At 41.6% G+C, this 132,836-nt stretch overlaps 3 protein-coding genes across 5 annotated transcripts; 1 reads left to right on the plus strand and 2 right to left on the minus strand.

Annotated features, from left to right (window-relative positions):
• The first annotated feature begins 2,684 nt into the window (after positions 1–2,684).
• On the plus strand, positions 2,685–28,143 carry CHPT1 (choline phosphotransferase 1). Of its 2 annotated transcripts, none has more exons than XM_080658557.1 (9): positions 2,685–3,111; positions 13,977–14,124; positions 14,448–14,589; positions 16,575–16,659; positions 19,284–19,415; positions 22,573–22,731; positions 23,203–23,328; positions 25,434–25,544; positions 27,971–28,143. In XM_080658557.1, exons 1-9 carry the CDS (start codon positions 2,839–2,841, stop codon positions 28,013–28,015), a joined length of 1,221 nt encoding a protein of 406 aa, XP_080514683.1. In that variant the 5' UTR covers positions 2,685–2,838; the 3' UTR covers positions 28,016–28,143. The 2 variants fall into 2 exon arrangements, 1 of the variants encoding a protein (XP_080514683.1); XR_013960063.1 differs by having other exon boundaries at positions 2,706–3,111; positions 25,434–25,630.
• Positions 28,144–28,150: 7 nt separating this feature from the next.
• Positions 28,151–37,944, minus strand: SYCP3 (synaptonemal complex protein 3; the record flags this gene model as incomplete). Its single annotated transcript, XM_080660258.1, has 6 exons — positions 37,789–37,944; positions 37,018–37,084; positions 33,602–33,697; positions 32,705–32,804; positions 28,930–29,028; positions 28,151–28,285 (listed from the first exon to the last, which is right to left on the minus strand). Exons 1-6 carry the CDS (start codon positions 37,940–37,942, stop codon positions 28,151–28,153), a joined length of 651 nt encoding a protein of 216 aa, XP_080516384.1. The 5' UTR covers positions 37,943–37,944.
• A 13,684-nt stretch (positions 37,945–51,628) lies between these two features.
• Positions 51,629–105,929, minus strand: GNPTAB (N-acetylglucosamine-1-phosphate transferase subunits alpha and beta). Of its 2 annotated transcripts, XM_080661320.1 has the most exons (21): positions 105,559–105,929; positions 91,695–91,780; positions 83,908–84,027; positions 82,810–82,851; positions 80,323–80,528; positions 78,805–78,869; positions 78,404–78,538; positions 71,877–72,038; positions 71,310–71,489; positions 70,927–71,097; positions 69,048–69,171; positions 67,788–67,991; positions 66,052–67,157; positions 64,795–64,994; positions 63,901–64,120; positions 63,081–63,194; positions 59,687–59,772; positions 59,339–59,437; positions 58,610–58,777; positions 55,359–55,449; positions 51,629–52,651 (listed from the first exon to the last, which is right to left on the minus strand). In XM_080661320.1, the coding sequence occupies exons 1-21, from the start codon at positions 105,673–105,675 to the stop codon at positions 52,574–52,576; spliced, it is 3,774 nt and encodes a 1,257-aa protein (XP_080517446.1). In that variant the 5' UTR covers positions 105,676–105,929; the 3' UTR covers positions 51,629–52,573. The 2 variants fall into 2 exon arrangements, with proteins under 2 accessions (XP_080517446.1, XP_080517447.1); XM_080661321.1 differs by lacking the exon at positions 91,695–91,780 and having other exon boundaries at positions 105,559–105,923.
• Between the last annotated feature and the right edge of the window lie 26,907 nt (positions 105,930–132,836).

The raw sequence follows: 132,836 nt of genomic DNA on the forward strand, positions 1-132,836 counted from the left end.
GCATTTTCAGCATCATTTTTCACATTAAACATCAGGAAACAGTTTGGCCTGCAGACACCCGCATATGGCCTTGAGGCAGGATTTGCCAAACTTTTTTCTGTAAAGAGCCAGACAGTAAATACTCTAGGCTTTGCAGGCCATATGGTCTCTGCCACATCATTAAACTTTACCCTTGGAGCACAGAAGCAGTCATAAGCAATATGTAAGGCATACTCATGGCTTTATTCATGGCATTGAAATAGGAATTTCATATAATTTTGCATCACAAAAAATTCTTTTTTAAATTTTTTTCTCAATCATTTAAAAATGTGAAAACCAGCAACATAGTGCTTACAGTTAACAACATAGTTCTGTGCACTTCAAAATTTATTGAGAAGATAGATCTCATGTTAAGTGTTCTTACAACAACCACAAAACATAACAAAGGGAAGCAAGGAAAGTTTGCAAGGTGTTGGATATGTCTGTTACTTTGACTGTGGTGATGTTATCATGGATGTTTGCATATGTTCAAACCCATCAAACTGTACACATTAAATACGTGCAATCCTTTACATATGAATTATACCTTGCCCGGTTGGCATGGCTCAGTGGTTGAGTGTCCACCTATGAACCAGGAGGTCCCAGTTCGATTCCTGGTCAGGGCACATGTCTGGGTTGCAGCTGGATCCTTGGTGTGGGGCTTGCAGGAGGCAGCCAATCGATGGTTCTCTCTCATCATTGATGTTTCTCTCTCTCTCTCCCTCTCCCTTTCTCTCTGAAATCAATAAAAATATATTTAAATATATATATATATATATATATATATATATATATATATATATATTATACCTTAATAGAGCTATTTATAAAAATAAAAATGTAAAAACCAGACTTAGCTCGTGGGCTGTGTGAAAGCAGGTGGTGGCCTGACCCACCTCCGAGGCATTGTGATGAATCCTACGGGACAAGCTGCATCTGCTGACAGATGCTGCCCAACGCAACGGTCTTGAGCTTATTCTGTGCAGATCACACCATGAAGAGAACACAGTCAAGTGGCAGGCTTATCTCAACACAACATGTTTATGGCAGGACTTCCCTGTCTTAAGTGGGTGCATTGTGAGGTAAGGCCTGTGAACTATCACATGTGGCAAGTGTGATGCGCCCATGTGCGGTGGAGGACCCCGCCTGGACCCCTGTCCTCCAGTCCCACAGAGGGGTATGTGTCAAAGTATCCACTGTTATTAGTATTGTGGGAGGCAGCCAGACAGACATGAGCAGAGCAGGACAGAAGGCCAGGTCCAGATGCCAGCAGGGCGGAAAGCCCCAGGTGCCTAGCAACAGGGGAACTGGGAAAACAAGGACCTCTCCCCCAGGGTAACCTTTCCTCCTCTAGCCTATGGCCAGTCATGGCACTTTAGCCCCCCTGACCTTTCATACTACTGGTCATGGGGTTTGGAACCCCCCCTCCTCCTGCCCTTTCCTCCCCTGGCATGTTGCTAGTCGTGACGGTTAGACCCCCTTAGAGGGGGAACCATCGAGGAGGCTGAAGAATAACCTTCAAGCATTCAGTTCCCAGGAAAATAGGGTTCTGACCTGAATCAAATACATCTGGGCCTCAGCTGTGTTTCAGCTCCAGGTCCAGGAAAGGAGCAAAAATCAGGACCAGCTGCATTGACTAATGTCCCCCTGCCCTGGCTCGGACCAATGAGTGGAGACCAAGACCCTGAAAGGACACACCTGGAGAGCGGATGAGTATTCTATTGAGATCCTCCCTGGGACCACCCCTAAAATCTCCACCCTTAAAAGCCCTTAGGACAGGGGACCCAGCAAGCTGTCCCCTTCCTGTTTCCACCAGGAATGTTACCTTTACCCTAAGCTCCAAGGGCCCCTTCTTTCGCCTCTGTAACTTGTTTCCTGAGCCCATTTCTTTGACAGCTCACTTATTCTAAATAAACTTTCTCTTACAGTTTGAGTCTTGGTTCTGAATTCCATCTCAGCCAGAACTCAGGCACCGAGGTTGCTGGGCCCACGTCCGGGCAGACTTCACCTAACACCTGTTGCCGTTTCTGCCGAGGCCAACAAGGATCCCCTGCTCGGAAAAATGGGCATTGGGTTTCAAGCATTCCGTCTCACTGTTAGTGTTTCCAAGTCCTGATTTTTAGTTCCAACACCTTGGTCTCTGAACCCTGAGCCCCCAGAAAGGGTCCTCCAGCACAAATACCTGGCAGGGGCCCCTGTCCTGGGGGTTGGAAGGAAGAATTGCGCTTGTGTGCTTAGCCCACAGGACCTCTCTTCAGATTGACAGATGGGGCCAACCCACTAGTGACCCAAGACGTGCAAAATCAAGTTCTCCCTTCCTGCAGAGCGGTCCTGCCGTGTGGCTAGCCAAAGGCCAGAGCAAACCGCACCCTGGGCGGCCGGAGCTGTGCACAGGAACCAGCTCCTAACTGTCCGGACAGCTGACTTCCTCAGGGGAACGTGACCAGCCTCCGGAAGAAGAACTGGACCTGAGCAACATGTGCATCGAGCCCTTGGCGAAGTCAGGGCCCGTGGGGCGCCAATTCCAAAGTGGCCGTGGGCGGGGCCCTAATGGTGACCTGGTGGCCTGTGGGAGCCCGTCCCAGCGTCCCCGCCGCCTCACCGGCTCCCTCCCAAACCCCTCCCGGTCCCCTAGGCCCCGCCCCCCGCCTGCGGGCCGCGCCTCGGGGGTGGGGTGAGGGCGTGGGCCCGGGACCTGGGGCCGCCAGGCCTAACCTCGACCTCGGCCGAGCGGGTTCCACCCGGCCGCGAGCCCTCTCTCCCCGTCCCCGCCTGGCGCCCGGCGCGGGCGGCTCGCAGCGGCGGGGCCCGCAGGCGGCCATGGCGGCGGGCGCGGGGGCCAGGCCGGCGCCGCGCTGGCTGCGGGCGCTGGCGGAGCCGCTGAGCGCGGCGCAGCTGCGGCGGCTGGAGGAGCACCGCTACAGCGCCGCGGGGGTCTCGGTGCTGGAGCCGCCGCTGCAGCGCTACTGGGCCTGGCTGCTCCAGTGGGTCCCGCTGTGGCTCGCCCCCAACTCCATCACCCTGCTGGGCCTCGCCATCAACCTGCTCACCACGCTCCTGCTCATCGCCTACTGCCCCACGGCCACCGAGGAGGTAGGCGCGCCCCCGGGGGCCTCCCCGTCTTGGCGGCGGAAGGATCCCTCAACTGCTGTCCCGGAGTCCCGCGTCCCTCGCCGGCACCGCCCCGGCTGCAGGCGCCAGGGGAGCGGGAGACCCCCGCGTGGCTGAGCCTCCCGGGGCGGCGGAGGGCGGACCCCGTCACTTCCCCCGCGCCGCGCCCGCCCCGAGCCTCCCCGGCTGCCTAGAGGCTGTCACGCCGCCACCCCGGTCCCGCGTCCGCCCCGAGCCTTCCCCCGGCGGCGCGGCGGAGGGGCTGTCAAGGTCACTGCGAGCCAGGGGCCCGCTGCCGGCCGCCCCGCCGCCCCACGCCACGCTGTGGGCTCGGCGAGCGGTGGGTTGCTTGACACACACTGGGGACTGACACCACCATCCCGGCCGGCCCGGCACCGGGGCTTGTGGTCAGTCAGGTAGGTCATCCGAGATGCCCTTTGGACACCGACAGGCGTGTGTTTCTCAAGGTTGAGCTAGTGATCCTGAAATGAACCCCCAGAAAGGGGCCTCCCGAACGAATATCGGTAGCTTTCATCAAAGAGAAGTTACTCTTCTCAGCGGTAACAACTTCCTCTTTGCTTCGTGGACTTTTTCATCAAACACCAACGAAGGTAGTAGCGAGGTGATAATCCTTTTCATCACGACCCAGGGAGCATGAAAGCCAGTGGGTTTTATGAACAACAGGTCGTTGACCTGTGTCCCAAATAAGAGTAAATAATGTGGGCTTGACAACTGTTCATCAGTAGCACCCCTTGGGCTGAGGTTGGAGGGCTTTGGAGGCAGGGGGTGGGGGTGGGGGTGGGGGACTTCTTCTATAGCTTTGTGGAGCGCAGGGATAAAGGCTACATTGCACTTTCTGTGACATTGTCTTCTTGTCTTTGCCCTCCAAATAGTGAAGTCCCTTTATAATCATATTTGAACGTAGGTCTTGTGGGAGAACTAATGTGATTTGAGGTTGGGTAACATGAATACAGTGGAAACATCTCCTGTCCTCCATATATACATCCGTTTAAAAAAATAATAATTAGTGGCCCCTACATTTTTTCCCCACTTTGAATGCTTTTTTTTTTAGAGAAACATTGGCCATAGAAGTAATACATAGTGATTTAAAATAACCCCCCCACACACACAAAAAAATCAAAATTAAAATAATCCACACAAAATTAAAATACAGTCTTATGAAAAGTGCAAACTCATGTTATAGACTTGATGTATCAGTTGGACTTAGTAATGCCGCAGTTGTGCAGTTATTGCCTTGGTTGCATAAGGCTTTTTAAAAATTTATCTTTGTTGTTGAAAGTGTTACAGCTGTCCCCTTTTTTTCTCCCATTGACTTCCTCAACCCCACTCCTGCTTTAGAGGGAAACCAAAGAATTTATATGCATATATGCATAGCCCATGAACAGACAATATAGCATGGGGAAGGCCTGGGGAGGGAGCCTACATTTTTAAACAGATTTTGCTGACTGATAGTTATGTTTATTATAGATGATTTCTTGGCAGACATTCCTGTTGTTACTCATTTCCATCTTTTTTGAAAAAAGTAAGTTGCTTTAGTTTTTGGCTAGAATGAGGAAGACGTAGGTTCTACTATGGCTCTCCCACATCAAGAAGAGAACGCTGGTCTGTTGCCCAGGTATAAAATAGAAAGCTCTACCTGCCAAACCAAGTTCACGAGGCTACAGGGAGGACCCAGATAAATCACATGCAGATAAACGTAAAAAGTTACAACTTGCTCAACAAATTAAAAGTATTACTGTTATTAAAAATGTCCTGAAAATATATAATAAAATGTAGTTCTTCTTGGGCTTAGATTTGGCCCAACAGTATTTGGATGTTTCTGATATTTGCCAGTTAGATTGTGAACTTTTCAATATTGTTATTAATTTAAGCACCATTAGTTGAGCACTTAGAAAGAACAGGGCATACAAACAAGTCCAAGAGATTCTGTTTAGGGATGTAAGGGGGAGGGGAGTGAAGGAAGAGGTCAAAGTATAATAATTAAGTTTTAGTCTCAGCCTCTTTTAAAAAAGGGGGGCAATTTAAGAAAAAGTAAAAAAGAAATCAGAATGATCTAAAAAGGGAGGTAAGGGCTAAGATGAAAGCAAGAAGAGTTTCTAAAATATGTCAATAGATCCTGCACATGCTTCTAAGTGGCTGAAGCCGTGAGGAGAAACACCTTTGCAGGATCCACATGGCCTGTTTGATGATTCCAGCAGCAACATGAAAGAAAAGCGTGGTTTGCTTTCAGATCACAGAGCTAGTAAATGACTGGTCCAGGCAGGATTCTGATCTAAGTCGGTCTGACACCAAAGTTTATATATTTTTTACATATACTACCACCTTATCTGGAGTTCCTGCCTTTTTCTATATGGTATGTAGGAAAAATACCTTGTATCTTATCCAATATTTATCAGGTATGTAAAGTGCTTTCACATCCATTGTTGCATTTGTGTCTTATATCAACCCAAGGATGTTGGCAAATTTTTTCCTTCCTAAAATAGTCTTTTCCACCATTTTAATAATTCCTTCTGTCTATTCATCTTGAAGTAACAGTAGTACAGTATTTTTAGTAAGAGGAAATTGAGGCCCAGAGGGTTAAGTGACTTTAATCTGACTTGGAACTTGTTTTCTTATGCTTAGACTTGAGAATTCTTCGTGCTTTTTCAGGAAAAACACGTAAGGATTGCTTCCATAAGCAGGGGTCCTCAAACTTTTTAAACAGGGGGCCAGTTCACTGTCCCTCAGACCGTTGGAGGGCCAGACCATAGTTTAAAAAAAAAAACTATGAACAAATTCCTATGCGCACTGTGGGCCCGGGACGAGTCGGCTGCTAAGCAGGACAGGCAGCGGCACCTGGCAGGCTGGATAAATGTCCTCAGCGGGCTGCATGTGGCCCGCGGGCCGTAGTTTGAGGATGCCTGCATAAAGGATCAGGAAAAACACATAAGTGTTTTTGATTTAGAGGTGTAGGCTTATCTACCCATATCCTATATAATAAAAGCCTAATATGCAAATGGTGGAACAACCAGCAGCACGACCAGTCGCTATGATGCACACTGACCACCAGGGGGCAGATGCTCAATGCAGGAACTGCCCCCAGCCCACAGACTCCAGGGCAGCCAAGATGGGTGCCATCAAGGGCCTCCTGATCACCCCTCAGAGGGAGGCGACTGGTGGTGGCGGTGGGGGACGGGGCTGGCGAGCAGGTGGCGCCAGGCTGGCCAAGGCAGGTGCCAGCAGGGGGCCCCCTCGATCATCCCTCTGGTTGCCCCACAGATCAGCCCTGATCACCGGCCAGGCCTAGGGACCCTACTCGTGCATGCATTTTCTGCACTGGGCCTCTACTAGGAAATAATCCTATTCATAGAGGATTATATGTATGTAATGCAGACTACATATCTATATTAATAAGATTTGATCTATTTATTAACTAGTGTGTTAGTTTCTAGGACATGACTGGGGGATGAAAGGAAATTAATAGGGAAAAGTTAATGCAAGTACTCTGAATTGCATTTCACACCACCATTTCTGTTAAGGAACTTTCCACTCCAGCCAAATGGAACAGCAAGGCTTTGTCTCCTTGTCCCTCTCTTTTCTCCTTCCTCTTCCTTTCTCCTGTCCCACTGCCATCTTTTTTTTTTTTTTTTAATTTATTGATTTTTTACAGCGAGGAAGGGAGAGGGATAGAGAGTTAGAAACATCGATGAGAGAGAAACATCGATCAGCTGCCTCCTGCACACCCCCTACTGGGGATGTGCCCGCAACCAAGGTACATGCCCATGACCGGAATCGAACCCGGGACCCTTGAGTCCGCAGGCTAACGCTCTATCCACTGAGCCAAACTGGTTAGGGCCCCACTGCCATCTTTTAATGCCCATTTCTAACACTAACTCCTGATGACCAGGATCCCAAACCTGAAAGTTATGCTTCACCACAGGACTTTGTTCTCCATTTGGGGAGCCTTTTTTTCTGCCACAGGCCATTTGGGTATTTATAACATCATTCTCGGGCCACATAGAATTATTAACTTAAAAATTAGCCTGTAATATTTGGTCAAACATTTAATTTACTTCCCTCTAATGCCTTGGCAGGGCCAACCTGAACGATATCGTGGACCTTAGGTTATGTGTGTCTTTACTAGCAGGACAACCTGCCAAATTTTAAATTCAGACAGCGATTGCTCATTTGTCCATTCTCCACAGCACAGTGCCTTACATAAAGCAAGAGGCTTGGTAAAAATATTGGCTGAATTATTGACCGAATAAATGAGATAACAAAATGTAATTGGGAGATCATGTTTGTCCAACCTTATCCAGTTTTATTGGGTCTTAAATACTTAGCAGTTGTTTGGCCAAGGTAATTTTACCAAGAGTAAGCAGGAGTTGGGGCGAATAGAGAAAACAAGAACTGAATTGCCTCCTCCTTACTTTGATGAAGCAGTTCTATCAACACTGTCCGGTCCTTGGCCCCCATTCCTTGGCTGCCTGATCCTACGTAGGATCATAGACCCCTAGCGTTTGAAAGGCCTTAGGGCTTATTTAATGTGAGTCCTACATTTGCAGATGAGAAAACTCAGTGATTGGAATCTAGTTTTTCAAACTCCAGCCTAGTAGCAGTTATCTACCACAAAACCCTCATACACCTGTTTTTGACTCCTATAAACTGTGGCTCCATTGTTTAAGTGGATTTGAGTAAATGTTTTTGCTCTATCTGTTCGGTCTGTGTGTATAATATATAAATCCATGTCGGTGTCTCTGTTAAGAGTGTGTTTATAGCAGATGGGTGCCTAGCATAGAGCTAGGTCAAAGGGCACTGAACAATTTCTTTTGTTTATGATAGAAAGTTGAATCGAAAAGCAAGTATATGTGAGAAAGTCAGAAAGACCCTAAGAAATGTTTTATTCCCTGTCTTAATAATTTAGGTTATAGTTGCCTTTGCACTATAAAGGGTTATTTGTTGGGGGAATAAGAAAAGGCAATAATCTGTAGATTCCTTTTCAGTTTTTGTATAGGTTTGGTTTTTTTGAAATCTAGTCTATTTCCTTTTTTATCCAGCTCAATAACTTATCAAGTATCATTTATAAATCATTAATAAATGATTAAGGCAGGACTCTTGTAAGGGATTGGCCTCTCCTTCTACCGTAAAATAAAGTATAAACGCCGAACTTTCAGGAGGTGGAAGGTCTAGAAGCACGGCAGGTCCTTGAGTGAGGCATGCAGGCACTCAGGCCTCAGAATGTACGCAGGCAGGTGTACCACCTTGAGAATAAATTGTGCCACAGCCTGGTCCCAGCCCTGTCTGGAAGGAACTTCTGCAGGTGATGTGGAAGGAGCTTTGCCGTGGGGTTTGCCCCTTGATTCCTGTGGTTTTCCTGCACTAGATTCCCAAGGACTAAGCTGTTTCTCCTTGAGAATTCTGGTTCAAGTGTGGCTAAAACATGGCATTGTAGTGTATGGAAAGAGCTTTAAGTCACACTCCCTGTGTATTCGACCTGGGCATAAGGCTCTGGCCACTTGGAGTTTGTGAAGTTATAAATCCCGGGCAGATGTTAGAGCACCAGGTACAGTTGACTTTGATGATAGATCTGACCCCGGGGGTTCTCTTCATGCCCCTCTTCCTTCCTGTTCCCCGTAGCACTATGGGAGTCTGGCATTTTCAACAAGAACTCTAGTAAGTACTAGAGTTGGTATTTAAAAATAAATAAAGGACTTTTCACACAAAATAGAAAAAGAAGCCTACCTTTCAAAGTACAGAGAAAGCCCCTGTAGCCCTGACGTGCTGGTTAACAACTGCGTTCTCTGGCTGGCTTCCTTCCCCAGCTTGGAACCTGCCTCACTTCCTGAGAATGGGTGTGCCCTTCTCAAATGCTGGCCCCTAACCAGAGCTGAGGCCAAAGGTCCCTGTTGAAACCAGGTAGCCCCCAGGGCCCTTCCTGAGTGGCTTGAGAATGGTGTTACCCTTCCTGACACCCAAGGCCTCTGGAGCCTCCCTCTGTAAACAAGAAAGTGTCCCATGCAGCGCAGGTGAATGTCTCAACTGTATCACAGGCACGTGATGTGGTTAGAGCGGGCAGTCTGTTAGAAACTCCAAGAATTTTTCTTTTTTTAATTTAATAAATCTTTATTGTTCAGATTATTACAATTGTTCCTCTTTTTTCCCTTATAGCTCCCCTCCACCCGGTTCCCACCCCACCCTCTGCCCTTACCCCCCACCCCACTGTCCTCATCCATAGGTGTACGATTTTTGTCCAGTCTCTTCCCGTACCCCCCCGCCCACCCCTTTCCCCCCAAGAATTGTCAGTCCACTCCCTTTCTATGCCCCTGATTCTATTACAGTCAGCAGTTTATTCTGTTCATCAGATTTTTTTATTCACTTGATTTTTAGAGTCACTTATTGATAGATATGTATTTGTTGTTCATAATTTTTATCTTTACCTTTTTCTTCTTCTTCCTCTTCTTAAAGAATACCTTTCAACATTTCATATAATACTGGTTTGGTGGTGATGAACTCCTTTAGCTTTTTCTTATCTGTGAAGCTCTTTATCTGCCCTTCATTTCTGAATGATAGCTTTGCTGGGTAGAGTAATCTTGGTTGTAGGTTCTTGCTATTCATCACTTTGAATATTTCTTGCCACTCCTGTCTGGCCTGCATAGTTTCTGTTGAGAAATCCGCTGACAGTCGTATGGGTGCTCCCTTGTAAGTAACTAACTGTTTTTCTCTTGTTGCTTTTAATATTCTCTCTTTGTCTTTTGCTCTTGGCAATTTAATTATGATGTGTCTTGGCGTGGTCCTCTTTGGATTCCTTTTGTTTGGGGTTCTCTGCGCTTCCTGGACTTGTAAGTCTATTTCTTTCACCAGGTGGGGGAAGTTTTCTGTCATTATTTCTTCAAATAGGTTTTCAGTATCTTGCTCTCTCTCTTCTTCTGACGCCCCCATAATTCGGATGTTGGTATGCTTGAAGTTGTCCCAGAGGCTCCTTACACTATCTTCATATTTTTGGACTCTTTTTTCTTTTCCAGTTGAGTGTTTTTTGCTTCTTTGTATTTCAAATCTTTGACTTGATTCTTGCGATCCTTTAGTCTGCTGTTAGATCTCTGTATAATATTTTTTATTTCAGTTAGTGTATGCTTAATTTCTAGTTGGTCCTTTTTCATATCCTCGAGGGTCTCGCTAAATTTATCAGCCTTTTTAGAAAATTCTTGAAAAACCTTATAACTATGGTTTTGAACTCTATATCCAGTCGTTTGCTTTCCTCCATTTCTTTCATTTGTGATCTGTTTCTTTATCTCTGCATTTTGGCTGCTTCCCTGAGTTGATAAAGTGGCTTTGTGTGGTAGGTGTCCTTAGGACCCAGTGGCTCAGACTCCCCAGTTACCTGAGGTGGACACTCTTGGTGCACCCCTTTGTGGACTGTGTGCACAGTCTTGTTGTAGTTAAGTCTTGATTGTTGTTGGTATCACTGGGAGGAATTGACCTCCAGGCCAATTGGCTGTGAGGATCAACTATGTCTATGATGGGAGAACTTCTGTGCTGGAGACACCCTTATGGGAGAAGACTTGAAATCGCCTCTGTGCTCAGCTTGAATGGGGCGGAGTCTCGGGGCAGAGCAGACAGCATTGGTTTCCCGTCAGCCCTGCCCTAAGAGGCCCCTGTGTCTCAGTGTCCCATGGTAATCGCTGCAAGCACCTCTGAGAGAAAGCCGCCCTCGAGTTCTGCCCGCTGCCAGACAGTCCAGTTTCTCCCCGAATGAGTCTGGGTCCCCAGAGTCTCATCCGGAACTGGAGTTCAGTGCAGTCGGGAGCTTTTGTCTCCCTCCCGCTTGAGAAAGCCAGCCGCATACTCAGTTGCCCGCCCTCTCCGTGCGTGCGCTTCGGTTCCTCTGCCTTCCATAGTTCCTCTAGTCTCAGTGTGCTTTTCTCTTTCCTTCTAGTTGTAGAATTTCCACTCAGCCAGCCTTCCTGTGTTTCTGGATGATGTCCATTTTGTCTTTTAGCTGTAGTTTTGAAATGGTTTTGCGAGGCATCAGTTTAGGTGTTTACCTATGCCGCCATCTTGGTTTCCCATAGAATGCTTTCTTCCTCCAAGAATTTTTTCTGCAAAAAATCACTAGAATCACTCCACTAGGATCATAGTCCTCCTTTGACACCACACCAGTATTACATTTTTTCACACATGCAAGATCTGTCTTAACAGTTTTCTTTCTTCCTACCTGTTACAAATGCAGTTTCTATTTTTATGGAGAGAGTAGTCAGTTGACGTTTTGGATCATTGAAATGTCCCTGTTAGCAGCTGACCCAGTCGTTACTGGTTATGCAATATCTTGTATATCTGTCAACTATACCCAAGGTTATTTAAAGCCAAGAGGCCTTTTTTTTTTTTTAAGTATAAAAATTCATATAAATGAGCATTGTATAGTTCCAGTATTTCCTAAATTTTAATTTGCGAAGATTTGCTTTTTGTGTATTACCTCTACTATTTTTTATTTACTATTTTTCTTGCATCAACTTACATTTTTTAAAGACTTAGGCTCATTGTAAGCCTTTTAGTAACCATATTAAATTTTTCCAAAATACACTAAAATAAAGTAAATATTGAAATGAAAAATTTACCTGTGAAGCACCTAAAATTATCTTATGCAGGTAGTATCAGTAATAACAGTTACAATAAATAATGAAAATTTACTGAGCTCCTTCTGTTACCGGTCAGGGAACCTGTCCCTGAGCAGGTCTGCCTAGGGCCAGCTTGTATTGTGTGGGTTCTTTGTGCAGAAGAGATTTCACAGTATGAGTCCAGGTGACTAGGAGGGTCTGTTTATTAAAGCTGGGGACCGTAAAACAACGAAGGGCTTAGCACAGAAGAAACAACAGGAGAGCCTAGGTGGGACTGCTTTGGTTCCTAAAACTGTTACAGGAAACAAATGAGCTGACGCAGGGCTGCTTTGGCTCACTGAGTAGTCAAAAGAGAAAAGAAAGCCTTAGAGACAGTTTGGGGGGTAAGCCTGGGACAAGCTGCTGCTGACCACTGCTCCCCTGGGGAGCCTTAGAGTTTAGGACAGTGGTCGGCAAACTGCGGCTTACGAGCCACATGTGGCTCTTTGGCCCCTTGAGTGTGGCTCTTCCACAAAATACCACGGCCTGGGCGAGTCTATTTTGAAGAAGTGGCGTTAGAAGAAGTTTAAGTTTAAGAAATTTGGCTCTCAAAAGAAATTTCATTCGTTGTACTGTTGATATTTGGCTCTGTTGACTAATGAATTTGCCGACCACTGGTTTAGGAGATGCTCGCCTGAGAGGGAAGAAATGTGATGCGTGCTCCTAGGAGGGAGAGCTTGAGCTGGGTCCTTTTTTTTAAAAAATATATTTTATTGATTTTTTACAGAGAGGAAGGGAGAGGGATAGAGAGTTAGAAACATCGATCAGCTGCCTCCTGCACACTCCCTACTGGGTATGTGCCCGCAACCAAGGTACATGCCCTCGACCCGAATCGAACCTGGGACCCTTCAGTCCACAGGCCGACGCTCTATCCACTGAGCCAAACAGGTTAGGGCTGGGTCCTTTGTCTTAAGGGCTTTATTCTCTCGTTTGCAGGCGGGAATCTTAGGGGAGGTCTCAGGGAAGGTCTCAGCAGCATATTCATCAGTTTTCCAGATGTGCTCTTTCAGGGTCTCTGCTGATTGGTCAGTACCAGGGCCCGGGTTCATTGGTCATTGCAGCTGGTCCTGGCTTCGACCACCTCCTTTTGCCGCTTTTCTGGAGCTGAAATACAACTGAGGCCTAGATGTTATCTCTAGGGAGGTGACCTTCTGTATGTAGCTGTAAATTGCTCCGCCAGTGTGTTCAGCCTTCTGTCTTGGTTTCCCCATTCCACTTGCAAAGGAATTTTTCTAGCTTACTATCTTGCCTCATTTCTATATGCCAGGTACTTTTCTAAGTGCCTTATATGTAATTACCTGAGCACCTTCCTCTTCTCCCATGCTCTGCCTCACAAATTCTAGCTGCCTTGACTGTCCTAAACTATGCTACGTTTCTCCTCAACACTGCAAGATCACTAGGCACTGTTCAGGTCCCCCATTCCTTTACTATGGTAGAAACTGCCTCTAGGCCATAAGCTGTGGCTCACCTCATTTGTTTCCCTTCTACAGGGATCACATCCTGTATTGCCTGCAATGTCTGAAAGCTGGTGCTTCATTTATTTTATTGCTTTTCTTGTTTTGTGAGGTTGGAGAGTAAATCCAATCCCCTGATACTCCATCCTGAATAGAAGCAGGGGTCTGTAATCCATCTTTGTTTGAATAATGTCAAATCTAGTGCCATATATGAATAGTATTGAAAGAATCAAAATCAAGTCCTAATCCTTGCTCGGTGATTTAACTTTGTGCTTCTCACAATATGGGCTTCTGAGACCTTCTACCCTGATGACTTAGAGCAGTGGTCGGCAAAGTGCGGCTCGCGAGCCACATGCGGCTCTTTGGCCCTGTGAGTGTGGCTCTTCCACAAAATACCACGGCCTGGGCGAGTCTATTTTGAAGAAGTGGCATTAGAAGAAGTTTAAGTTTAAAAAATTTGGCTCTCAAAAGAAATTTCAATCGTTGTACTGTTGATAGGCTCTGTTGACTAATGAGTTTGCCGACCACTGACTTAGAGCAACTCACTTGATTTCTCATTTTCACTTTTACCTGTAGAAGGAAGATTATGAATCTTCTTTATAACACACAGAGGTGATATTAAGTATGAACACAAGAAAATGTGTCGATTGGCTTAGATTGAGCTATTGTCAAACAGAAGCTAGCTTACTGTCACTCGTTATTATTTATTATAATAGCCTTTATTATTTACATTTACTTCTAGGCACCATACTGGACATACCTATTATGTGCACTCGGGCTCTTTATCTACCAGTCACTGGATGCTATTGATGGGAAACAAGCCAGAAGAACAAATTCTTGTTCTCCTTTAGGAGAACTTTTTGACCATGGTTGTGACTCTCTTTCCACGGGTAAATTAACTAAAGTTGGGTTTGTTTTTTTAATAATGACTTAAACACGAAATGAGCTGTTTGAATGGTTTGTTTATTTATTTATTTATTTATTTATTTATTTATTTATTTATTTATTTATTTATTTTTGGATAGGTGTACTTATGGGAGCAATTTTTGCACAGTGTATTTTAAAAGTATCTTCAAGTGTTTATTTTGTTTAGTGTACTTTATTTTAATGCCAAGATTATGTTCCTTAAAATTCTATTGCTAAATAGTAGATGGCGATTTTTTTCATTAATTATTTCTAACTCGTAATGGTTCTTAAACCTTGTTTCTTTCAGTATTGATGGCAGTTGGAGCTTCAATTGCTGTGCGCTTAGGAACTCATCATGATTGGTTGTTTTTCTGCTGTTTTATTGGAATGTTCTTATTTTATTGTGCTCATTGGCAGACTTATGTTTCGGGTGTGTTGAGGTTTGGAAAGTAAGTATGTATTTTAAGTTGTACATTTAAAAATATTACCGAATTTATTTTCACCGTCTGTTATAGTTCATATATATGTAATAAGGGGAACAAAGCTTCAATCAGGAATTTAAATGATCTTTTAACTTATTGGAGCACCTATAAATGTTCTATCTTAATTTAAATCTTTTAGGTATTCTGCAGGTTATAAATAGTTACATATTTGATAATAACTTTATTTTCTCTCTTCCAATTTATTAGCCCAAACTTATATTAGACAGGAGAAGGAAAAAATAAGGGACCCGAATAATATAGAAAAAGGACTCATGATCGATGCTCAGTAAATATTAGTTCCTTTCCCCCTTTTTCTCCACAAAGTACCAAACATTTTATTATTATGTTTTCCTTTTCCAACTATCTTGATTATTTCTCCATGAAGCCTGGAGGCCACTGATCTTACTAATACCTGCATGTCACTATTCATATTTTCCTTAATATTCAGTTCACCTTTCCTCCTAACTGTCCCCCAAATAACTTAGTTGTGTTTTCTTTCATTTCTGTTTTTTGTTGTTGTTGCTTTTTATCATCTAACCCTTACATTTTTTATATTTGCAGAGCATTAAGTATTCCTTTAGCATAGAGACTCCGAGGAATCTAAGTGGAGATGTAAAGTAGGTTCACAGATATAAAAATCTGGAACTCAGAAAAGAAGATGGGGATTTAGAGGTCATTAGCATATAGATGATAGTCTTTTTTTTTTTTTTTTTTTTAAATATATTTTATTGATATTTCACAGAGAGGAAGGGAGAGGGATAGAGAGCTAGAAACATCGATGAGAGAGAAACATCGATCAGCTGCCTCCTGCACACCCCCCACTGGGGATATGCCCGCAACCAAGGTACATGCCCTTGACCGGAACCGAACCCGGGACCTTTCAGTCCGCAGGCCGACGCTCTATCCACTGAGCCAAACCGGTTTCGGCTAGATGATAGTCTTAAGTACAGAGAGAATTGTTCAGAGACTCTAAAAGGAGAAAAGATGGAATTCTGGAAGTAATAGCATTTAAGATGTGGAAGAAGAAGTTGTCTAGGAAGGAGCCCGAGAAGAGCTTCCAGCAAGTTAGGAGAATCAGGAAAGAGAATGGAATAAATAAAGCCATAGCAAAGCATTTCAAGAGGGAATGATCAGCATTTTAAATAGTGTAGAGAAGTTATGCAAGATAATAACTGAAATGTATTCCTTAGTTTTGGCAAATTGAAAGTCACTATTTACCTTAAGTAATTTTAGTAGAATGGCGCCAAAAATCAGACTAGAGTGGATTATGCAGCAACTCTGAGGACAGGAGGAAATTAGAAATGTACTACTTTTCAGTTAACCTGTTTATGGAGCAAAGAAGAGAAGAGTTGATAGCTTCAGGGGGTAACGATTAGAGACTGATATTAGCTGGTTTTTAGGGGTTGTTTTTTTATACAAGAAATTGAAGCACATTTATATATTAAGAGGAAAATATTTGTGCGGGGGGGAAAAAAGGGAATTCTTAGTAACTTAATAAGGAAAACTATTGGAATTTTCCCTGCTTCTTAAGTTAAATTGACTTGAGAGTGTTTAAGAATTTGTCTTAAATTATCTGTTGTTTTTATATTTTATAATTTTTTCTGATTATGGGAGTAATTGTTGTAAAAAAATCAAACTTTACAGAAGTACATAAAATAGAAAGTAAAAAGTCTTCTGCAATCTCAGTGGAAACCATTATTAGCAATTTTATATATGCTATAGAGTTGTCCTCTTTATGCATATATTTACCTGTATGTGAGCATATGTTGTTTTATAGGTATGTTTTTTACTTAACCGTGTAGTCAGCTGATAATTCAGTGATGGAACTAAAGGTAAAAATAAACTAAGCCTATAGCTATTTTTACATCTTTGATATTTACTATATGGTTAACCTTTACATACAGAAATTTTATTTACAAATATCTTTTCTGTTCTTTATCCTTCCTCTTTAGAGTGGATGTAAATGAAATTCAAGTAGGTTTAATGGTCATCTTTGTATTGTCTACATTTGGAGGAGCAACAATGTGGGACTATACGGTAAAACTTAATGTTTATATTTATTTTTAAGTACTTTTTAAATATTTAGGAAAAATATGCATTGTTAATTTTCTTCAGAAATCCTTGGCATTGTGCTTAATATTCATTGCATTTCTTAACTTTCTCCTTTTGTTTTATAATTTTTTTTATCCTACATACCTTATTATGATATTTTCCTTTATGCAGGAATATATTAGCACAGAGAATAAAACAATCCCACTTCCCTAATACAAACTTAAACACTAGTTGAACTGCCTTTTTCAGGCCAAAATTTATCTCATAAAATAGATGTTTAGAAGAGTAAATTCAATAAAATATTTTACATTTGAAACTTGTCCCTCAATATTAGGAGAGAAATGTTGCTAATTTGCATTTTTTATCATCTATAATGAGGTGAAGTTTCCCATATTAAGGAGTATTTTCATTTTCTGCTTGGTTGGTAACCTCAGTATTTTTATCAAAACTGACTCTCAAAGCCACTGTCATAAATTTACGCTTTGCAAAGGAAGAAACTAGAAAGAAACAAATTATTGTGTCTCTACAACCTAAGTTCACAATACTGGCTGACTCACAACCTCATTCCCATAGAGTTAAGAAGAAGGATAATATCAATAGCCAACAACTAACGTTTATTCAACACTTATGTTCCTAAACATTTTACTATCATTGTTTCACCTGATCCTCAGAACAATCCTATAAAATCAATATCATTAATCTGTTTTATAAATGTTTTAGAATAATTAAGTAATTGGTCCAAGAACACATAGCTAATGAGATCTGGAGCTAGAAATTAATTCCAAACTCTATGTTTTTAGTCACTAAGCTACATTATACATCCAGTGAAAATAGTACGAGATACAAAACTAAACATACTCCTACCATAAGATCCCTTAGAATTTATCCAAATAAGTTGAAAAGTTATCCACACAAAAACCTGAACACAGATGTTTATAGCAGCTTTATTTATAATTTCCAATACATGGATGCAACCAAGATGTCCTTCAGTAGGTAAATGGATAAACCATGGTACATCCAGACAATGAAATATTAATTACTATTAAAAAGAAAAAGCTACCAAGCTATGAAAAGACATGGAGAAACTTTAACTGTATATTACTTAGTAGAAGAAGCCAATCTGAAAAGGCTATTTATTATATGACTCCAACTATATGACATTCGGGAAAAGGCAGAGGATGAAGGTTAGTGATTGCCAGAGTTTAGGGGGAGGAGGGTTAAGTAGACAAAGCACAGACTTTTTATAAGGCAGTGAAACTACTCTGTATGATGTAATGCTGGAGGCACTGGGACCTATGGAGACTCTGTGTACTTTCCGTACAATTTTGCTGTGAACCTAAAATTGCCCTAAAAGGTAATCCTATTAAAAATAGTAATAGGAGACTTCTCTGTGACATTTCGTTTCAGAATTGGCTAATTATAGTTTATATCACTAGGATCAGAAATAGACTTTGAGCATATTTTCAAGTAGTGGTACATTCCCTGAGACATTCATATTTCTTCTCATCATGTAAGATTAAATAATAGAATAAAGCATATGCTACTAGAGGAATGTGATGTGTTTTAGATGGTAGCTGTTCTGCTAGTACCCATAAGAAGGTGAATGTGGACCTAGAGGCAGTTAGGCATCTCTGGTCATTGAGTCGGACATAGTTGTCTTAAATTTGGAATTCTGATATAGTGTTTTTTTTTAAAAATATATATTTTATTGATTTTTTACAGAGAGGAAGGGAGAGGGATAGAGAGCTAGAAACATCGATGAGAGAGAAACATCGATCAGTTGCCTCCTGCACACCTCCCACTAGGGATGTGCCCGCAATCAAGGTACATGCCCTTGACCGGAATCGAACCCGGGACCTTTCAGTGCGCAGGCTGACACTCTATCCATTGAGCCAAACCAGCTAGGGCCTGATTTAGTTTTAATGGGGAAGAATGTAACTTCATCTTAAAATTATTTCATTCACTGTTTTGACAATACTATAGGAAGAAAGCACATCTGCTTATTCTCACCAGTAAGGATATTTATTTTAGATGTAAATTTTCTAAATTAATTGTTAATCTATAATTTACACAAATTTTGGGACAATATTTCAAAGTCTATTTTCAGAACACAACAGCCTACAGCTTTTGGCAATTCATTGTTACTGTTTTTAAATCCTTTGCTGCCATTGGAAGTTTTCTTGAACAGCATTTGACCAACAGGTAAATATACTGCTAGAGATTTAATCCTGGATCTTAACTACACAAAATTTTTGCATGGACACACATCATGATTGTCACATTCATGATGCAGATTATGGTGTCTGACTTTCCTGTGATTTACTAAGTCCAAGTGACCTATCCTTTTTCATTCATTTAAGTCAGATGAAGGTTTATGAGATTAAATTATGTAAATAGACTTAGCTGAGTTTGGTGGATTCGTTTTTCACGTAATGAATAAAACCATTAAAAGAGAAGTTACTACTTCAGGCTATCTTCCAGAAGTTAAGGTTTGAGTAAAAGGAAAATGATAACTTATTGTACAGGACCATATTGTAATGTTTCTTTATTATTTAATAGGAAAATACATTCTGTTTTCTTAATGATGTTTCTTTCCTCTACCCCTCAAGATACCCATTCTAGAAGTAAAATTGAAGATCTTCCCAGTTCTTGGAGTTGTAGGTGGAGCAATTTTTTCCTGTTCAAATTATTTCCATGTTATCCTCCATGGTGGAGTTGGCAAGAATGGATCCACTATAGCAGTAAGACATTAATTTCATAATCATGTAGTATTAATTTTATGCTAGATTTACTTATCAACAGCTACAGAGATACTAAACATATGCTGAAGTTCAAGAATGGGGAAGGGAACTAAATATCTTAAAGGATTCTTTTTAGGTATATAATACAAACGCATTTTTAAAACAGGTTAGAAAGCACTTTTCCTCCTCGTAGCCTTTTTGAATAGACATTCCTGGCATTTCATTTACTCATCTACTGTTTCATTACTGTACGTAATTAAGAGTTGCCATTTGTTGTCTTGCATTTTGTGCCTTACACTAATAAGGAGAGGAGAGGAGAAAAGGTAGAGACTGAGTTCCTGATTGAATGGCGAGAAAGCTGCCAGGGGTCATTGTTTCACATATGGGGTACTTATTACCAGCGAAGTATATTTCACTGAAATATATATTTTTAAACTATTCTATTTTAAAAGGTAAAATATTTTAACCTTAATTCTTAAACTGAGTGGATAGACCTGGTGCTTTATGTTCTTTACATTTTGCTCATGCTCTAATACTTTTGTATTTATTTATATTTGTTTCTTCAAACGTCTTTAATACTTTATATGAGCGTCAGAATTCCTGCCAAGCTTTTAAATAAATATAACACAGTATCTGTTTCTTAAAAAACATATTGTAATCTTCAAGGTTCTTGAACATAAGGATATGAATACTTATTCCAGTGATGCCATCTTTTATCAAAAATGTTTTTTAGGAGCCCTCGCTGGTTTGGCTCAATCGATAGAGCGTCGGCCTGCGGACTGAAAGGTCCCAGGTTCGATTCCGGCCCAGGGCACATGCCTGGGTTGCGGGCTCGATCCCCAGTAGGGGGCGTGCAGGAGGCAGCCAATCAATGATTCTCTTTCATCATTGATGTTTCTCTCTCTCCCTCTCCTTTCCTCTCTAAAATCAATAAAATATATTTAAAAAAAAATGTTTTTGGAATGTCTTTTTAGAATTACTTTAAGCTGTAACTCATTCTCGTTAATTTCTTTGGTGCTATAGTTCAATTTTTCTGTTCTTTAAAGGTGGATTTGATTTTGAAAAAAAAGTCATTTGGAGCTAGGTCTAATAAATAAGAGGAATAATAAACATAAAATACAGCATTTCATTTTTAAAAAGTCTTATCCTCTTAAATGACTTATGAATTGGCTTTCAGGACAATTTCAAAAGAATCCACATAATTCGTAAATTATCAATCTTTTAAAATATATTTTATATACATAATTCAAAAGCAAAGTATAAAACTCATTTAAATACATAAGTTCTGTTATATTGGGAAAAATTAATTTGATGTTTTTTGAGGTGTTTTGTCTGTTGACCTCAGTACAGTACTGTGCATAGGTGCTTAGGAAGACCAGTTGCTTGACCATGGGTGACAAAATAGAGCACTAGCTGGAACATGAGTCCTACTAAAGAAAATATGATTTAGTAAGGATCAGTGTCCACTTCATAGAATGTTTTACTAAGAAATAATTGATGACTGTTTGAAGGAAGACAAGAAATCAAATATTAGGGCTAAGAAGTAGTTGATTTTAAACTCTTAAACTGGTGGTTTTCCAACTTTTTTAGCAGCAGATTTTCTTGAATAAAATCTCCTGAACCATCTATACTAATAGCCTAGGTGGTGTCACACCTTCACGTCGTCACAAGATGGCTGTCACAAGATGGCCACGCGCACAGCCGAGGCAGGGCCCGGCAGCCACTCCACACAGTGAGGCCTGGGACTCGGTGTGGCATGGAGGAGGCCCAGCGTCTCTGCCGCCTCGCATGGAGGAGGCAGGTCCTGGTGGAGGAGGCGGGTCGCGGCAGGGGAGGGCAGTTGTGGGCAATCAGGCCAGCAGGGGAGGGCAGTTGTGGGCAATCAGGCTAGCGGAGGAGGGCAGTTGGGGGCAATCAGGCTAGCGGAGGAGGGCAGTTGGGGGCAATCAGGCTAGCGGAAGAGGGCAGTTGGGGGCGATCAGGACTGCAGGGGAGCAGTTAGGTGTCAATCAGGCCAGCAGGGGAGTGGTTAGGGGGCGATCAGGCTGGCAGGAAGAAGTGGTTAGGGGCAATCAGGCAGGCAGGCAAGCGGTTAGGAGCAAGCAGTCCTGGATTGTGAGAGGGATGTCCAACTGCCGGACAAGAATCGGGCCTAAACCAGCAGTCAGACATCCCCCTAGGGGTCCCAGATTGGAGAGGGTGCAGGCTGGGCTGAGGGACAACTCCCCTTCCCCCCCATGCATGAATTTCGTGCACCAGGCCTCTAGTAATACAGATAAAAAGCACTCTTTTATTAGTCTAAATTTTTATGTTATTACTACATAGTATAATCTTATTATATATGGTTTTGTAGTATTATTACTATAATTTTGTAGTAAGTTATAACATGTAAACTTAAAGAAGAATAAGTCTGTTTTAATGAACACATTTAAATTGGTGGTTATAGATTTACTAAGTCTTAAGACCAAATTTATTTCAATATTTTGTTTAGGATAAGCAATGCTGAGAGAATCCTGATTCACAAAGATAAAAATGGAATGAGGCCCTGGCCGGCTTGGCTCCGTGGATGGAGCAGTGGCCTGCGGACTGAGGGGTCCCAGGTTCAATTCCGGCCAAGGGCACATGCCTGGGTTGCGGGCTCGATCTCCGGTGGGGGTCGTGCAGGAAGCAGCCGATCAGTGATTCTCTGTCATCATTGATGTTTTTCTCTCTCTCTCATTCTCCCTTCCTCTCTGAAATCAATAAAGAAATATATTTTAAAAAAATGGAATGGGTTGGATTTTACGGTGTTATGTAAGAGTGCATTTTCAGTCTAAATACAAAAAAAGGGGGAGGAGGGGTTTGGTATTGAGAGAAACTGAGGCAGATATTTCTGGACAAAAATATGTTAACTTTGCAGTCCAAGAATTGATGACCTTTAGCGTAGTAAAAGTTGGTATAGAATAAATTATATTATTTTTTAGTGTTTATTAGTATCAAACATCTGTAGCACTGAATCTTTGTAACCCTAGAGTTCTGTGAAAGTTTGAAAAGCACAGCTAATGCTTGTGTACTCACTGTTCTTTAGGTTTCTAGTTCCTAAAAAATAGATGCTCAGAAAATGCAATGTAATCAATAGTGTTAAAATGTGATGCTGATTTTCTGCTTTATCCATTAGGGCACCAGTGTCTTGTCACCTGGACTTCACATAGGAATAATTATTATACCGGCAATAATGATCTATAAAAAGTCAGCAACTAATGTGTTTGAAAAGCATCCTTGTCTTTATACGCTAATGTTTGGATGTGTCTTTGCTAAAGTCTCACAAAAATTGGTGGTAAGAAATTATTTTATGATTTACTATATAATAATCTACTTGGTCCTCAAACTCAGAGCTGGAAACTATTTCATACAATGGGTATTGTGTGTGTGTGTGGTGTTATCATCACAAAATGTAGGTATCTATTTGTCCTCCAAGTACAATTGTGAATGAGTTAATGTTATATTTAGGGAAACAGACTCTTTACTGTATAGTAAGTTCTTTTATTTGTTTAGCTATAATTATCAATTATAACTTTCTGATATCAAGAAATTTAAATACTGGAAACTTTAATAAGCTACCGAGTCATCAATCATGAATTTAAGAAATTTTAGATTCAGTATTTCCATATCAAATGTGAGATTAATTGATGTCTTTATCCTTATTTGTCTTAATAGTGAATTAAAGTTATAATCAATTCTGTTCTGCAAGTAAAAGCTAAAATGTTTAAAATTTAATAATAAAACTATTTTGTTTACTTTTTTATAGATAGCTCACATGACTAAAAGTGAACTGTATCTTCAAGACACTGCCTTTTTGGGCCCAGGTCTTTTATTTTTAGACCAGTACTTTAATAATTTTGTAGACGAATATGTTGTTCTATGGATAGCAATGGTAAGTTCTTTTCTGCTAATATTTTATTTTTAACAGATGTCAGATAACACTATGCTTAAGAGTCATTTCAGTGAAATATCAGGTAGTCTTATACCATATTTTTGTAAAATTACTTATTTAAAGCTGTGAATTGTTTTTATTGAGTATAGAAACAGCCTACATATCTGGAGATCTTGCTTCCAACAACCCAAATTTTTAAAAATACAACTGTTTACTTAAAAATAACTATATCTTTCTCCTCCCCCAAAAAATAGTACAAAGATACCAAAAATGACTTTACTCGGCCAAAGGACTGTAGCACTTATTATTGTCTTTTACTTAATCAAGCTCATTAGAATTAATCAAAGCTTATGGCAAGTAACAGGTAAATTAGATGGAGGTCGTGTTAGCAAAGGCGAGCACTTATTGCATTAAAAACTGTCAGCTAATATTGAGGAAATGAAACAAAACAGACAGTATTACCAAGTACCAGATTGGGGATCATTTTCTAGTAGAAGTAAGCAACCCTATATATGGCCCTCGAGGATAGTGCGTAATTTATATTCATCATGATGTCTCATCAAGCAAATGTTAAATTCTCATTGATTACATCCTGCTTAAGAAAGTGATGGATAATATATAGCAGTAGTTTCAAAATATTATTATCCAAAATGATTATATAGAATTATGATACTTAAGAGAGAAGCTTCAGCCATCAAAGAAAAAGAAAATCATTGTTGGTAACAAAAATGGATAAAGGAATTATTTTCTTATTTTATTGAGACAACTTTATGGTAGATCTTTAATTATGGTGGTTTCGAACAATTCTGCTATATTTTCCCCGACCTCTGGACCTCACTTGCCTTCACCAAATTTTTAGTGATATATAAACACATATTAAAGTGTGCTAAAAGAAACCCTGCAGTGAATCTTTTGATAATTTGAATCAACTCACCCTATTTGTTAGATTTAGGCACTAAAAAACTGTATCTGTTCTGTGTGGAGTACCACATCTGATGATCCTTTATACTAGGTTCTGGAGTAAATTAATAATATTCATTCATGGTTCATGCAAAGGTTTTCCATTCTTCAAATGGTGGTGAGATCCTTGAAAGTTTTTCAGGCAGTATTCTAAAAAGTATTTGCAAATCAGAATAATTTCCTTTAATTTGCTGTCCACTTTAAATACTTTTAGAGCTCTAAAACAGTATACATTTAAGAAATGGATGATTATTCAAAATATCTGAGAATTCAAAGTAGGGTTTCTTTTAGTGAACTTACATATTACCAAATGGAATTAACTTAAAATATCAGGTTAAAAACTCAAGTACCTATTTTGTAATGAGTGAGTTGACCTGGTTTACACTGATGGTGATTATGGTGAGGAAGTCAAATTCAAAACACTTTTGCCCTTTGGCATCCTTAGAGAAAAGGTTCTTGCTTCAGAGAGAAAAGGGTCACATGGAGCTTTTCAAGTAAATGATAGGGGGATTTACCTCTCATAGGTGAGAATTCCCTCTCTACCAACAGAGCTGTGAAGCTCCTTTTTCTGAAAGGAAGCATCTGCCTCTAGTCTCTGGGAAAGTTTTTAAATAGTGTGTTTTCCTCATTTTTTTATACAACACAATTTTGTATATGCCTCCCCTTAACTATGGTATCTTTTCCAGGCCTTTATGTCCTCCTTTGTCCACACAAGGGACATCTACCTCACTTCCATGGGCCTTTACTTTCTTACAGCTAGTCTTAAAGGAGTAAGGAGTAAGAAACGTCTGTGATGGAATGATTTTGTTATAACTGATAGCCCCTTCTAGTAGAAATTTGTAGCTTAGTTGCACAGCAGATAATTGAAAGAATGTGAAGACTTCCATTCTATTACTTTCCAGCTTTTGTGTTTTAGTCTAGGCCTTTACCACTGTGCCTCAGATTCTATAACTGTGAAATACCTTGCATGTTCTAGAGGACTATATGAGGTTCAAATATGAAGTATATTGAAATACTCTAAAATGCATTTTTGTTGAATTTTCAGTTAAGTTCAAGATTGGGGAGGGGGGGCAGGCAGAAAAATAGCTGCTGCTTCAGAAAAGATAGACCATAATCTATTTTATATTTTCTTTTTTGCTCTAAAGGTCATTTCTTCATTTGATATGATTATGTACTTTAGTGCTTTGTGCCTGCAAATTTCAAGACACCTTCATCTAAATATCTTCAAGATTTCATGTCATCAAGCACCTGAACAGGTTCACAAGCATATTGACTAATAACCCAAGGAAAAAAGAAGCAGTTAGGGGAACCTAGGAGTGAAGGAAATCCCCTTTTGCAGGAGGCTAGTATACTATCAAATAAGGTTATATTTGAATATAAAACATTAAGTCCTGTAAATTCCATTATGTCTATTTCAGTTGTGAAGTCCTCATTGTGTATCAACATTTTTTACCACAGATAACCAGAGTAATACAAATGTATAAATTAGAAATAAAACTAAAGAAAGAAATTTAAATTTTCTAGGTACACGAAAGTGAACCACTTTATAGTTCTAAATAGCAGTCTCTGTCTCAAATTCTTACACTCAGGATTTTCATAGCCAAATGATTACATAAAAATTCAGAAATTCAAGGATTTTAGCCACGTTGAAGATGATGCTACTTTGCTAAAAATTGGTGCATTCATAATACTGCATAAGTGCATGGATTATAATACTGTATTTACTAAGAATGATGTATGATTTTTTATTAGTCATTTTCAAAAGAGGCATGTTAACCGCTATCATATAAAATGAAATACATGCTTTAGTATACCAACTAGAATTTAAAAGGGCTATTAGAATTTTCTATAATTTGTATTAAGTAAAAGCAATTTGTCTTATTAGTTCAGAAAAACAAATGAATCTTTATAGTGAGGGCAACTTGTTTCTTGATATTCTGAGTTAAAATTTCATTGTCACAGAAAGGTGGGCATTAAACATCCCCTTTTATTAAAAGTAAAATAGTACTTAAAATACAGTTGATTTAAGAAAATTAGTCATTTATGAAAACATGGCAAAAATATCTTCCCTTTAGAATACTAGCCAAAGTTACTACAACTACACATTTCATTTGAGGTAAAAGGGGATAACATAAGTATTAGTTACACAACCACTAAGTGCACTATGTGCTGATTCTTATCTTTCTACTCTCATTTCAAAGTATTTATAGTGTTCACTATGAATAGTAGAACTATCACCAGGCTCTTTGGTGATCCAAATCCTCAGACTCTCTCCCCTCTTATCCTACTTACACTTTTATCCCACATTTCTGTAGACCATAAGCCATAGGATGAAATAAAAAAAAAATAAAGGAGTAATGAACATGTACTATATCTTAAGAAAAAGACAATGAAAAAAGTGAAAGTTGATATTCCTTAAAAGGAAAAAGTATATACTTACGTGAATTAAGGACACAGAAAACACTCCACGGTACTTATTCTGTCTCTGTAACACTGGGTTAACTCAAATAAGGACCTTATTAGACATTTGAATAGTACCTAAGATTTATATTCCAAAATATACTTTGGCTTACAAGGGAACACCTCTACAAAATGTAAAAATTTAGGAAGCAAATTGTCCCCCTAATGTCAGGTAGACTATTGTTAATGGTAGACTAATTTCTTCCTATATAAGTTATCACAGAAAAAGAGAATCCCCATGGATTTGTTTTTTAAAACTTTGAAAACCTTAAAAGTAAGATAAGAGTGGGTTATGCGGTGGGGGAGAATTAGAATTTAAAATATTGAAAAACAGGAGAAAATCACTTCTAATGGACATATTGGGGGGGCGGGTATTTTTTGTTTTGAATGATTCAATGAAAGTAGTTTGAGCAAAAAATAGTAAGTTTAACTGATACTTAAAACAAATGGTGGAACAATTTGTTTATTAAATCAAGTGTTTCATATATTTTGTTTTTAAAATACACATTTTAAAAGACAAGGTATATAAATTAACTGTTCAAGTTTGGAAATGAATGTAAAATCAAACTTCCATATATTTAATCAGTACTACAAGTATGTGCCATTTAATTTCAGACCAAGCTCAATTAAATGGCATTTTATTGTCTTTGTGGAAATGACATTCACAAATCTGTATTTTTTAAAACAGATATTTATATCTTGTTCAATCACTTTAATGGTTTTTAGTGGTTTTATTCCACAACACAAATTTAAGTTGCTTTTAATACATTTTATAAGTCAATAGATTTTTCTTTTGAAATCTTATCATTGGAATTGGCTATGTAAGTTAATGACTTTATACAAAAGGATGTACATATAAAAATAGATTTTTTTTCTTAAAGAGTAACAATGTAACCTACAATACTTGTGCTTTCTACTTTTTGGGACTGATACAGATACACTGAAGCCAAAACTTGAAATTAGATCATCTTTATTATTAAGTTAATTGACAAGTGTCATAAAAATTCACTATTACTATTAAAAGGCAGAAAGCTTATACATACAATTTAGGAATTGCTGCTACTCACATAACTGTTTAGATTTTATTTGGAGGTTAACAAAGAGGAGGCTTGCACTTAAGCTAATGAGTAACACAGTGTAATATTTGAAAATACAATTTTTAAACCACTCTAAAAATATATATGCCTCTTAGCTAATGTTATAATTGTATCATATTACTTAGGTTCAAGTTCTTCCTTCAAAGAGCCATCAGAGTAACATGGACTGAAGAGACTTTCGAACAATTGCCATCTCCTGCTGCTGCTGTTCATGAAAGGAGATATTAAACATTTGTTTAATTTTTAGATAAGTGTTAACCAATTTCAACAAATAAAACATTTTAATGCTTAAAACATATTAATTCTTACTTTTCGGTTTTAATATCATAACTTACAGTATCCATCATAATTTGCTTTTGAAACATAGCCATTTCATTTTTAAGTTCATTTTGTGCATCAGTAACTAGAGTATCACTATTCTTCTCCAACTCCTCCATACTCTAAAACACAAAAAGCTTGTTTAGTTATAAATCACCATTTTTAATCTCAGGTTCTAAACTTGTGCAATTAATTTTCAAAACTAGGAACTTTAAAAAATTCAAGTGGTGTACATTATTTATTCTGAATAAAAATATTCTCTAAGTAATGCATCAAAACCAGAATACCCACTAAAGGGTTAAAAAGTGCCAGGCATAAATCAAATAGTATTACAGGAGGTAACAACTGTAGTGTACTTTGCTTAAAACAGTGGGTTAATGAACTGTTAAGGTTTCAATATTTAACATACTAAGAAAAAAAAAAAAAGACTGGAAATCTACCAAGAAATGATTTATGAACTTTCTATTTTCAATTGAACCGAGAACTATCACTAGTGCTTATATTATGTACAAATCTTATGCATAACATATATATTTTTTGGTAAAATTACCAGTTTACCATTTTCTATTTTGAATAATGTCCACAAAAACATTAGAATCTAAAAGTAGAATACATTTAATACTTAAAAAACAATGAATTTAAAATGAGAAGTAGTTAAGAATTTTAAATGCATAAGCAAAATGTTTTTCCTTAAACTTAGAAAAAAATTCTACTTCCAACATAAATTGCTTTAAAAGAATATGTTATGTTACCAAATACAACAGACCTTTATGAATTGTTCATATAACTGTTTAATTGTTTTCAGTCTCTGGCTCTGACCAAGTCTAGATTGTTGAAAAATCTGTTGTTGCTGTCGAAATAAATTCTGAAAATGTAAAAGAAAAAAATCGTGATAATTTAAGTAAACTTTTAAATGTAGCAAAAAAAAAAAAGTTTAAAGAGAATAGTTTTAAAGTCAATACTTCAAATATTTAACAGCTATTATAACAAAATTAGAGAAAATCTGTGTTCACCATGAATATCTATACTAATAAAAGGGTAATATGCTAATTAGACCAGACATCTTCCGGACAAAGCCATGGTGGCAGGGGCCGAGGCAGAGGCGGTTAGGGGCGATCAGGCTGGCAGGGGAGGGCAGTTGGGGGCGATCAGGCCGGTGGGGGGAGGGCAGTAAGGGGGTGATCCGGCCAGCAGGGGGGGGGGGGGCAGTTAGGGGGCAATCTGGCTGGCAGGGGAGCAGTTAGGAGCATCAGGCCAGCAGGCAGAGGCAGTTAGGGGCAATCAGGCAGGCAGGCAGGTGAGTGGTTAGAAGTCAGGGGTCCCGGATTGCAAGAGGGATGTCCGACTGCCGGGCAGGGATCGGGCCTAAACCGGCAGTAGGACATCCCCCAAGGGGTTCCAGATTGGAGAGGGTGCAGGCCGGGCTGAGGGACACCCCCTTCCTCCCCCCCCCCCCCCCCCCCGTGCACGAATTTCATGCACCCGGCCTCTAGTACAACATAATAATCCTACCAGTCATTGAATAGGAGATCTTAACAATACTCAATATATCTTAATTCTTGGTGCTTTCAATATCAACACAGAAAATCCTTCTGATAATGCTGGTCTTTCAGTTCCTTGGCCTACTTTCTACCCTACTTTAATCATTCCCTTATATACTTATACCCTAGATTCTGTCATTACCAATAACTATAACCTCTTTATAGTATGAATAATAGCATACTACTCAGAACTCTTTTTAAATAAACTTATATGTAAATTCAATCCTCCAAGCAACTCTATGAGATAGGTACTCTTATTATTCCCCCTTTCATAAATGAGGAAACTGAGGGGAAAAAAATAATTTTTCCATAGTTCACAGTTAGCATTTGGTCAAACCAGAATGTGATTCCAAACAGTATGTTTCTAGAATCCAGGCTCTAACCATTACTCATACTGTTTCTCCATATATCCCTTTGTTCAACCACTTCTCTTTACTGTTCTAGCTCACTCTTTGTAGTATTAAAGCTCAATCTCTATCAAGACCTAAAATCTATTCATCCTACCTACTTTTCACTGTCCCCTATTCCCATGTCCTCACATTTCTCTTTCCCAGTGTAAATTCTGTGGTAAATCATTATAATTACTCCTTTCCATCTATATCTTGCTCTCCCTTTTTATTCTGTCACACTTGTTTGCCTAATCTCAACCCTGGAAAATACAACTCTAGCTATCCTGCCTACATTCCTGCAGATGGTCATAGTTGAAGAAAGCAATTGCACTAACAGTCTCTTTAAATCATGATCACTAGCCTAAATTGGACCCTTAGTGCTGCTTGGCAATTATATTTTCTTAGTCTATTCACTGTCCCACTCTCAAGAAAATATCTTATACCTTCTGATTTGACCTCAAAAGGCAACATATTTTCCATCCTATGATGACCTTAATTATTTCACTAACCAGAAGCAATCCAGAGTTTTCAGTCTCCTATCACCATATCTACATACCCATCTACATCTCTCTGTGCTCATATACTCTACCTTCTCTCCTATTTTTTTAAATTTTTTAAAAATATATTTTATTGATTTTTTACAGAGAAGAAGGGAGAGGGATTGAGAGTTAGAAACATGGATGAGAGAGAAACATTGATCAGCTGCCTCCTGCACACCCCCCTCTGGGGATGTGCCCGCAACCAACATGGTCTTGCCCGGAATCGAACCTGGGACCCCTTAGTCCACAGGCCGATGCTCTATCCAATGAGACAAACTGATTAGGGCTCTCCTATTTTTAAGGATGTACTATCCTCACTGAGGCTTTTTCACGTGTCCCATCCATTCTCAAGAATTTAGCAACTGTCTCCCCTCTTTCCACTATTTTTTATTTTTCCCTGAAGATTATTTCTATTAGCACACAAACATGCTAGTCTTTCATCATTTTTTAAAAAACAACATCAAAACCCCATGCCCTGGCCAGTGTAGCAAAGTGGTTAGCATCGGCCCACACACCAAAGGGTTGAGGGTTCAATTCCCGGTTAAGGGCACATTCCTGGTTGCAGGTTGGATCTCTGGCTCTGGTTGGGGCTCCTGCGGGTGGCAACCAATCGATGTGTCTCTCTTTCTCTCCTTTCCTTCCACTCTAAAAATCAATGGGAAAATGTCCTTGGATGAGGATTAACAATGCAAAACAAACAACAAAAAACCCCACAATAACACTTTCTTTTCTACTCGGGCTACCACCCCTTCGCCCCACCCCCATTCTTATACTCATTCCAATTGGGTTTTTGCACTCACTATTCCACCAAAACCACTCTGTTCAAGACTGATCAGAACCATCATTGTCAACACCAATGACCTCACATCACCAAAACGACCTTATTTGGCCTATAAGCAGCATGTGAAAGTTAATCCTCTCTCCTTAAAAGGCGTTCTTCACTTTGTTTAAAGTAGTTTTCTTTGTAGCTGTTAGGGTACTCATTCTTATCTTCTTGAACTCTAAACACTGAAATCTACAGGTCCAGTTCTTAGACTTCTCTTTTACATTTACCATCACTCCTTTGGCGATTTCATCCAACCTAATGGCTTAAATGCTGTCTTTATGTTGAGAGTTCCCAACTTTGTATGTTCAACCCACACCTCTTTCCTGAACTGGCCTCATACCAGTGACTTACTCAACATCTCCCCTTGGTATGTTTCATATGCATCTTAATATTTCCAAAACTGAGATGATCAACCAACCCTTAAAATTATTTGATATGAATAGCACCTTAGCTCTTAGATAATTTTACAAAAAAATCAAAGGATGAAATAAAAAGATAATGTAGTTATATAATATATATGTGGAACTGACTTCCATCTCCCATAGAAATATGCAGGTAACACAAGAGTAAACTATGTTTTGCCCTGGTTAGTTTGGTTCAGTGGATAAAGCATCAGGCCTCAGAATCCGGGTTGGATTCCGGTCAAGGGCCGGTACCTCAGTTGTAGGCTTGATCCCCACGCCCAGTTGTGCAGGAGGCAACCTATCAATGTGTGTGTCTCACATCTATGTTTCTCTTCCCTCCCTTACACTCTTTCTAAAAATCAATGGAAAAATATCCTTGGGTGAGAATTAACAAAAAAAAGGGAAGAAAAAAAAGAGTAAACCATGTTTTGATCATAATAACTGATTCAATAATGGGCAAATTTTCCAAAGGGATCAGTGATGTTCCTCCAGAGGACTCTTCTGCCAGGGTTACTAAGAAAGACAGTCCACTGAGATTACTAAATTTGTTAAGTCTGGGATTGTAAAAAAGTCTGGACTTTTTTAATATAAACCAATAGTCCTTTTGTACTTTGGCAAATTTATGTCACTTGGGACTGAAAGAATCACAACCAATATAGGAAGCAAAGACCATCAGCTTTTATGATTTTGGTATGTGCCTATACTTTTCTGGTTTACCAATCACCAGGACCAAAGCATAATGCCAGCAATGGATAATAGAACCTGGCCAAATTCTATGGGTCTCCATTTTCACTTGACACTTGGTTAAATAGATTAATTATAATTCTAAGCATGATACTAACAGCTAGTTTTTCTTCTTGTTCCTTGGCGTTCTGTATATCTATCTCCCACTGCTGAAACAAAGTCAGAAACTGCTGAGAATATTCTTGACTAAGCTTCTGCCTGAAAACATAATAATGATATTGTCATATTTCATACCAGTATGAAAAAAAAGATTCAAAACAAAAGTGACTTTACATACTTTGTACTATAATAAAAGAAGGAAATAAAAGCACCTTAAAATTTCAGATATGAAACCAAGACGTAAAATCATGATTTCAGAAGTGTTTATTCTCCTAACCCTTTAGCTCTTGAAAATTTAAAAATTTTTATTGTATATATAAAATTTCCAGAAAACCCCATTTTACTGCCAAGCAGTTTATTTTTCATTTATTCTACTGAATATGGGTTCTGATATGATAGATTCCATGAAGTTATTATTCTAATATTTATAATGTAAGATTTCCAAATAGACATATTTCACTTCACTTGTGCCCATTTTGGTACAACAATGATTTTATACAAAAGAATAGTTACTTCAGCTTAAATATACAAATTATATACAATATCAGATTGATCTTTTCCTACACTGTTAAATAGTTGACTTTCACAAGATTAATGGTTTAATAACATTTACTTTTTATTCACTTAGTATATTTCTATAACAAATACAAATTACCTTTAGACAAATCTCAATTTTCATTTAAAAGAGGATCAAGGTAATATTCATTGATTTCTAGGAAATATATTTCAAGTCTATGAAGGAGTGAAGTTATAGTACTAAAGGACTTAGAGAAAAATCAAGCCAAATATATTTTTTACTGGAGACCCCAATAAATATAATAGTATTTTTCATAATTTACACTAATGAATACTATAACATGATAAAAATGTGGCTGTGAAAGAACCAACAACCATACCTTTGTTCTTGTTGGATTTTCCAAATATGTTCAATTTTCTGTTTACTTGTTTTGAGAGAAATCTTCGTATACAGTGCTAATCTTTTTTTCTTTGTATTAAGAGAATTGCTAATGTTAGCTATGTGGAAAATAAATATTCATTAAAATGTAATATTGAAGAAAATTACATATTTTGTTCCCAAATCCTATATAATAAAAGCCTAATATGCAAATTGACCTAATGGTGGAGCGACCTGTGGAACAACCGGTCACTATGACTTGCACTGATCACCAGGGGCAGACGCTCAACCCAGCCCACAGGCCCCAGGCAAGCCAAGGTGAATGCCAGCAGGGGCTCTGATTGCCCTGCAGAGGGAGGCGACCAGCAGGGACAGGGCTGGCCAGCGAGTGTGCGGTGCCACCCCTTATTGCCCCACCAGTTGCCTTCCTCTCTGGCGAGTGGGCAGCGCCAAGCCGGCCAAGGCGGGTGCCACCGGGGGCCCACAGATTGGCCCTGATCGCTGGCCACGCCTAGGGACCCTACCCATGCACAAATTTCGTGTACCAGGCCTCTAGTACTGAAATAAATATGAGTAAATGTGGTTCAACAGTTTCAGAAAGACATTTAAAATTAAATTTTAAAATAAGCATAATATCCAAAAGCAAGGTTATTTGCTTTTTTCTGAGAAAAGTTTTCATTATTAATATCCAAGTTCAGATTTTTAAAAAATTTATAGGTGATTAAAAAGAGTTAATAAAAGGAAAAAAGGACCTCACGGACAGGCTTTAATTTCCTCATGAGAAAACACAAAGGCTACATTTTTCTAAATTTATAAAATACCCACCTCACCCCAACTGAAACAACACATTTAGATGAATTTTTATTAGAACTCATTATAAGAAACACAAAACTATTTTTAAATCCAAAAAGGATAAAAATAGTTAAATAATAAGAAAATAATTATATTTTATTATTTGTTAATCTTCACCTGAAGACATGCTTACAGAGAGAGAAACACCAATATGAGATAGAAACAACAACTGGTTGCCCTCCACATGCTCCTCAACTGGGGATCAAACCCGTAATCCAGGTATGTGCCCTCAGCAGGAATCGAACCAGCAACCTCTGGGTGCATGAGAGGATGCTCAACCAACTGAGCCATTCTAACCGGGCAAGACAATTACTTTTAAAAAATACAGTTGGTGATCATTTAAATCATATACTTTACTAAATCTGACCAAAACCAAGCATAGAAAAATCTTAAGAAAATATCTAGCCCGGCTAGCGTGGCTCAGTGGTTGAGCATCAACCTATGAACCAAGATGTTACGGTTCAATTCCCGGTCAGTACATTTGCTCAGGCTGTGGGCTTGAGCCCCAGTGTGGGGCATGCGGGAGGCAGCTGATTGATGATTCTCTTTAATCATTGATGTTTCTCTCTCTCTCCTTCTCCCTTCCTCTCTGAAATCAATAAAAATATATTTTTTAAAAGAAAGAAAATGTCTAGATAAATAATTTAAGAACCTTTTGAATACTTTCATGGAGCTATTTATAGTACATTTTTATTCGTAAGTACTGTATTTTAAAAATTTTAATATGTTTTTATTGCTTTAGAGAGAAGAAAGGAGAGGAAGAGAAGCACTGATGTGAGGAAGAAACATAGATCAGTTTCCTCCCATACATACCCTGACCAGGAACTGAACCCGAAACCTGGCATGTGCCATGACCTGGAATTGAACTGGTCCCTTTTGGTGTGCAGGACAACACTCAACCAACTGAGCCATACTGGCCAGAACTCAACAAAATTTTAATACTTTAAATAATGCTTTGCTAAACACATGCATATGGATCTACCTTCAAGTACTATTTTTCAGTAATCATGATGGAGCTGCATTATTATATAAATACTAGTGTCCCGGTGCACGAAATTCATGCACGGGGGGTGGGGGTGTCCCTCAGCCCAGCCTGCACCCTCTCCAATCTGGGACATTCCTCTCACAATCCAGGACCGCTGGCTCCTAACCGCTCACCTGCCAGCCTGCCTGATCGCTCCTAACCACTCTGCCTGCCAGCCTGCTCATCCCAACTGCCCCCCTTGCCAGCCTGCTTGCCCCAACTCCCCCCCCACTGGCCTGCTTGCCCCCAACTGCCCTCCCCTCCTGGCCTGATCACCCCTAACCACCTCTGCCTCGGCCCCACCACCATGGCTTTGTCCAGAAGGTCTCCAGTCTAATTAGCATATTATCCTTTTATTAGTATAGATTTTATATATCCAATATCCATCAATAACAATAAGTACATATAATTACAAAACAAACATTTTGCCACCACCAAACAGAGCAAAGCTTTCAAAAAAGACTCAATTATATGATGAATAAACCATATAGAGAAGACAAATATTGACTTTTTTGAGTACTGTGTCCCCAAACAGTTAATGTAACTGATATTTGACATACTGGTTAAAGTTCATGAAATTTTTTTCTGATTATATATTTCTTAGTAGCTAGGCAAGACTGTTTTTACTTCTCAACTATATAGTTTAATGATGTAAAAATAACAATAGAGTTACTTCAAAGGCTTCAGTTTACACTCCCCTGTTAAAGAAAAGAACTAAGGAATGTTATAGAAAATAAATTGAGTAAATGGAAAACTGACATACATACAGATATGTGTGTGTTTATAGTGTGTGGAAGAGTCTGCAAAAGTCCAAAGAGAGGCAAAGACTTTTCCCATTCATTTTGTCCTAAAATTCCAATCCATTAAATTCACACATGTATAAAATAAAAGCACCATTCTAGTACTCATCATTGTTAGTACCGTTTGCACTCTTCACATCAACAACTGGAAAAGGTTAAGTAAGGAAAACTATGAAGCTGAATCACACAATATATTATGCAAAGTCATTTATATGAGAACAAAGTATTAAGTGACAATCTTGAGCCTGGCTGGTATTGCTCAGTGGTTAAGTGTCAACCTCTGAACTAGGCGATCACAGTTCAATTCCCCAGTCAGGGCACATGTCCGGGTTGTGGGCTCATTCCCCAGTAGGGGGCATGCAGGAGGCAGCCCATTAATGATTCTCTCTCATCATTGATGTTTCTCTCTCTTTCTTCCTCTCTGAAATCAATAAAAATATATTTTTTAAAAATAAATGATAGTCTTGCATACACTGATTATTATACAAGTTATTTGGTTTAAAACAATTTTTTAATACAAAGAATCTTCTAAAACATACCTCCAAATCTTTCCAGCATATTCTGTACTTCACCTCTGTGAAGAAATTACATTTAAATATTTTTAATTAAGGATCCATAAAATATCATACTTGTTTTGGAAGAAATATCACACCCCCAGTATTTTACATATAATACTCATTGGACAACCAAAATCTACTTAAAGTACTATCTAACAGGCAAAACTTATGTTGAGCACATTACCCCATATCTTGAACTATTACTGCAGAAGTCCTTTTCTTCCCAAGCTTATCAATTGCTGGAGTCTTTGCTGCATTGACAATAAAAAATAAAAATATTTTTGAAATTAAGTATGCTGTTTGGATAATTTTTAATGAAGTAATATCTTAATTTTGAGATCTTTTAGGCTGTTTGCTAACATGAGTTTTTAAAGTCAATATAGAAATGCAATACTTTCTCTGCAGGTCAGGTGGAATTAAATCAAGATCCAGGACCTTATTTTTTTTTTTTTTCATTCTTACCCGAGGATATGATTATTGATTTGAGAGAGAGAGGAAGGGAGAGAGAAAGAAGGAGAAAAAGAGAGAGGGGGGAGAGAAACATCAATGTGAGAAAGAAACATAGATCTATTGCCTCCCGTACCTGCTTGGACTGGGGATCGAACCCATAACCTGGGTATGTGCGTGACGGGGAATAAAGCCTGCCACCTTCAGGTGTATGGGAGGACGCTCCCACCAACTGAGCCACACTGGCCAGGGCTCCAGGACCATTTTAAAGGAACAATTTTGCAAGTTTTCCTGTGTTAATGTCATAGCAAAGCCATGCACTATTTAATCGACATTTTGGGAATAATGACTGCAAAGGCAAGATCTGCTATATAAGCTACTCTAACTCCAAATGAGAAACATGAAGTACATTAAAATGCTTGAGAAAGTCTTATTAATTAAAATGCAGTAGGTTCAAAATAAATGAACTGTAGGACATGGTGACTGCACAATACGAGATATACTGTACCATCAGTAGCATCCTCCTCTGAACCATTCAGATCTCGTTTATCTTCTTTCTTAAAGTCATAGGCAATTACAGCCCGATCCTTCATGGATGTCTTCCTATCCTCCACTGATGTCTTCCCTGATTTCTTGGTTTGTTTGCTTCCAGGGGGCACCATATTTTTTACTTTTAAAAAATAAACATCTTAAACCTTCTGAATCCAAGGATACCATGTAAATAAACTGGTAAATTTCAAAATTAGAAATATCAAATAAAGATGATCTTAGTTGAGTAACATTTAGGAGTCTCCTCATTTATTTTGAGGGACCGAAAGTTAACAATGAGAGTATCTGATCTCCGCCCCAGAGGAGGCAACCAATCGATGTGTCCCTCTCACATCGATGTTTCTCTCCCACTTCCTTCCACTCTGTAAAAAAATAAAAATAAGTCAATGGAAAAATATCCTCTAATGAGAATTAACAAACAAACAACAACACCAAAAAGAGAGCATCAACCCTGCTTCCAGCGGTGCTGCCATGGAGAGTTCACACCGGAAGGGTGGGCGATCAGCATTTTAGTCCGGCCTCTGCCAGTCTGGCTAAACGTGGCCGAACCTAGCTTTTGCATTTCAGTCCAAAGTGAAAAAACATGGTTGATAGGATGACCATGAGCGTGCCCATCAGACCCAGCTCAGCCCGCTTTCTGCCCGCCCCACACCGCGGCCTGGCTCCCTCAGCCCCGGCCGCCCTCTCGGTCCCTCAGCCCTGGCCGCCCCCTCGGTCCCTCAGTCCCCGCCGCCCCCTCAGTCCCTCAGCCCCTGCCGCCCCCTCAGTCCCTCAGCCCCTGCCGCCCCCTCAGTCCAGGCCACCTCCTCGGTCCCTTAGCCCCCTAGGACCTCAGCCCCCGGCCGCCCCCTCAGTTCCTCAGCCCTGGCTGCCCCCACAGCCCCCGACGGCCCCCTCAGTTCCTCAGCCCCGGCCGCCCCCTGGGTCCCTCAGCCTGGCCACCCAATCAGCCCCAACGGCCCCCTCAGTTCCTCAGCCCCAGCCGCCCCCTCGGTCCCCCAGCCCCGGCCAGTCCATCAGCCCCGGCCGCCCCCTCGGTCCCTCAGCCCCGGCCGCCCCCTCAGTCCCTCAGCCCCGGCCGCCCCCTCGGTCCCCCAGCCCGGCCAGTCCCTCAGCCCCGGCTGCCCCCTCGGTCCCTCAGCCCGGCCAGTCCCTCAGCCCCGGCTGCCCCCTCGGTCCCTCAGCCCCGGCCGCCCCCTCGGTCCCCCAGCCCGGCCAGTCCCTCAGCCCCGGCTGCCCCCTCGGTCCCTCAGCTCCGGCCGCCCCCTCGGTCCCTCAGTCCCTCAGCCCCCGCCCCCTCCACCTCAGTCCCTCAGCCCCCGCCCCCTCCACCTCAGTCCCTCAGCCCCCGCCCCCTCCACCTCAGTCCCTCAGCCCCCGCCCCCTCCACCTCAGTCCCTCAGCCCCCCCCTCCACCTCAGTCCCTCAGCCCCCCCCTCCACCTCAGTCCCTCAGCCCCCCCCTCCACCTCAGTCCCTCAGCCCCCCCCTCCACCTCAGTCCCTCAGCCCCCGGCGCCCCCTCGGTCCCTCAGCCCCAGCCGCCCCCTTGGTCCCTCAGCTCCTGCCCCCTACGTCCCCCAGCCTGGCCACCCCCTCAGCCCCGGCTGCCCCCTAGGACCTTCAAGTCCCGGTCGCCCCCTCAGCCCCGTCCATCCCTCGGTCCGGTTGCCCTCTGGCCAGTTCAAGGCCCTGCTCTCATTTGCCTGTCAAAGGCCCCCGGTGGAGCCAATGAGAATGATTTATCTCACGGAGCAAGAGTAACCTCTGATTCGACTCCCGCCCTGTACAAACTCCTGCCCTCCTCACCTGAAAAAATAACCTGGTGGCTGAGGACCGCAGCACAGGTCTCCGACAGGTGCCCTGGGCACTCCAGCCTCCTCCACCCAGCGCCTTGCTTGAGGCGGCCACTTCGCTACCTCGACGCTCCTCGCTCCTCCGAGGCGGCTTGGAATTGGCGCACAGGGGAGAAAAAGCCTGCCTCGCAGCACCTCGCCCAGAAGCGTCGCTGATTGGCTGGTCGCAGTGCACGCATGCGTGCAGTGGGCTGCTGGGCTCCGCCCCCTGCGTGAGGGATCACGAGACTGCTGTTGACCCAGAGCACCTTGCGCGCTGGGGCCTGTGGCTAATATACGCTTGAGGCCTGTTGCTTTCCAGTTTCTGTTTCTTTTTTAATTTAAATGTTAAACTTTTATAATATTTGAAAGTTGCAAAAGCATATATAAGTTATGAAATATGATGAACACATACCTAATTTGAGAAGTAAAATTTTATCAGAACCCAATGAAATCTCCCCAGGAAATACTTGCCAACACATCCCCCCATTTTCCATTCAGAGATAGTTTCAATTATCCTGGATTTTGTGTAAATATTCGCCCCTCCCTCCCATTTTCTAAGTTTTGTTACCGAATATATGTGTCCTTAAACAACTCTGTTTAGTTTGTGTTTAGGCAGTACAGAAAATTGAGCCATATTCTATGTAGTATTCTGTCACTCACTTTTTTTGGTTAACATTATGTTACAGAAAATCTATATTATTACATGTAGCTATGGTTCTTTCATATTCGCTGCTGTATAATGTTCCATTGTGACTCTATTCCAAAATTCATTCACTGATGTGCTTGTCCATGGACAGGTGGGTTATTTTAATATTCCCAACTGCATAAGCAATCCTCCTATCTAATAAAAGAGTAATATGCAAATTGATCATCACTCCAACACACAAGATGGCTGCCCCATGTGGTCAAAGATGGCTGCCCCATGTGGACACAAGATGCCCAGCAGGGGAGGGCAGTTGGGAGGGACCAGGCCAGCAAGGGAGGGCAGTTGTGGGTGATCAGGCCAGCAGGGGAGGGCAGTTAGGAGGGACCAGCCTGCAGGGGAGAGCAGTTGGAGGCGATCAAGCCTACAGGGGAGGGCAGTTAGGGGTGACGAGACCAGTAGAGGAGGGAAGCTGGGGGTGACCAGGCCTACAGGGAAGGGTAGTTGGGGGGGGATCCAGGCCTTCAGGGGAGAGCAATTGGGGGGGACCAGGCCTGCAGAGGAGGGCAGTTAGGGGTGACCAGGCCTGCAGGGGAGGGCAGTTAGGGGTGACCAGGCCTGCAGAGGAGGGCAGTTAGGGGTGACCAGGCCTGCAGGGGAGAGCAGTTAGGGGTGACCAGGCCTGCAGGGGAGGGCAGTTAGGGGAAAACAGGCTGGCAGGGGAGCAGTTAGGCATCAATCAGGCTGGCAGGGGAGTGGTTAGGGGGTGATCAGGCTGGCAGGCAGAAGCGGTTAGGGGCAATCAGGAAGGCAAGCAGGCGAGCAGTTGGGAGCCAGCAGTCCTGGATCGTGAGAGGGATGTCCGACTGCCCGTTTAGGCCCGGGCCTAAATGGGCAGTTGGACATCCCTCGAGGGGTCCCATATTGGAGAGGGTGCAGGCTGGGCTGAGGGACACTCCCCCCTCTGCACGAATTTCATGCACTGGGCCTCTAGTGTTACTATAAATGTCCTAATCTCAGGCATATATGCTAAAGTTGTTTGGTTTTTGTTTTTCTTTTTTGGTTAATCCTCACCCGAGAGAGCATGGAAAGGAGGGGTTGGGGAGATAGAAAGAGAAACATCTGCCAAAACCGGTTTGGCTCAGTGGATAGAGCATCAGCCTGTGGACTGAAGGGTCCCAGGTTCGATTCCGGTCAAGGGCACGTAACTTGGTTGCGGGCACATCCCCAGTGGGAGGTGTGCAAGAGGCAGCTGATCGATATTTCTCTCTCATCGATGTTTCTGACTATCTATCATTCTTCCTTCCTCTCTGTAAAAAAATCAATAAAATATATATATAAAAAAAAAAAAAAAAGAAAGAGAAACATCTAAGTGAGAGAGACATCGATTGGTTGCCTCCTGTATGTGTCCTGACTGTGGTGGGGATCAAACCTGTAACCCGGGTACGTGCTCTTCACTGGGAATCGAACCCAAGACACTTCAGTGTGCAGGCCCAGTGCTCTAACCACTGATTCACACCAGCTAGGACAATGCTATAAAGTTTTTACAGTGTCTAGGTGTAAAGTTGCTAGGTCATAGGTTAGATGATATTCAGTAATGCCAAATTGATTTCCAATTTATACTCCCACCAACATAGGGAGTGCCCATTGTTCAATATACTCATCACCTGGTATAGTCAGATTTCTTAATTTTGCCACTTGAATGTCTTTGGGGCCTTCTTTTTAATTTCTCTTAATCACTCATAAGTTTATGATCTTGTTATGCTTATTAGATATTTGCATTTCCTTTTCACTAACATATCTATTTTGGTTTTTGCTCATTATTCAATTGAGTAGCATGTGTCTCATTGATTTGTAGGTCTTTATGTATGCTGGATATTAACCTTCATGAATCCTGTATCTTTTTAAAGATATGTATCTTTATTCTGAAGTCATAAAAATATAAAGGTTTTAAAGTTTTTTCATTTTTAAGTCTGTTTATCTAGAATTGATTTTTGTGCATGGTATGAGGAAGGATCCCATTTTTTTCTTTTCTCATATGCAAACCTATTTATTGAATAGTGCATGCTTTCCCTATGATATATGTCATACCTCAAGTTTTTGTATGTTTTTTGAATCTGCTTCTGTAGCCTTTTCCATGGTCAATTTGCCTACTCCTATGACAAAACCAGTTTTCATTATTCCAGCTTTATTAACACTTTGGTAACTAACAGGGCAAGTCTCACACCTTGTTTTTTTATTTTTATTTATTTATTCAGGAGTATCCTGTGCATTCTTGACCTTTTGCTTTTCAAATAAAATTTATTTGTTTATTTATTTATTTATGAGTTTTTTTTATTGATCTGCTAACTCCTGTACATCCCCCATCGGCATTGCGCCTGAAACCCAGACATGTGCCCTGACCAGGAATTGAACTATCAACCCTTCAGTGCACTGGACTATGTCCAACCAACTGAGCCACTCCAGCCAGGGTATCAAGTAAATTTAGAATCAGTTTTCCAAATTCCATGAAAAAGATATGCTGGATTTTGACTGGAATTGCCTTGAATCTATAAATCAATTTGGAGAGAACTGAGTCTTGTACCTTCATTAAATCTGATTATAAATAACATTTTATTGCTATTTTATTCTAATTGTTGCTGGTATATAAAAATCCAATTGATTTGTAATATTGATCTCATTCTTATACCCAACAGCTTGCTAAACACTTTTATTACTTCTAATAACTTTTCTGTTGAGTCACTGGTATACTATTTCCTGAATATCAGACATATGATTGCCTACCAGCGCCAAACACATTTAATAACAAAAAATAAATAAAAATAAGAATTAATGTTATTAACAAATGTGGATTTTTTAATGGAAACTGTAAGTTCTTTCATATATGAGACTTACTTAGAATATATAAACCGTAACAGGCATTCTCAGTCTTTAAGGAAGCATCAAAAAAGATCTAAGAAATGAATGGCTATTTAACCAAAAGGAAAACTGCTTGCAGAGACTGTTGTCGGACCCTGTGGAAATCACTGCTCTCACAATCTTGAGGCCAATCTCTCACATGTTGCCCCATCTAATTTTGCCTGTAACTGGCAAATGATATTGATTTTATTAAAAATACAGTCAGGTAACATTTTGAACAAACTTTTGTTTGTTCTCAATTTCCAAACATCCCTTTAAGCAAGGGGCCTCTTTCCCTCCAAGTCCCCATAGGAGAGCTTACTAGCAGCTGTCAGTTCTCTCACACTCTCTCTCTTACTTGCTGGCCTCCCCATGAACACCTCTTCTCTATTTTAGTCTTCTTCCTACTTCCCTGGATCTTCCCTTTTGGGTCACTCTCACTTTGTTCTGTAAACAACGTAACTTTCTGATGTTTCTGTTGCATCCCCCCTATAATTCCGCTCACCAAAACAAAGGAGCCTCCTTAGAAAGTTTGAAAGGTACAAGATTATACATAACTAGGTGATACTTTTGCAATCACAGTTAGAAAGAATAAAAGTACAATTTGGAAAATTAATCTTCGAGGTAGATGTCCCAAGCAGTCTTGATATCTGCCTCTTGGTCTCCCGTCTATTTACTGAACACTCTGGCATCTGGCACAATCTTCTCACCCCAGCTCCTGCCCTCAGTTCCTAACTTCCTCATCTGAAATGACCTGCCTCTACACTCCTTTCAAAGTCCCCCAACTTCTATGGCCACACCTGAAGCTGGTCAACTTTCAAAATGCCTCTTTTTAGGCATCCTATCCTCAAACCAGTACCTCCCACCTTTCCAGATCACTTAGTCCAGGGGGTGGGCAAACTTTTTGACTCGAGGGCCACAATGGGTTCTTAAACTGGACCGGAGGGCCGGAACAAAAGCATGGATGGAGTGTTTGTGTGAACTAATATAAATTCAAAGTAAACATCATTACATAAAAGGGTATGGTCTTTTTTTTTATTTCAATAGTTTTATTCATTTCAAACATTTTAACAAGAAGAATGTAAACACTAATTATTATAATTTGAAACTTCAAAAAATGGAGGAATCATAGCGCAATAACATACCTTATACTGAAGATGGCAAAGGCAAAATAAAATTGCCTAACAAAGGAAAGGTACAAAAGCCTTTCAAATTAAACTTAAATATAATAAAATAATTTAAAACTAAAACAAATAGAAAAGAACAAAATGTGTAAACAGTAAATTAAACATTTTCTTTAGTGCAACTTCCAAATTATGCCCGGGATGTAGATGTAGATGGCAATGTAGACTGGGTTGAAAGGTTTTTGGTCTTTAAAACATCAACTTCAATGGGAACAGTGTTGTTGGTCTCCTTTTTAGCTAATGCTCTGATACTGTGCTCTCCAGGGGCGTGTCTCCCTACATCACCACGATAACGTGTCTATGCATTCCCAGGGTGATGTCGGGGGACGCGTCCGCGGGCATTACAAGGAGCCTCTGGAAGATTGAGAGGTTGTTCCTTCTACTGAATGGGCGGATATAAATCCGCCCACTCAGAAGAAGGAGCTGCGGCCGTGTTTCCGACGTTGCCATGTTAGCACTGCTGCTGGTGAAGGAGCGGAGGGGAGAGCAAGAGAACCCTCCGCTCTTTCGGCTCCGCGGGCCGGATAGAACAGCCGAACGGTCCGGATCCGGCCCGCGGGCCGTAGTTTGCCCACGGCTGACTTAGTCTCATCTGTCCCCACTTGAACCATTTGCCAGTCTCATCAAGACTTCCAATCCATGACCTTTTTACTTTTCCTTCTCAGTGAGGCCCCAACCCTGTCTGAGATTCAAATTCCACCCTTTCAGTCAGTTTCTTGTAAATAGCAACCTGCGCTTTCATTGCATTTGGCAAAACGTTATTTCTGCAAACATTCAACTATCTTTCTCTGTGCCCACACTAGTGACTCTGGAGAAAATTACCCAAATGAAGCAAACATGTAGCACTTTAAGTTTATGAATTACAGCCTAACTGGGCCTTCAACATCATCCCAGATTCTCCCATTTCCTTCTAACCAATTCATTCTCCCCAGTTACCATTTTAAGGCTTTGTTACTCTACTCAAACTTCAACCCTGCCTCCCTTTATGCTTATTATTTGGCCCTCTTCCTATTTTTTCTGAGGAAGTAGTTCAGACTGAAACTGCCAAATCTTCTGCCATCAAACCTATAACCTACCTGTATGTTTGTCCATTCTTTAGTCCTTTAGACTAGATGTCCTTCCTCCTTTGTTCTAAGTTCCATGGCTTCTTATCTTCCAAGAATCTTACATTATCCACTATTTTTCTCTCCCTCCCATTACATTTACAAATACTCAAATCTCTCACAACTTAAACAGTTCCCGAGTTTTGTTTCCAAAAGCTACTTACTGTTCCCCTATATCTTTCTCTTAGCAGTCAAAGTTTCTAGAAAGAATTATCTAAGCTTGTTGCCTCCATTTCCTCTTCTCACAGGTACTCTTTAAACCACTCTAAACCAACTTTGGCCCCTCCCACTTCTTCAAAGCAGTGCTCTCTCTAAAGCAAGCATGTCAAACTCGGGGCCCACGGGCCACATGTGGCCCACAATGAATATTTTTGCAGCCCAGCCAATATAACAGTATGTAAGAAACAGTTTAATAAAAATTTTGTAACTTAATTTTTACAATATCCTGTTATACATAATTATTAACAACGAACTGCAATGTTCTCTAATGACTAATTACTATAATCGTGTTGCATTCATTTCCCTTACGTGCCTTACACGCAGGCACACTATTTCTCTCCACTAATACTAGCAGGAAATATTTTAGCAGCTGACTGCCGTGTCATTAGTCTTGTACTGACTTATTTGGTGTGCACAACAGGAGATATTTTGCTTTTGGAGAACAAGAAAAATAGATTTGTGTTACACTTATTAATTTGTGCAGTTATTCAGTGTCTGGTAAGTTAATATTCAAGAAAAAATATTCATTTTTATTAAAATGTTCTATTATTTTATGTTAATGACTCATTTATTTCAGCCCTTTGTATTCAGCATCTCTCTATCGAAATAACCTACATTTCTATGAAAATTGAAGCTTTTGTTTTTTTTGTGGCCCACATAAACTTAAACCTTGTTTATTTGGCCTGTGTTAGCCTTTGAGTTTGACATGCTTGCTCTGGTGACCTCCCTATTGCTAAATCAGGTGAACATTCTCTGGTCCTCATCATATTTGACTCTTGGCAAGAGTCAAAACTGTTGACCACTCTTTTTTTCCTCCTTTCTGTCTTCCTTTGGCTTCTCTAGCTACACATTCTCATTATTCTCTTATCATTCTACTTCCTCCCTCAGTGGCCTCTTGCAAGACTTGCAGTTCCCCAGGACTTGGCTTTACTCTTTTTTATTTCTCATTTTGTATCCTTTCTCTAAATGTTTTAATATATACACATAGCTTCAAATATCAGGGTTTCTAAAAGTGTGGTTCACGGACCAGCTTGTATCAAGATCACTTGCAGAGAATGAAATGGGGAAGTCGTGTTAAAATTCACATTCCTAGGCCCAATTCAAGCCCTACCAAATTAACTCTGAAAGTGGGGACTGGAAACCTGCATTTAAATAAATTCTCCAGGTTATTCTCATACCACCTAAAGTTTGGAACCACTACCTTCATTTTACATTAACAAGGACAGCTCAACATCTCCATCTGGTGACTTACTAACACCATTGCCTTATTTTCTCAAATGTTAGGAAACTTAAAAATCTGAAAAACAGAAAGAAAATAAGGAACAAAAGATATGAATGATCTACCCCAGGAATAATCAAGATTGGGTTATGTCATCTTTTTTTACTTTTCTAGTTCCAACAGAGAAATCATCTATGTTCAAGTTTCAAATTTTAATCTTCCTCCAACTAAATAAAAACACAAGAATTAGAACGACTATTTCATCACATGAAGTCTCTTAAAATGGAGCCAAAGCTTAGCTTTCCTGAGGTTAGCTAACAAAAAGCATTCTACTTTCCACTAAAAATTTAATATGGGTTATTAAAATTCACTTAATATTTACTCTTAAATTGTTATTCTAGTTATAAATGTAATAAGTATTCATTGTAAATCAATTTTAGAAGGTAAATTTTATGAAGAAAATGAAATTTCCACTCATAATCTCATTACCAAGAGATAATATGAAATTTTAAATTTGCTGTATTACCCTTTATCCTTTCTTTCTGTACATGCATTTTCCCCCAAATAATTAAAAAATAAATTTTGACTTTTGTTCTGCAAATTTTGTTTTTAATTATATATTTTACCTCTTTTATCTAAGATGTGGCAAGCAAAGCCTCAGCCAGGTGGTTCAGTTGGTTGAGTATTGTCCCCGTACATCATTAAGGTTGGGAGTTCAATCCCTGGTTAGGGCACATACTTAGGTTTCGGGTTTAACAATGTTTCTCTCCCCCCTCCCTTCATTTCTCTCTAAAATCAATAAACAGGTGAGGATTAAAAAAAAAAAAGATGTGGAAAATGAGGGCTTCAGTGTTTTATTGACTTTGATCACTCTCAGACTGCCTAGTTCAAGTCTCAGTGCTAATTCTTAGAAGACCACACCGTTACTACTCCTCCATACAGATCATCACCCATTTACTCTACCTGGATTTCTGACAAAAAGTTTTTTCATCTTCTTCAGTAATCAGTGGTGTAGAATCTTGCTAAGGTCCTTTGAAAGCCTAAACATTCCATCCCTTATATCCTTATTCACTGTCTTAAAGAACTCCAGGTGATATAGCCAATCTCTGAGAAAATTTCTCAGTAGATGAACTACTGGTGATGGACCTTGCCATATGAGAAGTTTAACAGATAAAAAGGAAAGGACAGGTCAAACAATAACAACAGCATCTGAAAGGATACAGAGGCATAAAAGTACATAGTGTGTTTGGGAAAATGCAATGTCGCTGGCACAGTGTGTGGCCAGGGGTGAGACTGGAAGGGGAGGAGAAGTATAAGATCAGAAAGATAACTTGGAACTGACTGTGAACCATTTAGAGAGTATTTATTATGTGGCAGGGGATGTACTGATGCTTGACAAACATTTCTTTGAATCCTTTCAACAATGAAAAATTTATAAAGTTCACTGTATTCTAATCACCAGATTTGATTTTTCTAATTGCTTTCAAGTATGGCAGCTTACTTTCAACTTGAGTAATTAATCCAGAAATTTAGTCTTCCACATGCACCCAATCTTTATTCTGTGACGTTATAGTGTTTTTGGTCAGCCCAGCATCCCTTCCCCCTTCTTTTGGTAAAAATCTCCATCCCCCTGGCCACAGAACCCAATTGGAGTAACTCATGTCCACCAGGGTTTTCTACATTGAAGCCAGAGAGGAAGCTTCCTGCTTCTTGGGGGATGTGAGCCAGGAGCTGCTTCAACACCCCTATGGGGAGAAAAACTGACACACAGCGAGGCAGGGAGAGGCCATATTGAGTGACAGTCCTGGCAAGGTATCTGTCTCCTTCACCCTTCCTTGTTTTTTTCCTTAAGCAGGTTGACTTAGATTTGTCCCTTGCAAATCCAAGTGAACCTTAGTGGCTAAGAGTGAATTTTTGGAATGATTTAGGTTAAAGGTTGGAGCTGCCACTTAATAATTAGATCTCGGGCAAGGCACTTAAAGTAGTTAGGCCCCCGTGGTAAAATGGGGATGTGATGAGATGAGATTATGAACATGAAGTGTTTAGCACATAGAATGTGCTCAGTAAGACGTAGCTATGATCAATGCAAATGGGAAGGAGAAATTCGTTGGACAAAAGCCCTTTCATTTCCTAACAATTGAGGCCCTGTATTCCTGTTTCCAGGAAGTCTGATATTCATTTTAAAATGTATCAACAAATAAATAAAAAGATTAGAGCAAACAAATGTGGCAAAATCTTAGTAAATGTTAAACAGATGGGAAGTCATTGTGCTAGATTACTTTTAAGTTTTGCCCGGCCAGTGTAGCTCAGTGTTTGAGTGTCGACCTGTATACCAGGAGGTCATGGTTCAATTCGATTCCCAGTCAGGGCACATTCCCTGGGTTGCAGGCTCGATCTTCAGTGTGGGGTGTAAAGGAGGCAGCCGATCAATGATTCACTCTCATCATTGATGTTTCTCTCTCACTCCCCCTCTTCTTTCCTTTCTGAAATCAATAAAAATGTATTTTTTAAAAAGTTTTACAGTAATTTTTTTTTAAAAGAAAGGTCCATTGAGATGATCATGAAATTTCTCTTTTCCTGGTCATGTGAATTGCATTGACTTTCCAAGTGCTGGGCCAACCTTGCATTCCTGGAGTGGACTCACCTTAATCATAAAGAATTGCTCCTTTGGGGAATAACTGAATTTGGCTTGCTAGTGCTTTGTTTGAGATTCATAAGGTAGATGGCCTGTGGTTTTCCTTTCTTGTGGTAACTGAGCCAGGTTTTGGTGTGGGGTTGTATTGACCTCAAGGAATAAGTGTGTTTTCCTTCTTTTTTTTACACTCTAGAGGAATTTTTGTGGGGTTGATGCTGTTTCTCTCTTAAATGTTTTGATATGAATTGTGCTTAGACTTTCCTTTAAATCCTTGATTTGTCAGTCATTTATTTGTATACTTCGTTGTATGTGTAGAAATAATCTTAATAAAAACACATTTGAAAAATTAAGTAGGCAGAAAAAATTTTTAATTAAAAATGTCTCACTTAGATAAGGGCAATGTAATCATTTTATCCTGACTACACTAAAAACCTCACCTCTGCCCTGGGTAACAATCCTTCACACAAATTTTCACCTCTACCATCGTCATCACTGACATTTACCAGGCATTGTGCTGGGTATATTACATATGCAATTTCCTTTAGACATCAGTGTTGTCTCTCATGTTTTAGAAGAGAAAACTGAATCATAGCAAACAATGTCCAGGATGCAGAACTCAAACCCCAGAAGTCTGACTGCAGAGAGAGGGTGTTTTACCTCCTTTTAACATTATGTCATGGGGACTCAACACGGCCTGGAGGGGATGGGAAAAAAGAGACAGACAACCTGGGCACCAATCCACCTTTGCCTCTAACTGGCTGTCAGATTTGGGCAAGTCACATGATCTCATGACCCTAGTAGCCTCATGATGAGATGCAGGGCATGGTCCAGGCAATTTTGAAACTCTGCCTGTGAGGCCTGGGAGTTTGGAGGCACCACTTGGGGTTAAGCAACATGAGCAGCTTTCCTTCTTCTGTATTACATACTGGCCTTCAACAGACTGTCATTTGAACTAAAATGATTCTGAGGCTTTAAGAATTTGAAACCGCTTGATTACTCATCAACTTCTAAAGTTCCTCTGTCCTTAGGGATTCTACATAATCATTAGATGAATAATTGTATGAATATTCTATGATCAATCCCATTATCTATTAAACTTCTAATTAGATGTGAATATATTTACCAAACCACAGAAATCTCCACCACACCCAAAGGATCATTTCTCTACCTTTCTAAATAAATTCTTTTTAAAATGATTTCCAGCACGGCTGGTGTGGCTCAGTGGTTGAGCATTGACCCACCCACCAAGAAGTCACAGTTTCAATTCCCAGTCAGGGCACATGCCCAGGTTGCAGGCTCAGAACCCAACAGGGGGCATGCAGGAGGCAGTCAATCGATGTTGGTGTTTCTCTCTCATCAATGTTTCTATTTCTCCCTCTCCCTTCCTCTCTCTCTAAAATCAATTTAAAATATATTAAAATAATCTCCAGATAGCCCCTACATTTTTACCATATGATAAATCCCATTTAGAACTTATTTCCCTCCTACAAAATGACATTCTCCAGTATGTTATAATACTACTGTGGCCTTACATTCCTTTCCACTTATTTTCACATACCCTGATACACTGTCTAAGCATTCAAGTGACTACTGAATCTTGATAAAATACACTCGTTCCTCAAAGATTTAAAAATCAAAGCATCAGACAAAATATAAATTGTTATGAGACTTAAGTTTTTGAAATACATAACTTACAGCACAAACAAAATATTTACATCACAAGTTCTTTTTACAAAATGTGTGTCATTTGGAAAGAATACTGTTGAGATCCTGATCTAAAATACCTGCCAGAGTTCAAAAAGACTCATGGAATCTGGTCTCCAGAAATCCACTGCATAATGACATAAATAAAATATGGCTGACTGTCAGGGCTTACCCATACATAAAAATACTAATTCTCTATCCCAATGGTCAGCAAACAATGGTCTGTGAGCCAAATCCAGCCAGTGGTCTGGTTTTGTACAGCTGTACGCTAAACATGGTTTTGACATTTTTATAGTTTAAAAAAATGTTTTAAACTAACTAAACTAAATAACAAAGAAGAAAATGCAACAGAGACAGATAGGGCCTGAAATATTTACTATGTGGCTTTTTACAGAAAAGGTTTGCTCATCCCTGCATTATATAAAATCAATTGGGATATACTGATGGGTATTAAAAAAGACAACACTGTAAGGTCAGTACCATCAGCAGTACTCATTTCTAAAATGAATCACTTCTGTTCAAATATGTACATTTCCAAAACATAATTACATCTGAAAAGTAGCTCTGCTACTTAAGTCTAGCCCTTTACAATTAGATCTCCACATGAAATCACAGTATTCTTAGGGGACAGAGGAAACAAGGACAAAGTATTCCAGAGGTCAGTCATTGAGCTTGTCAGTAGTTGTAAGTCATTTAAGACCACTTAATAGCCTTAAACATTAATAAAATTAATAATTTAGATATTGCCAGTAGAAGATGATATTGCTGCATTATTTAAATAACACTGATTAAAAACATGTTTAGACATCCCAATTCATTATTTTCAGAAGCAAGAATTCCTAGCTAACTTAGTAGCTACTTAATTTTAAAAATGAGAAATGAAAAAAGAAACACCAAAAATGTAGAACCACAGCAAATGGCTTTGGAATGCAAAAACTGGGGTCTCTCCCAATCTTCCAGCAATCCCAAGCTGGCGTAGGCTTCTCATGTTGAAGTTAATTGACAGTGGTTGCCGTGGATACTTGGAAGCCATCTCTTGTTAGTGACCCTTTTCATTAAAAGAATGACAGGTCCAGGAGCAAATGCTTTAAAAGTAAAACCAGATCAGAACTGCTCAACACACAAATGTTCACAATCCCTGGTCAGTAGGCTATACTCACACCACAAAACAAGTATTGTCCTGGATGTTTTTCCTTCTTCAGGCCAAGCTGGCTAAGCTTCACATCATAAAGACATTTCTGTTTTGCCAAGCTTTAAAATGCCCAGTGAATGCCGAGGTAGATGACTTTCAAATGAAGATCTTCTATACCCTGATTCGACTGGGACTTGCTTCTTTCTGTATTCTCCTTCTGGGAAATATCTTCCGCTTAAGGGCAATTAACTGAATGATGAAAGACAGAAAATAAATTTTAATTTCCAAATTGACAAACTTTAAATTTTATGAGAGTCACATGACCTTAACTATGTCCACAATCTTATACATAAAAAACAGACAACGAATTAGTCTCATTATTCCTCCCCCAAAACAAAACCAACCCCTACTTTTGTTTCACTTTGTAGGATCAATATACCTAGGTATGTGCCCACAAAATATTTAAATCCATAAGGATTAAAATTATTTTGGTCTAAGCTTCACTTTTTAAAGACCTATAGCTACAGATTTTTACACAGCTATTACCAAGCATACTTATTTTCAAGATGTCTGTCAAGTCTTTCTGTTGAAGGAAAATGGCTCTGTTTAGCCATTAAGACACTGTCTCCAGGCTTGAAAATGACTACAGATGCAAGACAGAATTCTTAAAACGTTTTTTAAAAACCTGGCTGGTGTGGCTCAGTTGGTTGGGCATTGTCTTGTGCACCGAAAGATTACCCATTCAATTCCTTGTCAGGGCCACACCCAGGCTTGTGGGGCTCAATCCCTGGTGCGAGGGTGGGGGGAGCATGTGGGAGGCAGCCGATAGATGTTTTGCATTCCCATTGATGTTTCTCTCTCTCTCTCTCTCTCTCTCTCTCTCTCTCTCTATCTCTCTCTCTCTCTCTCCTCCTCAAGTCCTTTCTCTCTAAAAATCAATAAATCTTAAAAAAACACACACACACCCTACATTAAAATCCTATCACCATTTCTCCCTATACTCAAACAGAGCAACAATCATTTGAAAATACAGGCAATACCTGATTTATGAATGGGTTATAAGGCAAAAAGTTCATTTGTAATTTACTAGCTTAGAACTGGGATAAATATTTCTTTCTCATTAAAACAGTTTATTCACGTTACATCCGAAATAGAAACTTGACCACTTAATGAGAAAAATAAATGTGTTTTTATGGTTTCAACTTGGGATTCTACTGTCTACTCCTCCATGTCGAGGTGGAAGCAGGGCTTTGCACAAGCACAGACGTCCATGGTTTGAATGATGAGCTGGGATTGTGGGGCAGAGCAAGGGGCAGGGTTGGCTGGTTTGTTTGTGAGCACGGTACAGGTTAAGGAATTTGATTCAAGTAGGTAAAGAAGAGAGGAGACTCATTCCTCTCATCCCTTTCCCCTCCTCCTCTCTGGTTCCCTTTTCTCTGCTGGCATAAATGACGCAGATGAAAGACCTGAGCCCTTTCACCCACGGTCCCCCTCCGACCTGACCGCTGGCCGGCACAACAGGCTCACAGTTTCCTCACTGGACTCCTGTTCTAGAAGCAGGTACAGTCTTTCTAAGATTTTTTAAAAAAGATGTTACCTGCTAGGAAGAATGGCAACAAAAATCAAGGACAAGATTTACATTCCCTGTTCTCCTGTCCATTTCTCCATTTCCTGAATTTCCTTCCCTCGGTGGCAGGAAGCCCAGGCGCTGCGACCTCCTCCTCGGTCTCAGTGTAAGTAAATTCAATGTCAGTTTCCTGTAAGTGACAGCTAAAGAGCTCCACTCAATAGTCACCTGGAAAGGAGGCTGAGCCCAGGTTCACTTGCCCTGCACAAGTCAGGTCAGTCCAGACACCATTCCCTTCCTTCTCCAGCCCTTTTTCTTCAGAGCATTTCACACCTGTGGCCTAAATAAGGATTCCCTTGTCCCTTTCTTTTTACATCAGAAATCTCCCTTCTACTCCTGGATCCTCACCTGAAGGAGGTTGTGTGCCTACATGGAGAACTCTCAGGAATTCAAAGAAAATTTAATTGGGAAAAATGAAGATAAGATACTTCAGTCATTTTTAGAAAGGTTATAAGAAAGAAAAAAATTGGAGACCCATTTTCAAAAACAATACCAGATCAGAATTCTACTTGGGTTTTGGTTAAAATATTTAGAGCATTTCAGTTTTAGCTTAAAGTCTGCAAGTTAACCTACTGAGGTCTAGATAAAAGGAATACTGGTAATGGATCTAAAAGATAAATGAATAAAAGGCTATTATGTTTGATGCCTGCATATTATGAAATACTAGAGGCCCAGTGCATGAAATTCGTGCACGGGGAAGGGGGTCCCCTCAGCCCAGCCTGCACCCTCTCCAATCCAGGACCCCTTGGGGGATGTCCGACTGCCGGTTTAGGACCGATCCCGGGGATCGGGCCAAAACCGGCAGTCGGACGTGCCTCTCATAATCCTGGACCACTGGCTCCTAATCGCTCACCTGCTTGCCTGCCTGGTCACCTCTTACTGCTCCCCTCTGCCGGCCTGGTCGCCCCTAACTGCTCCCCTCTGCCGGCCTGGTTGCCCCCAACTGCCCCCCCCCACACCAGCCTAGTCACTCCTCACTGCCCCCCCTGCCAGCCTAATCGCCCCCAACTGTCCCCTCTGCCGGCCTGGTTGCCCCAAACTGCACCCCCCCCCGCCAGCCTGGTCACCCCTAATTACCGCCCCCCGGCCTGGTCGCCCCTAACTGCCCCCTCTTCCCCCGCCCAGGCCTGGTTGTAGGCAGACATCTTGTGAGGGTGTGATGGTCAATTTGCATATTACCTCTTTATTATATAGGATTCTTGACATATTAGCTATAAACCAATAGAATAAATTAAATTTTTCTTGTAACTTTATATTATTTTCTAAAAGAATCAGATACTAATATACCAAGAAATACTGTTTGATCCCCACATAAGATATAAAACTTACCTGTTCAGCAAAAAACGAGAATATAGTAAACATAATCAATGTTGCTAGTACACAATGAGTCCAAAACTTCAATTTGTCTCGATATGCTCTCCTGTTCAGAGAGAGAAGAAAGCAATTATGTAGTTTTGTGCATGGTTTCACTGTATTACTTAGAGTTATTTATATACCAGTTTAGCAAAAACAACCATGGGAAACCAAAAAACACTGTCTGGAGGCAATTCTAAAATGTTAACACAATACGCTTTTCCAACATGAGTTCTGATTTTTCATTATATTTGAATTAGTAAAAGTTCTCCAGGCAGAGATGAGGACTGCTAAAGAAAATTACTTCTAGCCCTAACTGGTTTGGCTCAGTGGATAGAGCATTGGCCTGCAGACAGAAGGGTGCCAGGTTTGATTCTGGTCAAGGGCACAAGCAGAAGGCAACCAATCGATGTGTTTCTTTCACATCAATGTTTCTCTCTGTATTTCCTCGCTTTTCCACTCTCTCTAAAAATTAATGGAAAAATATCCTCGAGTGAGGATTTAAAAAAGAAAAAAAAAAAAAAAGAGCAGTCTGTGAACTTGGAAGGAAGAAAAAAATAAAAAGGAAAAAAATTACTTCTAGCACTTAAACAAAAACACACTTTCATTCATTTTTATTTATTCATTCATATTCATTTATTCACTCAGTCGCTCAATAAATACTTCCTGTGGCTATAGAGAGATGGACAAGATGAATTTCCTGCTCTAAAGTATTTATAAGCCTGGGACGTCACCAACATGCAGACAAATAGCCATCACACAAGATGGAGAGAAATATGTATTATCCAAAGCGAAGTCTTGTAGAAATACGTAGAGAAATGGGGAAAGCATCTCAGAGATGGGACATTTCATTTAGGCCTTTGAATGTGGGAGGGAAACTGAGTCCCACAGGACTGAATGCAGCCAGGGGAGGCAGATGGGCACAGACTTCAGCTGTTCTGAAAAATCATGTAATGGAGTTTGGATGGAGTTTTACTGGAGTAATACTCTAGTGGAAAGGGGGATAAAAGGGCGTGTGTGAAAATTGTGAACATTTGAAGGATGATGTCATGAACAGATGACCAAAGGCATGAAAAAAGAATGAGGGTCAGTGAGAGTGGAAAGAAACTATCAACAGAAGAGACATTCTGAGAGTCAATCAATTGGACTCAGAGGCAGGATACTGAGGATAAAGACAGGCAGTTTAGCATAGTTTCCTCATCTGTAATTTGGAAATAAATGAATAATTTATTATGAAGCTTAATAAATGCTTAACACAAGGTTTGGAAGACATGCTAATAACTACCAAATTCGGGCACTATGCTGAATTCCAGACTCTCGTTTATTACTGTCTGGTAGTAGATGACTCTACCTCAAGTCACATGTTCATAACGGTGCTCTCTCCCACTCATTTCCTGCTGTACTTCCTATGTCTATTGATCACAACAAGCTCAGTCAGTTCTAATGTCTGCAGTGGTTCTCAACCTTTCTAATGCCGCAACCCTTTAATACAGATGAGGAACTGTATTAAAGGGTCGCGGCATTAGAAAGGTTGAGAACCACCGGTCTATAGTGTCATTCAGAAGCTGTGTAATTCAAAGCACTAAGAAGCCACAGGCTGTAACACAGCTGATGAGTTGCCCCAGAAACAGAGAACCCTATAATAGCTGGAGGTGAACCACGTTTCCCTCAGCCACCCATCCACTGAGCACCTATTATGTGCTAGGGAGGTACTGGGACTCAGATACAAATAAGACACCATCTCTGCCCCTGAAGAGGGCCCACAGTCTACCAGCAGAGACAAGCACACCAGACAGACTGCTGTACGGTACACAAAGTGCTTTACCTGACAAAGGGGGACAGGAAAAAAGCCAATCAAGAAACCAGGGAAAGGAGACAGGGGACTCAAGAGCACAGTGCCATGAAGGGAGAGGTGAATGAGAAGCAGGATGAGGAGGAAGAAGCCCAGATTGGGGAGCTGCAAAGAACACCCTCCACCTGATTCATCTCATTTGTACGACACAGAAATCCAAGCTCTCTCAAACTACTCTTAAGACCACTTCTTCTTCTTATTTAATTGAGCCCTTAAAGGTAAATATAGTCACAAACTGGATTTGGGGAGTTAATACTTGAACCCATCCAAGGTCTTTCTCCTCTCATCTAAAGGAAAGTGAAAATGGTGAGAAGCCATTCCAGCCATTTTTGGAAGATAAGACCCATTATTTAGTAATAGCTTTTCCTTATCAAAATAAAAATAATATAGATATTAGCAATACACATGCTGTCTCACCCAAGAGTTCTGATAATTTCCTCTCTAAAATCTCCCCCAATTCTGTCTACTGCTTTCTCTTTATTCCCTTGGCTATGTTCACAGCTTGACTGTTTATTTCAGGACAACTGAAATGCTTATTACTTGTCTCCCTGCCTGGGGTTTCCAGATAACACTACCTCACGCCAAACAATTTCCTCACCAGTACCACCACTTCACTACTATTAGTTATCTTTCCAAATCATGAAGTCTGATCAAGAAAAACATCTAAAAAAAATCGCTCTTGGGGAATCCCATTCCCTAAAGAAAAAAGTCTAATTCAGACACAACCCTTCACAATCTCTCCAAAGCACTCTCTTTGACATCTGTGCCTTTGTATTCTTAGTATCTGGCGTGGGGGTGGGGCAGGTAAGGGGCCCCTGTAACCTGGCAATAATGGCACCTTTAGTTGTAAAGAGCAGAGGAAATATGTTGCCAGCACAGTGTCTGCCGTATGGCAGGTGCTCAAGAAACAGGGCAAAAAAAAAAAAGAAGAAGAAACAGGGCAGCTACTCTGATGGCAGTGATGCAATGACTAAGGCTCAGCAGATATGCTCCGCCAGTGAGCTCAGTAAAAGATACATTTCCAAGATTAAGCTCAATAAAAACTACAGTATATCTTACAAAGAAATGATAGAGCAAACACCACATTAAAGCAATTTCAACCCAGCCTGGCTTAGTGGTTGAGCGTCAACCTATGAACCAGGAGGTCATGGCTCAATTCCCGATCAGGGCACATGCCCAGGTTGCAAGCTCAATCCCCTGTATGGGGTGTGCAGGAGGCAGCCAATCAATGATTCCCTCTCACCATTGATGTTTCTCTCTCTGTCCCCTTCTCCCTTCCTCTATGAAATTAATAAAAGTATATGTTAATAAAAAGACATTTCATCACTCTGAAACAAAAAATACACACATACATATACGAACCATGAGCACTTACCATTCCTGCAGCTCATGCATATGAAGAAAACGGTTCCGATACTCTCTTGGCAGCTCAAACTGGGATGGTACAGGGAACATGGATTCATAGAAGTCCCTGAGCACAGCTTTTACTGTCTGGGCATCTTTATGATTATGGTCAATGTTGTCATTCAGGCAAACAAACTTCCTGAAAATAACAGAGACCCAGGGTTACTGATTATCATAAGGATGATTCTGACCTCACAAAATAAGAAAATGTGGATTCCAAGTATATTTTAAATAGATTTATGCCCCAAGACAGATGTTTTATTTACTGATAAGGTTCTCCGAGGCAATAATGTTTTATAAATTTTTTCTTTGGATATTCCTCATCTGTATAACAGAACTAGGAAAGATAATCTTGAAAAGTGCCTTCTAACTATGGAATAAATTAATGATTTCCACTTAGCATGTCCCCAATTAAGTATTCAATAAGTGCAGTTTACTAACTGGATCATTTTGTTAGCAGACAACAGCATGGTGATTACCAGAGGGAAAGGAGGTAGGGGCAGATAGAAGAGGATAAAGGGGCATAAATGGTGATGAAAGGAGACTAGACTTTGGGTGGTGAACACAAAATACACTACACAGATTATGTATTATAGAATTGTACACCTGAAACCTATATAATTTTATTAACCAATGTCATCCCAATAAATCCAATAAAATATATTTTAAAAGTTTATTAATTAAAAAAAAAAAGCAGTACCTAGGGTTTTTTCTTATATCATCCAATTGGCCAACCACATGAGAAACATTGGTACGAATCATTTTAAAAGCAATTTCTTCTTCTCCCATGATTTCAAACCTAATTATCAAACATAAAGAATATAAATATTTATGTGGATATGACAGATTTTCAATAAGGAAAATATTTTATAAAACTTTAACAGATTCAGCATCCTCAGAATGAGTTAACCTTTCAATATTACTAAAGAAAACAATCTCACATAAATGTTAAAAAGAATGCTTAATAAGCTATTGTAAAATGATGAAAATACTAGACTCTTATAATTATTTTTAAACTAAACAAAGAGAATATTATATGTCTACTTACCTATATTTGTTTTTGTCCTTATACGCTTTGTGGATTTTATCAGTTACTGGTTTACAGCTGGTTAACAGACTCTTAGTGACAGGTGGCTGTGAGAAAGACAGACTTTAATTACAACAGGGGCCAAGACTAGGGTGAGGCAAGTGAAGCATTCAGCTTGGGTGCAAAATTTAAGAGGGCACCAAAAGACTCAGCAATCAGGATGAATATTTTCAAAAATCAAATTGGCATACTATGGCCTGAGGGAAAATTGCCCATTTGTGTAAATAAAGTTTTAAGTGGCACATATCTGTATACTAACCCATGTCATATGCTAACCAGAGGTGGGGAACCATTTTTGCTGTCAAGGGTCGTTTGGATATTTATAACATCATTCTCGGCCACACAAAATTATCAATTTAAAAATTAGCTGCTATATTTGACCAAACATTTAATTAACTCACCCATAATGCCTTGGCAGGGCCAGACCAAATATTTCACGGGCCTTATATGGCAACTTAGGCCGGACATTCCTCACCCCTGCTAACCAACGCATGATCGGCAATACCTATAGTTTGTCTCTGGATTCCCATAGCTGCTGTGCTGACCTGTCTCACCACAGCTGCTGCTCATGCCTGAACAGGAGTGAGAAGCACAGTGTCTGGCGTGCACAAGGAGTGAGGAGCACAGTGTCTGGCGTGCACAAGGAGTGAGGGGCACAGTGTGCGGTGTGCACAAGGAGTGAGGAGCACAGTGTGTGGCGTGCACAAGGAGTGAGGGGCACAGCGTCCGGCGTGCACAAGGAGTGAGGGGCACAGCGTTCGGCGTGCACAAGGAGTGAGGAGCACAGCGTTCGGCGTGCACAAGGAGTGAGGAGCACAGCGTTCGGCGTGCACAAGGAGTGAGGAGCACAGCGTTCGGCGTGCACAAGGAGTGAGGGGCACAGTGTCCGGCGTGCACAAGGAGTGAGGAGCACAGTGTGCGGCGTGCACAAGGAGTGAGGAGCACAGCGTCCGGCGTGCACAAGGAGTGAGGAGCACAGTGTCCGGCGTGCACAAGGAGTGAGGGGCACAGTGTCCGGCGTGCACAAGGAGTGAGGGGCACAGTGTCCGGCGTGCACAAGGAGTGAGGGGCACAGTGTCCGGCGTGCACAAGGAGTGAGGGGCACAGTGTCCGGCGTGCACAAGGAGTGAGGGGCACAGTGTCTGGCGTGCACAAGGAGTGAGGGGCACAGCGTTCGGCGTGCACAAGGAGTGAGGGGCACAGCGTTCGGCGTGCACAAGGAGTGAGGAGCACAGGGTTCGGCGTGCACAAGGAGTGAGGAGCACAGCGTTCGGCGTGCACAAGGAGTGAGGAGCACAGCGTTCGGCGTGCACAAGGAGTGAGGGGCACAGCGTTCGGCGTGCACAAGGAGTGAGGGGCACAGTGTCCGGCGTGCACAAGGAGTGAGGAGCACAGTGTGCGGCGTGCACAAGGAGTGAGGAGCACAGTGTCCGGCGTGCACAAGGAGTGAGGGGCACAGTGTCCGGCGTGCACAAGGAGTGAGGGGCACAGTGTCCGGCGTGCACAAGGAGTGAGGAGCACAGTGTCCGGCGTGCACAAGGAGTGAGGGGCACAGTGTCTGGCGTGCACAAGGAGTGAGGGGCACAGTGTTGGGCGTGCACAAGGAGTGAGGAGCACAGTGTCTGGCGTGCACAAGGAGTGAGGGGCACAGCGTTCAGCGTGCACAAGGAGTGAGGGGCACAGCGTTCGGCGTGCACAAGGAGTGAGGGGCACAGTGTGCGGCGTGCACAAGGAGTGAGGGGCACAGCGTTCGGCGTGCACAAGGAGTGAGGGGCACAGCGTTCGGCGTGCACAAGGAGTGAGGAGCACAGGGTTCGGCGTGCACAAGGAGTGAGGGGCACAGTGTGCGGCGTGCACAAGGAGTGAGGGGCACAGTGTGCGGCGTGCACAAGGAGTGAGGAGCACAGTGTCCGGCGTGCACAAGGAGTGAGGGGCACAGTGTCCGGCGTGCACAAGTCTGGCGTGCACAAGTCTGGCGTGCACAAGGAGTGAGGAGCACAGTGTTCGGCGTGCACAAGGAGTGAGGAGCACAGTGTTCGGCGTGCACAAGGAGTGAGGAGCACAGTGTTCGGCGTGCACAAGGAGTGAGGAGCACAGTGTTCGGCGTGCACAAGGATTGCTAAATGAATGATTTCCTTCTGTCAGGAATCAGATTTTTAACCGATTTATTACTCTTCTCTATAGTTATCTAAAAATGTCTTATCTGCAGTTAAGTATAAATTATTTATATATGGCTTGAACTTTTGTAAGATAGTAAATTTTTTAAAATACCATTTTATTCTGAAATTGAAAGCTACTTATTATAGAAATATCAGTATGAAAAAAGGAAATTAAAAACCACCTATGATTTAACCTATTGTCATTTCCATTACTTTTTGTGCTGTGTGTGTGTGTGTGTGTGTGTGTGTGTGTGTGTGTGTGTGTGTGTAGGTATTTCGGACTTTTCTACAGTTTAAATCATACTGTGTATATGGTACTACCTATTTTCCCCCACATAATTTTATTTTGTAAACATTTTTCCATACAGCAGTAAATATCTATAAGCATCACATTAATAACTATATTAAACCCTTTTCCCTCAATTCTAAATGCACATTTTCTCCCACTTCTCTGAAAATGAGATGCATCTTAAAAACAACAGAGATTTCCAATCATTTCAACCAAGTGGCACTCCAATATCACTGTGTGCGAATCATCCACATTCCTACTGGTAAGAGCAAGAAAGGGCCAACAGAAAATTGTATTCTACTTGATGAATATTTCCTTGGTTAACGTTTAACCTTCGGACTGTTCTCCCAAGCCAATGAGAATACTTTGGGGCTATCTTCTGCTATCCTTAGTGAATAGGAGTCTGCTTATCCTATATAATAAAAGCCTAATATGCAAATTGTCCCTGGGGCGGTCTTTCGACTGCTTGTTATGATGTTCACTGACCACCAGGGGGTGGCACAGAACATGCCCTCATCGGCAACGCGGCACTGGCAGCAGGCAGCAGTGGAGATGCTGCCAACCCCAATGGGCCCTGATGAGAGTGGGACGCAGTGGGATGGTGGAGCAGGTGAACGGGCGGTGCCAGGCCAAGGCAGGTGCACACCCATGCACGAAATGTATGTACCGGGCTTCTAGTAGAAATATAAACTAATCCTAAAATTAGCTTAAAATCCATTACGGAGAAGAAAAGATATTCCAAGGCAAGATATAAAATATTCTGGATTATCTGTGCTACTACTTTCCACCAAATATAAATATACATAGAGTCCACTTCTAGTTTTTGAAATGCCATACAGAAATGGTGTAAATAACACCCGATAAAGATATACTTTCTGTTTTACATAAAAGAATCCATGTCACTTACCAGATTGGGGTCATAGTATGCTTCCTGAGTTGGTGGAACGTTGCTTAGCTGAGTGATATTAGCAGGGAGCATTTTTGAGCAATTTATTAACATGTGTTCCAGACCTGTTAAATCCTAACAAAGCAAAATAAAAGAATAAACCTTCTAGGTACATTACAAATAATGACTGTAGCTTTAAATAAAAAAACTACAATAAATAAATAAATAAATAAACTACATAAATGTCTCCAAAATTTTTTTAAATGCTATCTTCAAAAAGAGTTTGACTATATGATTCTTAAGGTAAAGAGAGCAGAATGAGACAATACGAACACGAATATTTCATCTTTGTTTCAAAGTAAAACATCCTGAACCGGGAGGCACCATTTACACAAGATGGGCCAGGGGATCACCAGACAGATGTCCTGCAGTTAGATTCATCTTGGCACTCTCCATCAGTGAGCGCCCTACTCCTGGGACTGGAGAGGCCATGGCAGAGGGGCTGCGGCACCCAGGCCTGGCCGATATCCAGTGGGTCACACCTGAAGCCTCTGAGTGAACTTGTCCCAGAACCTTACATGCAGATGTGGTCTGGCTCTTCTCCAGACAATACATTGGCAATCCCTACTGCAAGCCTAAAAGAAGGAATCTCAGAAAATATGAACCTCAAATTTGGTTTTCATTCTGGCACTAAAAATGAACTAGTTGTGAATACCCTCATTGACTATTAAGAATTACTCTTACTTGCATTACACTGAAATATGTAGGGGGAAAAGAGAAAGTGTCAAAATTAAAAGTTTCATTTAAAACTGCTGCAAAGCATAGGGGGGAAATACACCACCTGCAAACTTAAAGGCAGGTCATGAATTCTGGTAGCCAGTGTTCGGATTTCTCTGTCAGATAAGACACCAGATTGGTCGGTATCAACTTCATCAAAAACTTGAGATATATTCAGCGGCTGAACTGCACTCATGAGGTAGTAAAAATAAGAAAAAGCAAACTGCATATCCTCAGAGTGGCGCACTTTGTGAAATGACGTCTTGTCAAATTCTTCAGGGAACCTGTACAAATATAACACATAATGAGCTCGGGATATTTAAAATATAAAGAAGTACCTAATGTTTATAGAGTTAGCATCTCTTTCCTTTCCATTAGAACCATAAATTTAGCACAGCACAGATGTAAGTTTCTTTTTCCGTTTTTGTTATTTATTTATTTTTATTGAATTTATTGAGGTGATATTGGTTAATAAAATTAAACAGGTTTCAGGTGTACAATTCTATAATACATCATCTATATATTATATTGTGTATTCACCACCCTAAGTCAAATCTCCTTCCACCACCATTCATCTGCCCTTTACCCTCTTCTATCACCCTCGTCCCCCCCTTTCCCTCTAGTAATCATGATCCTGTTGTCTGTGTCTACGAGTTGGGTTTTCCTTTTTTTTTTCTTTTTCTTAATCCCTTCATTTTTTTCACCCAGCCCTGAAACCCTCCTCCCCACTGCCAGCTGTCAGTCTGTATCTATGGGTTTGTTTCTATTTTGTTTATTTTGTTCATTAGATTCCACATATGAGTGAAATCATATGGCACTTGTCTTTCTCTGACTGGCTTATTTCACTTAGCATAATGCTCTCCGGTCCATCCATGCTGCTGCAAAGGATAAAGATGTAAATTTCCAGCAGCTGTGGCTCTGAGCACATGCAAGCAACCCAAACACAAGCCAGACTTACATGTCCTGCAGTTCCTGCATAACTATTCGGTCGATCATGTGAGGCATGTGTGCAGGGACTTTCCTAGATGTGAATCCGAACTTGCTGTTTAGAATTTTATTTACATATCGGAGGGAATCTGCAAATGTATCTTTTAGTTGCCTCCCGGTATGTTTGCTGTCAGTAAAGTATGCCAACTGCGTCTTCAATGACTCTTCTTCCTAAAAAGAGAATTCCACGTAATACAGCATTAGGTTTAGTGCAAAAGCATACTTGATCAACAAGAGATAAAGGTACCCTTTTATATACACTGAGTGGCCAGATTATTATAATCTCTGAATGCATAATAATCTGGCCTGCCACTCAGTGTGTGTGTGTGTGTGTATATATATACACACACATATATGAGGCCCGGTGCATGAATTCATGCATGGGTGGGGTCCGGCCAGTCTGGCCAAGGGGAAGGGACATGGGCAGTTGGCCGGCCTGCCTGCTGGTCGAACTCCTAGTCAAGGGGCCAATTTGCATATTAGCCTTTTATTATATAGGATATACACTGAGTGGCCAGATTACTATGCATTCAGAGATCATAATAATCTGGCCACTCAGTGTAATTAGTAACTAGTCACTAACAATCCATGAGGGGCAAATGACATGAGGAACCTAAGAGCAGGACTAAACTGGATTTCAGAGAAAGTATCACTGGCACTGGCTTGAGAACAACTGCTGTGTGGTGAAGAGGCGGGCAGAGGGGTGTGTGTGAAAAAAGTGAGGAAATAACCTAGACAAGAACTCTGCAGTCCTCACTCAACAATCAGCCAATGCCTACTGCACCAGGTATAAGATACTTCCTGAATACAATGAAAGGAGTCAGACACAGTTCCCTCTCCATCCTCCTTTCTCCCAGCCTGACATCTGCCCATGGCTGTGCTGCGTTCACAGTCCGGCCTAGACCACAGGATTTTTCTTGGTCTATCAACGCTGAACCACCCTTCACAAGTCAGCTCCCAGGGTACTTCCTCAAGGATGCCTTCCCTGATACCTCCAGGCAAAGTTAAGGAGTTTTCCCTTTGGCCTCCTTACCCACACCTCAACAGAGACACTTGTCAGTTAGGGTTACTGAGAGAATTAAATGAAACCATGTAAGAAAAAGCATTTAATTCGGTGGCTGCCACAGGGAAGTGCTGAACAATTGGTAGCTACTGTTACATTATCATCACTTACAAGGTTATTTATTGCTCCTGAGCATGGGATGGAATAAGGCTAGATGTAACTTACATCAAGAAGATCTTGGAAATACTTTTTTTTCTCCCAGGGCAAAAAGCCCGGGTAACTGTCAGTATAATGTTGCAGCTTTCTTCCAGGCAATACTTCATTAACACCTATGTGACTTTCAGCATGGTCCTCCATTCTGTTTTCTTCTTGTTCGTTCCCTATGATTTTCTTTTCTCTGGGCGCCTGGTTTTTCTGTGGAACCATCAGAGGTGGGAGCTTTTCTTTGGGCACATTTCCACCTCCCACTTTTTGGGTCTGACTTTCAGATCGAAAGCTTGCTTTGGTTTCCAAGTCCCGGGGTGGAGTCCGACGCTGGTAGTGGCCATTCACTTTTATTGTCTTTGCTGGAAAAGTCGATCTCTGTAATCTCTCTGGTGCTCCTAAGCTGTTTGGCCCGGTGCTTCTGTGAACCTGTTGCGCCAGTGGGGCCGCCACGCTCTCATTTCTTTCCTCTGTGATGACAGCCTGGTTTATTTTTACTTCAGCATCCTGTGAGTTCATCAGAAACGATGTCAGCAAGATGGACTTTGATAGGTTGTATCCCTTCATAGTAATATCTCCACGTTCTAGTTGCAAATCCAAGTTAGTGAGACGCAACTGGGCCTCTTTTGGAAGGAGCGAAATATTTACCAGGGGAATTTTCACCTCCTCTTGTGATCTCCCTGTTGTGTTAACATCATGTCTCTTGAACTTTGGGAAGCGTTTTTCTTCGGGAATATCCTCAAATGGGATTTCCACCTCTGGAAGAAGTGTTATGGGGCTAACCAATGTCTGGTAAGACCTCTGGGTGGTAGAGTTCAGTTTCGGTTCTTCTCTTGTGTCAACCTCGACTGAGATCTGGATTTTGAACTCCTTGTCGTCCCTACTTTGAAGTGTGAGATTAAAATGTATTGTAGTTGCATTCATTCCACTATGCATTATGAGGTGGATGGTTTTCCACTTATTAGCTATGGAAGCATGTCGAATTATGGGGTTGTCACTGTAGGCGCCTTCGATTCCCCTTTTGGCTATTTCTGCAAAGCTGAAATAAGGCAGGCATTCACCTTTTGGGATAACATAGTGAGTCTGGTTTGGGAGAAGAGTTACTTTATATAATTCATGAAAATGATCTAGAGGAGAAAACACAAAAATTACTTTTTAAAAGCTAACCATTTTCCCCTTTTTCCTTTAATTCTTAGGGTTTGAGTTTTTACTTTCTAACAGTGACTCTAAATGGACTTTAAAATAATCAGAAATTTTAACACAGGAGCTACTGATATAGGGCTCCTTTCCAGTCATCGACATGGAATGCTTCTGAGTCTGACTCGCTACCGAGATAGGACACAATTCTGACAGCAAGTTCCAATGATCGACTTCCATCTATTGTCCATGTGAAAAAATACAACTGTCTGCTAAAACAACCTCTGTTAATAAGCTATCAACAAGATCCAGTAAAACTGTCTTTCTTTTTTCTTTAATAAATGTCTTTTATTATTTCCAAATTAAGTCATCACCATATTATTTTCAACTAAGGGAAATCAGCTTAGTAAAAAAGACAAGACACTGGAATAATACAGGAAAAGATGCAGCCTTAATATTTACTGTTCTCTAAAGATCTGTGTCCTTCTCTTACTTTTAACTTACAACTAGTATGGATGCAAGGCTGGGAAAAGGATACACAGAGCCAAAATGCTCTCTAGTGCCCAAGGACTTTTATCCCCTTATTCTTTTTCAATAGATTATTATGACAACATATATACCTTGCCCACAGTCGCCAGCATCAAACCCACAGGACAAGACGTTGCAGGCCTGGTCACAGAACTTATCAGCGAGCCAGGAGTTTGCACATCCTTGATTACAGTAAGAGACACTGTTGATTCCTCCACCAAAGTGCCAGGGCTGGACAGCTCCCAAGCTCCCGGTTCCCCCGCCTCCGGCACCATAGCGACTCCCTCCACTGTTACCTGTAGAGGGAGGAGGAAAACAGAATCTTGCTGTTTTTACAATGGTGAAAAAGCTCCTTACTTCTTCACAGCATTTTAAAGATTGATGCATGAGTCTTAGTCAGGAGGGTTCACTCTTTCCTCAGTTCATGTAGCTAAGAAGAATAAACTGAAAAGGGGACATCACCTGACAGTGGGCAGGGCACCTTCTAGCTGTGCCACCTGGAGGGACCTCAAACTGTCTCGAGGGGGCACCTATAGACGTGGATGGAGGAACAGGAGAACAGGGAGAGGTTTTCCAAACACTGACTGTCAGAACTGCCCAAACATACCCTAATACAGGTGCTGCCCTCATTGTCAAGTGTGAATGTCTCATCAGGGGCTGAGTTCTCTGGGCTCCACAGACCCACTCTGCACGCCTGTGTTCTCTCCCTGCAGCTGGCTGCATTTCTCAGAAGTGCCTCTGACAGATCTGAGTGAAACACAACTTGAGGTTTTGTTTCCTCCCATACTTAACACTTTTCCCAATCTGTTTCCTCACATGGAATACGGGGTGCCATCTGTGCATACAAGCTCTCTTTCCTAGGTGACTAAGAAATTAAGGTGAATAATGTTTCAGAAGTTTAAATTTTTTGTACACTGAAGGGCAATAATATAAGCGGCTAAGAAAAGGAGAAGAGATGCTGAGGAGAAAAGACATTTATTTTATTTATCTCTTTTTCATTCACCGACCTAAGACATCTGCTGGAAGCCACCAGCCAGGAGCTCCTACGAGAACCAGTTAGAGTAGTTCTTGCTCTTGAACGTACATAATTAAGGGCAGTTTCCGTTTTCATATTTTCAATAATAAGAAAAGGCCTGTGCAAGTGCAGGGCCCATGTGGGAAAATGCCCTCAACAACAGATAATATGAATAAAATGGGCCACAGCAGGACGCTTGTCATCACCTCCAAAGAGTCTACGGATTACTGGTTATTCTAATAAATGAAAATGTTTAATTCATGGTGCATGTTCAGTAATGATTAGGAATGAGAAACTTCCATGAACAGAAGCAAATTACCCTTGAACGCATCCTTACCAGAGCAATCCCCACCATCCCAATCACAGGCCGAGTTATTGCAAGCCTTGTCACAATAGCCATCTTTAATCCAGGAACCCGGGCAGCCCTCAGCACAGTTTGGCACAGGCCATGTCAAATAAACCTATGATAAAACCAGAGAGAATGTGAAACAGTTTCTGACAGTCTTCCTTCTCAAATTAGAATTGTTTAAAACAAAACTGAGCCTCTGGGAAAAGGTTAATATTTTTCACGGGCTGCCTGCATTCATGGGGGGTATTTTGCTTTAAGTTTGCCTGCACCCGAAGGTGTTTCCCCAGGTCTGCTCTTCTGATGATACTGATCTAGCACATTTACTCTGTTCATTACACGAGGAAAGCAGACAAGGACTCAGCTCACGGATCAGCTTCTCACACCGTGGTCTTACAATATATTTTGAAATAAAACAGCAACAGGTTAGGCCCTAGCTGGTTTGGCTCAGTGGATAGAGCACTGGCCTGAGGACTGAAGGGTCCCAGGTTCGATTCCGGTCAAGGGCATGTACCTTGGTTGCGGGCACATCCCCAGTAGGGGGTGTGCAAGAGGCAGCTGATCCATGTTTTTCACTCTCTATCCCTCTCCCTTCCTCTCTGTAAAAAAAAAAAATCAATAAAGTATTTTTTAAAAAATAGGAACAGGTCAGACTTAACTGGGAGTACAAATGCATGCCAGAGTAGGTGGAATGTATTCCACACGAGTCACTGCTTTTCCATGACAACTGTCACTAGCTCCTGAGTATGTTGGTACTTGTATCATGGCTGAGAAAAGCAGATGAACTCTACACATCCTCCACTGCCAGCGTAAGTGTTGTGGCAAACTAACCAGCCTGCTTTCACAATGAGTGATATGGTACATGGTGACTTCTCAAACTAAAATCATTACAAAAACATGCTCCCCTTTGACAGTCTGCATGCCTTTGCACATTCCATCCGTTTGGAATCTAGTGAACGACTTATTCTTCAAAGTTCATCTCAATTCAGATGGGCATCCTTCCCTGGTCCTGTCTGATTTCACCCTCCCGTGCGCCCACTGTTTAGCAGCCGGGCACACCTGCCGGCATGGAAATCACTGCGTGGAGTCACTGTTGTGTGTGTCTTCCCTGTCAAGCCATAGCTCAACTCTGCAGCCATACAGGCTAACACAGGGGAGGCCACTGAGCAGGGGCACAGGGCAGTGAGCACACTGGAGTGACACGAACAGCAACAGGAAAAGTAGCTTCGTGCATTTAGCCTTACAGTTGCAGAGTTCATCACAAACTTACGGTGGTAAGTCTCCAGCTTATCGATGACTCCTAACAACTACCCGGGTATTCCTATTTCCCCCACTGGGCAGACAGGAAACATAAAGGTCAGGTCATTGCCGAGGACCATCCTAAATAGCTGGCTCCTGGTCTGTGCTTCTCCATCCTGCCTCTCAAAGCCAGAGTGAGACCAGTTTCGATGACATTTCACCCACCCCTTTAAGCAGAAAATTGAGTTAACTTTCTATGTTGGTCACTTTGCTGACACTGTAGCCATGATTTTGTTTGTGTTTTACGGTGATTTTGCCTTTTCTGTTGTTGTTGTTGTAGAACATTTAAAGGATCGGGGGAAAGAGTGGGTTCTGGGTGACTGAGAATGTAGGCAAGCGAAAAACTACCAATCAATTAAAAGTTCCAATCAACTCAAGTCCTCTTCCTTCTTCTAACATAGCGACTTAAAAATCTTTAAGTAGTTTTCTTTCTCCCAATTTGTTAACTCTCCTGATCAAATGCTTATTTGATCAAATCTGAACACAGTTGTACACATATTGATTCCTGATTTCCCGTTAATAACTCCCTAGCGACTTCCGAGCCAAGAATCCCTTCCTCTTAGTTACCCACCTTTTGACCTTTGGAGTGACTATAAAAATCATCTGGCCAGACATCCTTCCCAAACATGACATCGTCATTCAGGTAAATGAACTTCTGGGACAGCCCTTCGATGCGATGAATGTGACTTTCAATAGCTGGTGAACTAAAGGTAGGCAAGTGGCTCAAATTTTGAAAAACATCCTTTGAACAGAAAAATACAAGAGAGAAAGAGGGTGGATGAGAGGGGTTTTTCTTTTATTTTTGGTTTTGAAGGAAGGCAGGCAAATGGAAGAATTAAAGGAAGGTAGAAATGGAGGTGAGGAGGGTGAAGGGAATGAAATCAGGGGAAAGTAAAAGAACAGAAAAGACAGAACAGAAAACCATAGCCTCGTGATATACAGAAAGCCACGTGCCTGGTGTGTAACTATTGTCACTCGAGGATTATCAAGGTTCAGCCAGGATGGAATCTGCCCATTGGTGACTATGAAAATATTCCGAACCCACGGCGCGTGCCTCTCGATAGATCGCAGTGAGTATCTCAGTTCTTCATTATCTTCAAAACGGCTGGCAGAAACATCTTCATCCTGCTTGGACTGAGAAAAACACCTGGTGCTTGAAGATGTAAAACAGCCCTGAAGTCACACCTCCCGCTGTGTCTCCCTGGCCCTCTCTGCTCTCAGGGTGCTCTGGCAGACTTTTAAAGACCCAATCTTACTTTGAAACATTACGAAAGCTGCAAAAGACTCAGCTCAGTTACAACAACAACACAGATACACAGCATTTCTTTAACACACTTTTTTAGAAAAGGTTCTTGGATCTGATTCTTGGTCACTTCAGGTAATATTAACCAATGGCAGGGACTGGAACATTAGAAAAGTCCCAGTCAACTCAAGTCTTCTTCCTTCTTCTAACATAGCAACTTATAAATCTTTAACAATATCAACCGACTCAGGTTTTGAAAGGATCTTTGCATCCCTTACCTGGCTGATGGCACTCAGATCCCATAATAAATATGCAGGACTTATGGTCAGTTCTTTCCCATCGATGGTCATGTTCTTCTTAGTCTGCTTATTCAGTTCTTGGAAATCTTTGGGGTTGTTCAACTTTAGGAGTGCTACACTGGCCTCTGAGTACAGGTGCAACTATAAAATGACAACAGGGTTACCACTGGAAAAACTGAGCCCTAATGAAGAGACACCTTGAAATTCCCATTTTGATCTTTAAACTTTAAATATATGTATATAGAAAACACAGGCTATATATTACCAGTATGTATAGTATGTATCTAAATATATATTATACATATTTAAATATTAAAAGTTTCATATGTATATGAAATAATAAGCCAATATCACACACACAAAAAGAAGAAGAAAACCTAAACAGGCCAGATGCTTTTCCCAAATGAATGGAATGGGCCAGGAATTAAGAACGAGAGGGAGTGGCAGGGCCCTGGCCAAAGGGACATCTCAGGCCCCATCTGAAAGCTGCAGCCAATACTCAGTGCCACCCAGTGCTGCCAGATCTAAGAGGCCAGGAAATCTCCTAATTTCCTTTTTAAAAATTATTTTAAAAATTTTTATTACAGTTGACATTCAATAGAAATTTCCCAATTTTCAATGCTGGCTCAAATGTTTTTGATTGTCATATGTTCCAACACAGCACATCTGGTCACCAGTTTATGACCTGTGTTCTAAAATACTCTGTGTTCTGCTTACTCGGGGGAAAGTCCTGCAGTGTAACCTCACTATAATTGGCGGGGACCACGTGTGCTAGCAGGGCGTCCAGATGGCTTTTGTGCCCACACATAAGATGACTGAGTGTCTTTGGCAGAGCTGACTGATGTGCTTCCAAAAGCACGTTTGGGGGCAAAGCGTTAGAAGGAATCATAAATCTAAGAGGGAACATCATAAGCATCAACACGTCTTTTGTTATCGATGTGAGAGATACCTTGATCAGTTGCTTCCTGTACATGCCCTGACCTGAGCCGTGATTGGGCCTGAAACCCAGGTAAAAGCCCTTGACCAGGAATCCAACCCTGACCCTTCAGTCCATGGGTCCATGCTCTAACCATTGAGCAAAATGGGCCAGAGCTTAACACATTTTATAAACAGACTTCCCCACCTCTATGCAATAACACCCTTGATGTTTATGTTCTAAGACTATAATACAATTTCCCCATGAAACGGCCTTTCAGAGCTTAAAAAGCCAGGAACAGGACTGAAAACCACTAATTGAGGATAGCAAAATCCTTCTGCCGAAGTGACTCTTCTAACGGAGCCCGGGCTTTGTTTTAAATTTATAAACCAGAAGCAAACACAAATTACTATGGCCTCAGATTAAGCTCTTGTATTTGTGACATGACTATACTTAGCTCATCTTTCAAAGGTTCCTGAGTTTACGCAGGCCCCAAAACTAAAAGTTAGAGTTAGAATTTTCTCTTTCCCCCTTTTTATTATGTGGGCCGTTCACTCTTTCCAGAAACGCTTGCACGTGCAATGTCTTCCTAACTGATTACATTCTTTCACCTTGGCAGTGCCTGGCATACACTAAGCACTCACTGAAGGTCAGCTCTCACTGCTGCCACCATCCTGCCTCGGGGTGAATACTCTTCTACCTGGGAACCTACAGAGCCTCACTATCCACCCTAGGCCTCCGCTGCTCCCACAGCACCTCTTTGGGCTCCCTGGAGTATAAAAAACCACTACTCTCGAATAAATCAATACAGTGTTATCATATACTAATTTAATTTTAAAATTACTGGGGAAATATCCTTATCTTAATCTCTTCTTCCAAACTGCTTTTATTCTGGAAAACTATTTTGAAATTTCACAGACAGCTTCCTAAGGTAACTACACAATACTTGGAACGAGATGAGAAGTAAAAAACATAAGGGAATATTCGTGTATGACAAAGAATTTCTGCCACTGCAACCAGGTTGTGAGTAGTGAAAAAGGGTGGGGAGAAAGTATCCTGGGCTAGCCACTAGGTGGCTCTCCAGTCCTGGTAATTACTTTTCCGGAAGAGACAGGAGGGGTACTGAAGCGTGGTTGTACTGAGTGCCAAAGGCTGGGGTTCTCACCTTGGGCAGCTGTGGGCAACTGCGGGCAACTGCTTCCATATGTAGCTTCTTACTCGAACTTGTAAGTTTATCTAAATTCTTTAAATCATAAGTTTCTCAAAGAGAGAACAATTGGACACCTACCCCCTGCAGACCCACAAGGGACAAGTTAGTATGATTGAGAGATAAAGTGTGCTATCCTTAAGTCACTGACACTTCCATATGTTTGTTACTGTGGCATTTTCAAGAATGATGTGCCTCCCCTGGCTGATTTGGCTCAGTGGATAGAGCACTGGCCTGCGGACTGAAGGGTCCCGGGTTTGATTCCAGTCAAGGGCACGTGCCTGGGTTGTGGGCTCAATCCCCAGTGTGGGGCATGCAGGAGGTAGCCGATCGATGATTCTCTCTTATCACTGATGTTTCTATCTCTCCCTCCCTCTCCTTCCCTCTCTGAAATCAATAAAAAAAATAATTTAAAAAAAAAAAAGGAATGATGTGCTCGATACACCCATATATGAGATAGTATATGGTTAGGGAAAAAACATACCAGCTAATAAAACTGAGAAACAAATTAGCTCCTTCTAGTGATGCGACAACTCAAACCTACTACGTCTTAGTATGTGCTGGTGGTTTTCTAAAACTTAAATCAGTTCCAGAGTTGCTTGTTTAATCTGCATATGTCTTTATTTTAGGAATAAAACCAAAAGAAAGTGTGTTGTGCTTTAAGAGAACAGGTGCATAACCAATTGAAGGGAAGTCACTAAAAGAAGGGGCATGAATACAATATTCCTACAATATACTGTGACCTTGAACATGCCCTGAACAGAGGTCCAGGCAGGACAATATGTTGTTCCCACTCTGCCCGCACTGTCCTTCCTGCTGAAGCATACAACTTGGTCAGCCTTCAAGTATCCCGGGCAGCTCCCTTCTCTTTGAAAATTTCCCCCATGTCTCTGATCCACACAGACTCTCCTGTCTCTAAATGCCAACCTCAACTCTAGACTACTCTTCTCTGTATCTAATCCTATACTGTCTTGTTTTGCTACTTGAACACTTACTATACAAACATACTGCCTGCCAAAAGCATGAGGACAGCCCCATGTCCTCCACTTCTTCTGCACACCCACCCAGCAACCATTATCATGGAACTGAACCAAATGTGAGACTGCACTTGAGAGCTTTCGGAAGATTTTCTACCTGCTCTAACATATGTTAAAGAAGTGAACAAGAACAAAAATAAAAAAATAAAAAAACAAGCAAAAACCCACCATAAATGAAAATGTCTAAAAATGCAGGAGGATTTGGAACGAGTGAGCTGAAAATAAAGACCAATAGACAATCTAGTTTCTCAAAAGGTGAATTCTGTGTCCAGCACATACAAAAATTCTACAGATCATAAAAGAATTCACCTCAAGGTATCTCAAATTAGAAAGTCTTTAATAGAAAAGATTGATTTATTAGACTACAGTCCACAGTAATGTTTTTATGAATTCATATCTATTATCTGGTAAAAAGAAACCATTTTCCTCAAGTCCCACCTCCCCTCCAGAGGGTGTAGGAGTACAGATTCTGTCTTTGCTCTAACCAGAATAAAAAAGGCAAAGTAAGGTTGCATGAATACAGCCCTGGTACCATAAACCTAGTGAGGCCTATGGATAATCATACTGGCTGAACTGTTTCCCTTTGTAGTCCAAGACAGTGTGTGTGGTGGGTGGGTTTATAGTCACAGCCTTTCTTCTTGCTCATTCTTCAACAAGCATTTCTTGAGTGGCCCCCTAAATGCCAGGCCCCAAGATAATCACTAGGGGTACAAAGGAGAACAGGCAGTATCAGTGAGGGGTCTGGGCAGAACAGAGCTCTAGATGGCAAGCCTCCTGGAGGAACTGATAGGGCAAAATGGTTCAGCTGTCGAGGCCCTGGAGTCCATGCCTAACGGCCCTTTCCTGCCACATGCCACAAAGCACCCCTAAGGAAACATCACCCACACTGAGCTCAGAGTTTCCTTCCTGAAAAGGCTTGCTTCTCCCACTGAAGCTCTGAGTGTGGCTAATGCCATCACTCCCATCTTCTCTAGAAGCACCCACTTCCCCTTTCATTTTTCCTTCCCTCTTCCCCAGCTAGTAAGTCACCAGTTCATGCTGAGGGGCTCTCTCTGATGTTCCTGGAACCATTCCCCTCCTTGCACAGTGGTGAACCCAAATGTCTTGCTGGGCTTGGGCAGCAGTGGCTAAACTGGTTTTCCTGCCTCCAAGTCATCTTGTCTAATCCCCAACTGCTACACCTTTTCCTGCTGTGTTTCTTCGAAAGGGGTCCTTCTGCCCTGGCTGGTATGGCTCAATGGTTAGAGTGCTAGCCCACGCACCAAAGGGTCTCGGGTTCAATTATAGGCAAGGGCGAGTACCAGGTTTAAAGGTTAGATGCCTGGCCCCCATCAGGGTGTGTGCGGGAGTCAAGCAAACAATATGTCTCTCTCACATCAATGTTTCTCTCTCCCCTTCCTCCAGTCTCATTACCACTAACTGAAAATCAAAGGAAAAAAAATCCTCAGGTGAGGATTTAAAAAAAAAGTACAGATATACCTGTTTCTATAATTCTAGAACCCATAGTCAGGAAGCCAAGAAGCCAAATAAACATGGCTGAAATCAATGTTAATCTATGGTTTTATCTACCCAAATCAATAGCAAAAATAGTTCAGGGGAAAGAAGAATGTAATATATCTTTTAGAAGAACTGCAGATTAAGAAAGAATTCAACCCTAATCTAGCTGGGCACTACCATATTTCCAAGTACCATTAAAAAAGTAATGGAGGAAAATATGAAAAAAACACACATAAAAATGTCATTCATGTTATCATTATTTACAAAGATTGTACAATGTATCTTAAAACAGTGAAACACATGGGAAAAAAGAAACAAGCTGAGAGAAGATTATAAAAAAACATGTTCAAAACAGGTACTAGAGTAAGAGTAAGACCTCCTCCACTTACAGCTCTCCCCCTCCACCTCCAGGTCCATCCTTCACCTCCAAATTGTTCAATGACATCAACAGGAACAAGAAGTAAGAATCAGTAAGCTAAACACAGTGGCAGAATTTAACACTTCTTTGTAATATCAAGAAAACCGGGGCCTAACAAATTCTGAGCCAAGAACCTTATGCCCTCTCTTTTAAGAGAAAAGACATCCACGTTTTACAACCTGGAAGGCTTCCAACAGACAGCAGGCATCCTGACATAAGGTCAAATGGAAAGTATACCCACAGAAACTGCGCCCTAAATCAACAAGGCAATTGGCTCTGAAAACAATACAAACTTTGTTTCTCCAACGCCTCCCTTCCCCAACAATTCCGTTCTCCACCAAGTTGTTCACAGAAAAAAATGTCTAAACCGAACTTCCGTTTTCAAACTGACAACCCTTTCAAGCTGACACCTCAGCATGACAAAAAGCATCTCTCAGGCAACAAACAAAGGAGAGTATGCTTTCCTTGCTGGTGATTAGCACAATTTTAAAACATAAAGAGGCCATCAAGAGTGCTAATGTTGCTAAGGGTGTGAAAGAAGCAATGATCATAGACAATTGAAGAGGTAGAAAAACTTGTTCATTTGAATAAAAGAAGAGCAGTTAGCCAGTGACAGCCATTTCCAAGACAGTGATACTAGTATATGAACAAGCTAAGATGCTGCATGCTGACCTGAAAGACATCCCTAGACCTAGACAGAATGCTAAAAGTGATTCACTTACGGCTAGTAAGGGGTGGTTGGATAAATTTAGGAAAAGAAGTGTTTATTTGCAGATTAAACAGTACATTAGACATGTACTGTATATGAGAGAGGTTAAAAGGGGAATCATTTGTGCGTCTGGAACGGATTAATTCAATTTACATTATTTCTAATGGGAAAAAAGGATTCTGTTTTCGAAGAAATCGCTTCTCCAACAGCCTTCCAGAAAGAATTAGGTTTTGAGAACCAAGGTTCCACTGTAAATGTGACAGAAAAGGCATGTCACAGGGCAGCCTCCACAGTCAACTCTAACAAGTGGCATCACTGGTCAAGAATGAAGAGTTAATAAATATAAATCCTAAATATGTTAATGGCTCAATTAGCTATTAATGAAGGGAGGTTTCACATTATCAAATGTTCCAAATATCTGAAGCACACTCCCTCTGAGTAACAGCACCTGACACATAGTAGAAGCTCATTGGTTAAATAAATGATCCTGCTTCTGAGAAACCTGTAACCAAATAAGACCCTTAAGATTTTTTTTACCCAAATGAAGAGTAAGGAGTGAGGATCTCCTATAAACAAAGGGCTGTCTCCATACTGTGGCAGAGTAGAGACCCACTTGGTTTCCTACGATTGCCAGCTTTCCTATGAAAGAAATGGACCTCAAGAGAAGAGTCATGCATTAAATGAGATGTTTATACTGGGTGCTCTATTGTCTAGGTTCTTACCAGTTTTATTTTAGAAGAAAGATTTTCTGGCAATTTTGCTTTTAGTTGATTTGTCTCCTTGAAGGTCAGTGGAAACCCACTCAGGAAAGCCAAATCTTGCATTAGCACTAGCCCAGGGACTTCTTTATCTGTGGTCTAAAATAAGAGGGGAAAAATACAAGTCACTTTCCACATCACAAGGCTGGTGAAATCTTACAGCTGAGAAAACCAGCAAAGATCTATTGTATCATACAAGCTTCAAAGTCAGAATTAAGATTACTTAGATCAACATTCATTAATACTAGCAAGCTGGCCTTAGAGGAAAAGTAAACATTAAAAAGTCTCTCAAAGTAAACCAGCTTTACTACTCATACTTGTATTCTAGTCTATTGCAAGAACAAAATTAATTTAAAATAACATACCAAATAGCCCCTCCAAACTGTCTGTTTGCTGTTTCCTTTAAAGGTTTCAGCATGGGCATCTTCAACTACAATAAAGAACACAACAAACAAGCCAATTTTTAATGAATACTTAACTATAACATCTGACAGGACACTGTACAAAGCATTTTGAGAGCTGTTAAAATACTATTATACATGGTCTCAAAAAAAGGTAGTTAAGGGAGACAAAACCCATCCAACAAAAGTGGAACGATGTAATGCAGTGTGTAATTAATGTTAAATTTTGCAATCCAAAAGGAGAGATTCGTGCGGGCAGCAGAGACCTGGAAATGACAATGTAACAGAAATCACAGCTGTAGGAGCAAACAGAAGGGAGCTCCTGAAAGCCAGGCCAGTGGCATTTAAACTAACAGGAAGGACCCACTGTAGATCCTAGGGTTCCTCAAGAGTCACAACGCACTGAGGGGATGCTGAATAGATTATATTTTTTTAAACATTAAATGATAAATTCTTATATAACTACCTATACAATATTGGTCATTTTGGCTCTGTTCTCCCCCCTGCCCCTTGCTTTTCTTTCTTTTTTGCCTCTGGCCCTTTAAGAAAGGATCTGCCATCCCTGACCTAGATAACTGAGGATGGATGATAAAGAGTGAGCCTGTGTCCCACTATAAATGTAAGCTCCACGAAGGCAGGAATGTGTCTTTTTGGTTCTCTGCTGTATCCCTATTACCTAGAACTGTGGTCGGCAAACTGCGGCTCGCGAGCCACATGCGGCTCTTTGGCCCCTTGAGTGTGGCTCTTCCACAAAATACCACGGCCTGGGCGAGTCTATTTTGAAGAAGTGGCGTAGAAGAAGTTTAAGTTTAAAAAATTTGGCTCTCAAAAGAAATTTCAATCGTTGTACTGATGATATTTGGCTCTGTTGACTAATGAGTTTGCCGACCACTGACCTAGAACATCAACCAACTCAGAGCAGTGGCTCAACGAACCTTCACTGAATGCATGATATAATAAGTAGAGCAGTCAAATAGAAACCCAAGTGAGAATTCAAAAAACAGCTTTTAGAAGACCACAGTTTAATGCAGATTTTACTAATCAAAATCAAGTCTTTGCTATGCTATAAAATTAGTAGAGGAGAATCCAAGATTCTCTCCATAGGTGTTACAACTGAGTTATAATTGTTAACATAATGTCATTTTTTTTTCTTCAGGTGAAAAAAATAATAATTTACCTTAAATGTTGTGCCTTAATTTAAGGACATCTTCATTTAAAAAACAAACAAAGCTAACTTTAACCAAATAATAAATCAGATAACTTACTATAATTTGTCAAAGATTATCCCTTTACTTTTCCTATATATTTAAAACATAACAAATAGAAAAACCTAGGTTATTTATACTGAATAAATAGTGCTCATCAAAGCGAGCACAAAAATTGAATTTCTTTAAAATTGCATCATTTTTGTTCCACTCAGAATTTTTAAATTCAAACATCCAATGATAACATGACTTTGAAATACCCACAAGAAGACCTTACCATTCTTAGTACTATCAAAAACAACAACTGAAACATTAGTCGAAGGGTTTTTTGGTTTTGCAACATTGAATACATCGCTGGCAAGATGAAAAGAAGGGTAAAGAGATGGCAGGTCCTTCAGTGTGACGTTGGCCGGCAGGGCTGGGTCCAGGACAAGCATTGGCACCTTAATGCAGTGTGTCAGCAAACATTCCAGCTGCTTCTCACTGGAAAAAAACACCAACACGCTCACAACATTCTTGAAAAAATCAATCAACACTAAAAAGCTGGTTGGTACCACTACATTTCCCAGATGTTTGTATAATAGCCTATTAAAAATCATATTTTAATAAACAAGGAATTTTATCTCAAAAATATAAAATTTAGTAAGTTAGAAGTATGAGATATAAAATCATTAAATGCAAATCTAACGTTAGAGCTTTCAAATTTCTATTAATAAAATGACTGCCACCAAAATTTAATAACTCAAAGTAGCACCAAAAAAATAGCATTTTCATTACTATCATTTTAAAGATCACTCATAATTCCAGTGAAGCCCATTATTAGGCTGAATAGAAAGTTCATAAATTGTTTGATAGAGTGTCATCATACTACACACAACTTACCAAGTTTAATTAGAATACAATGAAATATATTGGATATGATACAACACTGATGCAAACAAAAGTAAATGGTACAAGGTTCTAAGATAATTTCATATGAGACATTTCTATCTACACCTAAGAAATACCTAGAATAAACATATTATCTAAACCAGGCGTCCTCAAACTATGGCCCGCGGGCCACATGCGGCCTGCCGAGGACATTTATCCGGCCCGCCGGGTGCTACTGCCTGTCCAGCTTAGCAGATGACTCGTCCCGGGCCCGCAGTGCGCATAGGAATTTGTTCATAGTTGTTTTTTTAAACTATAGTCTGGCTCTCCAACGGTCTGAGGGACAGTGAACTGGCCCCCTGTTTAAAAAGTTTGAGGACCCCTGAAACAAGTGAACAGGCAAAAGACACAGCTAGAGAATTCACAAAGTGATAGCTATGACTATAAATAAAATTGTCCAACCTCACTAATAATCAAAGAAATGCAAAAGAAAACAATGTTTACTACATTAGCACCCTTCAAAAAATACTAGTAGTGACTCAATGTTAGCCAAGTACAGTTAACCTGTTCCTCTCCAAAACCGTTAGTGTCACCATAAATGTTTCACCATTTCCTCTTTGGAAATACATGTACTGTATATCATATTAGTCGAAGGGTTTTTTGGTTTTGCAACATAAAAAATATACATGCTTCTTCCTCAAGGGTTTACTTCCATGAATCTAGTCCAAGTAGGAGAAGAGAAACAGGAAGAATAAATAAACCCACACACAGAAAATGCCAGACTCCCAAAAAATATCACGAAGTATTGACAACAGTGAAAATACGTAAGTGTCCAACGTTTAGTAAATTATACTACAGTTACTTTATGGGATATTATACAACTATTAAAATTGAAAAGAAAGAAGCATGAAGGTAATTTATCAATACAGAAATACGTATAATGGTATAAAATTTTAAAAATAGGATAGGACACAAAATTGTACATAGATTACAAATTGTAAGTATAAAAACATGCATGAAAAGAGAATAATAAAATGATCATAGTTGTTGAATGAGGACCACAGAATTCTGTATATTCTTTCCACTTTCCTCTCAACTTTTCTGTAATGTGGCATCATCACTTCAAAGAATTTAAAAGGCATTTAAAAATAATAATATTAACAATAGTATATATAAGTAAATATAAATAACATAAACAGATGATTCAGAAGGTACTTCTGGATCTCAAAATTGCTCAGGATCATTTTTCTATGAATAATTCTTTTATTTTTAAGTCTGTTAAGTGGGGAAGTGGTCATTAACAGAGATTTCCACTTCTCAGCAAGACAGTCCTGTTTTAAGGATCTAAGTCAGGTATGATTCAAATCAAGATAGATATATCAGATTTTTGTCACTGAGATAAATTTAAATTCCCTTCCTAGCACTCAAATATAAGACATACAACTTCAAAAAAAAAAACAACAAAAAAACATACAACTTCGACAGAATTTAAAGGTAAGGAAATATACATTAAGCACATAATTAAATAATGGATATAAATGAAACACTGGAGTTAGAGTTTAAGTGAACCAAGAGAACAGTACACCAAGACAGATTAATGTGAACAACCGAGAAGAAAAACCTTCTTCACCCTTACAAAAAGTGATAAAGCTTTGGTTAGTTAGCTACAACCCAAATAACCAGAGTCCCCAATCAACTATACCTTTGACACTGCAAAATTTCCCATCTAATAAATGCTTAGTAATTTGGGGGTCAAAAACTAGCCAAAGAGGGATTGAATAGAAGTAAAAGTTAACACAAAATACTGTGTTCCCAAGAGAAACAAGTGCGAACCTGGAAGTTTCACTTCAGTCCTTCAAATTTTTATTCCTGACAGAAAAATCAAACTGCTTACCTCTTCTTGGTTGGCTCTGTTGTGTTCTTCCCAAGGATTTCTCTAAAGAAAGCAAACACATTTCATTACATATGCATGGACTAGTGTTGGCCCTAAATGTGAGTAAGAGATGACTTACAACATGGATTTTCTCGGTTACCCCACTGGAACGAACCAGTAGGAAGTACTATAATGCTTACAACATTTAAGGTACATTATTAAATTATACATTTAATGACATCTGATCAACAAATAATACCATGTGCCTTCCACAGTAATCATGACAGATTACTTAAAATAGAAGCTTTTACATCTTACTAGTAGAACATGGTACCAGGCTATCAAAGCTGTTTTCATGCCTTGGGAAGGTCTTCCATCATTCTCTAACACTGAGAGAAAGACTATTTGTTGCAGTATAACCTGGCCAATGACCTACAACTGGGTGGCACCCATAACATTCACAAAGGAGTGAATGGAGTTCTCAGCAAACACTCCTGAGGAATCAGAGGGGAAGTTACATCAGCGAGGTCCCTAGCTCAGAAGGCTCTCCAGAAGCCCACTGTACCTACCTTTCCCAGATAAAGTAAACAAAATGATCAAATTCCACATTGAAAAGAATTGCCAAGTTTCTAGTTCCATAGTATATTAATTGATATTAAAAGGCAATACATTTTTACTGCCTTTATTAAATGGAGAAAATTTAAATCTGTAGGCCTGTTTTCTTTTTCAAGGGACCAACCTAACCTACTGTATAGCTATTTTATGTAATAAACCTCACTTCTTGAGGATGCCTGGGACTCAGACTGAGGGAGCAGGAAGCCCAGAGCTCCTTTGACAGGCTCCTCCACCGTGAGGCCCCTCAGAGACCAGGGCCACCACCGAGTGCCACGGTCTAAAATGACCATCTAACGAAGTGAGACCAGGATCTCACCAAAGTGGCTGAGTCCTCTTTAGGTACCAAGAAACAAGGGTCAGACATATGGCTGCCAAGATCCTGCAATGGCTGGCATTTGAGATGCAGATTTTTGTCTGGATGGCTTCGCAAATGTCACCTTACCCTTCTGAGCTGTACTGCTACTTGTAGAACGTTGTGTTTTGCTTTTCAAATCTCAGCTTTACCTCATGGCTTTCTGCTCCTCTTCCATCTGTTCCCTGACTTGCTGCAGTTCCTTCAGTAGTTCAAGGTCGGTGCCATTCACCCAGGTGTACACCACGTCGATCGGCATGGGCAGACAGAGCCTAGGGCAGACCCATAAGTCCTCAAGCTCATATGCATTTTTCCAATATATTTGAAGAGTATATCAGGTTTAAACTTAGAGGTCATGAAAGAAATCAATGAGAAGGTAATTCCAGCATGGCATATATCACAGAATTGCACGTTTCAAACTGGAGCTGAGGGACGAATACATGCTGGAGAACTTTATGCAGTTTATGTACTCTATGTAGTTGGCATCATTTGGTCCTCACAACCACCTTGTAAAGAGACTGCTATCACTCCACATTTAAGATTGGGGGAGGTCTTAGAAGTGCACATCAAACTGATACATTCTCGGTTTAGTGAAAATTGGTATACAAATGCAGCTAAACATAGAAAAGAATTAGATAGAAGCTTAAAATGACCGAAGGGTTATCAAACAGTCCAGAATGAAGACCTAGCTCTATTGAATGCTGTAGTCTTCCTGTTCCTTGATGCCCCAAGTTCTAGAATGTCCCTCCCCCAGAATGTAAGCTCCAACAAAGCAGGAAACTTCCGCTTTATTCCCTGAAATGCCCACTAGATTAAAAGAGTGCCGGGCACATAGGAGCTGAATGAGCCAATGATTTCTATGAGACACTAGCACAGAACTTCCCAAACATGCTCAAATTTTCCCCTCATTATCCTCAAAATAAGGAGTCAGAAAGGCTTTTAATTCTTTGTTTTGTTATTGTTGTTTTTTTGCTCTTTTTGTGTGTGTGTGAGGGGGAGAGTTTGCTTTTAATTCTTGAGTGTTCTTTCTAAGCCTAATCTTAGTGTTTCTGTTCAGGTTGTACCCAGGATAAAAGCTTTCTTTCCCTTTCTTTCATCAACTTACCCAATCGTACCCATCTTTCAGGGTCTGCTCTAGAGCTATGACACAGTAGTTCATAGTGACATATGACATATACTTTGGATGGTTCTGTGTATAGTTTGATCTTTTCTAAGTAATGGTAATGGTACAGCTTTTTTTCTTTTCTTTTCTGTTTTTTTTTTTTTTTTTTTTTTTTTTGTGTGTGTGTGTGTGTGTGTGTGTGTGTTTTCTTTTGGCCAAGGATCAAAGCTTACTCTCCTTTTGTTTTCCTCACAGGCAGGCAGAGGTTAAGGCCCACAACAGTACAAAGGGCTCAAGAGCTAACCAAACATCACGTCTTTGCTTGTGGCTACAATCATACCATGCAGCGCAGGGTTAATTATCTCATGGAAAATAAATGTGGTTTGGTGGGTAAATCTTTCCTATTAAAAAAAGAAGAAAAAAAGAAGTGACAAGTTTTAGCTTAAAAGAAGCAAGTGAGCCCTAGCTGGTTTGGCTCAGTGGATAGAGCATTAGCCTATCGACTGAAGGGTCCTGGGTTCGATTCCAGCCAAGGGCACATGCTCGGATTGCGGGCTCAGTCCCCAGTGCGGGGCTGGGTGTGGGGGGGGGGGGGCGGGCGTGCAGGAGGCAGCCAGTCAATGATTCTGTCTCATCATTGATGTTTCGATCTCTCTCTCCCTCTCCCTTACTCTCTGAAATCAATAAAAATATCTTTAAAAAAAAAAAAGCAAGTGATATGAGGAGAGAAAAGGAGTGTCTACTCATTCAGTGAATAAGTGTTTACCGAGCACTTAGTATGTGCTAGGCACTGTTCTAGATGCTGGGGATTCAGCAGTAAATAAAACAAAACTCAAATCTGTGCTTTCATGGAGCTTACATTCTAGAAAGGTGAAGACGTGAAATAAGCCAAAGATAGTCAGATGATGGCCAGTGTTATCATGGAGAAAACAACACAGAAAATGCGGATACAAAGTGTGCCTCTGTGGGAGGTCAGTGTTAAATGGGAAAATCAGAAACAGTCTCACTGGAAGATGGCATTTCAGCAGAGATGTGAAGGAAGGGAGGAAGTAAGCCATGTGGGTAACTGGGGGAAGAATGGTCCAGAGGAAGGAAATGCCCTGTGCAAATGCCCCAAGGCAGACACCTATGGGGCATGGTCAGAGCCAGTGTGGCAGAAGCAATGGGAGCAAAGGGAAGAACAGAAGAGGAGGTGGGGTAAAGAGGTACCAGGGGACGAAGGGCTTCATGGGAAAATGAGGAATCACCTCACACTCAGGCATGTGTGATGGCTAGACTAGCATCTACCAACCCTCCTGAGTCAAGGGTCACCACTGCCTGCAAATTAAAATCTAAACTCCTACACACTCTGCACCTTGTTTTCTAGACACTCCAATTGTATGGCCTTACCCAAACAGGATAAGACCTTGCAGGCTTCTGTGCCTTTGAACATGCTTCTCCTCTGCCTGAAATATCCTTTCTTTCTTGCTTCTTTCAACCACTTCCTCCTTCCCAATCGCCCTCTTCCCACTGCTCCCACAAAGAGCATGTATTGCTCAACATGCAACTCCCACCGTGCTTTGTACACTAAGGAATCCTTAGCACACCGTGTTGGACTGTTTTTTAGTGTCTATCTTCCCAGTCTAGATGAAGTTATCTCTGGGCCGAAATGTTATGCATTCTGTGCCCTGCTTCATTATTTCCTCTCTTTCCTTTATCTTCAGGCTCTCTCTTCCACCGTAATGGTGTGCAAAAAGCTTCCTCATGTGAGTTTTTTCTGCATATATCTATATCAATGGTTCTCAAATGCTAGCAGGAATCACAATCTCCTGTAGGACTTGTAAAACAGACTGCTGGGCTCTATCCCCAGAATGTCCAATTCACTAGGTCTGGCCTGGGGCCCCAGAATTCACATTTCTAACAAGGTCTGAGATAAAGACAATGCTGCTGGTCTGAAAATTCACTTTGAAAACTGCTGATTTATATGTCCATTATAGTTCACATTTTCAAGTAAAAAAAACAAAAAACGTCCCCACTAAAATGTCAGTTCTATATGAGTTCTGCTTATTCATCACTGCATGCTTAGGAACAGTGCCTGGTACACGAATAGGGTTTAATATATACTTGTTAACTAAATAAGTATTAGTTCATTCCCTCAACATACATTGGTCTTTTCCATTAAAAAAAAAAGAAAGCCTCACATTACCCTCATGTATATTATCTGAGGTCATCCCACTCCAACTTCTTGGGGTTGCTTAGACTGAAAATTTAAAAAACTGCTTACGTAATTTAATTTAAAAATATTTTAACAAGAGAAAAAGAACTGTACATTCCAAAGCTTTCCTGTAAAAGTACTTATCTGCTATTAAAGATTTTTAAAGTAGAATCAAGAGATATCCATACATATTCAAATGAGGAAAACAATGTAAGTACATAATGCATTTATGTACTGGTTCTTCTAAGGCTATATTATAAGATCAATTTAATTCTTTGGAGTTAAACTAACAAGCCTAAGGAGACCATGTGATCTACTCTGGGTCAGTGAGTCAATTGTTTTTCTATTAGACACGGTCACAGTGAGTGTGAATCTTTCATTCTAACCACGAGATCAATATCTTATTTTCCAGACAAGAAGGAAGTCTTTATCTTAGCCTGAAGACTATCAGTCACCTATGACTCAAAACCAAAGCTGTGGTGACAGTGACACAACATTTATTTTAATCAGTTTAGATTAAATGAAAAGTAGGTAAAAAAAAAAAAAAACACACACACAAAAAAAACTTAGAACTTAAATAGTATCTCAGAACCAAAAAGTTGGGAGAGATTTTATATTTAATCTAATATCTACAATTTAGAGAAGACAAAATTGAGCCCCAAACAAACTTAAGGCCACACAATTAGCAGTAAATAACTTATATATTCACTTGTTACTGACATATAGAATGGGATTTTTTTTCCCATTCAGGGCAAAAAACATGAAAAAGACTTATAGAAAAACTAGCAAAATCATGAAACTTCCTATAAACATTATGATATTCTAAAATATATTAGAACATATGATATGTTATACATGACCCATTTATTTGTCATCATCAAAATTATGCAATTTTGAAATACCCCTGCATAAAAATCAAACTACATTTTAATGCAATCGAAAAGCAGGAAAAGAAATATTTAATACACACACAAAAATTTCTTCAGAAAGAGAACAAGAGTTTGATTAAAACTGCTGACCTCAACATTTGTATTTTCTTTTTTTTAATATTTTTTTATTGTTTAAAGTATTTTATATATTAGTACATATATCTCCTTCCCCCCCCCCCCCCCCCATTGACATTTTCTAAGCTAGTTTTCCTTCTAAAGGCTGTGAAGCACTTGGGGCAGGTATTTATACAGCTACACCATCAGCACCCAGCACAGCAGAAGGCACAGTAGGTTGACTAGGTACTCAATAAATGGTTGAGTAAGAAAAAAGACAACCCATTTTGAGCTCTCCTTAGAAAACTCAGTGTTACTAAAATGAAAATGGAAGAAGCAGGGAAATTCTATTTCATTAAGAATTCGTTAATGCAAAATAGTCCTTAAAGTGTGGTCATCAGACCAGCAGCACGGTATTATCAGTGAACACGTTAGAAATGAAAATTCCCTGACCCCTCTTAGACCTACGGACTCAGGCACTTCTGGGCCGGGGAGAAAGACTTCCATGAGATTCTGGTGCATAATAAAGTTTGAAAATTGCTACATTAAGGAAATGGTTCTCAAACTTTTTAGTCTCAGACCCTTCACACTCTTAAAAATTATTAAGGCCCCCCAAAAAGTTTTTGCTTATAGGTTATAACTATGCACACCTAACATATTTTAAGGTAAGTTTTAAACTATTAACTCATTTTAAAACAAACCACTTCACTATTCATGTTAACTATTCATATGAATAACTTTTTTAATGAAAATAACTATTTCCCACAACAACAAAAAATTTAGTGAGAAAAGAGGCATTGTTTTACATTTCTGCAAATCTCTTTAGAGACTTAGCAGAAGAAAGCAAGCACCTCCAATCTCCTGTATTCAGTCTAACCCCTTTACGTTGTTTTGGTTGAAGTGTATGAAAAAACCCCAGGCTCAAACAGATATGAAGTTGGAAAGAGGAGTATTTTTTGCTGCTACACCAAAAAAAGTGGTAGTTTCTTAAAAATTAGTTGCAATGTGGAATCTGAAACATATAAATTTTTTATGCTTTTATATTCAAATCCATTGGTCTTTCTTTCCCTTTGAATAATGGCTCTTTCACCCATGCAAGAGTCTGTAACATCAATGTACTAGTTATCTACAGAATAACAGTGTATAGAGTTTTGCAGATCTGCCGAATGGTGACACACTGCCTTAATTTTCTAATATAATATTAACAAAGGGGATTGCTTTGGATAATCACAAATCTAGTCAGAGAAGCTTACAATATTGTGAAGCTGGCTAAGCTCACAGTGGTGGAAACATGTTTTCCAAAATTCTAATTTTCCCTTGAAAGTTTAAGCTTTATCATTGGCAACAAATACTATTACTATTTTTCCTTCAAGAGACAGGATCGCTTGTTCATTGTCAAGAAAATCTTTGCCAAATAACCAAGTCTGAGTAATCATACTTGAATTTGTCCTTTCAAGTTATAACAATGGTGTTCCATGAACAGAAGAGCTAGTTCAGGCCACAACAATCACCATGTGGCTTTTCCTCAAGACAATCCCCATGCAGTCAGATCTTTAGGTCTGCTTCCCCTTTCCTCTCACACATTAAAGGCATACTTACTCAAAGGGCCAAGATACAATCAAACTAATATTTTTTACTGCTTCATCATGAGTATTTTTAAGTTAACTAAGTTTCTCTTGCCCCTGCAAATATGTGGTGGTGGACAATACAATGACTCATGCTAAGGTGTGGCAATGTTACCCACACTGCTTTTACACCATCAATGCTAATGTCAACACAGTAAAAAAAGCAAATGGCACCTTATTATGGTTATAAAAATAGTTTTGATTTCACAGACACCCAGGATCTTCGAAAACTTCTATTTTAAGAGATCCTAAGAGAAAGATCTAGTTTCCCTACTCCACTAGTTACTCGGCTACAAGTTACCTCCCCTACTAGACTACAAAATTCTTTACAGCAGATAGTTATATCACAGGATTTAAAACAGAGTAAGACTCAGATTCCATCTTCATTAAAGAAGCAAAGTCTGGGTGTTATTGACTTAAGGACCACAGCAAAGAGTAAAGCTTTAGGTCAACTCAAGAACTCCCACAAGCCCGCTCCATTGAGATGGTGTGAACTATAATAGTGCATACATCCAGTCCGGCCAGTGTAACTACATGGTTGAACATCAGCCCATGCACCAAGAGGTCACTGGTTCGATTCCCAGTCAGAGTACATGCCCATATTGTGGGTTCAAACCCCAGGAGGGGGGAGTGCAGAAGGCAGCTGATCAATGTTTCTCTCTCATCGATGTTTCTATCTCTCTCTTCCTCTCCCTTCTTCTCTCTAGTAATCAATAAAAATGTATTTTTTAAAAAATAGTGCATACACCTAATTAGCAATTATTTTTAAAACTACTTACTTGATAGAAATCACTAGGTACATATAACAAGAGAGCAGAGGGACAGGAAGTGCTTCTAAGCTGGGGACAAGGGCTCCAGAGGAATCAGTGATACAGTCTAGAGGTTCTTAGAGAACTGTCCAAGTGTGCCAATGAACACCAATTATTACTTGTAGTTTCATTAGATTTTCTGGTTCACTGAGAGTAGCGGGAAGGATTTATGGGTTCTATCCTCAGGGGATAATGACAGTCAGGATCTCTGGTTATGGCTTCTGACATTTAGACCAAAGTCTTTTGTGAAGCTAAGTACCTCGGTAGCTACCTCCCATTTGTTTTGGTCTCCTCTTGATCCTTCCCCTGTATTGATTTGCTGTGTGTCATTACAATGAAAAGGAGAGTCAATAGATACTGCACAAAGTGAATAAATCAAAAAGAAGAGGACTTTTGTTTTTAAAGATGGAATGATCACCAGAAGAATCCAGAACAAAAATTCATTAACAGTGGTTCCTGAGAGTGGGGAAATCCAGAATGGAACAGAGAGAGGCTTTACTTTCTATTTTTCTGTATTGCTGAACTGTTTTCACCAGAGACATCTATTGCTTTTATGATATAAAACAATATAAATAATAACTTATATTGAAAAGAGCCTGTGCAATTCATTTCAACTGCAAGAAGGAAGAGATTAGTAAAAACTGCTCCCAGTGTCTTGTGAGAGAGGAAAACTCTCCAAGAAAAGGGAAGGTTGACGGCAGCATTCAAGAATGGCTATACCAAGAAGCTTGGCCTTAAGGAGCCAAAGATCCAACCTGTGAGGTTGCTTGCTCCTTCCCATAGCAAGACAGCAAGATGTGGTGGCCACAGGGACAGGTGAGGTCCAGTCCCGGTGGTGACCATGGGAATGGCCCTGGTTAACAGAATGACGTCAACCAAAGAATACTGGTCAGGGTTCAGAACAGCTGCAGAGTAGCCACTCAGTTCCTTTATCCTTCAGGGGGATGAAATTACCTTTACCTCATGGAACTGGGGCAGCATAAAATGAGATCATGTAACGAAGTACTCAATAAACTGCAAGGCAGCATTACTCTTCGGGAGTCAGATTTTCCATCTAAAAAATGTGAGGATGGACTACAAGGTTCCTTCAGATGGGAGTTGTCTTGAATAAGTTAAACCATATGTACAACTTGGAGAGATCCCTTAATTGCTATATTTAAACATGGGTGCTTTCATGACTTATCGTTTAAGTAAAAATAAACTCTCCAAAATTTATCTTTTCTCACCGATTCTGAAAGGATTTTCCAGCAACATTGTCTCTGTAGGAATCAAACAAAACGTGGTATTGATCCCGGCTCCATTCCAGAACCACCTAGGGAAAAGAAGACGAAGAAAAAAACAATGTTTTGGGTGTGTTGCTTTTTTTTAAATCTTCACCAAAGGAAATATGTTATTGATTATTTAGAGGGGGCGGGGAGAGAGGGGGGTAAAAGGGGGAAAGAGAAACATCAATTGGGGTTGCCTCCCATATGCGCCCCAACTGGGAATCTAACCCACAACCTTTTGGTGTATGGGATAATACTCCAACTGAACCACACTGGCCAGGGCAAGAAACAATGTTTTATTTGCATCAAATAGGAAGAGTTTACAACTTTCATTCCATTAAGAATTGCTAAAAGAACAGGTAAAGCAATGAAAATCCACCTATTACTCAGTGCCTGCCATATGCCCGACACTGTGCTCAACCCAAATGAATAAATTACAAGATAAGAATAGTCTCATACATATGAAAATCAAGGAGATTTAAAAGGCTGTGATATGAGAATTGGGTCTTGGGAGAATGAGGTCACCGGGTGGAGAGAAAGGGCAGTGCCAGGAGAGCATCTCAAAGGCTGAAAGCAGCAAGGGCGAGCTGTTTGAAGACAACTCTGCAGTTGGTTTTGGCTGGAGCACAGCAGGTAGTAACTGGAGAGAAATGCGCTGGGAAGGGACGCTGGGCCTGGACTGTGTTGTGCCTGGTGTGCCAGGGGAAGCAGAGGTACTGGAGGGCTTTAAGGGGGCTACATGATCCATTCAAAACTTGGAAAAGGCCCGGCTGGTGTGGCTCAGTGGTTGAGCGTTGACCTATGAACCAGGAGGTCACAGTTCGATTCCCAGTCAGGGCATCTGACCAAGTTTCAGGCTCAATCCCCAGTAGGGGATGTGTAGGAGGCAACCAATCAATGATTCTCTCTCATCATTGATGTTTCTAACTCTTCCTCTCTGAAATCAATAAAAATAAATATTTAAAAAAAATTCTTACTTGCCATTTTGAACTATTCCACCCACCCCCACCTCACATGAACATGCATACACACACACACACACACACACACACACACACACACACACACATACCTCCTCTCTACACTCTACTACTAAGGATAGTTTGTTGGTAAAATTTAAAAAACAATAAACTGAAATACTATTTATTAAAATACTACATGAGCTCTGAAATACGTCATAAACAATGTTATTAAGAATTATTGCCCAGCCAGTGTGGCTCAATGGCTGAATGAGATGCAAAGCCCAAAATTCTTTGCATCAGAGGAATTCCCCAGCTAAGAAAAGGAGGAAAGTAATTATTAAGAAGAGAATGGGTATACCAGTATAGTGCAAAGTCCATAAGATTTACAATCATAAGACATGAGCTTAAATCTTGATAAAATCTAGAACGCTTCTCTATTCTCAATTTCTTCTTCTGTAGAATGAGGATATTAATGGCACCTATTTCACAAGACTGTTTTGATGAGTAAATGAGATATGCGGGTCATACAGGGCTGTACAATACTTACATACAAATTGTTCACACGTCTCTTAAAGATAGCATTTACAGTGCTGCGGTATAACTTACCGGTTTAAATATGTGTCTACACCTCTGTGAGCAACTCAAAGCCAGGAACTTGACCTCTTTTTATTTTTATTCCCAGATCCTTGGACAATGCCTGACAGAGTCAATCAACATTTTTTTTTTAATCCTCACTGGAGGATATTTTTCCCATTGATTTTTAGAGAGATTGGAAGGAAGGGAGGGAGGAGGAGGGAGAAGGAGAGGGAGAGGGGTAGAGAGAAACATCGATGTGAGAGACACCGATTGGTTGACTCCCAAACATGCCCTGGCTGGGGCTGGGGTTGAAATCTGCAATCCAGGTATGTGCCTTTGACCAAGAATCGAACCCAACACCCTTCGGTGCTCCCGCAAACACTGGCTAGGACATAAACGTTCTAGAATGAATGAATATGGCTACTAGTTTTACAAGGCAAACAACTTGGAACAGCTTACCACTCCATAGTTTCCCTCTAGAACTTTCTGCTTCTGGATCCATTCCCAAATAGTCAGGTAAAGACTAAAGGGCTAGTCTGGCTGGTGTGGCTCAGTGATTGCGCATCGACCTATGGATCAGGAGGTCATAGTTTGATTCCCGTCATGGCACATGCCTGGGTTGCAAGTCTCGATCCCCAGCAAGGGGCGGGGGGATACAGGAGGCAACTGATCGATGATTCTCTCCTCACTGATGTTTCTATCTCTCTCTCCCTCCCCCTTTCTCTCTGAAATCAATAAAAATATATTTAAAAATAAAGAAGACTAAAGGGCTAGAATTGTGAAGACACAACAACAGGCCTACTAGGCACACAAGGATATAGAACTCTGTAAAAGCACATGTCGCTTTCTCAAGTTTTCAAAGGAATGTGACATGCTATCCTATAAAACTTAAGGTTGTTGGAGCTGTAAACTCAAGTAATAAAAACTCTAAGTTGCCCTAGCTGGTTTGGCTCAATGGATAGAGCATCAGCCTGTGGACTGAAAGGTCCCAGGTTCGATTCCAGCCAAGGGAACATGCCTGGGTTGCAGGCTCGATCCCCAGTAGGGGGTGTGCAAGAGGCAGCCAATCAATGATTCTCTCTCATCATTGATGTTTCTATCTCTCTCTCCTTCTCCCTTCCTCTCTAAAATCAATAAAATATATTAAAAAAAAAAAAAACTCTAAGTAACACTGACAGAGCTTTTCACACATTGATAATCAGAAGTCTACGTTATTCTTAGATTATAAAAGTTCTGCATAGTTTCTGAAAACAAAATTCAGTTTGCAAAAAGTAAATTTAGATTGCTTTGAAGTGTACTAAGGGAGACCAAGATCCCTATCTTAAAGATATTCTAAGCTTTATCTTTTCTACCAACCCTCTTCCTCCTCCTTCGATAGCAATCCCATAAGTCCTATCTGCTTGTCACCAGAAGAATTCTCTAATCACATCTGATTAAGCTTGCTCATTTTGTTTTCCTGTCTCAGCCCATAGCTTATAAATAAGAGAAATTTAAACCTCACAGTTCTGGAGGCTGGAAATACCAAGGCACCAGCATATTTGGTGTGTGGTGAGAGCCAGCGTCCAGATTCATAGCCAGCTATTCTCTCCTGTGTCACCTCGCATGGTGGAAAGGGTCCAGGAGCTCTCTGGGGATTCCCTTATGAGTGCACTATTCCCATTCATGACCTAATCACCTCCTAAAGGCCTCACCTCCTAATACCATCACATGGAGGATAAATAAAAAGACTTGCTCAAAGTCAAGCAATAAATCAGCAAGAGATAATGCTAGTTTCCAAAAGCAGATACACCTTTCTTTCAGGCCTTTGTGTAATTATAAAAATCAGTATTGAAAGCCTGCTGATTCTGAAGCATTGCACTCAATGTGGTATTTTCACCTCAATTCCTACTGCCTGACGGCTTCCTACTACGCTTCTCTTCCATCCGTGATTCACCTTCCACATTACCTCTAGAGCAGTGGTTCTCAACCCTTCTAATGCCGCGACCCTTTAATACATTTCCTCAGTTTGTGGTGACCCCCAACCATAAAATTATTTTCGTTGCTACTTCATAACTGTAATTTTGCTACTGTTAATGAATTGTAATGTAAATATCTGTGTTTTCCGATGGTCTTAGGCTCTACAGCAGCGGTTCTCAACCTGTGAGTCGCAACCGCTAGCAGGGTCGCCTAAGACAATCAGAAAACACAGATATTTACATTACGATTCATAACAATTCATAACAGTAGCAAAATTACAGTTATGAAGTAGCAACGAAAATAATTTTATGGTTGGGGGTCACCACAACATGAGGAACTGTATTGAAGGGTCACGGCATTAGAAAGGTTGAGAACCACTGCTCTAGAGCAATCGTTCTAAACAGAGACCTAATTCATCATTCTCTTGCTTGTTTGAATGACCCCCATTTTTTCAGGATGAATTGAAATTTGTTAGCCTCACTCAGTAGGCAAGTCCTAAAGTGGCCACCGCCTGCCTCTGCAGCTTCAGTCCTGGGTATGCTGCAGCCCTTCAGAACTACCTGAGTCCCCAGAAGGTGACAGTGCCTCCCACACCTATACCTTTACACCTATGGCATCCTTCACTTAAGGGAGGCCCTGTCTCCCCCCCTCTCTCTCTGCCCACCATGTGATAACACAGCAAGAAGGTGGTCATTTGTAAGCCAGCAAGAGAGCTCTCACCAGATACCAACCATGCTGGGCACCCTGATCTTGGACTTCCAACCTCCATAATCATCTATATATATAAAAGCCTAAGTGACCATCGCAACCGAACAGACGACCGAACAGGCTGTGTGGGGCGACCGGCCGGCAGGGGGGTTAGTGAGGGGCAACCAAATGACTGAACAGCAGGCTGCGTGGGGCAACCAGGACAGCAGGGGCGTCAGTGAGGGGCCACCAAATGACCGAGCAGCAGGCTGCATGGGGCAACCAGGCCAGCAGGGGTGTCAGTGAGGGGCCACCAAATGACCGAGCAGCAGGCTGCGTGGGGCGACCAGGCCAGCAGGGTGGTTAGTGAGGGGCAACCAAATGACTGAATGGCAGGCTGCGTGGGGCGACCCAGGCCAGCAGGGTGGTTAGTGAGGGGCAATCAAATGACTGAACAGCAGGCTGTGTGGGGTGACCAGGCATGCAGTGGGGGCAGTTGGGGGCAACCAGGCTGGCAGGGGTGGCAGTTGGGGGCGACCAGGCTGGTGGGGGGGTGGCAGTTGGGGGCGACCAGGCTGGTGGGGGGGGGCAGTTGGGGGTGACGAGGCCGGGGGGGCAGTTAGGGGTGACCAGGCCAGCGAGGGGAGGCAGTTGGGGGCGACTAGGCCAGCAGGGGGGCAATTGGGGGTAACCAGGCCACCGGGGGGGCAGTTAGGGGTGATCAGGCAGGCAGGCAGGTGAGCAGTTAGTAGCCAGTGGTCCCAGATTGTGAGAGGGATGTCCCAGATTGGAGAGGGTGCAGGCTGGGCTGAGGGGACCCCCCCACGCAAGTGCATGATTTCATGCACTGGGCCTCTAGTAATAAAATAAATGTGCTGTTTAAGCCAAAAAAGTGGGGGAGACCTCCCCTTTCTTCCCTCAGCCATCTTCTTCAAGATCAAGCTCACATGTCACCCTGAGAAACTGCCCAACATCCACCCTCTGTTTTCTACTGAATTTATCACAATACATCTTAAGATTGTCTATCTGCTTGTCCATCTCTCTGTCCGGAGAGTGAGTTCCTCAAGAGCAGAAAGAAACTGAACCATCGTTGTGTCTCTGGTAAGCAGTAGAGTAACACCTCCATAAATCTCTGCCAAATGAATACTTTGTGAAATTTTGGTAAAGAAGCTTTATCCAATTTGGAATTAATCAGAGACAGAAATAAAGTTAATGGAATGAAGGGGGGAAAGCAAGGTATATCAAGGGGAAAAGAAAACTAGAACCTTCTTAAAAGAAGAAACAATTTTTTTTTAAAAAGAACAATTTTAAATTGTTTAAATGTATTTATTCCTGGGAGGGGGTCAATTGGGGGAAAAAGAGACAAATGAATAACTTTAGACAATAAAAAAAATGTATTTATTCACTTGAAAGAAAGACAGAGAGAAACATTATGCATTCATTGGTTGATTCTTGTATGTGCCCTGACTGGAGATGGAACCCGAAAGTTTGGCGTATCAGGATGACACTCTAACTCAGCAGCTGCCAACTTTTCGGACCTCACGGATCACCAGTGGTCCGCAGACCACCGGTTGGTGACTGCTGCTCTAACCAACTGAGCTCTCTACCTGGCCGGAGCAAGAGGAAACAATTTTAGGATGCAATCTTAGAATGGCAACATGGTTTTTAGTCAGTTAGAATTCATTTGGCTCTCCCTGCACAAGTGTGACTTAATCTGTAACATTTCTGAAAGATCACATTTTCCTGCTTAATTTAGTGCACATATGAATCACACACGGGCTGACTAGTCACCCGTTTAAGATATTGCATGTGATCATAAGATTGGAACAATCAATCTAAAGAACAGTAAGAACTTCAAAAGATATATTGAAAATATATAACCTTTTATAGCTCCACTTGTTTGTTACATTTTAGAAGGAATTAGAATAACATATGGTATTATATAGTTCCGGCTGTATTAAATTAATAAACTTACTCCCTCTGCTTTCATAGCAACCATAATAAAGCAGTCAGATAAAGAAATCACTGTGAACTTTTCTGCTCTGTCTCTAAGGAAAGATTAATATACTCTTCAGTGTGACCTTAGCACCAGCCCAGAAGTAAGGTCTCCTGCTGCTGCCTTCATAAGCATCACAGCCAAGGGAAGAACTGTCCTGGGACCGAACACGTGGCATTTAATTAGCATTTTCTGAACCCTGCACCAGGTACCATGCAAGGTGTCTTATATACGTGAAGCATCTCATTTACACCATCTTTCCTCAATAGGCTTAATCACAATCAGTGAGCAAAAATAAATTTTATATGTATTTAGTCAACAAATATTCACTGAGCACCTATAGTTGGGTCTGAGTGAGCAAATGAACTTGTCCATCTTGCTCATTTTCGTATCTCAAGAAGTCAGCAGAGTGTTTGGCACATAATGGAACATAAAGGCCAGATTATCTTGCACCCTAAATCTCTCACATCGGTTCAGTTCTCTTAAATGCCCTTTACGGGCCTAGCCCAAGGCTCCCAACCAACAGTCCTAACTGAGGGTTTCTCAGCTTTGGCTGTATTGACATTTAGGGCCTGATAACTTTGCTATGGGGGTGTCCTGTGCATCACAGGATGGTCAGCAGCATCCCTGGTCTCCACCTTCTACATGCCAGTACATAACAACCTTGAAGGTTATCCCACTGTTCTCAGGACAAACACCCAAACCCTGAACACCTGTTCTACCAAGGGCTGGGAGTAGGGCACCAACCACACCAATCTCTCCTACATCCACACTTTCTCTTGCTCTCCATCGTCCAGCCAAATGGACTTCTCACATGTACCCCATCTTCAAGACCTTCTCATGGTTCCAGGGCCCAAGCACTAGTAACATTTTTGGCAGCATAATCTTTGCTGTGAGGGCGGTGCTGTGCGTTGCAGGATGTTTAGTGGAATCTCTGACCTCCACCCACTAATTGCTAGTAACACCAATCCCACACTACACCCCAATCATGGCAACCCACAATGTCTCCAAACATTGCCAAATGCCTCTGGGGTGGGGGAGGGGGGTGCAAAATACCTCCCAGTTGAGAACATTCGGTAGGCCTACCCTCCTCTGTCCCCTGCCTCAGAAATTCTGACCCTTTCAAGTTGAGTTCAAACTGCATCAAGAACACCTCCCCTAGGCATGGCTCTGTGGTTGAGCGTCAACCTACAAACCAGGAGGTCACGGTTTGATTCCCAGTCAGGGCACATGCCTGGGTTGTGGGCTCAATCCCCAGTGGAGGACATATAGCAGGCAGCCAATCAATGACTCTCTCTCATCATTGATGTTTCTCTCTCTCTCTCTCTCCCTCTCCCTTCCTTTCTGAAATCCCTGACCCAGCCACCAGACAGTTCTCCCTGTAGGTCTCTCCCACAACACCCTCTCCTTCTTTGCAGCATTTCTCACAACTGTTCATTAAGTAGCATTTAATGTCTGAATGCACAACCGGAATATAAACTCCTTGTCTGTGGGAACCTGTCTGCTCTGTTCACTACTCCGTGCCCAGGGGCCTGGCACTGCACTCAAAGAATGTACCAACTGAATAAGTGATTCAGGCACTCTGTTGGGACACAGGGATTCCAAGATAAGAAAGAGAACATCTCTGTGATCAGCATGCTGAGTACAGAAGTGGGAAGTCATCATTGAGAAGCTTGTGCATGGAGAAATAAAAGTTTCATCTAAGGCACCAAAATACCAGATACCACATTTCAAAAAGAAGTGTGCGACCAAGATGTCAAGTTTCCTAAAGAGGTGGTTGAAAACTCATCCAAATCACAGTAAAAAGGTCCAGAGGAGGGTTTTTGGAAGCTGCCGCTGGCATTCTGTGACTTCTGCTCCACCTCAGCTGAAGGGGAGGGGTGGAAATCTTCCCATCACCTCAAGCCCAGGAAAAGGACTTCGTGGTGTGACCTAGGGAGCCCATGACAGGTCCCTGCAATTGGGTGGATAACACGACTGTTTCACGCCTGGGAAATAGAAAGGACTGGCTGCTACCTGCTCTGAGGACAAGGGAAAGGTGGTTGCTATGCAGAATCAGCTCACACTCCCTCACTCTGAGCTGACAAGGATTAGGATACATGCCCCTAAAATACGGCAGCTTGGCATAATGAATATTTCAAGCTGAAGAAATTTGAGAAAGAGCAGGCATGGGAAGGATGTTCTGACCTTCCCCTGATCAAGCCTGCAACCTGGGCATGTGCCCTACCCAGGAATCAAACCGTGACCTCCTGGTTCATAATTCAACATTCACTCAACCACTGAGCCATGCCGGCTGGGCCAACATGCTAAATTTCCTTAACATGATCAACAAATTAAGACTTCAAGAGTAAGTCAAACCAAATAAAAGTATCAAATTATCACATTAAGTTAACGATATATATTGAATCGTTACTGAAAGATTTATGAGGGCACACTTGAGCTGTGTTTAACAAAACTCCATATTAATACACCCACCTTAGAACACAAGATTCACAGATACAGAAATTAACAAGATATTACAAATGGAAACAACAAACTTTTACAACTTCTACAACAAGGTAAAGGGCTAACAGCTACCACAGTCACAATGTCAACGTTCAGGACCAGGAAAGGAAATGGGTTTTGACTCAAGCCAGTGTCTAGGACATCTGTTGCTCTGGCCCTTCTTTTGATAACAACCTCCTGATTTCCCTCTAGGGAACCCCTCTCAGATCACATGGTTCACTCGAGACTGGAGACTGACAGCTGGCTCACAGCCCTAGCTCTGGGGATGATCCAGGTGGCTAACAAGGGAACAACAAGGGCATGCATTCCCTGGCTAGGCAGGCCGCCTGGGTCCAGCTGGCACTCTGAGGAAGGAAGCTCTCCTTCGCTGGGCTTATTAAAATGGTAGATCAGAAGCTAGAGTTGCTGGCAGCAATCTATGTTTCCACATGGGAAGAGCTCGCCTGAGAACCAAACCAACAGAGGGGAAGAACAGGGACAGGAAGAGATTCCTGATGACATCACTTGGGCACCTTGATCCAACCTGCCCAAGTTTTACCCTATAATTTTTCAAATACACCAGTCAAAAAACGACCTTTTCTTTTAAGCCACATCTGAGTTGGGATTCTGTCACAACCAAGCGCTGCTAATACTAGCAGCAATTTTAAACCACTAATAATCCCCCTCCCTGCCCACCCCCCCAAAAAAAGCTCCTGCCTCCTTGTAAAAGTCTCAGCTTCCTCTAGGATGCTTCAACTCGTAATTTCCTTCCCATCCTCTGATTTTCTAAGTGATTATTGGGTACTTACCCAGGCATTCAATTACCTACTCCCTTTATTGTTACTCAGTCCTCATGGCCTCATCTCAACTATATATACAAAGATGGTCAAGGATGAGCTAAAATTCTTTGTATCTTTGACAGCATCTTCCACCCTACAAAGTACAATCAGACAAATCATGTATGAGAAAGAAAAGGTAACTACAGATGGTCTGCATCAAAGTAGAAAACTTGCCCTAGCCGGTTTGGCTCAGTGGATAGAGTGGACTAAAGGGTCATGGGTTCAATTCTGGTCAAGGCATGTACCTTGGTTGCAGGCTTGATCCTGGGCCCTGGTTGGGGTGCATGCAGGAGGCAACCAATTGATGTATCTCTCTCACACTGATGTTTCTCTCTCTGTGTCTCTCCCCATCCCATCCACTCTCTCTTAAAAAAAAAAAAAAAAATCAATGGAAAAATATCCTCAGGTGAGGATTCACACACACAAAAAGAAAACTTATACCTTTACTGGAAACGAGCTTGAAGGGATGTTGGTTAAGGTCATCTCTATCCATTCATTCGAGCACTAATAATACACCAGGGAATGACACGAAGTCCACACTCTAACAGTTAGCTGGGCTGTGGGTCTCTCCCAAACCCCTCCAAAGAGAGACCACTGGTATCTAAAGGCTCAACCACTGAGCCACGCTGGCCGGGCTGGACCGAGTTTTCAATCTCCCTTTTCACTGAACAAGAATCTCACTCATCCAAAATGGCAGTAGAAGGCAGGTGAGCAAAAGAAACTGGGGGGGGGGGGGGGGGGGCGGGGGGCAGGGACAGTTACTATCCACTTCAGCAGATTCTGTCTGAATCTATCTGACTTCCTCATGGAAGTTCATTTTTGAATATTTGTTCCCATACTTAGTGCATGTAAGGAAGTCATGTATTTTACACACATACACACCAGGCGCACAGACACACACACATACACACCCAGCAGTGATCTACAATCCTCTATTCGCAATCCTGAAATCCAAAAAGTTCTCAATAGTGACAACCTTTTTGTTTCTTATTTGGCAGCAAAACTTGACCTGACCTGAACTAATTTGGTGGCAAAACTTGGCCTAAACTTACTGGAAGTTATTTATAGTCTTTATTTTCCTCACTGAGTGTGAACAGTCATATGTTCTGCTGTAAAAGATACTGGTATTTAATTATAAGGTCATTCAGTAGTTCCAGAAGTTTTGGATAAGGGAATATAGATTTGTGTATAAATAATTCAACTAAGTAATGATGGTCCTGAAATAATACATTTTTTACTTTAAAAGCATGTTTGAAAGTCTATACAATATCAACTAACAAAGGACAAATAAGACTTTCTAAGCTAAAATGAATCTTGAGAGCATAGTTAAGCTAGTGTCCTCATTTGTAGATGAGGACACTAGACTCCCAAGGGCACATGACTTGCCCAAGAAAACCAGTTTTCAACAGACAAGATCCCACCTGCTACCCTCACCCCAAGGCAATGAACTTCAGTGAACTTTAGATCCCAGCTTGAGGGTGCTCACTGTGGGTGTGGATCCAGCTCTGCTTTTGTTAATCAGAGTTCCCATGGGTTCTCCAGAAAATACCTGCTTGAACTTAAGGGAAAAGTAAAAAAATAATATTTGAAAATATACTCCCCACACCTCATTTCCACTTTTCTGTCTCAGAATTTGGATGGGTGTACAGCCAATACCCACTTATTCTAAGAGGGAAGGTTTGGCTCAGTGGATAGAGTATCAGCCTATGGACTGAGGGGTCTCAGGTTTGATTCCGATCAAGGGCACATACCCAGGTTGCGGGCTCGATCCCCAGTAGGCAGCCTGTGAGTGGCAGCTGATCAATGATTCTCTCTCATCATTGATGTTTCTAACTCTCTCTCCCTCTCCCTTCCTCTCTGAAGTCAATAAAAATATATTTACCAAAAAAAAAAAGAGGGAAGGAAAAAATATTATGAATTCACAGTTAACAATTAGTGAAATTATTAACAAGTTGGTAATATTAACTGTATGACAGCATTATTTCAAGAGCTTATTTCAAAATAAGGATTAAAGATATAAATCAGTTGATGATAATAACAATAGTAGCAGTAGTTACTACCATTTAGTGAGAGTCTGCTATGTGCCAGGAACTATGTGTGGTACTTTACATACAGATCTTACTTGGTCCTCACTATCAAACCTGCAAGGAAGGTATTCTTGCCTCCACTTTAAAAGATGAGGAAGCTGAGGTTCAGAGAGCTTGAGTATCCTTTCCAAGATCATACAAAGGACAGTCTGGGCTGTTTGAGAGGCCATGAAGAGATGTGCTTAACAGAACAGCTCTGGAGCCATATACTGCTGTGGTTTGAACCCAGCTCTGCCACGGACTGGCTAGATTAACTTGTGCAAGTGCCTTAGCTTCATCACCTGTAAAATGAGTGTAATAATAGTACCCATCTCACAGGGGTGTTGTAAGGATTAAATGAGTGACTGTGAACGCAGTTAAGAGAAGGCCTGGAACTTGTATTAACTACATATTAACTATTATCACCATCATGCCCTACGTATTAACTATTATCATGATCACGAATAATGGCACCAGCATTCAAACCCAGATCTGCCTAATCTAGCAGTTCTTCTTTCCAACTGTGCTGTACAAATTAACAACAATATTAGTGGTATTGAGTCATCTCCTATGCCACCAGTTGACGTTCTTTGCCTCTCATTTCTTTTGTCTGTTCCAAACTCTATGATCTGTGGTCATCTCAAGACTGACAAAAGTCTTTCTTTTGGTAAATAAATAACCAGGTATCGAATATATAAAATAAAAGATTCCAACAACTGATGCCTCTAAGTCACCTTCACACTGTAGGGGTTTTAATAAACAGCTAATTTAAATTACTCAGGGCCAAAAAATAAATCTTATCAGCAATAAGACACAACTATACATAGATACAGTCACTATATTTCACTGCAACACATGAAACAAACATAGAACAGCAGGTGGTATATCAGTTACATATTCCACTTACAAGTCTGGGGCACTTTCTCACCCTCACTTACAAAAGGTATTTTTATTAGCCTCAATACCAACCTTTTGCTTGGCTGGTGTAGGTCAGAGGTTGAATTTCGACCTATGAACCATGAGGTCACCCTTAGATTCCCAGTCAGGGCACATGCCCGGTTTCAGGCTCAATCCCCAGTAGGGGGCGTGCAGGAAGCAGCCTATCAATGTTTCTCGCATAGATGTTTCTCTCTCTCTTTCTATAAATCAATAAAAACACATTTTAAAAAAGAAAAGAATACCGTATGAGACCATCAATAATGAAATAGCTACCCAACCCAACCCAAAGCAAAGGGCTGCTTCAGTCATGAAAATGTTTAAAGTGTCTATCCGAAGCGCACAAAAATCTATTAAACCCGTGTGTTTCCACCTCCCAAACCTGTTGCTTGGACCCTCTGAGGAATTTACAGCCTGACCCAACGACTTTATTGTACTGTTAACTACACGCAGATTCACAAAGGCAGGGCTTGTGTGACCTGGGATCTAAATGACCAGCCTAACCCCGGGGCTTGTGCTGGCTCCCAAGAGGTTAAGCGCTGGAGTCCAAAACCATTAAGGTGCCCTGGTCACGTGCGTCACGTGAAGGTAATGTCAGGTCAGGGAAAAGTGGAGGTGCCAAGAGATCTCCCACATTAGTGTGTGCACATCCGCCAGCAGGGCTAACTGACGGTGTACAGTTGTCCCAAATGACAGAGCAAAAGTGCAAAAAAGTCCCCTTGCACACGGAGTCCTTTAAATTTTGAGCCAGCACACTATTCCCACTGCAAATTCGTGTGCAATAACACACGTGCCCTTGGAAGAAGTTTTGAGAACCGGGAAGAAATTAAGTTAAGAAGATTAAAGTGCCTTTATCAAAGGTGAAAAGATTAGAAGGGTGACCCCCGAAGGGCAACACTGTAGGAGGGGCAAGGGATCAGCATTTAGGAATGGAAAGACACCAACTCTGGGTTCCAGGAGGGGATTCCTGGAGGTTAAAGGCCTGAGGGAGAAAGTCAAATGACTTGGGAACCTCGAAGAATGCACCCAGTGGGAAAGGGAATCAGCAAAACCAGCTCCTATTTCCCACACTCCCTCCCCCAAACCATTGGGGGGACGAAATCTCGTCCTCAGATGCTGAAAGCCGGTCTGAGTCCTCCGCGCCTCCGGGGAAAGGGCAGGCGCTAGGACGGGTCCTCGGGGCTGCAGGGAGGATGGGGACGCAGGGTCACGCGCTCCCGGAATCGCGGCGTCCCCGGCTCGGCGAGGGCGGCAGGGGGTCGGGGGCCCCGGGGCCGCGGGGGTTCAGGGCGCCTTGGCCAGGGATCCCGAGCCGCTACTCACCTCGCCGAACTGGAAGGCGGAGACGATGGTGACAACGACGCCCACGAAACAGACGTAGAGCCCATACCTGTGGGACAGGCAGGTATAGGTCTGTCTCTGCAGGAGCTTGAGCAGCATCACCACGGCCGCCGCCACGCCACGCCCCGAGGAGCCAGAGCTAGAGCCGCCGCCTCAGTGCGCCGCCGTGCAGCGGCCCCCTCAGATCACGGCGTCCGGCCGCCGCGCATTGCAGCTCCGGAGACTGACGCCGGCTCGGCTCCACGCCGCGGCCGCCGCTTCCGGGAGCCAGGAGCCGGGAACCGGGAGCCCACGCCCACGGCGCGGCGGAGGCGGACCTGCACCCCGCGAGGCAGCCAGCGCCGCCCTGGTCTGGCCGGGCGAGAGGAGGCAGCGGCGGAGGCGGCAGCGGGGCTGGCAGCGCCCCCTGGAGGGCGGAGGGGCGAAGGCAGGCGCGCGCCCTCCCGATCTGCGCGTGCGCGGCGGCCCTCCAGACTGGGCGGGGGACCCCGAAGCCGCGTGGGGCAGCGCAGCCGAGATAAGATCGGTCCTTGCAAGGACTCTGTGTCACAGGCCGCGCTGTTATGCCATGAATACTTCTGTGCTCACATCCCTTTCTTCATCTACAACAACTGGGAAATAGGGTTCCTAGGGCTCCTTCCCCCTCTGGCTCTCTAACCATGTTGCTAGAATGAGGAAACTTTGGGGCTAAATGTGCTGAAAACAAAATTAATTCATTTATTGATTTAAAATGTAGTTAGTGTCTCGCGCCTAGCATAGTGTTTGGTGTCAGGTATTCAGAAATTAACTAGACTTGGGCACCGTTCCCAGAGAGCCTAGTTGGGAAGATAAACCCGTAAAGGATCAAGTGCAAAAAAAGTTATGATAGAAACAGGGGTGGTAGGATATTTTCACTGTGGCTCCAGGTGATTTTGAGGAGGGCCTACCTATTGGTGAGAGATTTTATTTTCTCTGAATATACCCTAGTTAATAGGATTTTTGTCTTAAATCGAGTCACCTTGGGAAACAATCCACTTACCCAGTGTTGCCATCATTCATAGCATTTTTAGATTATCTTCACAACCAGTTTCAGGGATATACTCAAAATATGCACTCAACTGGATGGTCAGATGCAATTAACAGACTTGCAAAAGGGAGTAACTACCTTTGCTCCGATCTAAAGTGAAGTGTTGACACTTTTCAGTCCTTTTAATCCTTTAGGAGAAGCTGATGTGTGATATACATACATGGCAAAATTATGGCAGTTGTGCAAGACATTTATAAAGTGTTAGGGGCAGAAATTGAATATTGGGGACTAGCTATAGTTATAAGAAACATTAATCATGCTCTGTTAACCTTGATTGTTTTGTTCTAATTAAATGAACACATTCTAACCTGGCCATATGCCCCAAGGACCTGGGAGTCAACCTTGGACCTGGGAGTTAACCTTGGAATGTGGTCCATTCTCATTTGAGAACTGCCTATTATCATAGAGAGATTAACAACCTTGTTGCCCAAACAATGGAGTCCCACCTCAGCCTGCATTCCTGTCCTCCTATATAATCCTATATAATAAAAGGCTAATAAGCAAATCAACCTAACGGCGGAACAACTGGTCACTATGACGTGCACTGACCACCAGGGGGCAGATGCTCAACGCAGGAGCTGCCCCCAGGTGGTCAGTGCACTCCCACAGGGGGAGCACTGCTCAGCCAGAAGCCGGGCACACAGCGCAACAGCGGTGGCGGCAGTGGGACATCCCTCGAGGGCTCCCAGACTGCGAGAGGGTGCAGGCCAGGCTGAGGGACACCCCGCCCCCCCCCCCCATGCACTGGGCCTCTAATCCAATATAAGCAGCTGGCTTATGTGGGGGTGCAGAGCAGATTTTTGTGAATGGCTGCTCTCCTATACTGCCGGCATTTTTGGAATGAAGCTCATATATGATTCAGCCCTGTCTCTGCTTAATTGGCTCAAGTAGTGACCGGCAGCCTGGACCCATTGGTTGTCTGGTTTCAAAAGTTTCAGGGTCTTTTCAAGCATGGTAACAGATATAAAACCATCTGTCATTCACAGGACTCTTAAAATGTTTGTTTCCACAATAATGATGACCAACATTTACTTAGCATCTACTGTGGGCTGAGTCATCTAATTCCTCACAACAACCTTCGAAAGTAGCTATCATTACTATCGCCATTCTACAAATGACGAAACAGGTACAAAGAGGTTAGGTAACTGTCTAATATCACACAACCAGTAAATGACAGAATTGAGATGTGAACAGTGTGGCTAAGTGGTTGAGTGTCAACCTATGAGCCAGGAGGTCACGGTTCAATTCGTGGTGAAGGCACATGCCCTGGATTTGGGCTCGATCCCCAATAGCGGGTGTGCAGGAGGTAGCTGATCAATGATTCTCTTTCATCATTGATGTTTATATCTCTCTCTCCCTCTCCCTTCCTCTCTCTGAAATCAATCAAATATATATATATATTTTAAAAATCAATAAAAACATATCTTTAAAAATCTGTTTTGATATTTTGTCCTTTTTGTTAGGTACGTGCCAAAAGGAACCAGGCCAAGAGATGTGAGAGTTTAAGAAATTTTATTACATTCTCACACAGTGGACTAAGACCAGTGTGTCAGTGTCAGCCCCGAGGGGGTGATTAGGATCTCTTATATAGGATAGAAGTATGCAACATAGGGTCAGGTGTGGGTGGGTGAGTTGGTCAAGTGGAGGGGAGGGCATGAGTAGGTCAAGGGAGTCAGGGGAGGAAAGTGCAGAGGTTGGTCAAGTGAAGGGGGATTCATCTTATCTTGCTTCTGCAGGTGCCAGCCATCTGTCTAAGCTATGGGAAAAGGTTATAACAATATATATTTCAGAAAACATGTCCAAGCAGGAGAGATTAGGGGTAGTTCGTCCTAACACTTTTCACATTAACATGAAAGCTTCAGCCCTAGCTGGTTTGGTGCAGTGGATAGAGCAATGGCCCATGGACTGAAGGGTCTTGGGTTCGATTGCAGTCAAGAGCACATACCTTGGTTGCAGGCTCCATCCCCAGCTCCAGGTATGGGAGGCAACCAATCGATGAATCTCTCTCGAATTGATGTTTCTCTCTGTCTCTCCCCCTCCCTTCCAGTCTCTCTAAAAATCAATGGAAAAATATCCTCAGGAGAGGATTAACCAAAAACAAAATGAAAACTTCAAATATAACAACAGCTCTCTGATTTGTTTTTAAAGTTAATCTTTCGCTAGAGCTTAAAAAAAGTAATTTAAACATAAATCACACATAATAAACTGTAGACTAAGGAAAGTTCTTTTTTTGGCTGAAAAGAGGAATCATATAAAGGTTATTTCTGTTCCTTCATCAGCAGGATCTTAAAAATATTTTAAAATTGTGAGATTTCACTGAAAATCCTAACCCTAATGTCCATTTTCTTATTTATTTATTTATTTATTATTTGATTGAATTAGAGAGAAAGAGAAAGAGTGAGAAGCCTCAATTTGTTGTTTCACTTACTTATGCATCCATTGGTTGATTCTTGTATGTCAGTGGTCTGCAAAACGCAGCTCGCAAGCCACATGCTGCTCTTTGGCCCCTTGAGTGTGGCTCTTCCACAAAATACCACGGCCTGGGCAAGTCTATTTTGAAGAAGTGGCGTTAGAAGAAGTTTAAGCTTAAAAAATTTGGCTCTCAAAAGAAATTTCAATAGTTGTACTGTTGATATTTGGCTCTGTTGAATAATGAGTTTGCCGACCACTATTATATAACCTGACTGGGGATTGAACCAGCACAACCTTGGCATATGGGACAACACTCCAACTGTGCTATCTGGCCAATGACAGGTTTTGTGTTTTTTTTTATAAATGGAAAATCTAGTCATACTGGGGCCACATTTCCACGTGGCAGCAATCTGCTGTGACTAAGTAGGGACTGCCTGCCCACTTTGTAGAACAGTGATTCATTTCATCATTTCACCTCCCCATCCTTGAAGTTTAGGGTCAGCTGACATTTATCATAGTGCTTGCACTGTAATTTACAGGTAAGAAATATTTCTTTACACACACTTTATCAAAAGGTAAATAGAAGGCAGAGAGAGCCCCATGATTCAAGCAAAAAGGGACGTGGTTTTGCACGCGTGTAGAAATGAAGGTATTCTTCTGTGTATTTGGGACACCCAGCCTGAGTCACCCAGTTACATTACCTGCGTCAATGACATTATCTGCTTGGTACTTGAGTATGTGATGCCCTAATTAAAGCAACAGCTAAGATTGTTGACTGACAGTTTGAATTTTGTTGAGATTAAAACCAAGGAAAGATTGGTTATAAACAAGATTTATCCTTTCTTCCCCATTCCTCTGCACTTCAAAGTTCCTTGCTCCCAGAATATAAATCGTGAGAGGATGAGTAGAATCTTGTCAAAATCAGTTAGAATGCTACAAGAGTCCCTCAGAAACGTTAATAGCCCACTTGAGACAAAGAAACAAACTGTACTGTACTTCGGGGCCCTCAGGTAGAAGAGGGGATTTGGACAGTATCACCTGATGGAATAAAACCAGAGGGCTTTTGTCTCAAGGGCTTTGCAGTGACTATATTTCATTTCAAGAAGCACTTTTTTCTTTCAATATTTTAAAAGATATGTTTTTATTTATTTCAGAGAGAGGAAGGGATAGGGAGAGGGAGCTAGAAACATCAATGATGAGAAAGAATTATCCATCAGTGCCTCCTGCACGCACCACGCTAGGGATCGAGCCTACAACCAGGGCATGTGCCCTTGACCAGAATTGAACTGTGACCTCCTGGTTCATAACTCAACACTCAACCACTGAGCCACACTCTTTCAATATTTTATTAGCACTCCTGGTCTGTCTTGCCACCTCTCACCCCAGACGATGAGGAATGTACCTGACTGGTGAGGTTGAGAGGAACTGAGCAGGTCTGTCAGAGGTAGGAGTTCTGATACTCTACCTTCCAAGCACAGGAGAATCAGCACCCAGGGCCTGGGCAGCGCCAGGGCCTGGAACGTCTGTCTCTCTCAGGGATGAAATAGGGGCTGCCCACTTGCTCCCAGAAGTAAAACATTCTCCACTTCACTTTATCAGCACAAAAGCTGACGCTTTGATCTCCATCTGTCTGTACCTTGAATAGCTTTTTCAGTTGGTTCAAAACTCAGAAGTCAAGGAGAAATGCTTTTATTGGGCCCTAAAATATCAACCATCTTTGGGTCTCCTTTTGCTCAGCCTAGATGGGAAAATGAATACCCAAAGCAAACAGTCCCGCACAAAAAGGAACCTCTTGTCCCAAGCCTACAAAACAAATGCTGTGTATAGAGATTGTGTACTTGGAAGGCTTTACCGTGAGCTGATAGAAAAATTGAACTTAAACAAAGAGCTTTAACTAGCAGAGTAAGCAAAGTTGAAATAACTCCTGATACATCTATATTTAGCTGAATCCTTGCTTTATTCAGGTAAAAAGAGAGAATGTCCACATTGTGGAATGCTTTTGCTTTTCAGCTTTAGGCTTGAAAAGCTTGCTTGTTGCCAAGAAGCATATATTGATTTTGTCCCCGCCGCTTTTCAAGATAAACACTGTGTGTTCATAATACAAATGCCTGTTGCAAGTGACCTCATCCCTTTCTTTCTTAATTCTAAAGTAAGAAAGTCAGGAGAGCTTTAAATTTTTTCAAAAATAGTAAATAAAACGTAATTATTAAGAAATTTGATTCCTTCTGAGAGAATGCCAAGAGCCAAAACATAACATGTCCTACTCTTTATATTTATTTATTTATAGGAAAAGATGGAAATTTATTGAGAAGCACCGACTCCCACGTGGGGAGGGGGAGAGAGTCCCCTGTCCTACTCTTTATTTAAAGTATTGTTCAGATTATTACAGGTGTTCCTCTTTTTTTTTCCCCCATAGCTCCCCTCCACCTGATTCCCCACCCCACCCCATGCCCTTACCCCCTGCCACTGTCTTCATCCATAGGTGTAAGATTTTTGTCCAATCTCTTCCCGCACCCCTCACACCCCCTTAAAAATTTTTTTAAAAAATATATTTTTATTAGGAGATGTCTACACTAATAAAAGAGAAACATGCAAATTGACCGTACCTCCGCTACGCCCACAAGCCAGTCAGGAGAGAGTATGCAAATTAACCCAACCAAGATGGTTGCGGCCACGGAGAGAGCAGGAGGCTTGGGTTTCCCTGGTGATGGAGGAAGCCAAGCTTTCTGGTCAGCCCTGGCCTCCGCTCAAGGCTACAAAGTTTCAATTATAGAAGATACATAAATCCCAGATACCAGGGCCTCTGCTTGGGTTGCCGGGGGGCGTGGCCAGCCTGAAAACCACCACAGGCCCCTCGCCCAGGCCGCCCCATGCCCCAAGGGAACCCCCACCCTGATCCGGAACACCCTTCAGGGCAAACCAGCTGGCCCCCACCCTTGCACCAGGCCTCTATCCTATCTAATAAAAGAGTAAGATGCAAATTGACCGTCACTCCAACACACAAGATGGCTGCCCCCATGTGGACACAAGATGGCCACCACAAGATGGCCTGCAGGGAAGGGCAGTTGGGGGGGGGGTGGACCCAGGCCTGCAGAAGAGAGCAGTTGGGGGAACCAGGCCTGCAGGAGAGGCAGTTGAGGATCACCAGGACTGCAGGGGAGGGCAGTTAGGGGTGACCAGGCCTGCAGGGGAGGGCAGTTAGGGGCAATCAGGCTGGCAGGGGAGTGGTTAGGGGGTGATTAGGCTGGCAGGTAGAAGCGGTTAGGGGCAATCAGGAAGGCAGGCAGGCGAGCAGTTGGGAGCCAGCAGTCCTGGATTGTGAGAGGGATGTCCGACTGCCCGTTTAGGCCCGATCCTAAACAGGCAGTGGGACATCCCTCGAGGGGTCCCAGATTGGAGACCATGCAGGCTGGGCTGAGAATTTCATGCACCGGGCCTCTAGTATGTAATATTTTCAACAATAAAGATTTTACATGTATATGTATGTATATATATATATATATATATATATATATATATATATATTGATTTCAAAGAGAAAGAGAGAGAGAGAGAGAGAGAAAGAGAGAGAGAGAGAGAAGCATGCATGATGAGGGAAGAATCATTGATCAGCTGCCTTCTGCACACCCCTTACTGGGGATCAGGTCCACAACCTGGGCAGGTGCCCTGAGCAGGAATTGAACTGTGTCCTCCTGGTTCATAGGTCAACACTCAACCATTGAGCCACATTGGCCAGGCTTTATTTTGTTGTGATTTCAAAGACATCATGCATGCATAAACAAATATACATATATTTTTTAATTTTTTTTATTTATTTTTTACAGAGAGTAAGGGAGAGGGATAGAGAGTTAGAAACATCGATGAGAGAGAAACACTGATCAACTGCCTCCTGCACACCCCCTACTGGGGATATGCCTGCAATCAAGGCACATGTTCCTGACTGGAATCGAACCTGGGATCCTTCAGTCTGCAGGCCACCGCTCTATCCACTGAGCCAAACTGGTCAGGGCAAATATACATATTTTTACATACTTTAGTCATTTGATACTTACTTGTCGGTGGGTTTTTTTTTTTTAAATCATTGAATTGTACATTTTATTTTATTTATTTTTAATCCTCACCAGAGGATATTTTTCCACTGATTTTTAGAAAGTGAATGGAAGAGAGAGGGAAAGACAGAGAGAAATATTGATGTGAGAGAACACATCAATCGGTTGCCTCCTGCACAAGCCCTGACCAGGGCCCAGGCCAGGAAGGAGCCTGCAACTGATGTACAGGCTGGAATCAAACCTGGGACCCTTCAGTCCGCAGACCAACGCCATATCCACTGAGCCAAGCTGGCTGGGCATTTTTTGTTTGTTTGTTTTGTTTTTTTCTATCTTTTAGCCACAGAATATAGACATCATAAAGGCAGGAGACTTGCCCATCTTATTCATAACTTGTTCATATTCCCACCTTTAGCATTGTTCTTGACTATAGTAGCCCATTGATAAAAAAAAGTATTATATAAATGAATATCTTGTACACTGATAAAAATACTAAAATATCTAGTTGGCAACTACTGAAGTTTTGGTGAACTGAACTGTAATATGTTTTTAAAGAAAATGACATGGAGAATAACTAAATTTTGAAGTGGAACTCACTTTGAAAACTGTCTGGACATGAATCAAATATTTTGGTTTGGGGGATTTCCAGAAATGTAGTCAAGTCATCTAGGTTTTAAAATCTTTTCTGGTTATTGCTATTTACTCTCTGTTTGTTTCATTTTGTGCATTACTTCTTTGTATCGTCTCAACTTTTTTCTAAACAATTTTTTTTTTTTTGCTTACTCTTTGGCTCATTCTGTTTTCCTGTGTTGTTTTTTTTCCCCCCATTTCATTGGTTTGTGTCTTTATCTTTGTAACTTCCTTTCCTCTTATTCTCTGAATTTGCTCTGCGTTTCTTGTATTAGTTTCTCAAATTTACACTTAGCTCAATTTGTTCTCTTTATTGCTTTTAATAAATGTTTCAAATCTATAAGCGGAGGCTTTCGGAGCCCTTTCTACAAATTCAACCCAAAGTCTCTTTGGTTCATGGATGAACCAACTGAATCTCCTTCTGCTTAAATCAGTGAGTGGATTCTTTAATCTCCCTTAGCTCAATTTGTTGTCTTGATTGCTTTTAATAAATGTTTCAAATCTATAAACTTTCCTCTAGGTGCTAATTTTATTGCATCTCCTAAATGTTGGAATGGGATGCAGGTGCACTTTGGGAGTTTGGGCTCTGCTGGGGGCGCCTGGCCTGGGCACGTGGTGTCCGCATTCAGGCCTAGGGCAGGGTGGTAACCGTGCTCTCTGGGTGTGCATGGCTAAGGGAGAGCACTGCGGATATTTTCACCTAAGGGTACACTAACACACCAGGCAGCAGAAAGAAGGAAAAAGCCCTTTATTCCTGTAAAATCCCTCTGTCGCCCTCTACTGGCAAAGCCTAACGTCGTACTCACTGCAAAGGAGAAACGCGTGGGAGTCCAGTCTGTTATCACAGAGCAGGTTCTGAAAGGGTGAATTTGGAACCAAGAGACAACAGTTGATAACTGACATATCTGCAAAACTAGGTTCGCGAATGAGATTTATATTTTCCTCCTCATATAAATGTACAGGTTTTAATCTGGATGTGAGTGACATGGGGAAGGGCACCTACTGTAGCTAGTGAGTCCATGCGAATGTGTAGTTCTGAAGCCAGTGGCGGAGTCAGCAGCTTCCCTGGCCGCTCAGTTCAGCTGAGGCTTTCGGAGCCCTTTCTACAAACTCAACCCAAAGTCTCTTTGGTTCATGGATGAACAACTGAATCTCCTTCGGCTTAAATCAGTGAGTGGATTCTTTAATCTACAAATAATTACTCTGACCAAAACATGGTAAGGAACATTTGGATGATACTGACTCTTTAGAATTTATTGAGGCTTCCTTTGTTGCCTAGTACATGGCCAAACTTTGTGAATGTTTCAGGTATGCTCAACAAGAATATGTATTTTCCATCTCTCTCTCTCTTGCCATCCATTTAACAAGAGACTTCAAATAGTTGCCAGGGTCAATATCAAGTCCACCATAATATACTTTGCAGAATCTACCTATTTGCCAAAGCGAACTCTTATCCCTATGTTTAAGAGTTGGATCAGTTTCCTGATTGCCAAGCCTTTGGAACTTCATGATCTCTGTGATTTTTATTTTTTTAATCTTCACCTGAGGATATTTTTTCCATTGATATTTTAGGAAAAAAGGAAGGGAGAGGGAGAGAGAGAAACATTGATGTGAGGAAGACACATCGGTAAGTTGCCTCCTGCATGCACCCCGAAAGGGGCCAGGGATGGAACCTGCAACCCAGGTACATGTCCTTAACTGGCTGATGCTCTAACCACTTAACACACCGGCCAGGGCTTTGTAATTTTTAAAAAATGTTATTTCGTTTTCTGCTCCTTAGAGCCAAAGCAATGAACAATCAACATATATATGTTGAGCCTGGCTTGGCATGGCTCAGTGGTTGAACATCAACCTCTGAACCAGGAGATTGAGGTTCAATTCCTGGTCAGGGCACATGCCCAGGTTGAGGGCTTGATCTCGGTGTGGGCTGTGCAGGAGGCAGCTGATCAATGATTCTCTCTCATCATTGATGTTTTTATCTGTCTCTCCCTCTCCCTTCCTCCCTGAAATCAATAAAAAAATATTTTTAAAAGACATAAATATGTTGATAATCCAACTGATTGTCCAGCTCATTGCAATGTTAAGTGCATACTTAAGTAGGAAGACTTTTGCATCTTGCATAGTCGGCCTTCTTAGAGACTGTCAGCGGTAGCTCTGATATTTGACTATAATAATCTCTTTGCAGTACTTTAATTTTATAATAGTCATTGTAACCAATCTTAAGGAAACAGTATAAATCCAAATGATGCCAACTAATTTAATAAGGGCACCAAATTCCAGAGTAAGTTTATCTAAAATACAAATGCCATAGTAAAAGTTTATCTAAAATACAAATGCCTCTGACTTTTCAGGCTAAAAGAGTGAGGAAATGACTACGGAAAGACTCTCTAGGGAAGGTACCAAGGGGAAGGGTTAGTAAATCTTAGGGTTAGTGTGAATAAAGGGAAACTCATGAAAAATAAAATCTGATTTTCTTCTGTCTTTTCTTCTGCCATCAAGTACACACTAACCACAGGGGTCTCTAAATGGCTCCACTGTGAGGAACATATGAAACAAACAAACAAATTCTAAAAGCTGCAATATAAGTTCCCTTTCAATGTGGACCATTCTATTCCTTTCTAGGGCTCATATACCCTTTGAGTTCTTAACTTTGAGCAGCGGCATTACAGTTGCACTTGGGATGAGATAGAAGTACTTTTACTTATGTTTCCCATCTCACTTTATATTGATCACTTCATACTTGAAATAGATAAAGTCATACTTTTTGGCTTTATTTTCACTTCACAGTGTACAGATTCAATGCTAATTAATTTGGGAAATTTTCCTGTAGATAAGCTGGAAACATTCTTTTATATTAAAACAAAATTTTCTCAAATCTATATATATAAAAACCTAAGCGACTGTTTGACTGTTCGACCAGTAGCTATGACACTCACTGACCACCAGGGGGCAGACGCTCAATGCACAGGCATGGAAACATGGAACAGACTGATGAATCTCAGAGGGAAGGGGGAAGAGAAAAGGGGAGGAAGAAATTAATCAAAGATCTTATATGCATACTATAGGCCCAGGGCACCCTCAGCCTGGCCTGTGGGGATCAGGCGAAACTGGCCCAGTGCACGGATTTGTGCACCAGTGGGGTCCCTCGGCCTGGCCTGTGGGAATCGGGCTGAAACCGACAATTTGACATCCCCTGAGGGGTCCCAGATTGCAGGAGGACGCAGGCCAGGTGGAGGGACCCCGCTGGTGCATGAATCCCTGCACCGGGCCTCTAGTATTATATAAACAAAAAGTCATGGGTCAACACCTCAGTATCCGTTGAGCAATCATGCAGTGTATTTGTTTCTATTTCCATTTTCTATCCTAATTCTTTTTTAATTTCTTTCAATATTCTCTAATATTTTTTAAAAACCAACTTATGAAGGTATAATTTTACATATCATAAAATCAACCCATTTTAGGTCAACAATTATTTTAGTAAATATATAGAGTTGTTCAAACATTTCCATAATCCAGAATTAGAATTTAGAATAGTATTTCTATCACTCTAAAAGTGCCTTTATACCTGCTTGCAGTTAGTCCCTCCTCTCACCTCCAGCTCTACGCAACTACAGATCTGTTTTCTGGTTCTCTAAATTTGTCTTTTCTAGAAAATGGATTGGAATCATACAGTGTCTAGAATATCTAGTCTCTTGTGACTGGCTTCTATCACTTAGTATGATGCTCTAGATTCATTCATGTTGTAGCATGTATCAGTAGTTCACTCCTTTTCATTGCTGTGTAGTATTCCATTGTATGCTTATAACATTTTGTTTATCCATTCACTGGTTGATAGATATTTGAATTGTTTCCAGTTTGGGGCTATTATGTATCATGTTGCCCTGATAAATTATATACATATCTTTATGTGGATGTATATTTTTATTTCTCTCAGGAAAATATGGAGGAATGGAATTACTGGGCTGTGTAGTAAGTTTATGTCAACTTTTTAAGTAACTTGAAACCATTTCCAAAGCGATTCTGCCATTTTATATTCCCACCAGCAATGCAGGAGGTTTCCAGTTTCATCTCTTCCTCTCCAACACTTGGCACTATCTGTCATTTTCATCTTAGTCACTCAGTGAAGTTTTGATTTGCATTTCCTTCCTTTATATAATGACTAATGATGTTAGCATCTTTTCAGATCTTTATTAGCCATTTGTATATCATCTCTAGTGAAATGTCTATTCAAACCCTTTGCCCATTTCTAAATTGGGTTCCTTCTTTAACCTTTAGCAACCTGGTTTCTATCCTTACTCTGTTAAAACTGCCCTTTGAAATAATGAAATACCACTTAGATAATGAATCCTAACAAATACGGTACTATTTTTTTATTCACCTTCTCCTGACCCTTTGGTAGTACTTGATAGTGTCTTCAATAGCCCCTTCTGGAAATGTTGTACTTTGAGAACTCATGTTTTCAGGTAATAGTCCTCTTCCTGGTCTCTCTAGGTGGTCCAGTCCAAATAGACTAGACCCATGCCTCTGTTCTTCTCCTTCTAACTTTAATTCCATGGCAGTTACAGTTTCTTTAAGGAAATGTCTAAAAGGAAATGAGATATCTAACCATGTCTTCAGGGAAATAGTGCCATCAGAACCTGGTGAGAGCTGGAGCTGTGGGAGGGGCTGCCTCGTAGGAGTTGTAGTTATGCATTGGAAATGCAGCTGCTGCGAGAAAGGATGCAGTGAGGCAGAGAGAGCAGAGAAATACCCCAGACTTTTATCTATTTCCACCCCTTGATTTCCTATTGGTGCCTCCCGTTGGTTGAAGCCAGAGGCTAAAAGAGGAAGGGTAAAGCCATCAGTGGGATCAAAGGGGAAGGGAATTAATCTGGGAGCAATGAAGAATAGCCAACATAAGACCCTATGGTGCCTTCACATTCGGTGTCTAAAACAGATCTCATCTCAGTGGCTAAGTCATCTCCCTGTTTTGACTTCTGTGTCTCTCTCAATGGTACCATTACTCTTCTAGTCTCCCAGGCTGGAACCTTCAGAAAGCACTCCAACCCCTGTTAAGTGATCTGCTCTGCCCATAAATGCTCTACTTCATATTTGGCATTTACCATCTCATGAGGTTGTACTTGATGACTGTTAAGATCCTCTATAAATGTGAGATTCCATGGTTTTATGGTACACAGCATTGTATCATGGTTTTATGTTACACAGCACTGTATCATGATTTTATTGAAAAAACCCTCAAGTGTGAATTTGTTCTTTGAACAAGACTGCAAGCATTTTTAGGGCAGGGTCTGTTCGTCTTATTTCTTTAAATGCTTTTTGTGCCCATCAGTGTTAGGGCCTCAGCAAATGTTTGTAAAATGAATAAACGAATGATTCAGACATGGACCTAAAACCCGCACCAAAATGACAGATTTTGACAGCAAATAGTCAACACATTTCACCACTAAGTGGCAGCATCCACAGTGATAATTTCCAAAGATGACCCAATTCAGGCAAGCACATTGTGGGGCTTCACTCATTCAAGCAATAACAGTATGATAAGAGCAGAACCAGTTAGTCAAACTGTTTTTTCTGGTGAAAAAATACCAATGAATTACTTTCTCTGCAGATAATTCCTAGTAAATATAGTTAAGAACCAAAAGTGTCGGTGTGCTTAGCAAATATGTATTTTCATGTATTATTTATATGAATATTAATATTCTTTTTAATTAAAGTTTAGTTTTCTTATTATGAAAGTGTTATATTCTTAGTATAGAATAGGTCAAAGAAGATAAAAATCTTCCTGTTCTTTTCCTCTGTAAATTTTTCACCTTGCTTTTTACTTTTGCAAATTGACCTTTAAATTATATTGTCCCCCCAGAAAATCATGCTCATAAAAAGTAAAAACAATACCCCGGGCCAGTGGGGCTCAGTTGGTTGAGCATTGTCCCATGCATTGAAGGGTCGCCAGTTCAATTCCCAGTCAGGGAATATACCCAGGTTGCAGGTTCAATCCCTGGTCAGAGGCAACTGCTCCACGTTTAACCCTATTTAAAAAGAACAATTGTAATTTTGCAGATGATTAGACTGAGACACAAAGACATTAAATAACTTGCCCAAGATCACAAAGCTAGTAAATGACAGAGCGGGAGAAAAACATAGGCAGCCTAGCACCAGAGTCCACAGGTTGTACCATTATGCTACTGCCTCTACTCTATGCCCATAATATATGGTCTACCCTATTCCTTTTACAGGTGCATGATATTCCACAGAATTATTTTAATGCAATATAATTAATGATGCCCTTATTATCCTTATTCTTTTCTTAAACTCATTGTTTATTTTTCATATTAATTTTTATTTATTGATTTGAGAGAGCGAAGAAGTGGGAGAGAGAAATATCAGTTTGTTGGTCCATTTATTGCTTGATTCTTATATGTGTGCTGATTGGGGATCAAACCCTCAACTTTGGCTTATTGGGATGATGCTCTAGCCAACTGAGCTACCCAACTGGGGCTGACTATCCTAATTCTTAAATTTTTGTGCATGTTTATAAATATTTGTGTTAAGCGCTAGCTAGTGTGTTCAGAGAGTAGAGCATTGTCTTGCAGACTGAAGGGTCCTGGATTTGATTCTGGTCAAGTGCACATCCTTTGGTTGCATCTCAATCCCCATAGAGGAGGCAACCAATCGATGTATCTTTCTCATATCAATGTTTCTCTCTCTGTGTCTCCCCCTCCATTCCCTCAAATTCTAGGAGTAGACTTGTTGAGTCAAAAGCTATGTATATTTTATTTTATTTTATTTTTTAAATATATTTTATTGATATTTTACGGAGAGGAAGGGAGAGGGATAGAGAGCTAGAAACATCGATGAGAGAGAAACATCGATCAGCTGCCTCCGGCACACCTCCCACTGGGGATGTGCCCGCAACCAAGGTACATGCCCTTGACCTGAATCGAACCCGGGACCCTTCAGTCCACAGGCCGACTCTCTATCCACTGAGCCAAACCGGATTCGGCTATATTTTAATTTTGATAAATATTGTTGCATCCCTGCAGCACCCTGAATAGGCCTAGAAACACTCTATAGAGCGGTGTTTTCTTTGTTTCAAAGCAAAAAGCCGGGTCCAAGCCCCCTTTGCACTCGGTTCATCTCTTCATTGCAAACTGTAGTTTTCCCCTTTTCTGATTAAGCCCCTTGAGTTTCAATAGGGAGCCATGGCTATGTGCAAAGCAAAGGTCTTCATCTCTAATTCCTTCCCCCATATCTTCCACACCCTGTGCCACAAGACCAGAGGAAGGCTTCTCAAAGGGTACCAGAAAATGCCACCCCAAAATATACCTTTTTGGCATTTGGATTATTTTGAGCTAAAGGGCATTGAGAACCAGCAGATACAGGAAAAGCTTTAGAAATTGGGCACAACTTTTCCATTTGTAATGGAAATTTACAAAGTGTTACCAGAAAGGGGACCTGGCCCTTGGCGGGTCTGCCTAGGGCCTGCTGGTAGTGTGCGAGTTCTTGACTTCATGCAGGAAAAAAATTTAACAACACAAGTCCAGGTGAATTTTAGAGGTTGTGTCTTAAAGCTGGGGACAGTGAAACAAGAAAGGGCTGGGGAAATGAGCCGAGGCTGGTCTGCTTTGGCTCACTAAGAAGTCAGAGAAAAGGGTGCTTTGGGGACAGGTTCAGGAGGTTTGCCTTGGAGGAACTGCTGCTGCCCATTGCAAGCCTCATGGGGTCCCTTAGAGTTTAGGAGATGCATACCTGTAGGGGAAGAAAAGGAGAGGGAAAGGGGTGAACATGCTCCCAGGAAGGAGAGCTTGCCCTGGGATCTTCATTTTGAGGGGTTTTAAAGGCTGGGCATTTAGGGGAGGTCATGAGGGAGGTTCTCAATAGAATACTTACTCATCAGCTTCATGCTGATGTACCAAAATGAGATTTATTCTTTTAACTCATCTGTCCTTGGATGCTCTTAGCAAAGGCATTAATTAGATTTCTGCTATCTGTCTCCCTGTGTAGGGTGATTTAAGCTCTTTTACCCTCTGGTTGGGGAGGAGAAGTGCAAACCATTTACTCTTAAGTGTCCTTGGTTTAGGAAAGATAGGATTTACCAGATGTCTGCAAACTGCTTGGCATCTAGATTTTCTAGATGGCTGCAAGTTGCTGTTTATCTGTCTCAGTTTCCCTATGCCACTGTCCTGGTTTACTAGCCTGTCTCAAAAGGACTTTTCCATTTGTATAAGGTGACTCTCCCTAGCAGGAAGAGAAGGACTCTGAATAACATAACAAACCTTACTACACAACCTTATTTACCATACTTTTCCTACTCACCTTCCCATAACCTGCTTTCTTCCTCCCATCCCACAATGCAGAAGGCCAAAACTCTGTTTTCTTTGTTCAGCCTAAAATGGTATATAAGCCCAAGTTCTAAGTACCACCTTGGGTTTCTCATGAGTGCGTGCTCCCATGTGTTTGCACGATGCACATGTTGATAAACTTGTTTTTCTCTTGTTGATCTGTCTTTTGCGGTCTCATTTCTAAGGCCCCAGCCAGAGACCCTAAAATGAAGAGGAAAAAATGTGTTTTTTCTTTTCTTACATTCCGTAATCTAAAGCTAGTTCTTTTTTTTCCCTTTCTCTGAGGCCATAAACATTTCCCAGCCCTCAAGTTAAGAATGTTTATAAAAGAAGAAAGTAGATTACAGAGAAAAAAAAATATTTGGGAGAGGTGTTTCTGTAGTAGGCGGTGGGAACAGCACCAGGTGTCTGACTGGTGGGGTCAGACCAAACCTGGATTCAGCAACCTCAGTACTTGAGTTCTGGCTAAGAAAAGAATTCAGACTCTCTAAAACCCTGTCTCCCCCACAAGGGCCTGCAGGGCCTAGGCGTGTGGCAGCTGGCCTTGGGGTATCCTGAGACTTTTGCTGAGTAGCCTCAGAGCCAGCCCTGGTGCTGAGTTTGAATTTCTATCAATCTAGTGAACACACCTCGATCTGGTGACTCACTGAGAATCAGACTCATGCAACTTGTTTACCGCCAGAGGCTCTTTCAGTGACTGAGCCTAATAGGTAGCCAGCAGGTAGAGGCAGATCTCAAGGTACCTTGGGCCTTTTGCTGACCTGCCCCTGGGCTTGTTGCTGGTGAAAGCTGGTCTTGGTACATAACTAGGCCCCTCCCATGAACCTCGCAGGCCCAGCCGAGGCAGCTACAAGCTATGCAATGCTTTGTAGCTCTAAACAGGTAGCCCAGGGCTGGTCACAGGCAGCATCTGACTTTGACCTGCACCAGTGTCCCTCCCAAGAGGCTCCAGAATGAACACACCAAGTGGCAGGCTTCAGAACAGATGAGAGCATGACCCAATTAGCTCCATAAGTGGCACAGTCAAAGGGAAATCTCGGCCAGTACCAGACCCTGCTGGGGCAAATTTTGCTTTGTGGGATCAGTACCCCCCATATCCCCTAGCAACTTGTGCACTGTTGATGGGGTCAATCTTCATAGACAGCCAGTCTGAGGGTTAACCCCCACCCACAAATGGGCCAACAGCAATCAAGACTCAACCACAATAAGAGGGCTCATACAACTCATACAAGGGACATTCCTGGAGTACCTAGCTCAGTTTATCAGGAAGACTGTGCCACTGAATTCCATAGGATACCTACTACATAAGTCCACCATACCAAGACTAGGAGACGTAGCAGATCTACCTAATACACAGAAACAAATACAGAGAGGAAGCCAAAATGGGGAGACAAAGAAACATGCCCCAAATAAAAGAACAGGAGAAATCCCCCCAAAAAAGAGTAAATGAAATGGAGGCAAGAAATCTACCAGATATAGAGGTCAAAACAAAGGTTATTGCCTGGCTGGTGTGGCTCAGTGGTTGAGCATCAACCTATAAACCAGGAGGTCATGGTTCGATTCCTGGCCAGGGCATATGCCCATGTTGTGGGCTCAATCCCTGATCATGCAGGAGGCAGCCAAGCAATGATTCTCTCTCATCATTGATGTTTCTATCTCTCTCTCCCTCTCGCTTCCCCACTGAAATCAATAAAGATATATTTTTAAAAAAAGTAATCTGCATACTACAGAGGCATGTCTTGGGATGACTCATTTTGAACTCCCAGGAGATTATGAAACCTAGATTATGGTCATTGAGATGGAGAATCTGCCACCACAGGGCCATGTCAATTTGACATTACTCTCTGGTTTTAGTTTCTTTTATACATCCGAAGGATAAAACCAGATGACCTCTAAGGAACTTATCTTAGGATCTATGATTTTTCCTTGAATACTGAGATGGTTTATTTTCTTGAAATGCGTTGCTGAGCTGTTATTCATGGGTCACATGTTAATCCCTTACTGGAAACAGAATATATCACACGGCTATTATGTTCTTTTAAGAATGGGGTTATTAAAGTTAGCCAGAATGTTCAGCCCAATCTAAGCATGGACACATAAATTACATGACTGAGATTGGTAAACAAAAATTTCCTGTAAAGGAAACACATTTTTGCTTCTATTTATGTCCTCCTTCTCTCCCTCTTGCTCCATGACCTTATTTTATCACTTACTTCCTCTGCTAGAGTCTTCAAATCCTCCCTCAGATAGGATTCTGTCCTAACTCAGAAATGTGAGCGTTTTGTATTCTTGTAATACTCTCTACCTACCATCTTGGAACTGCTTTCACTCCTCAGTCCAATGTCCCACTCTACTGAAATGTTTCTCATAAAGATTATGGATGACTACTTATCTGCCCAAACCAGTCTTCTCTTGTTCTTAATTTCACTGCAGCATTTACTCCTTCAGTGATTTTAATGGTATCCATCAAATGATGTCCATCCCTGTTCATCAATGCCTTCCAAGTCAGTTTCCAACTACCTAGCAGTTGGGCATACTACATGCATCTTACACGATTTATTACATTGATGTATATCTAAAAATGAACTCATAATCCTCCAGACTTATTCTTTTTTAAAAATTATTATTAATTATTTATTTTTTTCATTTCAATAAATCTTTATTGTTCAGATTATTACAATTGTTCCTCTTTTTTCTCCCCATAGCTCCCCTCCACCCGGTTCCCACCCCACCCTCTGCCCTTACCCTGTCCCCACTGTCTTCATCCATAGGTGTACGATTTTTGTCCAGTCTCTTCCTTCACCCCCCACACCCCTTTCCTCCCGAGAATTGTCAGTCCACTCCCTTTCTATGCCCCAGGTTCTATTATATTCACCAGTTTATTCTGTTCATCAGATTTTTTATTCACTTGATTTTTATATTCACTTGTTGATAGATACGTGTTTGTTGTTCAAAATTCTTATCTTTACCTTTTTCTTCCTCTTCCTCTTCTTAAAGAATACCTTTCAGCATTTCATATAATACTGGTTTGGTGGTGATGAACTCCTTTAGCTTTTTCTTATCTGTGAAGCTAATTATCTGCCCTTCAATTCTGAATGATAGTTTTGCTGGGTAGAGTAATCTTGGTTGTAGGTTCTTGCTATTCATCACTTTGAAAATTTCTTGCCACTCACGTCTGGCCTGCATAGTTTCTGTTGAGAAATCAGCTGACAGTCGTGTGGGTGCTCCCTTGTAGGTAATTAACTGTTTTTCTCTTGCTGCTTTTAAGATTCTCTCTTTGTCTTTTGCTCTTGGCAATTTAATTATGATGTGTCTTGGTGTGGTCCTCTTTGGATTCCTTTTTTTGGAGGTTCTGTGCACTTCCTGGACTTGTAAGTCTATTTCTTTCACCAGGTGGGGGAAGTTTTCTGTCATTATTTCTTCAAATAGGTTTTCAGTATCTTGCTCTCACTCTTCTTCTGGCACCCCCATAATTCGGATATTGGTATGCTTGAAGTTGTCCCAGAGGCTCCTTACACTATCTTCATATTTTTGGATTCTTTTTTCTTTTTGCTTTTTCGGTTGTGTGTTTTTGCTTCTTTATATTTCAAATCTTTGACTTGATTCTTGTGATCCTCTAGTGACTAGACTAGAGTCTAGTCTGCTGTTGGATCTCTGTATATTATTTTTTATTTCAGTCAGTGTATGTTTAATTTCTAGTTGGTCCTTTTTCATATCCTTGAGGGCCTCAGTAAATTTATCAGCCTTTTCTAGAAAATTCTTGAAAAACCTTATAACCATTGTTTTGAACTCTGTATCCAGTCATTTGCTTTCCTCTATTTCTTTCATTTGTGACCTGTTTGTCTCCGCATTTTGGCTGCTTCCCTGAGTTGATAGAGTGGCTTTGTGTGCTAGGTGTCCTATAGGGCCCAGTGGCTCAGCCTCCCCAGTTACCTGAGGTGAACACTCTTGGTGCACCCCTTTGTGGGCTGTGTGCACAGTCTTGTTGTAGTTAAGCCTTGATTGTTGTTGGTATCACTGGGAGGAATTGACCTCCAGGCCAATTGGCTGTGAGGATCAGCTGTGTTTATGAGGGGAGAACTTCTGTGCTGGAGACACCCTTATGAGGCAAGACTTGCTTCAGTGGGGCTTTGGTGCTCACTGAGTCTGCCCCCTGAATGTGTCCCTTATGGATCTGAGGAGTTGTAATCTGGATGGTCCTACTCTGACCCCTGGGTACACTGGCTGTTGGATCTCCAAGGAGGTGCTAATTTAGCCTCTGCTTGAGGCCACCCAACAGGAGCTGTGGAGAGATCTGCAGATTCCTCTTCTTTGTTTGGGTTTTGGAGGTGCTCAGATGAGGCCCAGCTGTGAAGCAATGCAAGCTGCTGTGGGGCCTTGGGCCTTCTTTTGGATGTTCTGGGTCTCACTGACTCAGCTGCAGTTTGTTAAGTAAGTTTAGTTTTCAAAGGGCCATGCCATTCTTATGCAAAAGCATCTGCTCACAGCTGGGGGTGGGTGGAGTCTCAGGGCAGAGCAAACAGCAATGGCTTCCCATCAGCCCTGCCCTAAGAGGCCCCCTGGGTCTCAGTGTCCAGTGGTAATAGCTGCAGGCACCTCTGAGAGAAAGCCACCCTCAAGTTCCACCCGCTGCCAGACAGTCCAGTCTCTCCCCATATGAGTCTGGGTCCCCAGAGTCTCGCCTGGAACTAGAGTTCAGAACAGTCAGGAGCTTGTGTCTCCCTCCAGCTTGAAAAAGACAGCCGCGTACTCAGTTGCCAGCCCTCTCCACCTCCATACCTCTGCCTTTACTTCCGCAGCTCCTCTGAGTCTCAGTGTGCTTTTCTCTTCCCTTCTAGTTGTAGAATTTCCATTCAGCCAGCCTTCCTGGGGTTCTGGATGCTGTCTGTTTTGTCTTTTAGTTGTAGTTTTGAAGGTGCGAGGCAGCAGTTCAGGTATTTGCCTATGCCGCCATCTTGGTTTCTCCCCTCCAGACTTATTCTGTTCCCTGGCTCAGATAATGATTAATGTGCAATGAGCTTCTCAAGCAGGAAATCAATGCCATCTTATTAATTCTTCTATCTCTCCACTCATCCAATTGGCTACCATAATTCTCTTCTCCATCCACAATCCACTGACTTAGGCTAGGTCATTAGCATTCATATATATATGAGTTTATTTGGGCTAAACTGAGGACATATGCTGGGGAGCATGATCTCAAATGCTCTTCATTAGCATTTCTTAAAAAGAACCACCCATCATCAATCCCCATTGCTATCTCTAGTCCATCTCCCCTAAGACCTGTTGGAGTTTGCACCACAGATAATAATTCTGATAAAATTTCACTTCTTGAAGCTTGTTTCCAAGTTACATCCAAACTCCTTAGCATATTGATGCAATGCCTTTCACAGTGTCATCACCATAATTGCTCCAGCCTTATCTTCATGTGTTCCAGTCACATTGGGCCACTTTTCATCTCCTAAGCAAACCAAGTTCATTGGAACATCATGACCTTAATGAAATTAAGGCACTGGGTTTTCTCTTTTCCAAATTTATTTCTTTTTTGTTTTAACATATTTTTATTGATATCAGAGAGGAAGGGAGAGGGAGAGAGAGATAGACACATCAATGATGAGAGAGAATCATTGATCAGCTGCCTCCTGCACAGCCCCTACTGGGGATCAAGCCCGCAACCCAGGCATGTGCCCTGACCAGGAATTAAACCGTGACCTCCTGGTTCATAGGTTGATACTCAACCACCTAGCCATGCTGGCCGGCCTGGGTGTTCTTTTTATGTATGCTCAGTCACAAAGGTCTGACAAATTGTACATCCTCAATCAATGTTTGTCAAATGAATTAATCATGAATCCTAGAAGGCTGGTTCTTCAATAAGACATTATTAAAAAAGTAAAAGAATTATGAAAAATGCCTCCTTCAAAAAAATTACTCATGGGTGGTGAACACACAATACAATATGCAGGTGATGTCTTATAGAATTATATCCTATATAATTTTATTAATCAATGTCACCCTAATGAATTCAATTTAAAAATTACTTTTTTAAAAAATAAATCTTTATTCAGATTATTGCAATTGTTTCTCCTTTTTCCCCCCATTGCTCCCCTCCACCTGGTTCCCACCCCACCTTCTGCCCTTACCTCCCTGCCACTGTCCTTATCCATAGGTGTATGATTTTTGTCCAGTCTCTTCCTGAACCTCCCCATACCCCTTTCCCCTGAGAATTATCAGTCCACTCCCTTTCTATGCCCCTGATTCTATTATATTCACCAGATTATTCTGTTCCTCAGGTTTTTAATCCACTTGATTTTTAGGTTCACTTGTTGATAGATATGTATTTGTTGTTCATAATTTTTATCTTTACTTTTTTCTTCTTCCTCTTCTTTAAGAATACCTTTCAGCATTTCATATAATACTGGTTTGGTGGTGATGAACTCCTTTAGCTTTTTCTTATCTGTGAAGCTCTTTATCTGACCTTCAATTCTGAATGATAGCTTTGCTGGGTAGAGTAATCTTGGTTGTAGGTTCTTGCTATTCATCACTTTGAAAATTTCTTGCCACTCCCATCTGGCCTGCATAGTTTCTGTTGAGAAATCAGCTGACAATCGTATGGGTGCTCCCTTGTAGGTAATTAACTGTTTTCCTCTTGCTGCTTTTAAGATTCTCTCTTTGTCTTTTGCTCTTGGCATTTTAATTATGATGTGTCTTGGTGTGGTCCTCTTTGGATTCCTTTTGTTTGGGGGTTCTGTGCGCTTCCTTGACTTGTAAGTCTATTTCTTTCACCAGGTGGGGGAAGTTTTCAGTCATTATTTCTTCCAGTAGGTTTTCAGTATCTTGCTCTCTCTCTTCTTCTGGCACCCCCATAATTCGGATGTTGGTACACTTGAAGTTGTCCCAGAGGCTTCTTACACTATCTTCATATTTTTGGATTTTTTTTTTTTTTTGCTTTTTCGGTTGAGTGTTTTTGCTTCTTTGTATTTCAATTCTTTGACTTGATTCTTGTGTTCCTCTAGTCTGTTGTTGGGTCTCTGTATAATATTTTTTATTTCAGTCAGTGTATGTTTAATTTCTAGTTGGTCCTTTTTCATATCTTCAAGGGTCTCATTATATTTATCGGCCTTTTCTAGGATATTCTTGAAAAGCCTTATAACCGTGGTTTTGAATTCTATATCCAGTCGTTTGTTTTCCTCCATTTCTTTCGTTTGTGATCTGTTTCTTTGTCGCCGCATTTTCACTGCTTCCCCGAGTTGGTAGGGTGGCTTTGTGTGCTAGGTTTCCTATATGGCCCAGTGGGTCAGCCTCCCCAGTTAACCTGAGGTGGATACTCTTGCTGCACCCCTTTGTGGACTGTGTGTACAGCCTTGTTGTAGTTAAGTCTTGATTGTTGTTGGTATCACTGGGAGGAATTGACCTCCAGGCCAGTTGGCTGTGAGGATCAGCTGTGTCTACGCTGGGAGAAGTTCGGTGTTGGAGACAGCCTTATAGGATTAGACTTGCCAAATTGCAAAATCCTCTGTGCTCAGCTTGGATGGGGTGGAGTCTCAGGGTGGAGCAGACAGTCTTGGCTTCCTGTCAGCCTTGCCCTTGCGCGCACGTGCCCCCAGACCTCTGCCTTCCCCGGCTCCCGAGTCTCCGCCCGAGAGTCCAGATTCCCCTGGCAAGAGCGTGGGTCCCCAGGGGCTCGCCTGGGATTGGGGTTCAGTGCAGTCAGAACTGGGGCTCAGTGCAGTCAGGAGCTTCCGACTCTCTTCCACTAGGGAAAGCCTGTGGCAACCTCCACAGTCTTTGTGTGCACTGGCGCGCATGCCTCCAGACCCCTGCCTGCCGGGGCTCCCCCGATTCTCCCCCGGGTCTCTGAGTCTCTGGGTGCCTTTCTCTCTACCTGACAGTCCAGACTCCCCCTGTATGAGCCTGGGTCCATGGGGTTTTGCCCGGAACTGGGGTTCAGTGCAGTCGGGGGCTTCCTTCCCCCTCCCACCAGAGAAAGTCAGCCAGGCTCTCAGCCGCCCTTCCTCTCTGCATGCACAAAGACCCTTTGCCGAACCTCCAATTCTCTGTGAGCTTTTCTCTTTCCTTCTAGTTGTAGAATTTCTACTCAGCCAGCTTTCCTGTGGTTCTGAATGGTGTCCGTTCTGTCTTTTAGGTGTATTTTTGAAATTGTTGTGCGAGGCAGCAGTTTAGGTGCTTACCTATGCCGCCATCTTGGTTTCTCCTCAAAAAATTACTTTTTTTTTAAAGTCAGGGAAAGCAAACAATTGCCTGCTGGCCTGCAGTTTCTGTCATTATCCTGTCCATTTTCAAATCTTACCCAGTTCAACAGCTGACAAAACCTTTCCCCCATTTCTGTAATATCTTTACTAGGTAGAGAAATAAACTTATGAGATTACTGTAAACCTGAGCACCATACTTCAGTTTTTCCATAGGTAATGACAACTACAGAATGAGCTGTACCCCACAAGAAAACCCCATGAAGGATGGTCAAAGTATATAGAGATTTAAGGTTAGCTAAACTGAGAGAGACAGATCATATGAGTTCCCATATTTGCAAGTTAATTTAGAAACTATTCATAAGGGGAAGGGAGAAAAAAAAACCCGATCCTTTAAAATTTAAAAGGAAATTCTCACTCTCATGATCATAATGGAAATCCCCAAAATTCTCTGCAGCGTTGTCTTCTTCATTTCTGGTAACAAAATGTCTGCCAAAAAATATTATGAAGAAGAAGTATTTGGTGTGATTGCCCAAATTTATAACTCAGAAATGTGAGTTATAAGGTTAGTCACATGAAAAGGCATCAATCCCATGAAGGGCTCTGATTTCTCCCCCTTTACATGACAGAAAGTTCTAAACCTTTACTGCTGTGTCTTTTTAATTTCTGTACTCAGTGATATGGAGTTAATTGTGCCTCCTATGAGATGCTAATATGTTTATGGTATGTACCATTGTATAAAGACCAGATTATCTAGGTAATAGTATTAAATAGTATTAACTAGTATGAAGCATTCATTTATTTTTCAATAAATATGTATCAACTTTTTATTTTGTGCTAGTGGTTGGCACTGAGATAGAAATATAGGAGATTCAGTTCCTGCTCACAAAGAGTTTAGAGCAGGGGTGGGCAAACTTTTTGACTCGAGGGCCACAATGGGTTCTTAAACTGGACCGGAGGGCCAGAGCAAAAGCATGGATGGAGTGTTTGTGTGAACTAATATAAATTCAAAGTAAAGGAGCGGAGGGGAGAGCAAGAGAACCCTCCGCTCTTTCGGCTCCGCGGGCCGGATAGAACAGCTGAACGGGCCGGATCCGGCCCGCGGGCCATAGTTTGCCCACAGCTGGTTTAGAGTCTAGTAGATAGGTTGACAAGTTAACATTGTGAAATATATAACAGAAATAGCCCAGGATGCTGTGGGGTAGAGAGGAGTGAAACAAATGTCAGATCTTGGGGGTTTTAGGGAAGACTTCCTGAAAAAAGTCATTGCTGAGGCAAATACATTCAGCATATCATCCTATGTAATAAGAGGTAATATGCAAATTGACCGTCACTCCAACACAAAGATGGCCGCCCCCATGTGGTCAAAGATGGCTGCCCTCATGTGGACACAAGATGGCAGCCACAAGATCGCCAGCAGGGGAGGGCAGTTGTAGGTGATCAGGCCAGTAGGGGAGGGTAGTTAGGGGTGACCAGGCCTGCAGGGGAGGCCAGTTAGGGGTGCCTGGACCTGCAGGGGAGGACAGTTGTGGGGGACCAGGCCTGCAAGGGAGTGCAATTAGGCGTGACCAGGCCTACAAGGGAGGGCAGTTGGGGGTGATCAGGCCTGCAGGGGACTGCAGTTGGGGGGGGGGTGACCAGGTCAGCAGGGGAGGGCAGTTAGGGCAATCTGGCTGGCAGGGGAGGGCAGTTAGGGGCAACCGGGTTGGCAAGGGAGGGAAGTTAGGGTGACCGGGCCAGCAGGGGAGGGCAGTTAAGGGTGACCAGGCCGGCAGGGGAGGGCAGTAGGGGCAATCAGGCCAACAGGGGAGAGGTTGGGCATCGATCAGGCTGGCAGGGGAATGGTTAGGGGGTGATCATGCTGGCAGGCAGAAGCAGTGAGGGGCAATCAGGCAGACAGGCAGGCGAGCGGTTGGGAGCCAGCCATCCTGGATTGTGAGAGGGATGTCCGACTGCCCAGTTGGATCGGGCCTAAACGGGCAGTGGGACATCCCTCGAGGGGTCCCAGATTGGAGAGCATGCAGGCTGGGCTGAGGGACATCCCCGCCTCTGTGCACAAATTTCATGCACCGGCCCTCTAGTATATAATAAAAGGGTAATATGCAAATTGACCAAACAGTGGAACGACCAGTCGCTGTGATGCCCACTGACCTCTAGGGGGCAGATGCTCAAAGCAGGAGCTGCCCCCTGGTGGTCAGTGTGCTCCCACAGGGGGAGCTCCGCTCAGCCACAAACTGGGCTCACAGCTGGTGGGCCTAAGCCATCAGTCGGATATCCCCCGAGGGCTGCTGGACTGCGAAAGGGTGCAGGCTGGCTGAGGGACATCCCCCAATTCCCCTGCCCAGTACACAAATACCGTGCACCGGACCTCTAGTAGTTAATAAGCACCTGAGTGAAGCCCTGTCCGAGCCTGAAACATAGCAAAGAAAGCAAAGCCCTGCCCTCGTGGAGCTCACATTCTAGAATGCCCTGAAGAAAGTCCGACAGATGAACACTGAAAAAGAAAATGAACAATTTATCTTTAAAGGTGAATTCTGTACAAGTGAGGGTAACTGAGGCACCA

The sequence above is a fragment of the Plecotus auritus genome (assembly GCF_963455305.1).
Source record: "Plecotus auritus genome assembly, chromosome: 3".
NCBI lineage: Eukaryota > Metazoa > Chordata > Mammalia > Chiroptera > Vespertilionidae > Plecotus > Plecotus auritus.

Bases quoted from the DNA above. Each gene is read 5' to 3' on its own strand.
- GNPTAB (XM_080661320.1), bottom strand. From the start codon at position 105,675: ATGCTGCTCAAGCTCCTGCAGAGACAGACCTATACCTGCCTGTCCCAC. The intron at 78,539-78,804 runs GTATGTTATTTT...CTCTTATTTTAG, and splicing joins CAGTTTGGAGGGGCTATTTG to ACCACAGATAAAGAAGTCCC. The intron at 52,652-55,358 runs GTAAGTTTTATA...TTCATCATTCAG, and splicing joins TCTCGTTTTTTGCTGAACAG to TTAATTGCCCTTAAGCGGAA.
- CHPT1 (XM_080658557.1), top strand. From the start codon at position 2,839: ATGGCGGCGGGCGCGGGGGCCAGGCCGGCGCCGCGCTGGCTGCGGGCG. The intron at 19,416-22,572 runs GTAAGACATTAA...TTTATCCATTAG, and splicing joins AGAATGGATCCACTATAGCA to GGCACCAGTGTCTTGTCACC. The intron at 25,545-27,970 runs GTTCACAAGCAT...CATATTACTTAG, and splicing joins GTCATCAAGCACCTGAACAG to GTTCAAGTTCTTCCTTCAAA.